This window comes from Gasterosteus aculeatus, chromosome 2 (genome assembly GCF_964276395.1).
Source record: "Gasterosteus aculeatus chromosome 2, fGasAcu3.hap1.1, whole genome shotgun sequence".
Classification (NCBI taxonomy): Eukaryota; Metazoa; Chordata; class Actinopteri; order Perciformes; family Gasterosteidae; genus Gasterosteus; species Gasterosteus aculeatus.
In genome coordinates this window covers 7,259,522-7,401,296 of record NC_135689.1, presented here as the reverse complement: position 1 = coordinate 7,401,296, position 141,775 = coordinate 7,259,522, and the positions used below count along the sequence as shown (strand labels likewise).

The 141,775-nt window shown below is 43.8% G+C and overlaps 8 protein-coding genes and 2 long non-coding RNA genes across 16 annotated transcripts in view; 1 reads left to right on the top strand and 9 right to left on the bottom strand.

Moving 5' to 3' along the window:
* Positions 1-3,014, bottom strand: part of LOC144388415 (uncharacterized) — a 4,404-nt gene extending 1,390 nt beyond the window's left edge. For both annotated transcript variants that reach the window (XR_013452777.1, XM_078089559.1), the window contains exons 1-6: positions 2,828-3,014; positions 2,692-2,724; positions 2,278-2,538; positions 996-1,298; positions 633-893; positions 1-132 (exon numbers count right to left, since the gene is read on the bottom strand). The exon at positions 1-132 is cut by the window's left edge and continues 132 nt beyond it. Coding sequence is in view for 1 of the 2 variants with exons in the window: in XM_078089559.1 (XP_077945685.1) it covers positions 1-132; positions 633-893; positions 996-1,298; positions 2,278-2,538; positions 2,692-2,724; positions 2,828-2,864 (1,027 nt within the window). In the remaining variant the exon portion in view is untranslated. The remainder of the gene's footprint in view (positions 133-632; positions 894-995; positions 1,299-2,277; positions 2,539-2,691; positions 2,725-2,827) is intronic.
* A 6,464-nt stretch (positions 3,015-9,478) lies between these two features.
* On the top strand, positions 9,479-10,117 carry LOC120814933 (uncharacterized). The gene is made up of 2 exons (XR_013452776.1): positions 9,479-9,576; positions 9,666-10,117. It is a non-coding gene; the product is annotated as an uncharacterized LOC120814933 (long non-coding RNA).
* Positions 10,118-10,207: 90 nt separating this feature from the next.
* LOC120828709 (uncharacterized) lies at positions 10,208-10,805 on the bottom strand. The gene is made up of 3 exons (XR_005713577.2): positions 10,751-10,805; positions 10,624-10,674; positions 10,208-10,495 (listed from the first exon to the last, which is right to left on the bottom strand). It is a non-coding gene; the product is annotated as an uncharacterized LOC120828709 (long non-coding RNA).
* A 3,221-nt stretch (positions 10,806-14,026) lies between these two features.
* On the bottom strand, positions 14,027-17,072 carry LOC120828947 (high affinity immunoglobulin gamma Fc receptor I). The gene is made up of 8 exons (XM_078089544.1): positions 16,818-17,072; positions 16,054-16,317; positions 15,536-15,652; positions 15,232-15,247; positions 15,046-15,134; positions 14,843-14,893; positions 14,675-14,734; positions 14,027-14,535 (listed from the first exon to the last, which is right to left on the bottom strand). The coding sequence occupies exons 1-8, from the start codon at positions 16,969-16,971 to the stop codon at positions 14,528-14,530; spliced, it is 759 nt and encodes a 252-aa protein (XP_077945670.1). The 5' UTR covers positions 16,972-17,072; the 3' UTR covers positions 14,027-14,527.
* Positions 17,073-17,140: 68 nt separating this feature from the next.
* LOC144386226 (Fc receptor-like protein 3) lies at positions 17,141-19,113 on the bottom strand. The gene is made up of 5 exons (XM_078086185.1): positions 19,004-19,113; positions 18,853-18,885; positions 18,422-18,691; positions 17,740-18,006; positions 17,141-17,481 (listed from the first exon to the last, which is right to left on the bottom strand). Exons 1-5 carry the CDS (start codon positions 19,038-19,040, stop codon positions 17,141-17,143), a joined length of 948 nt encoding a protein of 315 aa, XP_077942311.1. The 5' UTR covers positions 19,041-19,113.
* Positions 19,114-21,762: 2,649 nt separating this feature from the next.
* kcng1 (potassium voltage-gated channel, subfamily G, member 1) lies at positions 21,763-30,573 on the bottom strand. 2 transcript variants are annotated; one of them, XM_040194186.2, is made up of 4 exons: positions 30,401-30,559; positions 29,045-29,163; positions 24,752-25,588; positions 21,763-23,091 (listed from the first exon to the last, which is right to left on the bottom strand). In XM_040194186.2, exons 3-4 carry the CDS (start codon positions 25,532-25,534, stop codon positions 22,312-22,314), a joined length of 1,563 nt encoding a protein of 520 aa, XP_040050120.2. In that variant the 5' UTR covers positions 25,535-25,588; positions 29,045-29,163; positions 30,401-30,559; the 3' UTR covers positions 21,763-22,311. The 2 variants fall into 2 exon arrangements, with proteins under 2 accessions (XP_040050120.2, XP_040050119.2); XM_040194185.2 differs by lacking the exon at positions 29,045-29,163 and having other exon boundaries at positions 30,401-30,573.
* A 10,195-nt stretch (positions 30,574-40,768) lies between these two features.
* On the bottom strand, positions 40,769-57,045 carry nfatc2a (nuclear factor of activated T cells 2a). Of its 4 annotated transcripts, none has more exons than XM_040193882.2 (10): positions 56,841-57,045; positions 54,405-55,332; positions 54,138-54,306; positions 52,291-52,493; positions 52,026-52,198; positions 50,607-50,747; positions 48,828-48,883; positions 48,592-48,724; positions 47,703-48,425; positions 40,769-42,725 (listed from the first exon to the last, which is right to left on the bottom strand). In XM_040193882.2, exons 1-10 carry the CDS (start codon positions 56,896-56,898, stop codon positions 42,670-42,672), a joined length of 2,640 nt encoding a protein of 879 aa, XP_040049816.2. In that variant the 5' UTR covers positions 56,899-57,045; the 3' UTR covers positions 40,769-42,669. The 4 variants fall into 4 exon arrangements, with proteins under 4 accessions (XP_040049816.2, XP_077945656.1, XP_040049815.2 ...); XM_078089530.1 differs by having other exon boundaries at positions 47,709-48,425; positions 56,841-56,997; XM_040193881.2 differs by lacking the exon at positions 56,841-57,045 and adding an exon at positions 55,635-56,260 and having other exon boundaries at positions 47,709-48,425.
* Positions 57,046-62,845: 5,800 nt separating this feature from the next.
* atp9a (ATPase phospholipid transporting 9A) lies at positions 62,846-87,537 on the bottom strand. Its single transcript, XM_040193474.2, has 28 exons — positions 87,320-87,537; positions 85,519-85,663; positions 84,047-84,160; positions 83,783-83,891; positions 82,346-82,404; positions 81,358-81,409; positions 80,158-80,252; positions 79,193-79,273; positions 78,993-79,068; positions 78,540-78,616; positions 78,245-78,405; positions 77,993-78,135; positions 77,071-77,183; positions 76,206-76,415; positions 74,225-74,386; positions 73,604-73,696; positions 73,420-73,503; positions 72,338-72,508; positions 70,976-71,074; positions 69,662-69,751; positions 69,221-69,365; positions 68,660-68,724; positions 67,656-67,811; positions 66,435-66,499; positions 66,090-66,198; positions 65,941-65,998; positions 65,594-65,797; positions 62,846-64,521 (listed from the first exon to the last, which is right to left on the bottom strand). Exons 1-28 carry the CDS (start codon positions 87,385-87,387, stop codon positions 64,385-64,387), a joined length of 3,141 nt encoding a protein of 1,046 aa, XP_040049408.1. The 5' UTR covers positions 87,388-87,537; the 3' UTR covers positions 62,846-64,384.
* An 840-nt stretch (positions 87,538-88,377) lies between these two features.
* On the bottom strand, positions 88,378-95,886 carry sall4 (spalt-like transcription factor 4). Its single transcript, XM_040194256.2, has 4 exons — positions 95,542-95,886; positions 90,885-93,344; positions 90,493-90,797; positions 88,378-90,371 (listed from the first exon to the last, which is right to left on the bottom strand). The coding sequence occupies exons 1-4, from the start codon at positions 95,606-95,608 to the stop codon at positions 89,943-89,945; spliced, it is 3,261 nt and encodes a 1,086-aa protein (XP_040050190.2). The 5' UTR covers positions 95,609-95,886; the 3' UTR covers positions 88,378-89,942.
* A 21,269-nt stretch (positions 95,887-117,155) lies between these two features.
* zfp64 (zinc finger protein 64 homolog (mouse)) lies at positions 117,156-120,540 on the bottom strand. Of its 2 annotated transcripts, XM_040194165.2 has the most exons (6): positions 120,233-120,540; positions 119,889-120,044; positions 119,662-119,808; positions 119,408-119,470; positions 119,067-119,318; positions 117,156-118,935 (listed from the first exon to the last, which is right to left on the bottom strand). In XM_040194165.2, exons 1-6 carry the CDS (start codon positions 120,252-120,254, stop codon positions 117,554-117,556), a joined length of 2,022 nt encoding a protein of 673 aa, XP_040050099.2. In that variant the 5' UTR covers positions 120,255-120,540; the 3' UTR covers positions 117,156-117,553. The 2 variants fall into 2 exon arrangements, with proteins under 2 accessions (XP_040050099.2, XP_040050100.2); XM_040194166.2 differs by lacking the exons at positions 119,889-120,044; positions 120,233-120,540 and having other exon boundaries at positions 119,408-119,539; positions 119,662-119,802.
* Positions 120,541-141,775: the final 21,235 nt, after the last annotated feature.

The window sequence follows — 141,775 nt, the reverse complement described above, 5'->3', positions numbered from 1 at the left end:
TTGGGATGAGTTTGTCATTTTTATAAAAATCCACATTATAAAGAAGGTTTTCTGTCCTCAACTTGCAGCCAAGAGTGACCGAATGTCCTTCAGTCACAGGACGGACAGGACTCACCAGGATGACATCACCACCTGTAAAGAGACCAGAGGACAGGAAGTCAAACAAGCTGATGTACAATGACGAGAAGACATTTATAGCTTACATTTGTTATTCACATTTACACAGCAGCTGAGCGAATAGCTGCATTTCCTGGATGAAAGAGACGGCCCTTTGGTGACGTTCATGCTCACAGTTACATCTTTAATTAATGCTCAATATGTCGGGAGACAAATGTCCACTTAGTGGCAGTGAGCTACAGAATGATCTGAAAGGTAAAAACTGGAGCCAGATAACTCTACAGCTCCTCCTGGATTATAGTAAATGGTGGATGTCAATGGTCATAAAGAGGAAAGTAAACCAGAAGACTTGTTGGACAATACAGAGAAATGATACTGCAACAAACTAAGATTGTTGAATCGTTAAAATACATATTGAGTTAATCTCATCATGAAGTCACCTTAAAACTGTCAGCACTCTATAATAAGATGTGTAAATACTGGATATAAAACCCTTTAAACGGATAGAAACTCACTGTGTATGGTGATGTTGACTGCATTGCTGAACTGTGTTTCAGACTCACACCAGTACACTCCACTTTTCCCTTTAGTGTCGGTGTTGCATGTGGATCCAGTCATTTTCCACATGTCAGAACAGGAGAGCGCGATGCCGTCTTCAGCCATCCACATCACTCTCCACTCAGTAGAGGTTCCCTCACAGCTCAGTGTCAGTGACTCTGTGCTGAAGTGCTGCAGTCTGTGAGGACTCACTGTGAGAGACGCTGCTGGATTCACACCTGAAGACACATCATAAGGAGACACACACAGGACAAACAATGTCAACACAAAAAGGACATTTATTCACTTGTGCAAGAATATAAAAGTCTGAACAAACTCACCTCCAGACCAGACAAACATCAGACGACTATACGAAGTGTAAAACACAGGATCTCCTCTTCCAGCTCTGCACGCATATCCTGCCGTGTGTGTCTGTCCATGAAGAATGTAGAAATCCTGTTCAGTCCCAGTGGTGTTACCAGGTAGAAGCTCATAGGTGTAGGAGGTGAATGGCAGTTCTGGAACAGCCTGATACCAGAAGAACCTCCATCCTGCAGACGGAGGTTCAACACTGCAGGTCAGAGTCACTGAGCCTCCAGGACTCGTCCATGATGGAGACACTGTGAGGACAGGCCGAGGGACATCTGTTGGAAAGAGGTTTCACAGAATAAAGACGTGTTATGATGAGTCCTTGGTGGATTATTTTCATTGCTGATGTCCTCCATCTTCTTATCTGTCTTCAACTCTGTTAAACAGGTGTTTGGGTACATTGTCTTCAAACATAATCTTACATTTCAAATATTCTATTTTAGATTCTTTGTTGTTAAAAATGCACTTGTAAGAGCTCCCATCAGACATCAGAGAAACGATCATTTCATGTGTGTTTTGATGGTTTGTGTCCATTTCAATAAGTGTTTTGTCTTTGTAGAAGTCAGCATTCTTCTCTTTTCTCTGGTCTCAATGTCGACAGTAAAGAGTCACTGATTCTCCTTCATACAAGGAGGACGCAGTAGTTAAAGGATCACGTCTTTGTGTAAGTTACTTCTTTGCTTTACTAAATCAGTCAATAAGTCTCCCTTTAATAAATAATAAAAGGTTCACAAAGTAATGAGTACATTTCACCTGAAGGAGGCGCCACACTCTGCTGATGTTTTTTATACATTTGTGTTATCAATAATTAATCAATAACTAATTCATTATTTGTAAATAAGGATACACTATGGGATGGTTTGTTAATATTATTTGAAAATTGATCCTTATAAACAAAGTTCAGCTAATTAAACGGCATCAGTGTCAATTTTCTCTTATATTACAGGCCATTTAGCTGACGTTTTTATCCAAAGCGACTTTTTCATTTATAACCCATTTTTACATTTTTGTCCGGGGAGCAGTTAGGGGTTGGGTGTCTTGCTCAGGGACACTGCCGGGGCTTCAACCGCCAACCTTGCCTTGCGGTTCCCAGTGCACCCTCTCTACCCCTGCGCCGTGTAGACCCCCTCTTACACTAGTTACATGTATTAATGATAACTACATTATATTACATTAGCACTTCATCAGGCAGGTTTATTAAATCAACATGTCGTTTAATGAAGTCGTTGTGATTTTAAAACTTTGATCTCTTACCTGATAGATTTAGAGAGACTTTATTACTTTCTCTTGTAACGAAGGGAGTGATCTTGTGATGAGCAACACACTGATATTCCTCTTCTTTAGATAGAGGTGGTGATGTGTATTTAGTTGGTCTCTCTGTGGTAAATGCATAACCATTCCTCCTGAATGAGTAAGACCTGTCAGTGTCCTTTCCGTCCCTTGGGTCACATATGAAGGTAACAGTCTCTCCAGTAAATAAAGGGGACCAGTTTGTCTCAACATGCAGCAAAGCATCTAGAAACAAACACAACATGCAAAGAATTTATCTTTTATTTTATCCATCATAAATTAACTAAAGAGGACAGAAATATTAAATGTAAAATAGAGATAGCAGGTGTTGAATCGTCTTGATTGAATATATCAAAAGAAAGAAAGTTGTATAAAAACCTTGAGCGTGTCCACAGTAGAGAATATTCAGCACTAAAATAAAGTGAGAAACATCATCATGCATCATCAAACTGACAGAAACCATTAACCTCTGGCAATTAAAAAGTTGTATCTATGAAAACTATGATTTACTCACAGAAAAGCCCAAACACACCAAACAAAGTGGGTCCCATCCTCACGTCCACTTCTGAGATACGCTTCGTGTCAATAGACCGTTTGAAACATGCAGAGAAATGTGGAAATAGAGAGAATACAGATGAATATCAGATTTATTTTCTGCTTCTGCTGATGAGGGGCATTTTAGGATGCCTCTTTCAGCACAACTGAACTGTAGCCTAAGACACATACACTTTTTTCTCTTTATGTTTTGCAATAAAAAAATAGGGGCGGCACGGTGATGTGGTGGTTAGCACTGTCGCCTCACAGTAAGAAGGTCCCGGATTTGACTCCACCCAGTGGAGTCTGCATATTCTGCCCATGTCTGTGTGGGTTCTCTGGCTTCCTCCCACAGTCCAAAGACATGCACTGGGGATCAGGTTGATTGGAGACTCTAATTGGCCCGTAGGTGTGTGAATGTGAATGTGAGTGTGAATGGTCGTTTGGCTCTGTGTAGCTGTGGCGACCAGTCCAGGGTCTACCCCTGTCTCTCTCGCCTGAAGTTGGCAGAGGTAGTCTCCAGCCCCCCTGCGTAGCAAAACCTTTAAAACACATATCAAAAGGCCACCTTATTTGCATAAGACAAATTGGAGAAAATGAGATGAGAATTTCCACCAACTCTTTATTTCCTCATCTGCAACAGCATGTTGAGAGTTTTACTACATATCTACAAGGTGTATATTTATATTATTATAACCAGATAGTACAACATACAATAGCAATCACACAGATAAATAGAAATACAATTATACACCTCAGTGATACGCAGTGGTAGGATGATGTAACTACTTTGTGACAACTCCAGTGCAATATGATAATCACATAAACCACCTCCCTATGAATCTGTATGAATCACCCAGTATCAAACATTCATATATGAACTAATTTAATTCAAACATTTTGTCAACAGTGACTTTAATGCTATAACTCCAACAAACACCTCACAGCTGAATGTTTTCACAAAAGAATCGATTCTTATGACGCTGATTTAAAAAAGAAAAAGGCAAAATAAAAGAAATCTAACAAAACAAAAGGGTGAAATGTAATGAACCATTTTGATACATTGTGCTTTGAGATAATTCTCCAGCCAGAGTGTGAGAAGAAGAAGCACAAGGCTTCTCGGGCTGACATTTCTTGTTCCCCTTCACACACACACACAACACAAAAAAAGGTGTTGCTGCTGCTTGTGTGGTGTCACATGACCACATTCTTACCAGGGCTTATCGGGTTCTACAGAGGTGTCAGACTCTATGATGTCTGATAACATGTTTTAATTTTAAAAAGTAGTAATTGAATCAACTTCCATAAACTGCAAAAATAAACCATTTGGAACTGATGCGCTGGACCTGTGCATTAGTGCAGTGCACGAGATGAAGCCCTGAGCACATGGTTGTAGATCTCGATGGCGCTGCTGGTTTGGCGGGGGGCGCCTCCACATTTTCATAGCAGGCCTCGGCTTGGTAAGAAGAGGTGGGGACTCTCCACTCAGGGGGCGGCGTTTGCAACAATGTACCACACACACGCTACAACCCGTGTTTTTGCACCCTCTGCATTTTTTATTTTTATTTTGACAATTAAAGTATTTTTGTTGAGGAGGTCTCGGTACGCGAGACAAGCTCTTTGATAGCTCCTGGGTCCAAAAATGAGGTTAGTCCTGCGCTGCAAAAATGGACTGCTCACAACCAGGTAATCGGGTCCGTAATTTGGAAAAAGGTCTGCTGAGTCCTTACGTGGTCACGTCATTCTGTCAGGAACGGGAGGTGGAGGCAGGACTCAAACGCAGACTTGGAAACAAAAAGGGATTTTAATAGTCAAACTTCAAAAAAAGGGAAAACGCAGACGGGAACCAGGAACAGGCAAGACAGTTGGGGAGTGACATCCAGGGATCCAGGGTTGAACAATCAACATTCAGTAATGATGCGACAAAGGACACATTGCTCCTTCTCTTAGGGTTGAGGAGGTCTCGATAAGCGAGACAAGCTCTTTGATAGCTCCTAGGTCCAAAAATGAGGTTAGTCTTGCGCTGCCAAAATGGACTGCTCACGACCAGGTAATCGGGTCCGTAATTTGGCAAAAGGTCTGCTGAGTCCTTACGTGGTCGCGTCATTCTGTCAGGAACGGGTAGGTGGAGGCAGGACTCAAACGCAGACTTGGAAACAAAAAGGGATTTTAATAGTCAAACTTAAAAAAAAGGGAAACCGCAGACGGGAACCAGGAACAGGCAAGACAGTCGGGGAATGACATCCAGGGATCCAGGGTTGAACAATCAACATTCAGTAATGACGCGACAAAGGACACAGGCACGAGGGGCTTAAATACACTGGGAGGTGCAGGTGATTGGACACAGGTGGAAACAATCAGACAATCACAGGGGGTGACAGGACAAGGCAGGAAGTTAAGTTAACCCAGGGACACAAGGGGCAGGAAACTACAAAATAAAACAGGAAACAAACCCACACCGTGACAGTACCTATGAAAAGTATGATTTACTCACAGAAAAGCCCCAACACACCAAACAAAGTGTGTCCCATCCTCACGTCCACTTCTGAGAATTGCTTCTGCTTCTTATCAAGAGACAGTTTGAAATGTGGGAAATGTTAGGGATTTAAGCAAGAAGTGCACCCCTAGTGGTGGACATTATAATACATGTAGTAAGGTTTATTTAGTGTTAGAATTGTAGTTTGTGTGTTATTAGATATTAGTTATTACATTAGCATGTTAGATGAAGTGAATGCAATATGAATCAAACACAAGTCAGAGTCATGTAAATCATATTAACACTGTAAACATTAACATTCTGTCACAATGTGATGTTAAAACCTGTAAACGGATGCTAATTGCCGTCCTTTATGGATTTCTCCCAAATTTCTCCCAAAGAGGGTTTTTTTGGGAGTTTTTTCTCCTGTCATTACCTTGTTACATTACAGGTCATTTAGCAGACGCTTTTATCCAAAGCGACTTACATTACACTTTAAACCCGTGGCTTTTTCACATTTTTGCCCAGGGAGCAATTAGGGATTAGGTGTCTTGCTCAGGGACACTTCAACATGGAACATGGGGCAGCCTGGAATTGAACCAACAACCTTGTGGTTCCCAGCACACCCTCTCTAACCCCTGCGCCACAGTAGATGAGCAACTGAATGTAAGACGGCCGATTGAGGCAAATGTCTTGAGTATTGGACCACATGAACTGTGCATGCTTTGTTAAATTCACTCATTGAGGCAAACAGCCAAATGTACCTACATTGAATGTATTGGAATGTGAGGGAATGATAGGACAGAGGAGGTCTCTCGGCTACAGCTGCAGCTTCACACCTCGATGGGAAAGGGACAATCCAGGAGGAGACACGTTTGAATTAGAAGTCAATTCAACATTCAAACATTCAACATTCAAATGCACCCAAGAAGACACCCCTCAGGAGTGTTCAAATGACCAAAGCGGGTAAAGGACTGTTAGAATTTTCCTGCAGCCGCTTTGATAAGTCACTTTAGACTTGGTCGGAGAATTCTCTATTTCGCGAAATATTTCAGTGTTCGCATTGCATTTCACTTTGTAACTGTATTCCTTATGACTTTGTTTAGTTATTAAATACTTTTTGAATTTTGAATTTGAGCAAGTTGACTCTTTTGATTCATCGTTTCCGGTCGGGACGAGAACAAAGGAGTGAGGCCTCCTTCGAGGGCTTTCCCGAACCCTTAACAGTAACATGCGGAGAAATGTGGAAATGCAGAGAATACAGATGAATATCAGATGTGAGGTGATGCTGATGAGGGGCATTCTGGGATGCCTCTTTCATCACAACTGAACTGTAGCCTAAGACGTGTAACGTTTTTTAGAGAAGTTAGCAAAACGTTTAAAACAAATATCAAAAGAGGAAATAGTTAAGACTATTTCACAGGCCACCTTATTTGCATAAGACGAATTGGAGAAACTCTTTAGTTCCTCATCTGCAACAGCAGGTTGCGAGAAATGAGATAAAACTATTTTTACTACATTTCTACACGGTGTACATTTATATTATTATTATTATAAATAAATGGTACAACATACAATAGCAATCACACAGATAAATAGAAATACAATTATACACCTCAGTGATACACAGTGCTAGGATGATGTAACTACTCGAGGTGACACTCAATAAACTCCAGTGCAATATGATAAACACATAAACCGCCTTCTTATGAATCTGTACGAATCCCCCGGTATCAAAAGTAATTTAGACTTTAATGCTCAAACTCCAACAAACACCTCACAGCTGAATGTTTTCACAAAAGAATCGATTCTTGTGACGCAGATTTTAAAAATAAAAAGGCAAAATAAAAGAAATCTAACAAAACAAAAGGGTGAAATGAAATAAACCGTTTTGATACATTGTGCTTTGAGAAAACTCTGCAGACAGAGTGTGAGAAGAAGAACCACAAGGCTTCTCAGGCTGACATTTCTCGTTCCCTTTCACACACACAAAAAGAGGTGTTGCTGCTGGTCGTGTGGTGTGACGTGACCACATTCTCACCAGGGTTCTACAGAGGTGTCAGACTCTGTGATGTATGATAACGTTTAAAAAAAAAAATTCTTTCTAATTTAATCTAAACCAATACTTTTAAAACAATATCCGAAGCCCAAAAGGGTCCTGAACCAACGATTAATTGATTCTTTTTATTTTTTATATTAACCGTTTCAACAATCCTGTAAATATAATTAATGTTATTTAAATAACACTCTGTCTTTAAACTTCAGCTTTGGACTTTTAACTTCAAACTATGAGCAATATATTAACTGTTTGAACAATACTGTAAATAATATTACATAAATGACACTTGGCTTTAAACTACAGCTTCGGACGAGCGATATATTAACTGAACTAAAGATACGTAACATATATATTGAAACATATATTGAAAAGCATTTATGTTATATTGAAGCCTCTTGTTTGTCTCGATGTGTTGACGTCATTATTGCAGCAGGTGCAACACAGAGCTGCATTAAGCACGAGAGCTTATCGTTTTTCTACCGTGTGACTGAATTTATTGATTATATATTTAGTTAACGCTTTGCTCCGTAACATAAAGACGAAAAAAATCAAACGACCTCCTGTCATTCATAAGGAAATGAAGTCACGTGTCTGCAGCTCAACGCAGTTTAATGCCAATCCACACGGAAGGAACAACGCTACAACCTCGGTTTAATACTTTGGGGGGGCGGACGGGTCGTATAGGAACCGGTACCAATATGGCACCTGTTCTCAGACCCAACACTACCCGTCACAACCTTCTGCTTCGGTCTCCATTGAACCTCAGAAGCAGGTTGGTGGCGGATGCTGTTAGATAAAAAAAAGCCACTTGAGTAAAATTGAGTGTTTGTTGGTTGTATGTAAGTTGTTGTCTTGACTTTCATCCACGTGTGTAAAGCAGTGTAGTAAAAATCTGGACTAGAGACCAACGGGCCCCTGACACCTCGAGCTCCCGTCTTTACACTTTTATGGACCCTTAATTCCTACAACTCAATGTCCCCAAAAGGTCTTACGGGCAAAAACAGGAATTCCATGAAGCTCAGTCGCTATATTTCTGTTCACTGTGTCAGAATGAAACAACTCTTACAGGTAAACACCTCGCTGCAGCTGCGTGGACACACACTGTCCTCTAGTGGAGACATGCGGGACTATTTGTTACTTTCCTTCCTTCAAACTCCCACCAGAGAGAGACAACACCAGGGGCCTGTTTCAGAAAGGAGGTTAAGTGAAAACTCTGAGTATGTTAACCCTGAAATGAGGGAAACTCTGAGTTTTCTGTTTCAGAATGGGAGGTATGTTAAACCTGAGAAAGCAGAGTAAGTCAAGCCTGTTTCAGAAAGAGAGGTAACTTATACTCCGAGTCAGTTACCATGGCAACTTACTCTGTGAACCTAACCTGGTCGGGAGCAGGTTTTCTTCGGGAAACCCAGAGTTTATTTCGTCTCCTCCCCTTTTTTAAAGAGGAAGTGGTATTTAATCACCTCATTCATTCTTTCGGTATTCATTCATTGCGCACATTTCAGTCACGCAGAGCGCATCAAATCAAGTGAATGAAATGGCATGTCCTTTTATGGACGATCCTGTGGATGAAGAGGCTGCATTAATCCGTAGGGAGTTGCATTTACGTCGGGAGAGGATTTTGTATAACATTGGGGATGCAGAACATACCAGTAAGGCTACTGTTTGCAGAGTTGTAAGGAAAGTGTGCCTCGCTCTTAAGCGCTTTCTCCGAATTTTTGTGCTGTTTCCTGGGCACAAACCCGTGAGAGCCATCAAAGAGGAGTTTCACAGGATTGCAGGTCAGTGATGTATAAATCGGTTTAAATGAGGCTAACCTGATAAATGACGTTCAGTTAGGAGCATATTGCTGCGACCCCTGGAAGTAAACTAATAATAGAATTCCTTTTAGGATTTCCGAATGTGGTTGGATGCATTGATGGCACACATATTCCCATCATTGCACCTTCCGAAAATGAAGCGGACTATGTCAACAGGAGGTCCATCCACAGTATTAATGTGCAGGTACACTGAAAGCCTACTGTTTCTAATGGTCAAAGACTACATCACAATACTATAACATGTCTCATTCTTTGCATTGTCAAGATCATATGTGATGCTGCACATCTCATTACAAATGTGGAGCCCAAGTGGCCCGGTTCTGTTCATGACTCACGAATGTATCGTGAGTCAACGCTGAGCAACAGACTGGAAACTGGTAAGTAAATGCATGTATTTCAATGTATGCACTACACACTTACTGGGGAACTTCTATGCAGCTCTAAAGCAATGTGAACTTTCTTACAGGAGAGATTGATGGCTTTCTGCTGGGAGATAGGGGTTACCCATGCCGACCAACACTAATTACCCCTTACCGAGAACCTGAACCAGGCCCCCAGCGCCGCTTCAATGTGGCACACTGCAGGACGAGAGCCCGGGTGGAGATGACCATAGGCCTGTTGAAAGCACGTTTCCAGTGCCTACGTCACCTCAGGGTAACCCCTGAAAGGGCCTGCGACATTATTGTGGCATGTGTTGTTCTCCATAATATTGCCATAATTAGAGGGGAGCAACACCCTGCCCTACAAATACAAGACCCAGAGGAAGACCCCATCAACCCGGCAGATTTCCAGGAGGGAAGGGTAGTCCGGGATATGATATGCCGAAATGTCTTCACAGATTAATACACATTATATCCACCACCACAACCAACCAACCACAAAATAAAATAAAAATGAATAAACACAAAATCACAGCAATTTATATGGTGTTCTTTATTTCCTAAACATAAAAAAAAAAAAATAGAATTTAATATATTTTCAATACTTAGAATTCACCTGTGACCATGCACTCACCTCTAGCTTTAGTTGCAGAATCTCAATTTCCAGATCTGCCTTTTGGATCTGGCGGTCCAAGTATACAAGTTCTTTGCTGTTTTTTTCTATCTTTTTAATAAGAAGAAGTCTATATAACTCCTTAACTGGCAACTGAAAATACAGTAGATTACAGTTACATCATGTAGTTCTAAAATTCTACAATATTAAACTGTGGCATTTACTGAAAAAAAAAAATCACTGAACTGTGTTCATCTGTGCACCAGAAGTTGATGGACCATCCTCTTGCTGTTCTTCCACACTCTGGGGAGAGATACAAATACCTGTTTATACTTAGATTTAAACTTAGATTCTATAGGCTACTCCACATAAAAAAGGTGAAGAAATGTGAATGTGTAGATTGTTTGATAGACACATAATATTAACATTACCTCTGTAGGCATCTCTGTGGCAGCAGAAACTGTTTCTTCATCCCCATCATCCTGTGAAGATGAGCATTTGAGTACACTTTATAACACTATTTGTAATAATTTCTGGTGTATTGAGTAGGCTACTTACAACTGCCTGTGGTTCTGTTGGGACAGGAGGCTCCAAAAGACTAATTTTACCATCATAATCTGTTGGGACCAACGAAAAACCCACCCCAAAGTAAAATAAATGGAAATATCACAAATAGCCTATATAAAAACACAACACATAGGTAGACCTCTTACATTTTATGAAGGCACTTAAATCTTCTGGAGTGACTGGCTCTGATGAAGTCCCTCCAGGAATTCCCTCAGCCATTGGCCTTCCAGCATTCAGGCTCAGGGCCATCTCCTCTGCATTTGTCAGAGGTGGTGGTGCAGGTCCTCCCCCCGTTTTGCGAGCCTCTGCCTTCTTTCTGTTGGCTGAGTAGTCAAATGAGAATGAACATTTAGACCCATGTCAAAAATGCTGCTGCACTGCTAGACACTGGATGCTATTTAGTTATTTATATGTCAAATGTTTGTAAAGTCAGGTAGACTACAACCATGATATGTTCAAGCCTTACCTGATTGAATTATGTTTTTATATTTCATTTTCAGCTGCTGCCATGTTCTTTTAATGCCTGCAGGATTGCACCTACATGAAAATTAAAATTAGGTTGAATAACACACTGTTCTTCCAGTTTCACTTCTGATATTATGACAGTTGGGCAAGTCACTTATATTACTAACTACAACTGGCTTCTTCAACAGTGTAATTAGATTAATGTAATAATGACTATCTCTAGAAAGTATTGGTCTACTTATTACTAATTACTTTCTAAATCCCATATCAACCTCAACCACTTGAACAATACAAGGAGAGACAAGAAACTGCACTTTTAATGCTTTCAAATAAACATTATACAATTGCATGAATTATTCTTGAAAAAATATATTTTAAAATTTGATGTTAAATCCACTATTGTTTTATACAGAATTGCTTTATAGTTTATGCAGCATTTAATGCAATTACATCAGATTTTACTTTAAATTACGGAATTAAATTACAGTTTTTAGATTACATAGAAATTAATTACACACAACACTGTATAACAGTAATTCAAATGTAAACTTACGCATTGACTCAAGCAGCTATTTTCTCCCAAGCTAACTCTCTGTCCTTCGCCGCTGCAGCCGTGTTGCTTTTTTTTTAAAATATATGTTCGTACTCTCCATATGCTTGCATAAGCACATCCAGTTCTGCTGGTGAAAAATATGAAGAACTCTTTTTGTCTGGCGCTGTTGCCATGGTGACTCTGCGCTCCATTGATAATGGCTTTTTATAGTTGTGGTGCACGCGCTTAACTCAGAGTAGGTCAACTCAGAGTTGATTGAACTAACTCATTTCAGCTGTTCTGTAACCGAAAACTCAGAGTTTCCCATCTCAGGGTAAGTCAACTCAGAGTTCAAGTTTTAACTCAGAGTTGGTTGAACCTCCTTATTGAAACAGGCCCCTGTAGAGGGCCCCCTTGTCCTAGTTATTGTTTTGTATCATTAGAGCGCCTGTGATTTGACAAAGTGGGGAAGAGAAGACACATTTGTATCCACGCAAAACAGAGCAGATGGTGTTTCATAACCAATCACCATGTCACATTCTATTGTCAAATCCGTAGCTTGTTATTCCAGCATGTAAACACACGGGAGTGAAATATATGCCGGGGGACACTTAAATAAAGTCTTACTCATTTCAACCCCAATATATTTTTTCTATGTAGCGACTGGAGGTGCAGAGATTAAGACATATGATGTGATTTCATCTTGTGATGGTAGCAAAGCTGAGATGTTTACGACAGCCACGCCGTGATCAAGTTGTTGGTGTGCGCGGCCGTCTGTTGATGTTTTTCCAGTAGTCATGACAACGGGCCGTGGACCTTGAGGACGCTCAGCTGCTGCCAATTACACACCTGTCTCCAGTTCCCGACCAGGGGGGTATTTAACCCTGCTGGATTCCTCCCCACCAAACCCAAACCCCAGCGCCAGAAACCAGAATGTTTCGGACTATTGGTGTTTTTTCGTTATTTTTGGATCTACGTAAATAAACTGTTCTTTGTTCTCCCCACCAATCCAGTCTGCGTATGTGTCCTGTTCGAGCTTGACATGACAGAAATCCCTCTTAAGAAGGGAGGCGTTTTCTCTTTTTTTGGTTGTTCATTCTGCCATTCTGTCAGTAATTCCTTACCTCAAATGCAGTTAAAAGAGGTAAAACTACAACGGCGCTAGTCAAGAGTTACGGTTAGTTTTAGAAGTGAGGACAGCGTGTCCATAGAGACATTATTTATATATATATATATATATATATATATATATATATATATATATATATACACATATATATATATATACATATATATATATATATACATATATATATATATACATACATATATATATATATACATACATATATATATATATATATACATACATATATATATATATACATACATATATATATATACATACATATATATATATATACATACATATATATATATACATACATATATATATATACATACATATATATATATACATACATATATATATATACATACATACATATATATACATACATATATATATATACATACATATATATATATACATACATATATATATATACATACATACATATATATATATATATATGTATATATATATATATATATATATATATATATATATATATATAGCTAGCGATAGCTAGCTAGATGTGTTACAGCAGAGTCTAGAACGTCCGTACTATTCAAATAACCATAACTTGCTCAATATTAAACCAATTTTTAAACAGTTTGGTTTGTTATGAACGTCAGATATGTAGTTATGACACTGCATACGCATGAATAATTTTCTAAAACAGGTACAAGATTTCCCTTTACAAATATTCATCAAGAAATGCTGCATGTTGAAATCCTCACCCTGTACATAGATGTATTTATGACACTGCATACTTATGAATAATTATAACCATGGTGTTACGGCCTGCCTATTGTGCCAAGTGATGCACAGGCGTAACACACAAATGTAGCCTTGGCAAAGGCGGAACAACGGAGATAAACAAGGCGTGCGTAAGGTTTGAACCTCAGTAAATACAATTACAGAAGGTCCGCTTGTTCTCCACGAAGAGAAGAGAACCCCAGAGCACCTGGTCAGGGAGCCTTTATCTAGCCCACTAATCGCCTGATGTCTCTCAGCTCCAGGTGAATCACCTGAGAGATTATTACCCCCGCCCTCTTCTCAGGAGGGGGCGGAGTCAAGTCGGGGGACATAACACAGGTATGTATGTTAAATTAATCTATAGGCTACTAAAACTCAGCGTACAGAATGGCAACATGAGGTATGTATACTTTAATAAGAATATTGCTAATATAATACAATAATTTGAATTATTACATATTTGTTTGTTTTTTCATTAACTAAATGTGTAAAGCTTTTATTAATCAGAAATAAAAGACAACTTCATATTGAATAATATCACCAACGTACTGAAGCTCAAAGACGTCATACTGCTTTTTTCTGCTTTTCAAACAAGACTTCATTCAAAAAAGCTTTAAAAACAAAGTGACTGAAGAGAAAAAATTATACATTTACACGATATGTACATTAAACACTCAACACCAACATTTTAGTAAGTATAATAATCTGCTTTTTTCAGTAAAACTTTTAAAGACATATGATGCATTTCCTTTAAATGATCTGCTGATGGGTTAACTAGAAAATACTCTCATATAAAGGAAAGAAGTTCACACAATAATTACTCAAAAAGACAAAGATGTGGTTTTTCATGTCATCATCCGTTCCCCTGGTTCTGTCCATGCAGATGTTTTTATCCATCTGAAAAAAGAAGGAAAAGAGATTAAAGGTTATTTAAGAGTAACAGGTGTACGTTTTGTGTTTGACCTTTGCTGACTGCTGGTAGTAATACAGAAGTACACGCAGATTGTACTACATGGTTTGTTGTACTTGACTGTACCTGCAGCTGTTTCCATCGTCACATTTGCGTAAATGTTCTCGTCTGGTTCATCATCCGTTCCTGTTAGAAGCACCAGATAAATGCATGAAGAGACACTTTATTCTCCTTTATTAAAGCCCTGCAGGCCTACAAAACATCTGTGTGATGAACACACGGGATATACTGCACCATGTTTAGGTTCTTCAGAGCCTTCGATCATTTCATAGAGACAAGAATCACCTGCAGATCGGTGAGGATAAAGACAAGGTCATATCAATCATTTGGACCACTTTGTATGAGTTGTATAATCTTCTCAAACAGATAACCAGAAATGGAAAAGTTTGCAAAAAGTTAAGAATACAATTTTAAATAAATCAGAATTTAATGCTGACCAGGTTGAAGAGGAGCGTAATGTCCGTCTTGAGTATCACCCTGGTTGATCATGTGGTCTGTAGCTGGGCTCTGATTGGTCCTCTGAGACCTTGCGGGTCCAAAACATGGTAAACACAGAGGATTTAATGAGGAACATGTAAAGTCCTGCTGCCATGTTCAGAGTGAGAAAAGAGGCTTTGACCAACCTGCTGACGCGTGAACCTGGAAGAAAATGGTTTTAATAATTAATGAGTGTATGTAATAAAATCTGTGACTTTTACATTACAGGTCATTTAGCTGACGCTTTTATCCAAAGCGACATTTTTAACCAATGGCTTTTTACATTTTTGCCTGGGGAGCAATTAGGGGTTCGGTGTCTTGCTTAGGGACACAGCGGCAGCAAGGGCTCGAACCACCAACCTTGCAGTTCCCAGTGCACCCTCTTTACCCCTGCGCAACAACGACACCTCTGACTCATTTCACTGAAATCAGTCTAGAAAAAGATCTCACCTTTTGACTTTCTGTAGCGACGCAGAAACAGCAGCACGAGAATAAGTAAAACTCCAGAAATCAGACCAACAACCAACAGCACAGGAAACACAGAGCTTGAAGCTGTTTCTTCAGGATCTACACACAAGCACACATCAACCATGAATAGATACACGAGTAATAATAATACATATTATTTATAACACACTCTTCATCAGCAGATCTCAGAGTGCCACAGAGCCAGATAAACATACTTCAAACGAAATAAAAGCTAGTAAAAACATTGGTACTAATGTCTTGTAGTACTCAAGAAGTACAACACATACTCTCAAATAAACAAACATGACCCCTTGATCACATCATTCACTTTTCACTGCTGGTCATTTTACATTTTTAATATTATGTGTTTTTACTGAACATAAACCTTTTAAAAACTATATTGTCTCTCACAAACAAGACGTTTATTTTAAGATAGAAAATGTTTCACTGAATTAGAAGCTAACTCAGACTGTAACACGTGTTACAAAACTCCTACTCACATTTTACTGACAACCAGCTCGCTGCCGAGGTCACATTCTCCAAACCTTGAGGTGATTTACTTCCACTACATTTATAAAAACCTTCATCTGACTCTTTGACTGCAGAGATAAGCAGCTCCCCTCTGCTAGGATTTGGGATGAGTTTGTCATTTTTATAGAAATCCACATTATAAAGAAGGTTTTCTGTCCTCAACTTGCAGCCAAGAGTGACCGAATGTCCTTCAGTCACAGGACGGACAGGACTCACCAGGATGACATCACCACCTGTAAAGAGACCAGAGGACAGGAAGTCAAACAAGCTGACGTACAATGACGAGAAGACATTTATAGTGTACATTTGTTATTCACATTCATACAGCAGCTGAGTGAATAGCTGCATTTCCTGGATGAAAGAGACGGCCCTTTGGTGACGTTCATGCTCACAGTTACATCTTTAATTAATGCTCAATATGTCGGGAGAAAAATGTCCACTTAGTGGCAGTGAGCTACAGAATGATCTGAAAGGTAAAAACTGGAGCCAGATAACTCTACAGCTCCTCCTGGATTATAGTAAATGGTGGATGTCAATGGTCATAAAGAGGAAAGTAAACCAGAAGACTTGTTGGACAATACAGAGAAATGATACTGCAATAAACTAAGATTGTTGAATCGTTAAAATACATATTGAGTTAATCTCATCATGAAGTCACCTTAAAACTGTCAGCACTCTATAATAAGATGTGTAAATACCGGATATAAAAACCTTTACATGGATAGAAACTCACTGTGTATGGTGATGTTGACTGCATTGCTGAACTGTGTTTCAGACTCACACCAGTACACTCCACTCATCGCTGCAGTGTCGGTGTTGCATGTGGATCCAGTCATTTTCCACATGTCAGAACAGGAGAGCGTGATGCAGTCTTCATCCATCCACATCACTCTCCACTCAGTAGAGGTTCCCTCACAGCTCAGTGTCAGTGACTCTGTGCTGAAGTGCTGCAGTCTGTGAGGACTCACTGTGAGAGACGCTGCGGGATTCACACCTGAAGACACATCATAAGGAGACACACAGGACAAACAATGTCAACACAAAAAGTACATTTATTCACTTGTGCAAGAATATAAAAGTCTGAACAAACTCACCTCCAGACCAGACAAACTTCATACCACTATACGAAGTGTAAAACACAGGATCTCCTCTTTCAGCTCTGCATGCATATCCTGCTGTGTGTGTCTGTCCATGAAGAATGTAGGAATCCTGTTCAGTCCCAGTGGTGTTACCAGGTAGAAGCTTATAGGTGTAGGAATCGAGTGACAGTTTGTGAGCGGCCTGATACCAGAAGAACCTCCATCCTACAGACGGAGGTTCAACACTGCAGGTCAGAGTCACTGAGCCTCCAGGACTTGTCCAGGATGGAGACAATGTGAGGACAGGCCGAGGGACATCTGTTGGAAAGAGGTTTCACAGAATAAAGACGTGTTATGATGAGTCCTTGGTGGATTATTTTCATTGCTGATGTCCTCCATCTTCTTATCTGTCTTCAACTCTGTTAAACAGATGTTTGGGTACATTGTCTTCAAACATAATCTTACATTTCAAATATTCTATTTTACATTAGCACTTCATTAAACAGGTTTATTAAACCAAATGTCTCATTATTATAAAAGTGCTTTTAATGAACTTGTCGTGATGGTAAAACTTACCTGATACAGTTAGAGAGACTTTATTACTTTCTCTTGTAACGTAGGGAGGGAACTTGTGATGAGCAACACACTGATATTCACCACTATCTCCTTTAGATAGAGATGGTGATGTATATCTGTTGTGTCTCTCTGTGGTAAATGTATAACCATTCCTCCTGAATAAGTAAGACCAGTCAGTGTCGTTTCCGTCCCCTGGGTCACATATGAAGGCAACAGTCTCTCCAGTAAATAACGGGGACCAGTTTGGCTCAATATGCAGCAAAGCATCTAGAAACAAACATGCAAAGAATTCATTTTGTCTTCCTTCTTGTATTCATCATAAATTAACCTGAAGGAGTTAGGATTTTTTCCACATTTTCAATTGCTCATGTCATGTTAATCAAAATACAGTAGATGGTTCTCTGTTGAATAGTCTTATCCCTCAAAACATCAAGGCATTAGTTCCTTGCATAAGCAAGGAACTAATGCCTTAAACACCAAAGCGACTGAGAAAAACTGTAAACAAAGCTCATCTAATTAAATAGCATCAGTCAACTTTCTCTTACACTAGTTACATGTATTAATGATCACTACATTATATTACATTAGCAGTTCATCAAACAGGTTTATTAAATCAACATGTCTCATTATTATAAAAGTGCTTTAATGAACTCATCGTGATGGTAAAACTTTGATCTCTTACCTGATACAGTTAGAGAGACTTTATTACTTGCTCTTGTAACGAAGGGAGTGATCTTGTGATGAGCGACACACTGATATACACCACTATTTCCTTTAGATAGAGGTGATAATTTATATCTATTTAATTGTGTCTGGGTGGTAATTGGAGCACCATTCCTCCTGAATAAGTAAGACCAGTAAGTGTCCTTTGCGTCCCCTGGGTCACATATGAAGGTAACGGTCTCTTTAGTAAATAAAGTGGATCGGTTTGGCTCAATATGCAGCAAAGCATCTAGAAACAAACACAACATGCAAAGAATTAATCTTGTCTTGTCTTCTTTCATCATGACTTAACTAAAGAGGACAGAAATATTAAATGTAAAATAGAGATAGCAGGTGTGGAATCGTCTTGATGGAATATATCAAAAGAAAGTATGTATGTTGTATAAAAACCTTGAGCGTGTCCACAGTAGAGAATATTCAGCACTAAAATAAAGTGAGAAACATCATGCGTCATCAAACTGACAGAAACCATTAACTTCTGGCATTTAAAAAGTTGTATCTTTGACAACTATAAACAAACTAAAACAGAGAAAGTACTCACAGCAAAGCCCCAACACACCAAACAAAGTCTGTCCCATCCTCACGTCCACTTCTGAGAAACGCTTCTGCTTTGTGTCAAGAGACAGTTTGAAACGTGGGAAACATACGGAGAAATGTGGAAATAGAGAGAATACAGATGAATATCAGATGTGAGGTTTTCTCTAACTTCTGCTTTTGCTGATGAGGGACATTCTGGGATGCCTCTTTCATCACAACTGAACTGTAGCTTAAGACACGTAGACGTTTTTGGGTTGCTTGACTTTTTATGTTTTGCAATAGAAAAATAAAAAACTACTATATATTTAAAGAAGGTAGCAAAACCTTTAAAAAACATATCAAAGGAGGAAATAGTTAAGACTATTTCACAGGCCACCTTATTTGCATAAGACGAATTGGGAAAAAATGAGATGAGAATTTCCACCAACTCTTTAGTTCCTCATCTGCAACAGCATGTTGAAAGAAATGAGATAAAACTATTTTTACTACATATCTACAAAAGGTGTATATTTATATTATTATTATAAACAAATAGTACAACATACAATAGCAATCACACAGATGAATAGAAATATTTGGCGTTGGAGCGCTCCATTGGCTGAACACCATCGTGGTCATCAACAGAACAAAGAACGTTTTATTTGTCAGAATAGTTAGACATTAGAGTCGGAGCATCAGGCAATGCGGTCGCGTTGGAGAAAGTGTGTCAAGCGGGAAAGCGGGGCGCGGCAGCCGGAGTGGTTTGCAAGGCCAACGCGCTCCGTGGCTGCAGCGAGAGACGGAGCGGCCCGAGAAAAGAGGCGATCGAGCAGTCCGGAGGAACAGATAGTAGTTCAGGTTGAAGGACTGGGCAGATGTTTGTTGTTTTATGTGAGATTTTAGCTTAGCGGTGTTGCCACTGCCACAAAAGGTTGACGCACCTGCTCGTTCACATCGATTGGTTCTCCGCCCTCATTCGGCTTAAAGCCCAAATGTTCCCAAACTGAAACCGAACATTGTGCCTTCGAAATAGGTATGACAGTCATTTGTATGTAAAATGAATATCGCAGCGGCAAAAATGATTGCACTCGATTTCAGATAATGTGCGATAAGTCAATTTATCTCATATTGTGACAGGCCTACCTGCACGTCTTCTTCCAGCTGGACGTTGTCCTCATCGAGTGATGACCTGCTCTATCCAAATCATGCCGCCATCATCATGTATTTTCCCAGGGCCGCCGCAGTAGGGTAGACCTCGTCTTTCCAGCTCCACGCAGACTTTGAGGGCCTGACTCTCCAGATGGTCCAACATAGTGCTTGAAGTTCCACCACAACGTACTGGTCCCCCTTAAGTTGTTTGAAATGAAAACTATTTCACCCTAACTTAGCTTGTGTAATTTTTTTGCTGAACCTACATCAATATATCTATATTAACAATATAGGTCAGGTTAAGGTTTTAGGTTATGTATTGGTTGAATACCATTGTAATGAAAATATCAATCAACCTACCGTGGTCAAATCTCAAACACAGGTCTATATGACAGATCTATGTTGTGGTACATAAACAGTCATTGAGGCACAACAATAGCTTTCTGGTTGAATGTTCAGCTTAAGTCTAGAAGGTCCTACAAGTCAGATCAGATGAATATTAAGCTGAATAAGTTCAGGTATTGCACATCTTTAGCATACCACCCAAAAATCAATTCCAATTCCCTAATATTTGAGCCACCAACGTGTGCAACTGCGTGCGTGGCAAAATCTCACTCCAAGTTCTTGACTTGCTTAACAGCACTTTGGCACGTGCCATGTGCGCAAATGCCACTGTGGCGTATGTGAGAAAGATACCATAAAAGATGGCGACTCTGCTTCGCTTGTACAGCAAACCGCTAACACATGCTAGCAAACATTCATAAGTCTTAAATAACGTTACGCATTGATTTAACACACTTATGTTCTAGTAGGTCGAGTTGGACTTAACAAATTGGTTAGTTTAATCGTAAAGGAACGGTAAAATGTAAAACAATGGAGGTCACAGAGGGCTTCCGTTATCCTAGCTAACGTTAGTTCTTGACAGTCAGTCTCTTCAAACGTAAAGTAATCCCAAAAAATGTTAGAAGGTTGAATGTTATTTCTAGAACAAAGTGTCAATGTCATCAATTGTATTACGTGCACTTTATCAGCTACTGACCTGAGAAAAACGGAAACGAATGAGACAGGCAAACGTGTGGCTTCTTTCGTCAGTGTCTTCTCGAGCGATAAGAGACGCTGCACGCGCAGATAAAGGTTTAGGACCGCGAGGCGAAACCACAGCGCTGCGCCGCCGCCTGCTGGCCACAGGTGGTAACACACATAGCGGAAATGAAAACAAACAAACATGTGACCATTCATTCTGTGTGTGTCACGTGTAGTTCAAGTAGAATGAACGAGAGGGAAATACAATATGCGCATTACGTGTATCGTGTATCGTTTCGTGGTGAAATTAAAAAAAGCTTCTTTGTCCTTTTATGACTTATGCTGACACCTACTGTTTAGAAGAGGGAACATTTGTAATGTACCACTATGGGTTTCAGGAATAATCTGAACCTCAAGGAGCAGAAAACAGACAATACATGGATCATACATAGTTGATACAAATTGGAAAATAAACTGTGTACTCAGGGTCACGTTGTATCATTTAACCTTTGGAACTTAACAAAAGCAGAGAGTGACTTCCGTTACTTGACATGGTTAGCAGCACATGACATCGACAAATCCATTTAAACGTCTGCAAAAATCATCACCATGTTTTTGCTCATTAGGACAGCTATTTATTTTCTAAAATGCACATTTCACATGTTGGAATTACATCATTTTTATGATCAAATGCACAATAGTTAAATGCAAGGTCTTTGTTCTGTATATTGGACTTCTATAGGTATATACTGTGACAATGTTATATATTTCTATATAATATTTTTTATAATATTTCAGTCAATATCACATTTAATTTGAATGTTTAATGAGTCATACATATTTTGAAGCAAACGCTGATTTAGAATATTCCTCTCATCCTCTTTTCTTCTCTGTGGGTTTGGCACCCGAAAGTACGCTGCTACACAGCAAAGCTGCATTTCTGGAAAGAAATAAAATCTCTTTTCTCTTTTGTATGTTGTTTTAAATACTTCTCCCTCCACTCGTCTATCTAGATTTCTTTTCCTCTATCCTGTCCTTCAGTCAGTCTCCTCTCTCTCTCTCTCTCTCTCTTTCCTCATCACACCCAAAGTCTTTTTTGTAACCTCCTTCTTCTTCTCCTTTTTTTCCCCCCGGTTTTAAGTTCCTCCCTGTCAGACCGTCTCAGACATCCCTCTTTCTGGTGTCGGACGACCTCACAGGGAAGAGCATGTCACTCTCCAAGGAGAGGTCGCTGCCCATGCCGGCCATGCGGCTCCGCAGCAGGAAGTGTGTCCTCCTCTGCAGCACCCTCTGCTGGTCCTGCTTTAACTCCACGTAGGACCGGGAGAAGGTGTGGAAGATGGAGGTGACAGGGAAGGCCATGAGGAGGATCCCGCTCAAGATGCTGCTCAGAGCCACCACCTGACCCGGGATGCTCCTGGGCACCATGTCCCCGTAGCCCACCGTCGTCATGGTGATGACGGCCCACCAGTACGTAGCGGGGATGCTGGTGAACTCCTGCGTGGCGGCCATTTCATTTTCAATCAGGTAGAGCAAAGGGGAATACAGCGCTATGGCGACGCACAGGAAGAGGAGGAGCAGTCCGAACTCCCGCGTGCAGCGGCGCGCCGTCAGGCCCAGAGTCTGCAGGCCCAGCGAATGGCGAGCCAGCCGCATCACGTAGAGGATGCGCAGGGCTCTCAGGACGCGCAGCACCAACCCCACCTTGTCCAAGTAGCTGTTGCCGGAGCCCAGGCGCTTCTCTCCTTTGGAGGTGCTGTCCACGGCCAGGGTAATGTAGTACGGCAGGATGGCCACCACGTCTATCAGGTTCAGCGGGTGCCTGAGGAAGGCCAGCTTGCTACGGTCTTGAATGAAGCGCAGGGTGAACTCCAGGGAGAACCAGGCCACACACACGGTCTCCACTATGAAGATGTTGTAGCACATCTGGGAGCATTTTCCCTGGGGGGTAAAAAAATAACTTGAGTCATTATGGTCATCGTCAGCATGTGCGAGTGGCAGCTGTAGTCACTAGAGGGAACCACTCGCGTGTGAAATGAAGAGGTTTAGCACGTTGGGAGGCTGCAGCGTTGCGCGCAAAGTGCATAATGTTTCTACAACAAGAAAAATAGAGAAAGTAAAAATATTTTTTCTTCTTAAATGAAGCTCACTTGCAAAATGTGTCTTCAGCAGTTATTTGTAAAGACATTTTAGCAATGCCAGTTATGATTTATGTTTGAATGGTGGCAGAAAAACATATCAACAGTTACCTTAAACATTGGCCTTCTTAATAATTCATGCTTTAAGCTTTTTTCGAAAGATTTGTGACATGACAACGCTGAATTAATGCGTGGCTGAGAAGGCTCAAAGCATTTCAAAGCACACATCACATGGAACGGAGCTTTTGTATGCAGTCCATATCAGGGCATGGTATCATTATAAAACACACTCCCACAGAGGAGGAGATGCTTTGAGTAGAACCATACAAGCACCTGAAAACTCCAGTAAACCGGTTCTGACTCAGAGAGAGGAACACTTACACACTGTCAATGCAACACTTTGTTATCTGGCTGCTGGAGATTAGAGGCGGCGAAGTTGTTAGAATGCAATTACTGGCACTTTTAATTAAAAAGCGTTGTGGAAACATACACTGTGCACAGCACAAAAAATACAAAGTCAGTGTGTCAGTTCAGATATAACACTGTAACTTCATCAGTCCAGGTGTTGTATTTCTTCCATTTTGTTTACTTTATTTGTTAAATTGTCCCCGAACATTGACTGATGATTGGCTTAATCGTGCAAGCGATGATGTCTAGCTCAACCCACGTACAAAGTTGCTTAATGCGCTGGAGCTCCCAGAAGCCACATGATAAATAAAGCACAAAGAGCAATAGTCCAACATTAAAGTAGCTGCATCTGAAAGTTGAGTCAGCCCCATGACGAGCGTTTAGCATTTACTCAAAAAAAAACATTGAGATTTAGTTTTTTTGCTCTCCACCCACTGAAAGTTCCCCACATACAGCATCAGTAGGCTACTTGATATGCTGAGTGTATACAAGAAGTAAATGTAGAACATTTGAAAACCACTAAAACATTTTTTTTTAATGGAAGGCAAAGTGGCGGTTGCTGTCCACTTCCATCCAAAGTAGATATTTCCATTAAGGAATTAAAAACATCTTTGCACTTTAATTCTGCAAGGAAGTAAAACGTGCGGATCAAATATTTCATTTTAATTTGACTACATATGCCAGTGCGATAATTATGGTTATGATTTAAGTCAGATCCAGACGCCTTCAAACATAGATTTTCTTTCTTAAATGGCAAAATTTGCTTTCTAAATATCCGGCTGTTTTGAATAACGTGTCAGATGAGACATGGCATCATTAAAACTTTCACCGCTTTTGAGAATAACATGTTAATTTTCCTCACTTACGTATGCGTTTAAACACATCTCACGCTCTATACTTTGGTGTGTCTTTATGTGTTAATTAATTCCCAACAGATAATGAACTGTTGTTGGGCCATGCATTCACCTTTTCATTGTCCTCACTGACATTACAACACGTGATGATTCGTGTTTGGTCATTTTCTTCGTGTTGTGTCGTCGTTAGCCTTTACTCACCGCCTCCTCCTCTTCCCTCATGGCAGGCATGGTGCTGATGGATAGGTTGACTGCGGTGATGGTGACGAACATCACTGACAAACAAGCAAAGATCTTCCCCGGCAGGCCCGAGTGAGGCCTCTCCACCATGTCTCTCAGCTTCCCCATGCACCGATTCAGCCTGGACTCTGCCGCCGGCTCTCTGCGCCCACTGTCCGAGTCCAGCAGATCCTCCAGGAGCTCCTCTTCCTCCTCCGCTCTCTCCATGGCCTCGAACTCCTCCATGCGCTGCAGCAGACGCCGCCGACAGCACCACTCCAGGCTCTCCTCGGGGACCCCCCAGTAGAGGAGCTCCTCTCTGAAGGAGAGGGCGCACATCTCCCTGAGGGACCGCAGCTTGCCCGCCCGCAAGAAGGTGAGGATGGTGCGGAAGGCACAGGGGCTGCGGTCAAAGAAGAACTCGTTGTGCGTCACGTCGTAGTCGTCGCACACACCCATGATCTCGTCGAAGCTGCTGCAGAGGTGCAGCTGGCCCAGACGAGACAGGGGGAAGTCCTCTAAGGTGGTCCAGGGCAGCTGGTAGCGCAGGCCGCCCACGTTGACGATGGCATGGAGTTTGCGGGCGCTGGACAGCAAGGTGTCGCCGTGGGCGGAGCCGAGCTCGGGGGCGCGCCGGGCCCTCTTGTAGAAGGCCCCCTTTTGGGCCTCCTCCTCGTGTAGGGGGGGCGGATTGAAGGAGGAGTCGGAGCCACAGCTCAGGGCACTGTAGTCATAGTCGGAGCCATCACCCGCTAACAGGGTCATGTTTGCTGGCCCACTCACATGCCTGGGATCAGCCCGCCACCATCACGCGGCCACCTGCAGAGGGGAAGCAGGACATTTCTGTCAACAAAGCTTCGCTTCATCCAAACTTCTTAAAACCCTTCAGTGTGGTACGTAGGGATTGTTAAAAGGGACAGTTAATCGTTTTTTTACATTGCTTTTCTACAATGTCAGAGAAATCAATTGACCGCAAAGTGGGATTTAAATACCACAATCTATACAAGTATTCTCTGTAGCTCTTTGAAGGCTCTAGCAGTCGTCTTCTTGGCAGTAACACCACAGCTTACAAAGGCGAGTATCTTTATCGCCTCTATAACTTAACATGGGGACTTCACATGTCATTTGTTTGTACCAGACTGTAAACATTTTTGCTATATAGTTGTGCGTGAACGTGGTTGTCGAATTTCTTTGCTGTTGCACCCGGATTCAATTTGGCATATTAACGCATCTGAGGTTGCCAGGTCCTGATTGTCGCATTCACATGAGAGGTGTACTGAACTTCTTATGTTCCTCTTGGAATTAAGTATTCCCAAAATGTTAAATTTACGGAAAAAGAATTAAATTCAAATTCCATACTAACAACATTTGTCCACAAATTGAATTACAAAACCAACACGTCTGTGCCTTTATCTCAGCGGTATGAATATATCAGCCATGTATCATTAAACACGATCACTGATCTTGATACATTAGGCATCGAGGGATAACAACTTCACTCCCAACTGTGTGCATGAACATCTGTTACCCACAGCCAGGGAATTACACATAATAGCCTGATGCTATGCTGCCTTATCTCAGATAATTCCCTGATGTAACTCCTTCGTGCAGCGACTGAATACGGCGATGATTCCACAGTTTGTTTTCGGCATTGACAGGTTTTATGAGCAAAACCCAGATGTATAAATCAACGCAAAGACACAAAGAGCAATAGATCTAAAAGAGGAGAGAGAATGAAAGAGAAGATGCTGATTGTATGTCACCGGTGCAAAGGGTACCTCGTGGCCTGTATCCAAACTAATTTAATCAATTACAGTAATTTAGGGGGAGGCAAGTTAGCCAGTCAGGAATTAAAATGTCTGTGCCGGGATTTGCTGCAGCGCCAATTGTGGGTCAGGAAGAAGACCTCAGTTTCTAAAAACAGGGATGCGAATGTGTCACTGAATAGTTATTAGGCACCTGCACTGTCAGCCTCTGTGAGTCCCTGATTATAGTCGGCACCACATCCCACCCATGAAATTACAGCAAACTCTGCAACATTCTGCTCGGTTGTACCATTCTTCTCAATGGTATTTCATTTTGGACATTTTTTGATAGCTCTCATGTGGAACTTTGACTAGTGCTAATGTCCATCAATGTCCTTAAGAGTGCCGGTGAATAAAAGGGTAAAACCGAATTAATAATCATAATTTCAGAACAGAATGGAAAAAAACTCCTTTTTGTTCCTACAAATGAAGGCAGTTCTCACATTCTCCTTCCATGTGGCGGGGTTATCGGTACGCCTACAATACACCACCAGTGGACGTGCACAGGCCTCCGCCACTCTCCTAGATTAAATCACACTTAACCCCTTGAGGCTGTTTGATTTCTCCCTCTGCCTTTGTGCAGAGGCAAAAGCACAGTCGATTCAGTCACCCGAGCGTTCTCTAAAAAAAAAAAACCCTTTTCTCCTTCAGATGTCTCCTCCTGGGGGACGGAGTCTATCTCGGAAGCAGAGATGAAACACTTTGCAAAGAGAGCGAAGCTGTTCCCCCCCCCCCCCACCAGATCGGCTGAGGTCTGGCCTTTCTCTGTGCCAGCGTTATCACAGCTAAGCCACAGGGCATGTTCTCCAGATTGCCTGGGTGAGTCACTGGGTTGTGAGTCTCTGGTGCCTGACTGCATCGGGCATGCATTACCCACGGTGCCCTCCTCCTCCAGAGTTTCACTACCGTCAACACCAACGGAGGTAGTTATGATGGCCGTAATGACGGTAAGTATGAGTGCGAGGTCAAAGCAGAGCCAATCTTCAAAGACTTCTGAAGCCTATTAGACGGGGAAGTGCAGTCGGCTGAGAAGCGTATGCGAGACATTCCTGTTCATCGCGGTCCTCCCAATTGATGAAATGTTTATAAAATGAGCGTGTGAGTCAGTCATTGAGGATTGCTATTTATGGCTCCATATCTACATATTGGTAGTGTGGTGCAATTTGTAAAGAGTTAAGAGATTGGACAGATTTTTTCCAATCTGTCTCTGGGAGGAAGATACACAATTCAATGTGTGTCTGTGAGACACAAACACATGGTAATTAAATGGGTGATCAGGAATTCTGATGAAAATCTGAATCGCGTTGACTTTCAGTAACACCTGTTCAGTGCAGTGCGGTCTTATTTCTATTCTTATTGGCGTGGTAATAGTTATTGTAAGATGTTTCAGAAATGACATATTTCATCCTGTGTGCTCTTTCTCTCGGGCTAAATGACCATTAAGATCCCCCCCCCCCCCCCCTGCTACAACCCATACTCCTATCTCATTAACAGCTCCCTGCTCTCTAATGGACCTTAAGAGGGTGGCTTTACAGAAATGGATTTGAAACCACCAAGACCAAACTTTCTTTCTCTTTCCCCCTGAGGAATGTGGTTAAGCACTGAAACAGTCAAGCGGGGCAGAAGCATTTCCACCCCAGGAGCCTTCCAGCTTACAGTAAGTCCAGCAGGAATAGTTGTAAACATGAAGTGTCTCTTTTTTGTTGTAAGTGGGCGGCATTAATGCCCACTGAAAACACTGGAAGGAGCTGTAGCTCCAGGGCAATGCGTGTCTCCCCGATGCTGGATGTGGTCCACTAGAATATGTTGGTCGCAGAGAAGTATGCCGTGGATACAATGCACTTCAATAATGAGCTGTTTAGCAGTAAGGATTGTTTATTTTGTGCATCATTAACTTATCGCTCGGCCAACCGCTCTTTTTTTCTTCTTTTTTTTTTTGCAAAAGCTGCCTGATTATATTTTAAAGGCTGAGAGAAAGAGAGTGACCTTTTGAAATCACTCTCAGGTACCTTTTTCCATCTCCATCTTTCGCAGCCCCTCCCTGTCTGTCCGTCTTCATAAAGCACTCTATCCTCCAGACGGGGTCTGAGCCGACAAACCAAATCCCCACATTTCTGCATCAGCGCTCCAGATCATGCCTCAATACTCCTTTTTACCCCTAACAAACCGGAACATAAAATGTCTAACCGACCCGCAACAAAGCACTTCAGCTTTACACCTATACGTACATACGCTGGGGATGAATATACGTGCAACACACGCAGGTGCTCAACGAACTTCATTGAGTACAGATTGCATAACAACACATTTTTGAAGGTACAAGCAATGACAGAAAAAAGGTGACGGAAAGCTTTTGGAACCTGCACACTGAGTGAAAGAATACTTGATGTTGATGGATTAGATACAGCACACAAACAACCACACTGGGCTTTTCTTGCTAACTGGGTTGACGAATGCGAAGGGAGTCTACCTGAATAACATCGTCGTGCTGTGGGCAGTACCGTAAACAGTTCAGCTCATATGAATAAAAGGTGCAAGTGAGTATTGGTCCTCAGGGGGTGGATAGGTCCGTTGCTCAGTTTGGACGGACTATAAGAGAGGAAAGTGTCATTAAAACACACACACACAGTCTGCAATGGAGGAAAAAAGTGTATCCAACTTTCACTTTCATCCAGCACTCAGTCTGTGTTAAGTCTGAGCCTTGACTGAAGACCTCTTTGTGTACCCACCTAGTGCCCTCTGGGAAATAGTGCTACTGGCAGGACCGCAACTCTTCGATCCGCTCTAATAAAACTTGAGGACATGCGTCCCAGATACCTTACACATAACCTGGGAATAGCCCATTGTAATGAATTTGTGGGCCCTTTCTTTGTGGAGGGGGGGGGTGAATCAGACTATTAGCTGTTAGAACAGGAAAAAGTCATTAGTTCATCTCATTATGGTCCTAATTACCTGGAGGAGGGAGAGAGGATGAGCTATTGCGTGTCATATATCACTGATCCAGAGTCTAAGGGAGGCATTTGCTTTGTGGACTCATAATCACATTACGGCGCATAATCTAGAATCCTCAAAATGAGACCATGTGCTGTTTGGAAAAAGATCTCTCGCTCTAACATAACATCAGCCGTGAGTCACTATTCGGAGGAGTTGAAGTGGCTCTCAGATTCAAAAGTTTCTCTAACATCAATTCTCATTTTCTAATTTTAAGTTTTTATATTGTTTTATTTTATGAATGTTAAATGCTTCTGTAAAATTATATAAATTACACTAGATAAAGTGTCAGTCTGGACCTTTTCCCTCATGAAATATCCGTAATTCCTGACTGCTAATAACATGCTTTAATGCATCTCCAGCCCTGTTACCATGGTGTAGTGCAGGGTATCCAGAGTGCAAATCATTCTCATTTGTTAACGACATCTTGTAGATCAAATATTGCTCTTTTGATTAAAAGCAGAATGATCATTAATCATTTGTTCAATATTAAAGAATTTTACAATCAAAAATGAACGTCTTCTAAAAAGGGTTGCAGTATACAATTCACAAATCTGTTTCGTTTTTGTAAATTAAGAAGACTACCATGATATCTACAATTCCGCATCTCTAATTAAATACAGTATCCCCAAAATGTCTTGATATCAACCTAAATCAGCTGCAAAAATATGAGTCCGCCCTGCTATTCCCAACTTCTCTCCCTGTGACAAAAACACCTCGCTGCAAGTGAAAAAAAAAAAAAAAAAAGTGTGACTTTCAACAACAATGCCATAATGCACCACTAACGCCAAGTTTGACTACAGGAATATGGTGAAATAGGACTGAAAATACTCACTGTGCTCAAGGACCAGATCCTAAGCAGCTGTCAGTTTGCTGAAAGCGCTGAGAAGAATGCACATGGAAGGAAAACATGGAATATTTTCATCCTCAGCTCTGCTCCCCGTTTACTTCTACTCCATCAATGCACGTCAGGCACTGTGGTCTTGTGGAATACAATCGTGGTTGTCTGATGATCATGAGCAACAGGCTGCCCCCCCCCCGCACACTCCCCCCACCCCCACCCCTCCCTCCCTCATTCCCTTATTCCCTCTTTCCCTTCCCTTTGCCCTCGTCTCTCCCTCTCTCGCTCAACTCCTTGCCCGAGCGCTGACATCAGTGGTGGGCGTGCCGTTACACCAAAAGCTTTTGAAAAAAAAAAATCCATGGCAACCACCATCCAGAGAGCCGTGCTTTCCCTCCACCTTTAAATGAGAATATCATGAGGGTTTTTTAATGCTTTTTTCCTCGCAAAAGGTTTTTTTTTATATTCGTCCGATTGGTAAACAGACTGAGGTGGAGGGAGGGAGAGAGGAGGGAGGAGAGGAGGGGAGAGCCGCTGTACGCTGGCTTAGACTCACCAGGGTGTCCAATTTTAGACAAGTGGTGGGAAACGCTGTCATGAGGTATGGAGATAAGGAGGCGTGGATTGCTCATGCAGGGGATGTTCGTAGCAAACGCTCCCTTTACTTTCTGCTGCCGCTTCCTATCATTTGTCCCCAATGGCCATTGAAGTGATGTCTTGTCGTTAGATGATATGACAGTCGACAGGGTTTACATTCAAAGATGGAGGTGGGCATCCTGGTCAAAGTGGTGCAATTTAAAAGAGAAAGCATTATGAGATACTTGTGCTCGACGACGCGTTCGGGTTTCAGTGTACGTGGCACGTCTGCGTTTTGTCCACTGAGCCGTACATCAAAACTGTGTTTGGGTTCAACATACCTTTATTGAGCCGCCCGTCTCGGATGAAAACTGCATGAGTAAACAAACAGAACCGGTGTATCTCACGGTTCCCTTCATTGCGGTTATTATTGCTGTTATGTAATGGGTAAGTGAGGAAAACTACATTTTCATCCTAAAGGAAAGGAGGCCTTGGATTTATTTGAGCAATTATGTTTCCAGAGCAGAGCTGTTTTCTAGCTGGGTGACTAAAAGGCCAGTGAAGGTATTGACACAGATCAAGAATGAGAAGAAAACATCGCTGCAGCACAAAACAAGTTAAATTATGTTTTTTACCAATTATTTTGAACCAGTTTTAGCAAAGAAAACCATGAAGATGTTCTTAATGACTTGTGAGTTCATTTAAGATGGGACTCATCAAAAGAATCTTCCAAATTGATGGATTGACTAATGAGGCTAAAAATATGTGCGCAGCTTTTGGTAGCAAGATATGTCTTTTTTATTTTTTTTAGATTAAAGATGGCTCGTTGTTCATGACTACGTCTGGATACGTGCTCATTTTGGCTCCTGAGTGGGCAGCTTATTGGTGTTAACTGAGGCTGATTTAGACTGCGGGTCTAAATGTATTCTCAAATCAAATCAGCAACACGGCCACCTTTGCTCAATTTGCTATTCATAACCATCAATCACAGGGCATCATGATTCAGGCACGCTGCGTTTCCTAAGAATCAGTCTTAACCTGAAATAGAAAGTCCTCAAAAAAAATGAAAAGAAGCACTGTGAGTTTTGTGAAGCTGTTTCAGCACCAGCAGTGATTGCACCTACAGGTGAATTCCTGCCGATTGTTGATTGCTAATTAGGCTATTAAAGCAATTTATAACACATTCTGTTCTGAAGATTGATGTTTCTTTTTCTCCAACAGTTTTCTCAGAGGTGAATTGCTGTCTTTCCACCTACTATTTAAAGAGGTCAAATCTTCTCTGAACCTCCGGCTTGTGGAGAAGCTTCTTGACTAAATGATCAAATACAATTTTCTAGGCAGCTTTTATCTCTTAAAACCTCGGAGAAGAAAAGTCATTCACGCGTCCTCCTGACGGTGTTGAAGTTGCTTTGCACAAGCTTCCGAATGAAGAAGGCAGATGTGGCTCATTCCTTTATAAAAGCTTGTGGTTTGCAAAGCAGTTGATAATCATTTGTGTGTCCAAATGTCTGAGTGCTCATAGGACCGTTTGCATGTTTGCCAGTACTACAACTATGAAGAGAAAACAAGGTAAAGAGTTTGAGGGGAGTGTTCTTTGAATACATTTTAAGCTCTTGCTCAATGCATACTGGACTGGTTATACATCAGCCCTGATGACATTATTTAAAAAAATAATCGATAATAAATCCACTGCAAAGGTTAGACAGAAACCGTGTAGTTAATGACAATCACTTCCATTGTCGCCTCGTCTTAACTAAAGTTTCAACCGAATAAACATCTTCCAGGAATTGCTGCGAGGGGTTTTCACATTGACATTCAGCATGCACTAGCCTGGCCCTGATGAATTAAGAAACCGAATGAGTGTAGAAGGGAAAAATTGGACAGATCATCCAATTTCCTCATTAGCTGAGCTGCTGCGTATGTTGTGCTGTGCCTGCAGCACAGCGGTCGATACACCAGTAACCAAGTATAATGTCTTACCTGCAGGAGCACAGCGGCTTTGCATCTATGATGTGTGAGTTTCAACGATGGAGGAAGAGTTCAGATGCCGACTCCGAGGGGATACGTCATGCTTCGCCAAACACCAGTCTTGGTTAAAATGTTGACTTTTGAAAAGGGGTTTCAGCACGTTTGTTTGGTTCAAGCCAAACAGTAAACCCGATTGAGTGAACTTATTTGCTTTACACCACCGGTGGTTTTCAGATAATTCACTTTTTATGAAATAGAACAAAAAAACGTTGCAGCACTTGCAGCGTCTGTAAAAAATCCAAACCAAAATCAGGTTCAGGTGCCAAAGAAGCACAGCTGCATTTGTTTGACTGAGATCAGTAATAATCTGAGCTTTACCTTGCAAACTCTACTACGTTGATCTGGCAGTGCAAGTGTACATATTATAACTTCTTTGTGTGCGAGCGTGAGCTGAAGATAACCTTGCGTGTGCTGGAATCAAATAAGAGAAGAAGAAGTAGACACATTGAACACATTGTATGACAGTGTGGAAACGCGTGGGAGGGATCTGTGACCTCAGCCTATTTCTGACGGCTGCCAAGCCGCCTTGTTGGTTCAAACAGCACCCTCTTCATGCTAATCACATATACGTCTACCATTAAGAACTGTATGTTGAGTACAAAGATGTGTGTTTGTGCTCGTTAAATTGTCCACCTGGACGTTTTCAAAATTCTGTTTTCCAGTAGTAGGCTAGGGATCTATTTCAAACCCAGATTTTTGGCATGTAAATCAGTCCATCTGTTGGATGAGCCAGTTTGGTTAGTTCCTAATATATATATATATATATATATATATATGACTGCAGTGAGCACGTTTAAGAGCAGGTTTGAAGCCTGTTTGATCAGTAAAGCTGTGTGTGAATGGAAGCCAAGATCTATATTTTGTAAAAGTCATGGCAGAGCCTCCGTTCACACACAAACCACAGTTCTTATGCGTTCTGTTTACCTCGGGTATCAGAAGTTGGAGACGGCGTCCTTCAAGTAAGGAAGTTGCATGACAAACAAGTCAACATTTGGACATTGGAGACATTATCTAGTTTATTTAGTAAATTATTCAGAAAGAATCATGCTCTAAACTAGTTTGTCTTTAACATTTTATATGCATTTATGAAAGCATGTCTTTCTTTTAAAGCCCTTTTGACATGACAGGATAATAAATATAAATATACAGAGCACTGAGAGCAGACCAATTGAAATGATTTTACTGTTTCACATAAAAGAAAGTAGAAACAACCGTTGGCATGGTAATATCAGTATGGGGTATCACACGTTGATGTCAGGAGTTCACATGGCTTGATACCAAAAATAGCACACGGTCTGAGCCCAGCACACGGTTTTGTCAGGATGAAGACGCTGCGACTGCAGAAATAATGATTTATTAGTTCGCTTGTTGCGTTTGAACAAACGTCTCCCTGCTGCTTCCTCTCCAGACACGGTTTATTCAGCCGGACCATGACTTCATCCTTCCTTCCCTCAGCAGGCTGATCTTAGTGCTTAGACTGCTGTCAAAGCACATTAGCAGGCTGATACGTGGACTGACAGACATATTGCTCCCAGAGAATTGTTCTTGAATTGCTGCTGTACCATGAGAACATATTTTGAAGGACAAAACTGCGGCTGGAACAACCGTGAGATGATGCAATGGTTTCTTTCTACTTGATCGAAGCCTATTTCTAGTACCTAATGCCTAAGCTCAGGCCACTTCGGACATCAAAAAACAGCAACAGCGCAGGTGGAAGCATTGCATTAACGATGGCTGTGTTCCATTAAGTATCCTCGGAGGGTCTCCGCTGTGAGCCAGCATTTTAAATTCTAAACCCGGCGACCGGCTTGGGTCAACGAAATATAGACAGCAAAAAAGGTCTATTAAATATCGGCATTTTAAAAAACACTTTAGTGCAGTAACAATATTAAAGGACACATTTTGACAAATGATCAAATTAGTTTTACACAGTATGAGATTGAGCTTTGAATTATATTAATTCTGGTACATGAGCATGGAACGTCACCATGGGGGCGGTCATGTAGACAATTTGACTTGTCACAGCAGAAGAAGCCCATTGTTAATCCAATGATATGAATCAAGCATGCACAGCAAATTAAGATTATTAACGTTATTAATCACATCGTCTTGTGGTGTCAGTTTTACTTTGAAACTCTAAGAATGTTCAGTTTCATTATGAGAGGGTTGTAACATATACAACAACTTCTATTTTTTGCCCCTTGTTGTCAATATTGCCGCATTTTGAAACATGCGCTCGTCTACCCAAACGAGTTTGTCGCGTCGTAGCGTTTGTTGCAGCTTGCAACGCTACGAAAAGGGCTCATTTCCAGTGGAAATGAGCCCTTTTCCTCACTATTAATTATTGTCTGCTTCTTGTCCTGCTTCCAGTCTGGACAACTGTATACAATTGAGTTATCTTTAACTGATAATAGTAATTCAATGTACTCTACTGGGCCCTGACCATTTTTGGACTGAGACGTTTAGGGCAATAAATATTACAACGCGGGGCAAACTAAAGTTCAAGAATGAAATCCTCCCCAGTTGAGGAATACAGACATGTAATAGTTACTGTTTTGCTCTTGGCTGGACATACACTGATGAATGCAAATCCTTATTCAAGCATCAATACCATCATTTGAGCATTAAAATAATGATATGTAAATCCTTATTACAAATAAAAATAATTTGAGTCAATCTAAAGAATCGTTGGACTTAATCCATCAGTAAAATTATTGTCTTCCCAGGAAAAACTAGCGTCCTGAAGATGCTGATTTTCTTAATAAAATGAGGATTCCTACAGTGCAGCCAGCTGTTACGCATCTCATGCCACTGATGGTGAGCAGCTGATGACCTTTGGCTTGGCAGCAAGCAGAAGGACTCATCTTTGTGCAAACAGTCAACCAATCACTCTGGGAGTTGTGAAAATGAGTAACACATACTGCTCACCCTCTTGAAAATGGCCCGATATCTCACTCCGGTGCAGAAGCCCGCGACCAGGAAGAGTTTATCTTTCAAATAGCCCACAAGTTCGTATGATGATCCAGCTGTTCATAGACACACCTGACGTTAAGTGTTAGTCAGGATCAGCATATAGACCTCGGAGTGTCTGATTGAAGGTATTTTTGGAATGACATGGTTTGGATTGCAAGGCTTTGCATTAATGTTATCCAGCAAATATTTCTCTTCCGGTTGGCCTGATCCGTGGAGGTCGATCCAACGGTAATTGTTGTATCAGAGCATTAGTTTCCTTTGCTTTTCATCTGAGTCATCTAATCACAGAGCACTTTACAGGGTGGATTTATGGAGTAGGACAGAAAACAGCTGAATGCATAATTCAATAGCAGATCTTAAAAACAACAGGATCACAGGGATTGGATTTATTCAAACTTAACATGCCTGGAGAAATAATAGCAAGCAGTCATATTGAGGTGCAGAGTGCAGGTCAATGTACAAAGTACAATATTGTCAATTTAGAATCAAGAATACACTTTAAAACACCCGGTCTGGAAAGCAGCCCATGCTCGTAGAAATAGTCCAAACCGAGGTACATTTTATTTCAACTTATGTTGTGGTTCTAAATGTCTCAGTTTTTGATAAAGAGGCAAATCTCCTCTGGCTTGAGTTTCATTCAGTTTCTAAGGATACTTTGTTACTATCTGAGAGAGTGGTGAAGTCAGTTGGAGATTGTATGAGGCATGCACAGATCCGTGATGCGTGGAACTTGTATATGCATTTATAACAAAAAGGGGAACATACAATCGAGTTATTTCAGTGGTATTTTACAGAAGTCCATCTGCTGTGCAAGTATTCAGCTCAAATGTGATTTGGATTCAAACTTTAGTGAGTGGGGAGGAAGACCATTCCCTTTAGCCTGAACGTACATTAACCGAAAACCCAATTAGTCAGGGTTCATTCAATCAACAGAGCTGGCTCCTGCTTTCCCCTTTGTTTTACAGCCTTGTTGGTAGCTTCTTTGTTTTTCTAATTAGGTTTCACAGAAACACCAAGTGATTAAAGAGAAAGCCTCTGAATATTCACTTTCTTTCATTCTGTTACATTTCTCTGTAAATTCTACTTGTCTGAGAACTCGACGTCTGCTGTCGGTGTTAAAATGTCAGTTTATAACTCAGCGGGTCTGTTGATCACTGTGGCTTAAATTATAGCTGTACAAGATAACAGCTCCCCTCACAGTGCAATCTGTGCAGGCCTTCCTCTGCCTGCTCTGCTGTGTGCCATTTAACGGGCTCCTTTGTTTCTGTGACGCTTTTCTCTGATCATAGTTATCATCAGCGATGCATTGCAACTTGATGCAAAATTGGCGGTTTCCCTCATGTCGTGAATCCTGCGGTAATTTTGCACAGATTTTGTGCACAGATTTTGAGAACATGTCTCTGCATGTGAATGGGTCCATTTACAATGCTAAACATAGAGAATATGTTGATTACTTCTAGAGCTGGTTTTGAGGAAAATTAACTCTAAATTTGATGGGTTTGAATATGTTACTCAGTTTAGGCAATGGAACAAATGGAATAGATCAAGAATAAATATTACCATAAAGGGGGCAACTTCTGCAAAACAATCAGTAAGGCAAAATCTACCAGAATATGACAGTCCACAGCACCTGAAATAAATATAGCTGATCTAATTAAATATCCATTTTTAAGGCAGAATGACGTGCTTACACTCTTAACACACATTGGTTTGAGTTCTGAGATTAAACCACAGACGACACTCTCATTCTCTTCTCAGACGTGGCTGTTGCTGAGTGCTTTTGTAATGTGAGAGGAGAACGATACAGAGATCTACGCAGTTTGCCTCACAAGCAGCATTTCCTACTGAACCACCAAACACACGAAACATAACAAACACCAGATAAAACTTACTGTGCGCAAACCCTTAAATAGCATCAATATCACACTGACTCCGCTAAAGAAGGTTGATAGTACGGCTGGAGAGCTCACACGAATACAAACAGACAACCTGGAAACAAGCCCGTTGAATTGGTCGATATACTGAGGGGGGCCGATGAGGAAAGTGGAAACAGGTGGGCGGTGGATGGACTTAGGACTTAGGTGCCTGGGACAGGTGGAAAAATTGTGAAGTCATTGGGTGGATCGATGGAGAAGGGCAAGGCTTCCTAAGTGATGCACGGGCCCGGGGGAAGTGGCTGTGGGAGACTGAGGGAAATGAAGATGTATGAGGCAGACGTGGTGACTTTAAAACACAAACGTCTGGAACAGTCAGCAGGTTCAACAAAGTCTTTCGGATACATCGCGTGAAGATGCATTCATGCCGATCCATGAGATGATCGACTGGGTGGAGGAAAAGTTTCACTTGGCAGCGGTCTGCAGATCTTCATCCTATGGAGGTCATGAGTGTGTGAATGTAGAAAAATCTCCGATGCACGTCCGTACAGACACTTGTGAGATACTTTGGACATCGAGAAGTCCGGTGAGCAAGAGCTTTTGTTTGTTTGCACATCAAACCGACGAGGACTTTAAATAAATTCAGACATTCTCTATGTATATCTTGCCAATTACTCCCTTGTTAGGAGTGGACCGCAGTGAGAAGGAAGCATTATGTGAACGCCGGAGCTGTGACACTTGGCCCGTGGACAAAGCTAAAGAAATGATCTATGGAGCAGTGTGTTTGCTCGTGTTGTTGATGGTGGGCGGCAGCTGCATTTACCACTCGAGCCTGTTGTTCCCTCTGACTTAATGAGCAACCGGGTTCAGCGAGCGCACGGATATCATGCTGATCACAACACCACCAAATGGCCGGCTTTTATTTCCTATTTTATTCAAAATGGGCCAATCATTTTTATGAAATGTACATTTAGTGTTGATCCAGGCAATAAACGTCAAAAACGAGGTACTGTGGTAAAGAATCGAATGAGAAGTAGGGTATTTTTTTTATTATAGACTTTAATCAAATTAATGTAGGCCAGTAGAAAGAATCCAGGTGTGAGGAACTTCCACATTGAGCTCACTGTTCAGAACTGGAGGTTGAAAAACAACTTTCCATTAGGTGAAGCTCAGGCCTTTTATTGCTTATATTCAATATAAATTCAGTTTTAACTGTTACAGAGCCAACTATCTATGGCTGATATTTGTTTATATGGTTTATATGCCTTTGTCTGCTGCTTTATTTATGCTTCCTCCTGATCCAAAGGACACAGTGGTCTGCTCAGACCCTATAATAAAGCATTTTAATGCCTTTAGCAGTTATTATTCAGATATTAACGTTCTCATTATGAGACTTTTACAAGAAAAATGTCATTTAAAAAGCCATTATGAAATAGTTAATTCTGCTGCGAGAATGTGTCTATATAAAGCATACAGCTGTTGCCAATGCTTCATTGCATTCAATTTGCAGTACTGACTTAATTTTCCAGTTCGGTGGTAAACAAATACTGTGTTGAAGCCTTTTGTTCTTTAACGCACCTCAGATAGAGTCTCTTGATTCCATAGAGTTCTTCTTGTGCTTCTGGATCACATTCACAGCGTCTTGTCTCCCCCTGCAGGATACTTGCAGATCTCAACACTCTTTTGGTTTTCTCTTGCAACACTAGCTGTCACTGTAATACAGGGTGTGGACATACGGCTGTATAGTTGCCTTTGCCTCATTCAATTTAACAGTTCATTTGGACTGATCATGAGACCTGAATCTTCCTCAACTCTGTGTTTCATGGCTCTAGAGGATTATGCCACAAAATCTACTACAAAATGATGAGAAATGGTTTGTATATTACTTTTATTGAAACAAAGACAGCAGATTATAAATAAAATGAGCATTTTTAATAATTGCCTCAATCTAGATTATGTTTTGGTGCAACTTTCCTCAATCTGTACCACCTAATAATTCAATAAGACTACTTTAGCATTCAGATGGAGGATTTACACCTGAAGCCTGAAAAAAAGAGTGAACAACACTGATATCTGCTAACACTGTGTCCAGACACCTTAGAGGTGAAGTGAAATGGCGCTAAAAGGAAAAAACCGCCAGCTAAGCTTTGCACATGGGTCATTCAAAATCCACATTCGTTATATAAGTTTTAATTTAGTTGAAAATTCAAAAAAAAACTTGCGACCCAAGAGACTTCAGATGCTTTGGGCCACGATGAGCTCAGTCCTTTTCTTTTGGGGAAACACAAAAAGCGAACTGTACGGAATGCCAGGCTCATCGTGTATTTCCTTCTTGTTCGATTTCACAATAAATGTGGATGCGCTGCGAACTCATTACACCACCCGGTGCTAAAGGGCGCATGAGTCATCGCGGCCCCTCTCCCCAGAGGGCTGTATGAGACGGCTCACAGAAGCCCACGTGCTGCTTTTTTTTGCCCTCGCTGATGTCATATCCAGAGACTTCCTGAACACAAGGTTCATTCACACAGCCCTCCTTCTGACACGGGACCAAGCACCAAACAAGCTGTCTCCATAGCAACTGCAGCCTCTGGGAGAGGGGAGGTTGTTGTTATTATTTGTTGTTTATGGGAGGAATGGGATTTGAAGTTTTACTTGGGTGAACAATTTTTATGTTAAATATATGACTAATAATAACTGATGAACAAACACAACTTGATGAGTCACTAGCTACTGTTGGTCTACTAAGTTTCCTCTCATACTAAGAGTGAAGAGACAGCTTTGAGCGGTCTGTACTGCACACACTGCACTGAAGGAACACTTGATGTTCTCCTGTCAAGACCTTAAATACATGTTTAATATTCATTCGTGAGAGAACGGCAGGAGGAATATTGCATCGAAACAGAGACAATAATGATGTATATGGTTAGTATTTATTGCTACTTAAGAATACAAAAATAGCATGAAGAGGTTTTTTAAGGCGGCACAAGGTCTAGTAGAGGCGACAACATCATCAAAGGAAATAAAATAAGACCGTATTAAGAACATTTTCATTTGCGATGATCTCTTTAAAGATTGTAAAATGATAACAAAAGCAGAAACAAAACTAAACTATGGCCACAAACATTTTATGTATCAAAATTCACTTGAGAAAGAGTTTTACATTGTAACAAAACAGATAACATACGATGATAACTTGAACTTTGTGTAATTAATAAACATAAGTATGTAAAAGATACTCAGACAAGAAATTGTTTCTCTTTTATCCTCTTTTGACGTTGACACACTATTTACAGTAAAAAGGGAAACATTTATTAAAATAGATTACATTCATGAAATGTCAAATGCATTGGCTCAATGAGCAATATCATTAATAGATCAATATTAGTTTTACTAATATCACAAAATAAAATCTTTTATCAAATAGGTGCATTTCAAATACTAAAAACCAAGATTCAGTCTTACAATTTCCCCCAATTATGTGTTTTTACCACTTTACTTCACTTGCTACCTTTTTCTCTTTACAATCATAAAAAATGGCCTGCTGCACTTTCAATATACTACAAATTCCCCCTGTAAAAATTACAAAAACATTGTTTTAAAGTACAGCTTTTCCCGTTAAAATACCTTGTATTAGCACATGAGTTTACACACTGTGTTCCCGTACTCTGCTTACAGCGCATATGAAGTATAATTACGTCCCATTGCTCTTTATTTCGGAAAAGCAGGACGCTTCTGCATAGGCAGGCATGTAGCTTTGAGTATAACAATGTCTGATCATTATGAAATACTCAGAATTCAGCTATACGCAAAACAGTACGACAGTAACTTCTTTGGAATATTTCGTTTTAGAATGTCGAGGCAGCCACATATGTTACTACAATCAATGTTGAGAATATTACAAATACAATATACAAATACGATTGAAAAAGCAAGACCACCTTGATAGAGATCTGCTCTGGGAAATGTAACATTTAAAAAACTGTAGAATCATGCTGTTGTTTTGGCGTGGCAGTGAAGTGAAGCCACTTTGGCATTATAACCTGAATATGATGCAATATATATTTAAAGGAATATAAAATGGTCATTGGCTATTATTCACATGACTCAAACATTACGTGAAAAAAGTAATAACATTGACTCCTTGTCATCGAAAACAGTGCATATTAGGAGGTAACGCAAAAGTTCATTGGAATATGGTTACGGCAGAGTGCGCTTCACTTCAATCAGAAAACTGCACTAAAACTGAGATGATCAGCACGTAAGCATTAGACAATCCTTTATTGTAAGACTACAAATCAAGTCAAACACAAGGAAACACATTTTGTGCAAGAAGCATTCAAACAAAAACGATGCCAAGCTTTTTGGCCACAAGAGCTATTTGGTTGATAATATTTGGAATGAAACAAAGCTATTGACAAACAAATTTACTTGAAATAAAAGAAATCCACAAATTGCAAACGGCTCCATACATAACTGTCCTTCACAAGTATGAAGCAAACATGTGGGAGGCAAACAGCTGTGAGTTCATAACCTGAACGCCACGGCTAATGCTTTACTTCATCGCATCTCCATCCCTCTGTATGGCTGAACTGAATCCAAACTTCAACAGAAAACGAAATATGAAAAACAAGGTACATTCGCCGGGTGTTTCCGTTTTTTGGAAAGCGTGTGGCAGACGTTAAAAACGGTAAGATGAATTCTTCTGTTTGCCAAATTAAACTGTTTATTGCAGGAAAGCATCCAAAAGCAAACACAGCAGTCGGCAGCGGATGTTGCTTCCTCCGGGGGGGGGGACGTATTTGGATCCGTCCTCTATGTCTGCCCTCTGGCCTGAACGCCCGTCAGATCCTTTCTTATGATCTCATTCACTGCAAAGCAAAGAAAGAGAAAAGGTGGTGAGAAAACAGTGATTCAATCCATGGATGGAGGCTGCACTGATGTGGAGTAACCACCAGAGGTAGAGCTATGCAAGAGCTTCTAACGTGAGAACTCCCTGTTGCTCGGATGGTTCAAAGTGTGTGCATCCACATCATCAAAAGAGGACGGTTGAAATGGAAACTTTTGGTTCACGGTGCCAAAAATAGGATCATGATGTAGAGCTGGGGAGGGGGGGGGGGGTATAGAACTTGTACCGATGCATTCAAAATAAAAAAACACATTTCAGTTTTGAATAACTGAGATTCTTTAAGCCAACAAGGAAGAATTTGAACGTTCGCCGTGCACGAGCGGATGAAATAAGCACTGACATTTAAGCGGCGATGTGAAGAGGAAGTGTCACCTGTAACTGCTCACCTCAGTCACACTTTCGCCCGTAGTTCTGCATTTAACAGGAAGGACAGTAGAGTATGTGTGACATCTCTACGGATACAGCCACACCGTCTGTGTGGGGCTGCAGTGTTCATCTGGGAGTTAGGGCCTGGAAGCCTACTGTGTGTGTGTGTGTGTGTGTGTGTGTGTGTGTGTGTGTGTGTGTGTGTGTGTGAACGCACTGGCACTTGGAGCCATTATACGCTGGTGCCACCGCTTCCATCATGCCTCAAGGATCTAATTAAGGTCAATGAGTAATAGAAGTATTTCAATGTGGGCCAAAAAAGCTTTTTGCGTTAAACTAAGCCTTTACAGTTCAAATTTTGTTCCCAATTTTGTAACCACGGTAACAGGATTAAGTTATTAAACTAAAGTATAACATTTGAAAACCATGAAACAGTTTTCTCTACATTTTGTTTTTTTGTTGAATTGGATGAAAAGCGATCAATATAAACTAAATATCAAGCCAGCCCCCCAGCCGATTACTTTAGCTTAGCATCAAGACTGAAAACGGGGGGGGAAAGGCTAGCCTGGTTTGTATTTTGTAAAGAAACAAACAATAACTTATTCACAAATAAGTAAGCTTGGGACGGTATTGTAGCTATAGATGTAACCTTAGGACAGTCACGTAGCTGTTTATTACTATCGCAGTCGTAAAGAAAGGCTAAATTATCCATCCATCCATCGTCAAACCGCTTATCCTGCACACAGTGTCGCGGGCTAGATTAAGCTATGCTAATTATTTTTCTGGGCTGCAGTTTAATTTCCAGTGGACTAATATGAGAGTGGTCTTATCTATTCAAACTATTGGTAAGAAGGCAAATAAGTCCAACCATTCCCTTAAATTAAATAGGAAAATAGAAAAATAAAAAAAAGTGCTAAGCGATCAACATGATTTGCCATTGAAAGTACGGCCAGCTGTTTAAAAATACTTTTCACTTTTTAGAGATTAAGGGACTTTAAGTTAGTGCATGTTTGCTTAATTTAAAGCTTTGATTGCAAGGCCAAGGGTGAAACTATTAAAACCACTTCACAAGATCAGCATTTAGGAGGTACAAATATAAGCATATGGATCCATTAGATCCTGGAGAGAAAATACTACTAATAATTCAAATAATGAAGCAATCTCCACAGCTCCTCTGTTATACAATCTAAAAGAAACTAGGATCTGATCATTTTTTTTACAAATTGGAAGAGAAAGCATCCATTACAGCAGCTCAAACAATGAGCATGTTTTTCAGCCGGAGCAAATCAGAGGGCTGCAAAAACCCAAGCAGCAGTCAAACCGGGTGCTCTGCTGTCGTCGCAACATCACTGTCCCTGTTCATTTCAGTCTGTAGTAGAATCCCCTCTGACACTCAATGCCTTAAAGGAACTTTCATCTCCCCAATGTTGCCACAGGATTTTTTTTTTTCCCAAACCCCAAAAACTCAGAAGGCGCAGAAGCGCCGCAGTGGGGGCAACACACAGTGGGGCTTTGCTGAATCTAATGAAGGGTTGGCACCGGTCGGCTATTTGAGGCTGGTGCAGGGGGAACACTCGGCCTAGTCTGTTCAATAGGTAAGTGTCTGGCTCCTGACTCCTGCACCAATGAGCTGCACTGTTTACCAAACCGAGAGCGAAACAACCCCGTACAGTAGCTGACTCAGTCGGCGCACGCTGCCTGCTGCCAGCTGGAATGTGTGCGTTCTCGTGTGGCCGCCAGCATTTGCATGATACTACGGCGTGCTGTGTTGCGCTGGTACGTCCATAGCTTAAGAAGGGATTGTGATGACAGCGCGAAGCCGAAAACCAATGAGTAAAAGAGAAAGTGAAGTTAGCAGGCAGACAGTTAACCACCAATCTAACCGCCGACACGGTGAGTAACTGCTCACATTTCTGCGATGTCGTCAAACAAGGCGCACAAATTCCAAAAAAAAAAAAAAAAAAAAAGGTTATTGGTTGCATTGTTGATGCTCTCTACACTGGCTGTGACAAGGTTGCTGTCTAATATAGTTTCAATGGAAGATTCCTCCATCCTTGTGCATAAATGTATTTTAATTTTACTACACGGCTTCCGTTGGGCTTCACAAATACAGATATTTCTTTTGAACAGACATTACGTTTTACTAAATATCAAATAATATTTGAGAGGATGAATATTGTTGGAATATTTGGTACACTCATTTATGTCCCTCGACATGACTTTTTTTATCTAGCAAGAAACAGTTGAAAGTCCCCCCCCCCCCGTCGAATATTTAAAAAAAAATTTTTTTAAACTCATCAGCCTCGACTGTAGTACTTTTTGTTTACCCAGCTATCGTAAGCATGCTGGTACACGTTAGACTTAATTAGAATCAACACTTCCGTGTTGCGGACAGTGCTCTTCTGATCACGTGAGGATTGTTTTGGGCTGCCGAAAGTCCACACGCGTGAACAAACGGGACTGAGATGCCTTCTCAAGTTGAACAACGCAGCATTTTTTAGAGCGCTCGTCCTTCGCTCATCGCTGCGGTTGTAACGCGGGCTGCGTATTTGACCAAGCCTTCCAAAACGGGACGGAAGTGAGCTGAGACTAATGCGTGTCCACCACGCTGTTGCTGTGTGCTTTATCTCACTCGCCCCTGATCTCCGATTTCACCTGCTCCACCGCCTCCGGCTTTATTCCACACCTACTAAAACGCGTCTCCCTCGCTGCCTTTGCAGGCTGTGCCTGTGGCTCTTTCACGGTTCGCACAAACTAGGCGGGCATGCTGTGAGACATTGCTTCGTGTTCTTAACCTTTGTTACTGTTTATTGAAAGTTGTATTTATTCATCCATCAATGAGCCTGTGTGTTGTTTGAGCACCGACAAGGAGGCATGGGAACTTGGTGTGAGGGCTGAAGATACAAGTCCTCTGCGTGGGAGATTATGAGCCCCGTTTGGGCACAAAAGAAATACCTGGCTTTCGATTAACACTCTTGACTGAAGTTGACACAGTTGAAGTTCAGATGTGACGGTTAGCGACCACAACACTGTGACGTTACCAGGATGTGGCAATCGCCCTTTTTTCACAAAATGACAACAGGCTGCAACACATGTCTTTATGAGTAATGTTGACAATCTCCCTTTGTTTGATGGTTCAAACCTAAATGACTTGCAGTCGTACACATGGGGAATTTCTTTGACTCAATTATCGTCTCTAACTTTTGCTAAATTTTTGGGAAGTCCCCCCTTATTTTTCTCACTGAAGCCGTCAAAAAGTACTGCAAGAGGATACAGACGATCCAGCATTAGGAATAGAGTTCCTATTCCTAATTCCTACGTTCGACAAGATCTCCAGTGTGCTTGTGAAATTAAAGAAAGATACAAAGGAACCCGGCAGAGCAGACCGGCGCGTTCTGACGACTGGTGGCTCAAATAGTTCGACTGTTCCTGTGAGTCTGTTAATTCACCGACTCGCAGCCCTGTTGCTGTTTACTGTGGAGGGAAGCCCATCCAAAAAACACAAATTCCACTGCTTTCCCTTTTTCTTCCTTTCATTTTTTCCATTGAAACACACACACACACACACACGCACAGAGCCCCTTCCCTTTTCCTGCAAACTACCCTCCACCCTCCCGCTATCTTACAGGGATCAGCCTGGACTTCTGGAGGAGAACAGCTGCAAATAGGAATTCCGTGTGCCAGATTGGCAGAGCCCCGTGGTCGGAAAAAAAGCTAATCCTCTGGTGGGTTCCCCCGCAGAATCGGGGGGGCGTAAGGCCAAGGAGAAGCTCCGTCCAACTATAACAAACAAAGAGGCTTTCCCCGGCTCTCCCAGGCAGCCCGTTCCACTGTTTGACAATGGTTGCCATGGAGGTTGTTTTTCCCTTCATAACAGTGTCAACATGTCCAGGCGGCCAGCAGAGTGACACTTTCTTTCTCCCTCCCTCTTTAATGCAAGGTAGAAGGGGTAGAGGGGGTGGGGGGGGGGGGGGGGTGCAGGGGGGCTAATTGCCCGATGTGCATCGCTGCCAGATGAACTCCTGCGACCAGAGGGACGAGCATCATCGAACAGAGCGGCGTGAAGCAGGCGACTGCATGAACCCGGCTTGTGGGGCTCACCGGGCTGACGCCCTCTTAGGATTAAAACACAATATAGTTTGGGAGAACCTTTTAACTCCAAACTAAAAGAAGAGGTTCAACATCCTGCCTGTGGCTGGATGTGGCCTGACATTAATTCTGTCGGAGGGTAATGGGGTTGACAAGAGAAAGTATAAACATATGACTCATAATCCCTGTTATTTCCACCTTGAGTGGAACAAAACTACAGCTCCTGGCAAGGATTGTTTTAACAGTGTGAGCTTTTTCTGTTTGCCTTGTTCGGAGTGGTACTACACCGCGTAGATCTACTGTAAATATCCTTGAATTGTTCTTATCATCCATCTTTTTCAACTGAGAGAATTGCACACATCCATCACTTGTCCGCGTGCTTTTTTTTCTTGTTTTTTTTAAAGCCACTTAGAAGGCAAAGGAACACACACTGTGGACACATGAAGCTCTCCCACTCACACAGAGTATAAAAGCATTAACTTACACTCACCATCATCTAGGTATGCCTGGTCCAAGTTCTCCTCCTTGACCGTCACCCTCCTCTGAACGTCTCCCGGAGCCTCCGTCTGCTCCGCGCCGGGTGGGGTCTGGCCTTTCTGCTGCTCCTTCTGGACGTAGGGCTGCTGCTGCTGCTGCTGGATAACGGTGGGATAGCGCTGCGGGTGGGTCATCGCCGTCTGGGCCTGGGGGGGCGTGGGCGAGTGGCCGGCGGCCTGTGGGGAGAAGCCATCGCAGTAGACGATCTGTTGGCCGTCGGGCTGAGGGGCAGCCAGAGGTTGAGGGTCACCCCCGCGAAGAAGGTGCTGGTTGGTGGTGGAGAACTGGATGATGGAAGCGGGCTGGCCTCCGCCGGTGGGACCCGCAGACGGAGCCGGGGAGCCCGTGTGCACCAGGACCGAGCGGTGGGGGTCGGGCATCAACCCGCCGGTCTGCTGACAAAGGCCCCCGGGGCCCCCGCTCAGGCTCTTGCCCCCGCGGGAGTACACGATGGCCGGGCTCTGCTGTTGGAAGCGGACGTCTTGGCTCGGGAGGCTGGAGCCGAGGCGCTGGCACGAGGCCATGCCGGAGATCAGGCCGCTGTCAGGATGAAGGCCGCCGCGAGGGTTCTGGTAGTAGGAATGGGGGGATAAACCCAAAATCTGAGCCATGGTGAAACCCATGTGGTCTGACTCGTATTCATCTACGGGCTCGGTCTTGATGGATGGACCTGAAAAAAAATAAATGAGTAATACATGTAAACGTTCTGAAACTAAATGTTGTTTGATTAGAAAAAAAAAAAAATCCATGTCCCAATAACAACAGTAACCACTATAAAGGCTGTACATTCCCAACCCCCACGCTGTAATATAAGCCCGGCTGAGCAGCGTTCTTACATGAAAGGGGTGTGTAGGAGAAATGCTGAGGTTGGCTGCGCTTCCTCTTGCCATTAATTACGTAGAAGTTCACTTTGACAGAATGGCAGACCGACGCGTCTTGGTAGGAGGGCACCTCCACAAACAGCATACTCTGCAAGAACAGGTGTTTTTGTTTGAACTGAACTACAAAATCATGGCAATTGACTCGGTTAGTGTGTTTTAACAGGTATTTAACAGCCATAAAAAATACATACAGGCTGGCTCTTGTCTTTGTCCACTGTGGCTTCCGTTTCCCAGATGAGCTGCCCATCTAAATGAAGAGAGAGAAAAGTAGAAGATAGAGTCTTGAGCACTGTGGTATTTAACTCAGCAGTCCGATAACTAAGGTAGACGGTATCGTAGCTCGCCATTAAACCCTAAGCAATCAAGCAATAGACTTTTCCTGAGGCCTTGCTATTTTAAAAGTGTTTCTTTTTAATAATTTAAATACAGTTGTATACTGTACGCGTGTAGCTACCGGAACTTTTAGCTAGATTCAAACTTGTTGTAGACAGAAAAGGCCTCATTTTGTATGTAGATAACATCTCTTTTAAAACCACTTCCTCTCACACCACCCGGCACAGCTAAAAAGGTAGGGATGGTTTGCAGGTTAACCCTGCGCACACATGCGCCGGCTTCCACCCTTCAGAAAGAAAATTGCCCGCGACAGGCACACCTTTGAGTGACTGCAACACCGACAGGAACCGGAGACGCGGTCGTAGTTTACGTAACATTGCACTTCAGACACCATTCGAGCGGTCGTGAGGATGAAGAAGTCGACGGCTAACGAACGTAAACTCAATGCGCCCTGAGAATGCTGCACGTGCTGCAGGGGAGTTCTGTTGGACTGTAGGTACCCTTCGTCAAATTGAAAACACATGGCCTGAGTGAGTCAGCAGGAGAGAGAGAGAGGGATTCCACACGGCTCGCCAGCTTCTCTCCCAAACTTTATTTTTATGATCGAATCTCTCCACGTCTTGACTACATGACTACAGCTTTCTTGGCGTTGGCGGTTGTTTGCGCTTTGTTGCATTTTCTACTCTCAGGGATACTCCGGCTCTCGATTCCGCCTCCGGGGGTGATTGTGTGTGGAGCCGGGAAACGGGAGACAACCAGAGAACACGGAGGGAGAGCCCGGGCTTTTCCTTCGTTCTCAGCACAACCCTCCCTGTCCGAGCACGGGAGCCAATGGGGGAGGAAGAGAGAGGGGAGGGGGGGGGGGGAGAGCTCTCTCTCGCTTCACAGCTGCAACGGTCCACGACTTAATGTCGTACAGAAACTCTCCAAAAACAATGGCAATCCATCTACGTAATGTTTCTTTTTCCGTCTCTGTTGCACACACACACGCGGCAGCAGGGAACCCCGGAGAAAAAGGGGAGAAAAAGAAACCGGGGCCACCTTTTTAATGGAGGCAATAAGCATTTAGAAATCAAAGCGCTCCAACTGAAGTGGAGTCAGTGAGTCAAGTCAATTTTTACACAACTGCCCCCCTCCCCCTTTTGACAGGAACTAACAATGCATAACAAAAGGATAAACAAATAAAACTCTTAAAAATAAAAACATGTCACGTGACACACACGCAACTATTAATCTGTGCGAAAGGCTCTTATGAGTCGCGATAAGAAATCATGTGAGACCGGAAGGAGGAAAAGGACAAAGGGAAGTGAGAAAGCAGTGTTATCTTGTTGATCATGCAAATAACCCGTGCAGCTCCTGCTATACAATGAGGGTGGGGAGGTGTGACAACCTTGACGTGTTTTACACGGACACGGATGAGTCAATGTTATCACTTGGTGTGACTGTGTGACAAACTTGTGCTGTAAGATCAGAACCAACATGCATGAAGCATATATATTTACAGATTAAGTTGTAGGTTTACAGGCAATTTATGTCTCGAAATGCCTTAAAAAACTGGTGTTTTAATTTACAATTCGACTTTTTCCCCACAGGTTGCTCCGGAGGGAGGAGGCACGATGCGGATTGAAGACACTCACCAGAGCTTTTCTCCAAAAAAATGACCTTGGAATCGGAGCTGAAGTTCTGCCCGGTGAGGATCATCAGCTGGCCGCCCAGAACAGAGCAGCTGTCCATGTCCTGCTTCTCCACCATGGGAAGCTCGTGTGCTGATCGCTGGGCTGCCGGGAAACACAGAGGGGGCGGCGTGTTACAGTTACTGTCGGTCGCCCTCGCATGAGGACAATGTTAAAACACATGAACTGGTGTTTGGAGCTGAAATGATCACTGAAGCAATTGATTTGACTGCTTAAAGTGGTGATGGACATTTGCCAGAAACCCTAACATTTCGGCTTTAGACTCCTAGTCAGACGAAAACAAGACATTTGAAGATTGTCGCCGCAGGCTGGTGTCTGTAATGTAATCAAAGAAGGTGCAAATGAATCAATAACAAAAATAAGCCGCTGCGCTAAACTACAATGAGAAAACACACTGTGTGCGTTGCGGTCAAAGCGCCGTACGACCGCACAGTTCCCAACGTGTGCGACGATGTCAAACACGCCAGGGCTTTTGGTCATTTTCAGGTGAAGACTGCGTAAATGCTCAGGGCATCGATTAGGAATCCAGGTTTTGAATACAGGGTTGTTGAAGAGTTACTGTCGGCGATGTACCTTATTATCTACCAACTCTTCAGCCGAAACTCCCGACTCGCTGAGGCGAGCTGAGGTGTCGACAAACAACGTCGTGACCTTTGAGCAGGTTTATTGGCCGTCGCTATACAGCCGATGGGGGGGCGCCTCCTCAAACACACCCTCGCTGACGGTCGGCTTATCGAAGGGCCCCGACAGATGTGTCACAGGGGTCTTTGTGAGCCACTTTACACCCGACCGGTTTTCACTCACGCGTCAAACGTTCGGAACGTCATCTCGAGGCCGGCAGGTCGTCCGTCGTGAAGCAGAAGCGACGATTACAAAAGGGTATTTCATAAATCACCTTTACCAATAAAAGGAAAGATATGATATGATTGACGTAGACATTGTGTCTTGACCGGGGCGTTAGTCAAAGCTAGATAAAGGGCCTCCTTGTTTGAGTTTTCATTACACCGGAGGGCTCTAATAACACTGTGTACACATGCACTGATGTACCCAAACACAGACTTTACTACCGCGCACGTACAAACCGACACACTGCCACCGACTGTGTGGAAGCCCCCGGTTGCATAAAGACACCTCTGTGTGCAGGACTCCCAGCTCATTTGAATGTGGGTTTCTGCTTTTGAATGTTTATTTTGTATAAAGTTTTGTTAACCGGTGAAAAACATCAGCAGTTCGACCTCAAAAAGGAAGCATGTGAACATAATTCGTGAACCCTTCGCATAAAAGATCTTTTAAGAAAAGCCCCGAATTAGAAACGCTCGATAAAGCATGTCACACAGAGTTGTTTCATGAGTAGCTGCTTACAACACTCAATGGGATGCGAGGCCACTTGGAGAGAGACGTGTTGTCCTCCGGGCTGAGGTATGTGCACACGGAACACCAGGCGAACTCGGGTGTTTTTCCGACCGATGTCCGTCTCGCCCTTCCGCAGCTCGATGTCGGCGTTCCTGAGCTTCAGGATCCCGGCGCAGTCGATTCTGTGAGGAGGGACGGGCGGGTGAGCAGAGCACTTTTAAGTGGAAAGACGTTAAATAAGTGAGAAATCGAACGCGCATTGTTATATTCTCACATTGCTCTCATGTTGTTCTTTGGCTCCAGGGGGATCTCGAGGACTTTGGTGCCGTGGATGACCTTCTCGTAGCTGGTGGTCGTAACGGTTTTACCAGTGATGCGGTGCACTTGATAAAAGGCGTGGGGCTTGAGGATGCGCTCATCCGCTGTGCCGATGAAGATCTGCAGGCCAAGTGTCTCCTTTCCTCTGTAGCCATGTAACTACAGACAACAAAAAATCATTGGAAAGGCGATCAAACAGAGAATCAGTACGACTGCAATGGCTTTTGTTTGTTCGCTCGGCCTTTCCAGATGTTGTCTCCCCCAGAGGTGAGCCATCGGGGTGAGACCCACACGTAAACGTGTGCGTCTTCCTTTCTGCACAGAGCTCACATGCTACAGCTTTGTACCGTCTCACACTTTTGACGTAGAAGTATTGAGCGAGGGGAAAGTGCGAACTCGAGGTAGATACAGAGGCAAAGAGAGAGAGAGAGAGAGAGAGAGATGTAACCTGAGAGGGCCTCCTGAGGAAACCTGCAAAAACCACAAAGCATCAACTTGCATCCTAATGCTGTTATTGTGCAAACAGTGTGGTGCATCACCTTCACGACAGATTGAAGCGGAATAGAATTTTACTATAGAAAAGTATGCCGCAGTTAGTCCCAACGCCTGGGACTGTTCCCTTTCCCATTTTTTAGAAATGGTTATGTGACTGGGTGCTACCGTCAGAGCTCACAGCAGCTGCCGAGTGCGAGCCGAAGCGATGGCAACATGAATGAGCATACTGGCCCCATTTAATCCAGGGAGCTGACACACAGGGTGAAACATAGGAAGCTGACTGCAAACACTCAGCGGGGCCGTTGTCATGGCAGTGGCCGGAGCAGTGAGTCATGACAGAAAGCAGTGTAGGAAAAGGGGAGAAAGAGAGAGAGAGAGGGAGCAAAGGAGGAGGAGAGGATGCAGAGACTAGGTGAAGGCGTGCTGTTGTGGCTGGCCGGGCCTGACCATCTGATTGGCCGGGGCAAACCAGGCAGAACTGACCTGATGGGAAGACGATGGAAAAGAATAACCCAACCCGGTAACCCAAAGAAAGGGAAGGTGAACCTATTCTCAGACTGCACTGCGAGCCACAACTGTGTCACGGCTTAATTTCGGCACACCATGTTGTGGCTGGAGGAGAAAAATTAGCAGGCTCCTTTTTTTTTTTTAACTCCGCCTGCTCCTGCGATTATCTTTGCCGCGGGCCCTGTTCATCGTATTTTACACACGTCTGGAGTGTTTCAACACTTCGAGACAACTTCCTTAACAAACGAGACCCACGCAGTCAACAAACCATGTGTGTAAGAGGAAGTCAGGGACGACATGAACACAGGGCTGTTTGTGTGGTTAGACTCGTGGGGGCGAGGACGCACAACAGCTAACTATTTTCAGCTGGAAGGCAGAAAGAAAAAAGAAGCTTACGTTGCTCATTGACCCGAGTTCAGCGCTGAGGCTTTTCATGAGGTTACGGTGTGTCTGGCGGGAGGGCATGCTTTAATGAATTGTTTTAGAAAGTAAGAAATAAGAAAAAGGTGCTGTGAGAGAAGCCAGAGTAACTCGTATAGTATCCCTTTTATACAGCTGGCCCCGGGCAATAACACCACCACCACCACCACCACTGGGTGCATAATGATTAGGAACACAACCACAATTACACAACCTCCCATCAGGCTCCCAGACCAGAAAGCTAATGGAATTTACCTGGCAGCATGCCTTCATATGGTTGGGCAGCACTTTGGGACGTGTTGAACGCATCGCTGAGTACCAGTTTTAATCACTCTGAGTGCCTTTTTCATTTCAGCCGGGGTTTTTTTTTTAGGGCCGTACCTGCACAATTGGATGTCCTCCCGTTGGGGCTTTGACTGCACCCCTGCTGCCCTCTGTCTCGTAATGAGCCCTGTGGTGTGGTTTGGGCTGCACCTCAACGTGGAGCTCATACTGGTCTGTGCGTCTGGGGATCGGCCACTCCAGCGGTGGGAGGGAAGCCACGGGGATGCTACAGGAACGCAGAGAACACAGGAGAGGACATTGGCCCGTGGCAATCATCGCGGTTATCCCCTGAGAAACAAGCCGCGGATCGTCCCGCGAATTTACCTGCAGATGCTGGAAACCAGCGGCTTGGACCAGATTTGGGGGATAACAAAGAAGGGCTCTGCGGCCGGTTTGGCTTTTATGTCCTGGTCGCAGGACACCAAGTAGTTCCCTTCTGCGTGGTTCTCCGAGTACAGAGTGTAAACCTGGTTTGACGTCTTGACTATCTTAGTGGGCACCAGGCCCGGCTGCCCCGCGCCGAAACCGTTCACGGCGTCGGCCGGGCCGCCGTGCGTGTACTGGGAAGCTACGCTGTGATCTTCGTGGCCGCTGTGAGGGGAGGGACTGCGGGAGCGGTGCCCCGGGACCAGGCCCGGGTTCCTGTACATGTCGTAGGTGCGTTTGCCCTGCGGGGAGGCGGAGCGGGAGCCGGGCCTGGAGGAGGGCGAGCGGGTGCCCAGGCCGCCGTCCTCGGCTAGGCTGGCGCGCGGGGATGTGCCGGGGGAGGTGCGGGGGGAGCCGGCGTGGATGTTCTGCAATCTGGGACACAGGTCTCCGGTGTTCTGGCCGTTGCTGGGGGACACACAGGGGGACGCCCAGGGGGAGTAACTCTCAGAGTGCCAGCTGGTGGAGGAGTTGCTGCTGGCGGGACTCAGGCACTGAGGCTCACGGTACGATTGATTTTCGTGGCCGGGCACGGCGAGGGTGGGTCTGGGGCTTATGTTTAGGTGCTGGTTCTGCAGGGAGTCCCGGCCATGGATGTAGTGCTCACGGGACGGGGTGATCTCGATCCGCGGGCTCAGGGCCAGGCCCGCAGGCCGGGTACTGTCCAGGTAGTGTCGGGCCTCCTGGTTCTCATATCCCGAGAGAACCTCAGCGCTGTGGTCCCTGTAGGAGGGACTGCAGGACTTGATGCCGTAAGGGGAGACCTCGTCCAGGGGAAAAGCCTGCTCAGGGCTGAGCACTTTGTGAGGTGCAAGGTTGGGATCATCTGCAAGGGGAGGAAAGTTGAAATATCATCACAACAGAGCTGGGGGGGTTTTCCTATCAATTCATCACAGACATTAATGTTCACCACTGGAACCCGTAGACACAAATCATAGTCAAATAGTTTAAAAAAAACTCTTGTTGCCTACAAGTAAAAAATGCCTGTCAAATTCACTTCCTGAGTTTTTCTTCTTCCTTCAAATGAATAAAGCCTCACAGGCCGTAAAGTGAATGCCGAGCCTTCGAATAACCGAGAAAGGGAGAGAAGTGCGCTGAGGTTGCCATGGACCCCCGACCGCGACCAACCTTGATATCCTGCAGCAAAGTCGCTGCAAGGTGGTTCATATTCAAACAAGTACTCAAACTCCAAATCCTCATCAAGGCAGTTGACCCGACTGAGCTCTTCCTCCAGATCCTTGTCGTCGTAAAAAGAGGTCATCTGTGTGAGCTGTCTCTCCCGAACGACTCCCTCGAGTTCAGGCGAAGAGACGGAGGCGCGGTGCCGCTGGTCGTGTGTGTTTTGGGAACCTGCTCGAGTGTCAACTAGCGAGCGCATCGGCGATCCTGCAAGAGGTGAAGCGCACTAGTTTCCTGTTTCGGCGCGCTGCAGTTATTTTTGGATGGAGGCGGGTCTATTTTCACAACGCGTTCGAGTTCATCGGCGTGTCTGATCACGCCTCTCCTCCTCGTTGACGCGTCGAAAAAAAAGGAGAAGAGGGTGAGAGAGAAAAAAGAAAAGCGCAGCCCGGGGTGCGATAAAGTGAGTGTCCCGTTCGAACCGGTTATCGCGACTCCTCCGGCGGACTGTGCGGCCTGGTGCTGCCCCCGGGTGTCTGACACGTGACAGTGAAACAGCAGGGTGCCGTCAACGTGTTCGACCACTGACTCGCACTGCCCCCGTAGACAGGTTGCACGCGTGTGTGTGTGTGTGTGTGTGTGTGTGGGGGGGGGGGGTCTGTTATGTTCATAAAGAACTCCTGAGGGAATCCCCAGATTTACGCACGACGCAGCGCGGACACTCGTTACTTCCTGTTGTGGAAGCACATGTTCCGCCAGCAAAACAAACACGGCGCCCAAGGGAAACATTTGAAAAATGTTGATATATATATATATATATCTCAAGTAGGCAGGGGTGATTTGAAAATAAACAAATATATATATATATCTTTTTGTTCAGAAATTATTTCATTAATGTAACTCCAAAGTTGGATAGCAAGTCATAACTCAAGTACATTAAGTGGTCCGTTATGCCGAGGAAACATAGCACCGAGTATTTCATTATTACATAATAATAACATAAAAACAACATATCAACGCTACCCGGTGACGCCGAGGCACGCGCGCCGGACTAAAGCGCGCGCCACCCAAAGGTCCATGTGTAACATGTCTAAACTAGAACATGGCATTACAGCGCACGTCAACACAGACGCCACAATCCCAGAGCTAAGGCTACTCCAGCAATTAAAAATCAAATGGTTTGATTACCAGATAATCACAACACTTCAGCAGTACCTTGATCCATCGACCTCATGGTGTGGTATTGTGCCAGCATCCAAGCCTCTCTAAACATCTGGATAAAAGTTCGGGGGGGAAAAAGAATTAAAAAAAAAAAAAGAATGAAAAGAGATGAACTTTCTGCTAGTGACAGCAGCAGAGAAAACCCGTCTTCTGTTGAAAATGTTTAAAGAAGACCCCGCAAAAAAAGACCTCTCCGTGTTTCTACGCGTTCAAAAAACTTCAAGCTGCGAAACAGCAGCTGCGCGCAAACTCTCCTTCTCTCCCAAAAGCACGCGGCTACAGCAGAGGTTCTGGTATGAGGTCCCCCTTCCCAGAGCTCTATAAGGATTACTTGCGTATCAAGAAGAGCGGCTTCCTTCCCCGCTCTGGGTGTTTATAATGCTCCAATGCTGTAAAATAACGGGATTCCCTCAGTGTTTCCTCCTGTTTGTGCGCCTTTGCCATGGAAACCTGGAGCGGGTCCATGTCGGAGACTCAGGGCTTTCCTGCGTAGCCCCACACTCAGGAATCCATGACGTCTCCGGCTCCCGCGCCAAGGCATTTCTGCGGCTTCTCTCAGACAGTAGCGCACAAGAAGTCCATTGTAGGGCTGAAGAAATGACTGTAGGAGCCTGTAGGAGAGGCAGATATAGAGGGAGCGGTTCTCAAGTTCGATTACAGGACCCCCCCCCACAGGGCATTTCTTTAATACGGCTCAATGTTGCAGTTTACTCCACCTTGGGATTTTGTTTAATGTGAAACAGACTACTTTAAAATCCTTCTCTGTTCTGAGTCAGTTTAAGTGGTCGTGGTTCGTTGACGTTGAGAAAAGAAGACAATTCGTTCCCCTTGAGGGAAGAAGCTTCGTTTCCATTTCCTAATGGAAATCAGAAGAATCTTCTGACACGTGACTGGAAAGAAGGCTGAACGAAGACCACTACAAAGTCTGACCCCAGCCACGAGGACAAATCCTGCATCAATGGAAGTTGCATGATGTGACAAGTGAAATCTGATGTTTTGGATTGATCTGTACTCCGTTTTTATTTTGTTTCCTGTTGCAACCATAGGCCTATATCTTTTTTTTTTATTTCCACACTAAACGTAATAAGTTGCACATGTTTTGACCCAAGGTCACTGAACTGTTAAATCCCATTTTGTGACTATTGGTCAGAAAAAAGCCGAAATCTAACTCAAAGGGCCATTGATGCATCGTTATGTGGTGTAAGCGAGCACGAGAGTCCATGCAAAGCTTTTATGTTTCTTGCCAATGATTCTCCCAAAAACAACAAGGAGCAAATGAAAGAATGAAGAAATCATGGCTCACTGAGTCTTTTGCTCTGGTAAGAAAATGCTAGGCCCACCCAGATGGATGCTAGTCCTGCCTGAGCCCACAGATGTCTATCCAACTTATAACTAAATGCATATTCTAAACAAATACAAAATAACTGAAAGGCAATATAGCAAAAGAAAACACTAAAAATGTATTTAAAAAATAAATAATTAAATTAAATAAATAATAAATTAAATAAAACAAACATCTAACACAAACAAACAATCAATCAATCCTTCTTCATATCAGATAGACAATTCTAAAACAATGGATACTTCTGTGAATAGAGTTATGGTGGTGACATTCGTTGCAGTGTAGCCCACATCATTTCCCAATGAACTGCCTCATGATGCTGTAAATCCCACGCTGACTTCACAGTGGTCAGCGTGGCCAAATCTGAATCATGTCGCAATTTTTTTCAAGTGTATTCATGTCTTTGTCACTTAATCAAGAAATGAAATGCCCATGCGTGTCTGGGTATTTGGGTATACTCTTACATTTCTAAGTTATTACACATTATACAACATTATTAAGTTAACACGTTGCCCTGGAGAGGAAGCCAGAGGAGCCAAGTGAAACTATACACTACTGTTTCAGTGCCGTGAACTGATGCCTGCGCTGCTGCTGCTTTTAGTTTATCGATCACAAAATATAGCTTAAAAAGAAAATAAATTAGGAAATGTGTCGTTGGATTTAGCGAAACCATTTTCCCATTTGAGCTTATCCAAACGGATGATCAACTTCCCAAACTTCTATCTAGTTTCAAAAGCGCTTGTCAGACGTTGATGATCACAGTGGTGTTCATCCTCTCATTTAACCACCTGCCGTCTGGCAGGTGGTTAACAGCCACATGATCACGATGCTTTGTGATCATGTGGCTGTTTTTACAGAGTCTTTCCCGTCTCCGACTGAACTAAAGTGACTGAACTTCATCAAAACCCCTTTCAGCCCGGAGCACAGACACCTGGAGCGGGTTCAACCCGGTCAGATACACAGGAGCTACTGTAAATAACGCTTCAGCACTCTAGTGACACTGAAAGTTGTTGGGCTCTTGATTATAAAAATAGACCTGGTATCCAGAGCCTGTTGTAAAATATTGACTGTTAATATTTGTTTTGTTGAACACACACACGTAACACATTAACCACTGAGCTTGTTATCTGCAATAATCCACAATAGCAGAACCCTGTTGGCTTTTTACTACACTACAGTACTACATTTCCTGTGCCTCTGGGACGGATCCCGTGTTTACAGCAGTCGTGTCGGACCCAAGGCCCCTCATAGGGTAACGGGTGTACTTGAGAGAGGATCTGTCTTGGATTGAGACAGGGATCAGTCTGCGGTGCTGGTCCCGTCGGGTGAACGAGGTGACCGCATTTAGGCCGTAAAGTGCCGTGGGCGGGTAACAAACCATCCAGCAGCCTTGTGTACCAGATGTAAATTCCTCCTCTGCTCGGTAGCTCGGGTTATGAATGAGTAAATGAATACGGCACACGCTCGAGAGAAGGAAAACCGTCCTGCGTCCAGACGGCCGAGTTTGCACCTCCGCTTTTTTGTTTTTTTTCTCTCAGAGAGAACTTGTTTCCAAGTTCATGCTGTATTTTCCATCACTGTAAAAACAGCTCATTGAGGTAGAGTTGTCTGGGTTAGTGAGTTGCCCTCCTTCACTTTTCCAAGTGTAACACGTGTGATTCAGCTTTTAAATCCAAGCAGTGGAACTTTGATATGGAAATGACCCTTTGTCTCTTGTCTCATGGAAAATGTTCCAAGGAGATTCAAGGAGCAAGATGAAGTGTGGATTATTGCCTCCATGTTGGTGGTTTAAGCTGCTCCCTCACATGCATTGAACTTTGCTGCTTTGCATTAGCTCGGATTGAATCCTTGTTCTTTGAGAGTTAGATACCCGTCTCATCTCTGTGGCCTAAATATGACACTAAATTTACTTAATTACGTGAGTCATAAATTCACGAAAGCTCATCTACTCCTTCCACGGCACTAAAGATCAATAATCTTTCAACAGTTCAACACTAAAGTGACGCAACATTTCTTTTAGTGAAGGGAGCCTCAGATGGTTTTAGTATAATTCTACAAAGTCTGTTTTTAAGGAGGTGTAATAAAGAAATCAGGAATCTGTGGTTGATCTTTCAATGATGAAGCAGCATAATGAAATCTCACAACCAGCGACGGAGCGGCTGCAGGGTTCAGGTGGGGGCCGTGCCGGCATGTCATTGTGCAATAAGGAATCGTGTTTCCTTCCTGCCACAACTCGAGATCACTGGAAAACATTTTTCCTTCTTTTTTTCCCCCAGCTGTACCAATGAACAAATTCGTTCCGTCAACATGTGAACGACATACATCCACGCTGGATGTCATGCAGCAGGATTCTGATCGATACTCGAATGTTTGTGGAAAGAATTCACGCGTCTTTAATCCGGAGGAAAAAAAAAGGACTTTCATAAATTCTGTGAAACGATATCCCTTCTCCCCTGGCAACACTTCTTTCTGTCTTTTCCAGGTTTCCTATTCCATCGCACAGTATTTCACACATCTGACATCTCTCAGTACCAGCACAGTGGGGATGCACAGAATGAAATACTTGGTAGTCAAAACAAAGCGGGGTAAACTCATCCAGCGTTTCAGCTGAAAGAGAAACTCAGTCTTCCCACTGCGGCCACATTCTTAACAACTAACTGTATCTCAGACTCAACAATCGAAATTAATCACTCGTTGGACCGGTTGAAAAAAAGATGGGTTTAACCGACTGGTCTAAACTGGGAGGTTTTGTGCATTTGTTCTGGGAAGCATTAACCAGTGTCAATAGAGATCACAGGGAGAGAAAAGAACAAAAAGTATCTGCAGCCCTTCTTTAACTGTCATGGGTAGTAATATTAATCAAAAGCATTCCCGGCCCACAGAGCTATAAATAGTGCCGCAGGAGGGTGCGTGATCATGCCTAGGGATGTTTCTTCGAGGGGGCAAGTCAGTGCCAAAATGCCGTGTTTACACAAGAGCCATGACAGGGCGTAGTAAACACTTCATCTGCACGCTTCACGTCGCGCATTATCTTCTGTCATCCATCGAGGTTTGTGTTCTTTCAAAACGGCATCACGCAGACGGGTTCAACGTGGCCTGTAACCCCTGTAGGGCATCGCGCACGTTACCGCCAGTTAGTCCACTGGACCTTTGCAGGAACGAGACGTGACGCGGGGGGGGGGGGGGGGGGGGGGGGGAAGCACAGCGGACCTCCGGGCCCCAGAAGCTCTGAGGTGACCTCTCCCACGTGGTCGCCTCGGCCTGGAGGTCGTATCTGGATCCCACATGGTTTCCATGCTATCATTAGCATCATCGAGAGCATTAGTCAGGACCCCGTGACAGTTGCGGTAGTCTCTCCCTCTCTCTTGCGCATTGTTCCATTGGCGGCAGCGTGTGAGATGTTTTCCAAGGTGGAAAATAAAAAAAGAAACGCGCCGACCTTGTGATAATTAGCAGGGGTTGCCGCTCGCGTAACAGGAGGCTGCCTCTCTTTAAAGGCTGCAAATCCCAACCTTGTAAAAGTGAATATCAAAACTCCCTTTGAGTGTGGTGGGATTGTGGACTTGGCCGGGGACCAGCGGCGGGCCCCTCCATCGCTGGCGTCGGGACAGGAGGAAAAGACCACGGATGTTAAGGCGAGCAGGCCGCTTTGTTGATTCTGGAGCGGATTTTCACTTTTCATGGGACGGATTAAGTTAAATGTTTTTTTTAATGGTATAACTTACGCATTTGGGCAATGGAACAAGAAGGAAAAAAAAGAAGAAAAAATAAGGTGGACACGCGCTGTAGTTTTAATTTGGACATACAGCATTGAGTTGCTTGGCTGCATGTCAAGAAAAAAAGGGAAAGGATTTTATGAGTGAGAATTTAGTCCAAAGTCAAACATGTGAGCTTTAACACTTTACGCGTGACTCCTTATGTCTGTGGTTATAACTTTCAGTGATTTAATAAAGGCTTAATTTATGTCTAATGAAGTGAGGTGGTACTTTGTGTTACTTTTTCTCGGTTTGTTGAAGGCCAATGAGACTGAACGACCGGAGTGATTTGTGACTGTGAGGTGTCGAGTGAGGAAACATCAGGGACTCCCTCCTCTGGTGAGAGAGAGACAAACACCCGGACTCCTCGATGAACAGAACGTTCTGTGGAACTATCGTAACTCTGCTTGATAGTTTCAGTCTAAATTCAGGTTCCATCTAAGGGAAATGTCCTGGGAAAAGGAAAGTTGTACATTTTATTCACATAATTTGATTTCTTTTACTTGTATTTTATTCCAGCAGCATGTGAACGTCCACACTACGGGCCACCCTTACTTTTGATTTAATTCTGACTTAGTTGGAGTGCACATAGTCACTATGCTCACAAAAAAAAAAAAAAAAGATCTCGTGGGTATAAATAAAATCAAAAACGGGTACATAAACATACCAGCTGCTGAATCCCGTAGTTTAGTTTGAGTCAATCCCACATTCTCTGTCCAGCTGCCCTAAAGACTCAGTACTAAATGTGTCTTACTCCTGAGGTAGAAATAGTCAAATGTATTTTTTTACTTTTACTGTTTCAACAAACAATTAACCCATAAAGAAAATACAATGAATTATGTTTTTAAAAAACATTTTATCTGGTCTTTACTTGAGAGACAATGAGAACAAATATAACACTGTTTGGACATGAATTCTTGTTTTTTTTATTGTTAAATAAATGAAAATAAATGGCAGAGGAAAAACATGAGATTTATTAATCATCACAACACTGACATCATTACAGGTCTCCCTTTTTGTTCATTTGAGTGCAATCAACTCCATTAAATAAAACATGTTAATAAATACAAAACATGTTATTTACAAGCAAAATAACTCAATTCCTCATTTATGTTTTGTGGTTCTATTACAAAAACAAAACAAAAAAACATCTGGTGCAAACACGCTTAATTCAGTGGGAATAACGGTTTTAGATGAACATATTAGAGAAAATGTTAACTCATGGCACCCTGGATGCTGACAAGTCAAGATTCATCAACAGACATAAGAAAAAGTGACATCTGAAATAATGTAATGTTATTCGGTTAGTTGCCGATTATTTACAGAATATTCACCGTCACACCGACTAGAGAAATAAAACACCACAGGTGCAGTATCACGCTTTTTTTTCCCTCGCTCTCAATCCGCAGTTGTAATATTTTTTTTTAGCAGTATTCACATCCTATTTGATCCTTTTCTTTTGTCACAGCTGCGGGGGCTAGTCGAAGTGGCCGGCGGGTCACATGGGCTATTCTCAGTTATGGCTTTAGGTCACTCTCGCAGTGAGTCATCATGCAACGCTGAAGCCGCCTCTGGCCTGCTGAGCGGCCACGCGAGAGGCCGCGCGCTCCCCACCGCGGACGCCACGCCGGCCCGGGAGCCCCGGTGGAAAGGTTCGTCTGCGAATAAACCCGGCGCTCCTTTTGTGGCCGTTTTGACCGCGCTCCCCAAACTGTAAATACTCAGGGTCCGAAAAAAAATAAAAATAAGGACAGATTTAACATCAGACACCACAGCTCATGCTAAAAGAAGCAACCCCGGCGCCCTCCGCCTGCGGCGTGCTGATGCATCGCGGTGACGCACAAACAAATGCAGGAGCTCGCAGACTTGTGTTTTATGCAAAGGCTTTTCTTCTCAAGATTCATTCGGAAATCCCTGCTTCAAGGAGAGCGTCAATCGAGTCCCGAGTGGGAACGCCACGTCTATTCCAGTGTTGGTTTGACTCTTTCAGCAGGAAGCGGGAATTATTTCCATGATATGAATTTAAACATTAACATTATAAAACAAAAAAAACTGCATAATTAAACGTACCGATTCTGTCCCTTCATTTAATAAATACAGGCTAAACAGCCGCCGTCTTTTACACCACATATTTACATTTTTGTTCAAGACACGTTTTAAGTCAGCTGACAACAAATAGGTCAGTTAAACTAACTGCATTTCCCTGCAGGTGTTCCCCCCGTAGAGAAATCACGAGTCTTTGCATCAAACATGTGTAGGAAGTCACACTGATTTTCAACGCAAACTCTCAGTAAACAACCGGTCAGTGCTTCACGTTTCCAAGTGGAACTTTTTCGACGAAATTAAAAAAAAAGGGAGGATGAATCCAGGTTTGATTCTCTGCTGGAGGAAGACAGGGGCGCCTCTGTTAGTTTTTCCGAAAGCAAATGAAGCCAGAGTCTTTAAGAGGTCAGCTTGGAGTAGCTGGGCGGGGAGAAGCGTCTGCGGAGGTACTTGAGGATGTAAAGGGGCAGACAGCTCACCAGCGTGATGACGGTCACCTTCCACAGGAATGACACTGTGGTGATGAAGTACACGTCTGGCAGGGACGGAGGGGGCAAAGATCAGAACGAGGTTGTGGGACATAAACATACATTAATATTAGCATCATTTAGGAGCCGAGGCACATCACCTCCTTCTAATGCAGATTCCCAATGAAACATTAGTGTATAAACACATGAAACCAAGACCTGTTTTCAGTAGCTTAGAATGAGCCCTTTTGACTAGTGTCAAAATGTGAATACTTGCATGTCCGTGTGTTGCACAGACTGTCTATGTTTAGAGTGTGATATGTTGTCTTTTAGTGAACCATGAATGCAGGAGGCAGATAAATGAACCATTACAGTGGCAACTAAAGGTTGGAGCAAAGGGTCCAATTAACTAAGTAAACCGCAGATGCAACAGAGGAACAGCCTTTAAAATCTATTCCAGTCCGACTTCAAGGAGGGAGGAAACGTATCCACAAAGGGTACACTTGACCACATGCCAGTCATGATCCTCAGTGGTCGAGATTGTAGGCTGCGAGTGGAACTCCACCCCACATTATGCTGAAAATAAAGGCTTGGAAAGCTCCTGGTTAGGGTATTGTATATGTCACTAGTCTTAATGTGGCACAGCTAAAATCGGCTTATCTTGGCCAGCATGCAGGCTGTCATGGAGCACCTTAAACACCTACAGTCTTCTTGAAGAGTGGTTTCAGCGTCCTGACGGTAATGAATGTGTTTCTATCCAACAGCAGTTAAAGTATCATATTTGTGGCCAGTCGACACCTTCACTGAGATAAACACATGAAGCGTGGCGGCCCACAGGAAAGGAACACGACTGATGGCATTTCCTGTTTGATACAACAACATGACGGAGGTTTGTCCACTTTAGGACAGCGTGTCAATGCACTCACCTTCAGCCTTCCTCACAGCCAGCGTACCACCGCTTATTGCTCACCGGAGGCACTTTATGAACAAACAGGTTGCCCTGACTGCTGACGCACTATTTCAAGGTCGACAACCGCGCAATAACATCCATCAGGCCGCGGTGCATTGAACTCAAGACCGCGTTCTGTGTGTTCTGGGCTCAGAGTCACCTTCCGGCGCGGCCCGCTTGCTCTCGCTCACCTATGAACTCGTGCAGGAAGACGAGTGAGGCGACGTAGCAGGCCAAGCTCAGCAGCTCGCCGACTATCATGAGCCAGTGCCACGTCTGTATGGTCAGCGCCACCATCAGCAGCTCGGTCAGGATGAGAGAGGTGAAGGAAATGGCGACGATGTGGACGAACTCTGAATCGAAGAGCAGCAGCGCCCCGTACATGATGATGCTGCCTGTGGAGTTAAAAGAGAGGGCGCGGCCGGAGAGTGAGACCAACTTCTCGCCAGAATGATCTACACAAAATCTACACAATTATTATTACTTGGCCTATGTATCCTGATGTGGCTTTCTCACCAGCTGGAGTCTCTTTTCTTACCTTGATAGATACTTATTATGACCCATATTAGAAACGTTTTGTAAGAAAGCGGTCGGCCCTGTGGAAAGAAAACAGGATAATATTATATACCCTTCTTCATGTTTCTGCACATCATGTTTACACTCAGTGTGTTATCATTCATCAAATACCTTCAAGAGATCCTTGTATAATTCTGGGTACAACATGGCAACCTCTGACTTAACATCTTTGTCCAGGACCAGGGAGAAGACAGGGAACATTGTGTAGATGGTCGAGTAGCTGAAACAGACAAAATCATGTGCTTTTGGTGTGAGGAATATTCTCCAGATGAAAAACATGCACTCAAAGATTCACACATTTCATTGTGAGATTCAGCAGGGAAACATTCAGCCAAAAATGTCATATTTTCCCCGACTCGCATTTCAACAGTGCTTTAACAAAAAGGAAATGCCAAGAAGACAAAGCAGCCAAATGCTCTCCGGGTAAGTCACGGCCATTCAGAGCTTTTATCTCACCCAATAATCAGGAATCCTTGGTAGAGTGAGACCGAGGCAAAGTAGAACACAGAGGAGAACACCGCCTAGGGAGACATAAAAGCGTTTTTATATCAATACTCAGGCTAAACAACAGATGAGAAAAAAAAAACATTACAGAGAAATAGAAGGAAATTAAAGATACAGCGTAAATCTAGCAAGACGAATCGCAGGGTAACCACACTGACTAGTCGATGAGCTAATCTCAATAATCCTTACTCTACTCAAGTGCTACTCAGAGCCTCCCTGACTAATGTCGGCCTGTCGACCAGTCAGCCCCAAACCAGGCAGGTCCTTGCTGCGGTTGGTGTTAACTGGAGACATGTGGAGGAGGACGAACCCTAGAACCCCAAAGTCCATGAGAAGTGACTCATGGGCGGCCCCTCCACGGCGGGGGCCTGAGGTCGGGCTGGGACGTGGGAACCGGGCAGGGCACGGTGTTGGGTATGTGCGTGGGGGTCAGCTCAGAAGGGCGCCACTGGCTCGACTCACCGGGCACCCCTCCACCCCGTGACCATCCTTAAAACCTTTTCCCTGCCTCGCCCCAATCATTTCCTCAGATTTGGATTGTGGGTGATGGTGGATCAGCATGAGCCGTATCTCCCTGGCCAAACACTGAAGGTCTCGGTTTGGTTCCTGTTGGCTCTCACTTCCCCCGAGATCCAAACAGTGTGTGGACTGGGAATGTTTGTAAGAGAGTACAGGGCAGGTTACATCGCCATCGCGTTACCTCATTCAGCGAAAGTAACTGAACAGACAAATAAAATTCCTTGTTCACAAGCTTTGAGATTCAGGTTAGATGATGGGAGTACTGGGAGGGAGGGGGTGGGGGGGAATTGGTAGCAATTTCTTTCTTTAGAACATTTTCAAAATGTTACAATGTCTGTTGCAAAAGTTTAGATGATGAAAAGTACTGATTGATACATCTGAGGTCAGGCTTCCTAACAACCAGCCTTATCGTTGCTATGACAGACAAGTAAACTGAGGAAAATCTCGACCCTGCCATGAATGAACGCATCATGATTTACTGCTTAGTCAGACTCTGGACTTTGTGCTCAATATGTGATGTTTTATCTGATTTGATACAGATTATTTGATTTGAGAGTATTTCATAGTTCAGTTTTGATTGTTTTAAAGAAAAAGTCAAAGCTATTAAAGTGTGCCACTCCGTGTAAGTGGCACCGTGTTTGAGTTGCACTCTACCTGCATGGTGCTGATGCACAGGCTCCTGTGGATGACGAACTGACTGAGGGCTGCAGACCTTTTGTAGCTGTTCCGACCGTGGACCATGAGGAGACGGCCTAAATGTTTGAACTGAGTCACAGAGAAGTCTGCAGCCAGCGAGGCCTGCTTTCCTTCCTGTCAAACACACAGAGGGCAGTGAGATTAGCTACAAGTCGAAGCCGTCCTTATTATGCTTGTTCAGGGACAGATACAGAGCTTGTTTACAAGGAAACACAAAAATCAGACAAACACTCCCTGCAGACATGACCTGCATGGAAATATCCCACCTTTGAATATGCCAAATTCAATTAAAGATTTTTTTTTTTATTCCGCCAAATTCGTGATTTGTTTTTTAATTATGTTTTTTCTAAAATGGCAGAAAACATTTTTTTGTCTGCCAAAGAAATTCAGTTTACTGCCATAAAAATTTGCTAATATTCACATTTGAAAAACAGGCAAGACAATATTTCTGTTCATAATGTAAAATATTCTTAGTCTTATAGTCTTTTTTACAAGGATTTACAAAAACAATACATAAAATGTTAATGAGTTTTACAGATGTTGCTTTGCTTCATGATAAGCTAAGCTAACTGGCTGCTATATTTATGGACAGTTATAAGTGTTGTCAGTTTTGTCAACCAACTCTTACAGGAAAAAAAGGAGTAATAATATAATTTGCCATAAAAAAAAAGGTAAAACATCTCCATCTCATGCTTATGCATGTCAGATTGAGCTACACATGTTGAGAGAGAAGTACAAAACCCGGATGATGAGACTCTTACTTTTTACTTAAGCACAAAGGCATCCTGTCATCTTTGCTTCCTCTACTCAGACAATGGATGCTCGTAAAGAGGAATCATCTGTGTGCATGCCTCTCTCTAAATGTCTCTGAACGTGAGAGATATCTTGACAGGAAACCAAAAGTAAAAATCTGTGAGAGCCACACGTCAATGCGAGGCGATGAGATGGAGAGAGAGTCTTACTTTTCCCTCCACTCCCACGCCACAGTCGGCTTCCTGGATCATGCTGACATCGTTTCCTCCATCCCCTAAGAGAGAACAAAAGCCATGGAGGCGTGGCGACTCGAATCAGTGACCGACCGATACAAACTTTCAGTGGGAGGGTTGTGTATCTACTAGTGTGATATAACGAAATATTGATACAAAAATATTGTTCTGATGTCGCAAAACACAGTAAAAACACAATTAAACAATAAATATTGTTTATGGATTGAATATGGATTTTTATTTCATGTTTTTTTCTATAATGTCATAACTTGGAATAGGATTCTATTCAAAGGCAATAATATAAATTATTGCCCACCCTTCATCAAGTTTCATCAAGTGAAAGATATTACCATTAAATCATACTCAGATCAGCTCTGCTTTATTGAGGCATTTTATCAGTGTTACTGGGAGCTCTGGTGAGATGTGAAGAAGTGGATAGAATTTGTTGAACGTTATAAACGTACTAACAAAAGTATATCTGCACCGACTGAATCTCACCTCGAAAAAGCGGTTGGATAGTTTCTATTGTTGACTCACCTACAGCGCAGGTGAGCTTTCCTGTGCGCTCTTGCAGCAGTCGGACTATCTGGGCCTTCTGAGTGGGGGTGCATCGGCAGCAAACCACAGCCGGACACTGACATGCGAGCTCCATGAATTCATACTCGTAGTACTTCAGACAAACCTGCAGGAAACCAAGTGGACGTGTAAGAAAACGTCGGCCACCGGATGGAACCGATAGCCGCTGGGAATCTCCAATACCCCATCGTTGAGCTACAGTTTAACTCCTACCGCACTAAAGAAAGTGACTAACCACAGATACCACTTCCAGAGAAGAAGCCGTCGCAGCAATATTATCACGCGTCAGACAGAAAGTATGTCAGAGCCTCATACGGGCTATCTCCCCGTATGAGGCTCTAACATACTTTCTGTCTTTCAGCGGGAGGAGAGCTAGACACGCACAGATGAACTTTGGTTTACCTCAAGCGAGTCTCCTGATATCACCAGGGCGCAGTCGTGCTTTCTCCTAAAAGCGTTGAGCTCCAGGTGGGCTTCCCCTCGCGTTGTCACCTGTGGCAATGGCAACCGTATTTGAAAAAGCAAGCATTAAAAAGCACACTCGACATAAGAAGTTATCAAGGATGACGATCTGTTCCCCTACGCATCCTGATGGTTATCAGAGATGCAGCCTCAACGAATAACAGCTCGCACCGAGCTGCAGCGATGGCAAATGTTAGAACCTGCCAAACGTTCAGTTCACTAAATAACCAACTGGGATATGAAAGGACATGGTATCTCCCATCCGCATAACAGTATCGAGTGCATAGAACTCATCGAGGTCGGATCAGCGAGTGATGTGGGAAACGCACCCAAGCATTTCCATCAAAACTGCAGTCACACTTTAAAGTATTCTTAGATCTGTGTACAAATAGATTTTAGTGTGTTATATATATACGTGCAGTGTTCTAGTGTAACGCTTAGCAGAGCATTTAGGTATGAAAATCTAAGTAGGAATAGGAAATTCTGTGGAAGTGGAAGAATGTACAACATTCAATTTCACAGTTCAAATATAGACTCAAGAAATCCCCAGAAATGCAGCACTGACAGGACACGACGTTCATCCGTCAGCAAGAGTCATGCTCTGGTGCGAATATCCTTCGGCCGCCGACTCTTCATACGTCAATCCAGATCAGGCCATCGGTGGCCACCAGGAAACTAATCCAGATGTATGTGCCGCAGGCCCAGTCAGCACTCCCCCGTCCACCGGGACAGAGGTTTTCAAGCCGTGCCAGCCATTGTTATCCTCTCCCAGCGACCGCAGTTGTACGCAAATTGTAACCTTCCCATATGGCAGGCGCTCCTTCTGCTCTGGCGCGGCTCCAGAGGGGAAGGCAGAAGGGGGACTATCAAAGCGGCAAAAAGAGCCTGAAACCTGCAAAACAAATTAGGAAGTGAGCCCTCTGCCGCGTGTTCCCTCTGGGAGTGGTTCAGCTGGGTTTTTTTTTTTTTTTTTCTCCTTTCTGTTCGAGCGAAGGCCTGTTTGTTCTCATTGACAGCGGCTTGGATGCTCTCGCTGGTGGGAAGTGATTTATTCAGCCGTGTGGATGCTGACCCGGGCTGCATGCGTAGAAGTGCGGGGGCTGTACGACCACCAGCCCACGGGCCTCGGTCACAGAGGATGGACGCCCGTGGGTCCAGGCGGGTCAGGAAACTCTCAGTGCTGCATTGAACTGGGAATGACCCTGTGGTACTAAACACACACTAGGGGAAGAGAGGTCCTTGTGCTGCACTCACGGATCTGAAGATATGGATGTCCTGGTTGCGGGTGATCAGATGGGCGTTCTTCGCAGTGCAGGTCGCCGTCTCAAGCTTGTCGCCTGTTAGCATCCAAACCTACACACAAAGTAATCATTCGGGAAATTCAGAAGATGTACTGGTGATGGAAGAGAATTTCCAGTCAAACGAGTTACTATGTGACGATAAAATGTTTCCATGACGGGTCAGTAAAATCCAGGGACCAAAGACTCTAATCACTGACTTCAAGCGACCTGTAAGTGCTCTGCCTGCGACCTCAGGTTTGTTAACTTATCTTACAATCAAACATGGTGCACTTCATCGTCGTGCTCGTGCTTCCAACAGACGGCAGACACCTGTAATCATACAGATTGGTATCACAGTATCCAAATACTGTCTCGGGTTGATTCTTAATGTTGCTTACGGCACGGTTAGACCCAGAAAAGGGCGTTACCACTCTACATAGTTGTTTCCCTTTAAACGTTTTCACTCGCAAACATGTGAGGTATTTATTGCCAAAAATGTAAGGAAACCTTTGACCACCAGATTCTAATCACTCACCAATTTAAAAGACATTCCCCTCAAAAGGTTTTTTTTTAAACAGCTAGTTTATGATATGAGCAACTGAAATAATAATATGAGCAACTGAAATCCTATTCATCAGAGACATTTAACCGATCTGCACTGCTAGACACTACTGGAGCCGAGAGAGTGAATGTGTTTTTACACATTTGAGGTGAGCCAGCCCTTTAGCCTCTGGCTAAATAATGACAATAACAACCCTGTACTGCTGGGATGTTGCTGCTCTTCCTCTTCTCCTTTTACAAATTATTATTATTGCACTGTCTCTTCTTGAAGGTTATTCTTTTGTTTTAGTTTAGTTTAATTAAATTAAATTAAATAATTTAATATTTCTTATCTTATTATATATAATGTGTATCTTTTAATTCTATTTTCTTCCCTGTACATGCTGCTGTGACACCAAAATTTCCCTCTTGAGGGATCAATAAAGTATAAATCTATATCTATCTATCTAAATTGAGAAGGGCAAAGGGGACAGAAGCCCAACTTTAACTTCTGCGACTGATCAGCTTTCTGCTTCCCTCGCAACAGACCAAGTTATCATCTCTATGTTACAAAGTTGGTGAAATATTTCACATCAACCATCCCAAACCCTTTAAAAAGAACAATTCATTCAAATTCACGATAATCTCTGTTTCCTACTAAAAGGAGGGACTCGGTTGAGGCCTATTCTTCAGGGTAGATGTGAAAAACACATGTTCTTTTCTCCAGGTTTGTGTTTTTTGAGTTTGTTGCTACTCTGAGCTGAATGTCTGTCTGCCCCCCCGCCTCGCCCCAGACCTTGATTCCTGCGTTACGGAGGATCTCCAGGGTGGGCCTGACATCAGTCTGGAGCTGGTCCTCCACCCCGGTCAGACAAAGCAGCTCCATCTCCATCTCCAGACTCTCAATCACTGTGGCCACCTTCAGCGAGCGGTCATGGACGCTGAGCTTGGCCTGGACGTAACGTGCCTGGGGGGCAGAAGAGGTATGGAATATTGTCAGTGGGAGGGGATGAAAATAGTTGAAAGAAAGTGGAATCACTGTAACACCAAAATAATGAAACCAGCAAGGACTAAACATGAAAAAATGAATATATACGCAAGGAAAACATGATGCAAAATAGAGATGTTTCAGCGATGTTTTCATACAGTGTGCATACATACGCCCCCCACTCCCTCCCCCTCGAGCATGAATTAATGCCTCCAACGCACACAGAAAAATCCGTAACAGATATCAAAGTTTGACTTTACATACACGCTTTCAGGTATTTGCCTGCAAGCAGCCGTTAAAGCTCCTCTGTTTTAGAAAGCTTGAAATAGCAGACAGAGCAGACATGATCAATCGGTTAACGCCCACCTCCCGCTTTTCAGCTCCAGGCCAATTAGGGAGTGAGATAAAGCAAAAACAATCTGAGAATGACTCATAAAAGGAACATAAACTCCCTGTGTGTGTGTGTGTGTGTGTGTGTGTAACTCATTTGGTGACTCACTGCTGCCCAGCAGCTCTGCTCACACAACTATACACTTCAGAAATGGGCCTGGGGGTGAGGACTGCAGGGGAGACAGCCCTGCCCTGCTCAAACAATGAGTGGGGTGTGTGTGTGTGTGTGTGTGTGTGTGGCAGGGCAGGGTGTGTGGACCAGAGGGACGTGCGGGGGAGGTGGGGTCAGAGGTCACGCCAATTACCCAGCAACACACTTTGACATTATAAATACTCATTTCAAATACATTTCTGTATATGAACCGTTCTGAATGTGTGTATTTTGAGCAATCAAATTCTTGATATTTTTGTGATTCACGTGGCTTCAATACTTATGAGGGAGACAAACTTCTCCAACTATTCCTAGATGTCTTGATATAGTGTAAATCGCCGTTAATTACCTCAAAGTCTTGATACTGCTCCTCTGTGAGAGACTTCTTTGAGACGACAAGGACCCTCAGGCCTTCCCTCGCCATGTTCCCACACTAGAAAACATTCAGCGGGTGAGTCTCTCAGTTATTTATCACGGGGGGTAAAATCACCGCCGCTACACCTTCATCGTGTCAGGTGAAAAAGAAGATCTACCTCCTCTTCCAGCCAGTCGTTGTACTGGACGATGCCTGCCATCACCACATCAGCTCCCTTCATGTAGAACGTAATCTCTCCAGTAGACTCGTCCTTAAAAACAATAAATGGGCAGTTTATTCAGATTAAAACAGGAAAGAAAAGCGGTTACATCTTACACCACCCAGTTCACAGGATTTCCAGTTCAAAGGTGAACACGTACCATTTTGTGACTGTGGTGCCTAGAAAAACGTGGACTTATTTTGGTACTCTCATGGGTTCCCAAAGCAATTGAAAATATTACCATGAGGAAGTTTAAAGATCCCAGGCTTCCTGTGTTCTCGACAGGCCAACAAAAATAAAGTTAAGTCATCAGACAGTCAGAGGTTACAAGGTGAGGCTTTTCACAGATAATGTGGTTTGATATCAATCTGTTTGTCTTGTTGAGGCTGGTTTTTAAGTCCAAACCGCCCTCCTAGCAGCAAAAAGCACCGAGCTACATCCTTTACGAATACAAAAGTATTTCAGCAATCGCACAAGCTGGGAAATCCAACCAATTTCTTCGGACAGCACAGAACAAAGTGAACTACAGCTCCTGAAATTCAAACGACAGAAGAGTAACATGATTAGCTTGGCACTCACTCGCACTATAATGCCCATCCTCTTGCTCTCATAGGTGAAGGGAAATATCTGCAGGATGGTGAAGTTCAGTATTTGGCCAGTAGGGGTCCGCAGCTGCATGGAGGACTGGTCTCTTCCCACCAGTGTCAGACCAACGCTCTCAGTCCACTGCACCAGCGACACCTATTAACATCACATTGTAAAGGCTTTAATGGACGGTCATTCCAATATGTAAGGGAGCAATATTTATATAACTGCTTACGCTTTATGTCTTTACTAAATAATAATCATCACCGCCATTGTTGAGGTACAGCAAGGGAGAGAAAAGGGAGAGAAAAGGGACACCAGCTTGGGGGTTTTATTGTATTTGTGGTGAAGCCATTATGTCAATACGATGTTCCAGTGAAGGGCACTTTGGACTGACTAGAATGCCAGAGAGCACAGTGACCATTATTCTTAATCAATATCTCAAAAAGGTTTTTTCTGCACTCAAGACTAACGATTGATAAATTAGCGAAATGTCCATTTATGAACGGATAATATATACTTTTTGCTCCGTTCTGAAGGACACGACAAACAGATGGCATCCATTAATACAATGTCAACGTGCATGCGGGGAGAGAGAGAGAGAGAGAGAGAGAGAGAGAAAACCAATAACTTCCAGACCAGAAGTCAAATCACATTCATCATTCATCTTCTGACAGGACTAATGGCAGACGGGCCAAATGGACGCAGATGACAGAAAACAACAAAGATTCCCACAAATCCAATTTTGAAACCACCCAGTTTTGAAGCGGAGAAATTACTTATTTTCAGAAATCCGTGACCACGTAAGCTGAAAAGCTCTGCTTGGTGTAATGTTTCATATCCAGGTTTGGAAAATATGAAGATTCTGCTTAATCACAGTCTAGAAAGCTTCGCTGTGGGAACTTTCTAGGACGCTGCGTCTGCCGCACAGCACCACCTTGTAAAAGCAGCAACTGGACTGAATAATGCTAAATCTACTTCACGCAATCTCCACACGGCTGATACGTTTGTATATAGCTTAGGGGGAAAAGTGCGTAAATAAACCGCTTTGACTGCATTGGTAAAAACCAAGCATTCAACAGTGTATTGTGCCCAAAGTGCTCACAGACAAAACCTAAAATCTATATTAAGAATTCCTGAAAGCTACAAGGAAAACAAACAGAATCTTGCTTTGCTACAATAAAACGGCTGCATTTCCTCCCCACGACATAAACCACAGGTCTCTAATCCCAACAGATGTACGTGGCTCGATTAAAGTATGTTATCAGAGGAAACCTAAATGGGGATAAGTGCAATGGGCTGGGGAGCGCATTAAGGAAATCCGTATTTACACCGCAGGAAATTGATCGAAGTCAAATTCCGCGGCCCTCTTCCTGATGTTCAAAGAATTCATTCAGATGAAGGACATAAATGTTGAATGCCTTCATGCTTGCGAATGTTTCCCCTTCATGTGGAAAAGCCGGGGAGACCCCCACGATAATGCCCTTTACTGATATCAACCAAGAACGCTCCGTCTCGAGTTCGGGTGTGTTATCCTGTCGGGCCTTCCGTGTTTGTCCTTGAGAAAACAATGTTCAAGCAGATTAAGTGGACACTTCCTAACATGTCATGTTGAGGTATATCAGCGTGTAGGTACGTGCCTGTGTGTCTTCACGTATGTCGTTGAATGGATGTACTGCTGCTGTTTGTACAATAAATGTGGTAAACGAGCAAGTCGACAAAAAACAAAAGAAATGCACCGTTTTTGTAAATGATTTGTATTTTACTTCACTCCTTTTTAATATGTATTTTAAGATTTGTATTGCTCCATTTATCATTTTGTAAAGTAAAGGTTCTACGAGCATATCGGTAAATATAGTCGGTACTATTAGATTTTTTCCTATCAGCCATGTGGGTTTCAGAAAAACTAAAACTGACACGAGTACCACTAAACCTGGAGGAACAGTACAGGGCTGGGTGTGGCAGGCCGCCGTACCTCATCTGGGCTGGAGGCCTGGTAGACTCTGCACGTGTCTTCATAATGCTGCTCCGCCTCGGCCTGGTCCGTCACACCGTTGGCCTCGTACACGGGCGTCACGTTGTGCACCAGGGCGATGGCCTTCACAGCCTCGTGAACTCGGCTGATGATCGTCTTGCGCACCTTGGTGGCTGCTGGAGCCCTGGAGGCTGGAAGGTCATGGGCGGGCTGAAGAAAATTACACGAGGGACTGTGATGAAAACAATGGGATACGGGAACATGGCAAGAGTTTTGACCGTCCTTTCGTTGAGGTCACGGTCAAGAGGTCGGCAAATGTAGGCAGTAGAACCGTCAAGAGACAAAAAAGGCTCCGTACACATGTAGATTCCTATTTACAACATACAAAAAGACACATCCAAGAGTTCATACTAAAATAATGATAACTAACTAAGTTTTGATCGTAGAAACCAGCTCCTTCACTAACGGCAGTTAGTCAGTAATTGCCATAATAGTGGGCTGTAAACATGTCCAGACGTGTGAAGCAAATATGAACAATTTGCTTTCGCATTGTGGCGCTGCTATTTTTAGAAGCCTATTCCCTCCAGGGGTTAATGGCAGCGTCGTTTAAGAAGTCCGGTCATTGCTTTGCTTGTGGGCTAATCCTGTTTCCTGCTTCACTAACCCCTGGTGTCAAGGGGGACAAAGAGTGTCATCTGAGGTCAGGAAGCATTAAGCCAAACAAAAATCACAAACCCTTATTTTTCTTAAAACAATACTCATGGCCTGCGGTGTTTTTCTCTTTGCCAAGATTTAGGAATTTAAAACTAGACTGTCAATGTATTAAGTGGATTTCAGTCACTGCTTCTTCTTTTTTCTCTTTTACCTGCGTGTAAGCGCTGAATACAAGGCTCTGTACTTCATCCATCGAGTCCATCCCATATGCCACAGTTCCAAGATGGAGGCGCCTGAACACCATTTCATTTTGAGTAAGAGTTCCTGGTGAAGACATTCAAACAATGGAACTCATTACTAAACCATTACAGCTGACAGAGTTTGAGCTTCTTGTGCAACTTGTGATCCTTGTGCATGACGAATAACAGATAAAAAGTGTTTCAGATTTGAGTTTCAAAATTGATGTAATTTTAAAAAACATCACAGGCATCAATATCTATACAAAAGCTTTTATTGGTTTGGATCTACACACAATATTCATTTGCTTAAAAGAGTCTGCATGCCACATATGGTGATTGTAAAGAAGCCAGCAGCCTTCACTTCAACACTACACACAGCCTCTGTATCCTCACACTCACTTTAAAAGCATTTTCCGCTAGTATATCAAAAAGACCTCAGGGGTCTTGCTCCTACATTGGCCTGAACTGCAGACCCCACCGGGCTTATCACACTCTGGATGGGGAAAAGACTGATCAGTTTATTGGGCATGGGGGCAATAAATCCGGCGTGTAACACCTCGTGCCTGAGGAAGTGCACTGGTGGAGGTGTTGTGCTCTTAAGATGTGTATGGATGAGAGACTCTGGGGCTTTCTTTTTATGATTTAATGGTCCAATAAGTAGCAGGTCTCCGGGAGCAGAAACCCCACCACAGAGAAAAGGACCCCCGAGGGAAGGAAACGACTTAACTCTGTCCTACTGGATACTTCCTTGGCAGATCCACAGCCCTATAACTATATAACTACAGCCCTCGTCTCAGTACTTCACACCCTGGCCTCAGTGATTCTTTTGACCACAAACCGATATTTAAATACAAAGTATGTTGCTTTTCACTGCCACTTTTCTTGCAATCTAACCTGTTTTGTCAGTCAGCAGGTAGGAGATGCGTCCCAGCTGCTCTGGTATGGTGCTTGACCTCACCATCGTCCCAGGGATCTTGGAGTCCCTCTTAATCATCCAACTGAAAACCATCTTTCCCATGTCCAGATTGACACGCAAACTGCATCAAATTAAGAAAAAAAAAGAAAAGAGTACACGATTTGGCACCTAACGTGTCATTGAAAACCAACACGGCAGATGACTTTGAAGAAGAGAAGCTTAAGTCGCACCTTATCGGCACGATGTTAGAGAAGAGCAGCAGGAAGCGCAAGATCTGGAGGTACCAACGGCCAACGAAGTGCTGCAGGGCCACCATAACCAGCGACACCACGACGAGAGCCCCAAACAGGATCTTAGTCAAACAGTTCACTTCCAAGTCAAACAGACCCACCTATCATGAGCAAGAGAGGCAGGAATTATGAGTCAAACAAATGTGTATATGTGTGTGTGTTTGCAACATTAAATAATTATGGCGGAACATGTAAGAATCCTCCATCTTTGAGGCTCTGCTTCACACTACTGTACCTTGTGTCTTGGGTTGGAGGTGTTCATGACACTGCGCAGCTCCTTGCCTGTGTAAATCACAACCCCCACCACTGTGCCTGGAGAGAGGGAGAGAAGGAAAAAAAAAAAGAAACCTTAAAAAAAAAAAAAATGCCATGGGTCAATGTAAAAAAAAAAAAAAAAAGGAACAACATGAAACACGCAGTATGACAAGGAGAAGGTTCCCAGACTCATAATCTGGACAAGAAAACTTTTTCAAATGATCAATGACATTTGAATTTGAATATAGGATGTGGATTTTTATCAGCTTAATGGAAAACATATGTCAGCGTGGGTTAAAGCCTCTTGTGGAAGAAGCACACTTTCTTTACCATTGTGGGTAACTGCCCCACAGCTACTTAAAAACAACATCCTCATGATTTCCTCCGTGTGTGTTTGGCTAGGAAAGTCAACAGATCAACAACAACAATTTACCGGAGGCCACAACGGTGCTGGCCCACAGGGTGTTCTCAATGCTGAGACTCTCGTTGACTGGGGGGTCTCCGTCCTCCTGTTACAAACAAGACGACACATGTTAACATGGAGAGGAAAACTGCCCAAATAATTGTTGTTTGTTAAATAAATTGTGTCAACAACAAGGCCGTTGAAACACAATAGTAATAAAAGGCACTCACCCGGGTGAAAGTTCCAATAAAGTTATGGATATCAATGTTTGGCTCTTCTGCGTACACATATGATCTGATTTGTAGAAGATCCTGTGGGATATCAAAAACATAGTTTAGGATCACCGATGGGAAATAACTAACTGAAAATTGACATTCGGATAAGAAGAAAACCAGCAAAGCTTTGGCTTATATGCTTATGAAACATTATGTAACTAATCCGTAACAGTTAACGCAGTGTTTGCGCTATGGTTTTCTACCCCATATTAAGACAGTTTGACACTGTTTTACAAACCAGTCTGACCTGACGCATGTTTTCTCTCCAAAAAGAAAAAAATATATATATAATGTCACCAGGAACTGAGAGACCACAGGCAGGGAAATAGCATGTTACCGATGGCACAGGTGGAGGTTGTTTTTTGGGGGGTTTTATAATGTTTTTTCATTCTTAAGTTTCCAAGAGAAGCATTTTACTGTAAATCAAATGAAAGCAATGCTGTAAAATTTAGGTTGAAAACATGAATCACTAAATAAATAAACTAATCTTAACTTTTAGAATATTTAATTACACATCATACTGAAAATCGTTAAAACTTACTAGTTTACTGACTATTTGAAACCTAATAAAAAGGTTGTGCGAGTATTTTACATTACAGGTCATTTAGCTGACGCTTTTATCCAAAGCGACTTCCACTGCATTTTAACCTGTTAACTATTTGCCTGAAGAACTACAAGAGCCAAAGATATGGGCCTGGGGTTAACCTTTGACCTTTGAGTCATTCTCTGATGTCCTGGCCACCCTGTACTCTGGTCAAATGACTACTCCGTCCTAATGACTCACTTCTCTGGGACCCCAGTCGGGCCTTTGCAATTATCTGTGTTCCTCAGTTCTTACCAGGCTCAGTGACGACATAAACACAGCGCTGCAACGTACACTTTTCTCCTGGCTACCGCTTCATCTTTATTTTATGACTCACGGCAGCAGTCGGCAGCCTCTGAGTGCACGCCACTGGGAGGCGTAGTTTCCAGTCCGTCTCTCCATCCAGCTGGTCGGTGCGCAGGAAACAGGAGCCTGCGGGAGGGGAGGAGGGGGGAGACAAGAGCTGCCAATGATGCTACACGGAAACATTCACCCCTAGGGGGCAACAATAGATTGGCTTTGATTTTGTACATCAACAACCTAGAATTGCTTGAACAGACCAAGACGTTTATGTTTCAATGGGTAACCAAGACTAACACCTCGGTTGCTGTTCTGGGGTTTTATTCTAATAGATGTTATTCTACACATTTCTAAGTCGCTGTTTTGATTGAATACTTTACAAAGAGCAATCAAACTCTTTGGCATGGAGTCACAAATGCATTGCAGGGGCTTCTTTGAACGGGACTAGGCTGCATTTACTGTTGGGGTGGAAGTGAAGGCATTCACCAAACAACGCCCTTCCCCCCACGGGCTGCATGCGTCATCCTGCCCAAAACGACAAATCCTGGCCTATAGGCTCCTCATAATTGACCTAATGGCCTCCACATGGAAGAGAGATAACCAAGCACTATTTCCAGTACAACAGAGCTGTTGTTTTTTTCTTTCAACAGGAAGACGCAACCACAACAAAAACTAGATGCAACTAGTTTCATTGATGGGAGTCACATTTGGGTTTCTGGGAGCAGATAATAAATCCCCTCAGCCCTGTGATGTGGCGGTTAATGTGCTGTGCCTTCGAGGTTGTTATTTTGAATTGGATTTTGTATATGTGCAAATAAACAGGGCGATGCATTTGGCCAAGTTATCGCTGACGAATCTTGTCTTAAATCCATATTTGATTATTCAGATGAGGCATCCTCAACTCGCGTCTCCTGCTTTCTCTTTGCATTTGATTTTGGTGAGTCCTTGTATTTTCCTTTTCATTATGTTCTAATTTGAAAGACAAAATAAGAGTGAACAATGTTTTGTCTACAATGCCCATCTCACCATTACATGGGAGTAGTAACTCTCCACAGCACCATGCTTTGAGTGATAGTTTAGTACTGGACCTAATTACAATTTAGACGTTGTAGGACTTCCTGTCCTGGCTGAGGGCTAATACCTGCACCTCAGCGCCTTTAAAAAAAAAAAAAAAAGTAATTTCCCCAGCCAGCCTGCCTGTTGTGGAGATCTGGATGAATGACCAGCAGATGTTTACCATTTCTTTCAGAGGTCCTTAAAAAGATCATGTCAGCAGGAACACGCTGGTTCTACAAAGAAAAGCAGAAAGAAAAACATCACTTTAACATCGCTTCCTGAGCCTGCACTCTGCCTCCTCCCTCGTCCGCTCTTTAAATGTAGAGGAGTTGGACTTTGGGCTTTTCATGTGCCACATTACCAACAGCCAGTCAGTCAAAACAATAAGCCCTCCAGCAAATCATCCAGTCGTGGCCTGAACAGGACCCTGACCAGGTTTTACACTCTGCCTGACCTGGCCCCTCATCTACACTAGACAAACTCTCAATTCAATTCATCCGGACAGCTTCCCGGAAAAGCGAACCGTGCATGGATTGTCGCTAAGTAGCCGACGGTCTAACAAAGACGCATTGAGCCTTTAATGGCGGTTAATTTAGAAATTCTGAAGCTTTCCTTTTGTCAGCTCCCGGGTTTCGCCACCGCTGACAAGTTTCTCAATTTTAAATCACATAACTCTAAATCACTCAGTCATATTAGTGGAACTTGTGGGACAACATGTGTGACCTTTCCTTCAGCTGCTTTGAAATGAGTGATTCAGAAGGAAGCCCTTAGTTGGAAACTGAAGACAGGGCCCACCTCTCGTGTTTCATGTACAAAGACCTCAGAGAATCCTCTGTGTCCACGAGAAGCGCGTTGCCAGAAAACTCAAACTAACACATGCTGTACAACTAATTGCGATTTCAAGATGAAAAAACAAATTCCTCAATAAATAGGCTTATTAAATTTGCTCTAATTAAAAAGGTATATTAGGCTCAGGTACACTGTGCATGAATCGGGTCTGACAGGCCGAGGCTCAGCATCGATCACAAGATTATAAAATCTTTACTAACTCCTTTTTACCTCAGTCACCAGTGGCGCAGAGAAGATTAACGTCCCCCTCATTATTTTCTGCGATATAAGTGCTAACTTAGCAAAACTAGTCACAGATGTGGATGAACCAATCAACAAACCTTTTCCACAATTATAAGATCTCCAACTTGAATACCGCTGCTTTTCACCTTCACTGTCCCTGAAAAACACAGAACAAAATCTGAAGTTAATTCAGAGTTCAGTTTTACTTTGTGTTAGATTGGTCAGGTAATATTTATTGAATTCATCAAATAATACACAATGTACATCATCTAAGTACTATAACAGACCAAGTTTATCTCATTTCTCCTTTGAATGAGCTGTTGCTCTGCAGACCTCACCAGTCACCTTAGTGAATTTGGGAAAGTAATTTTCCTTGCACATTTGAAAGAATGCTGGGGGAGTTGAGCCTTTTCTCTCATTCCCTTTGGAACAAACAGGCAAAATTGTTTGGGAGAGATCGCTGACCCTTGACCCCTGCTGTGACCTCAGGGCTTTACATATGCAAGACATTAAAGCGCATTAATATTGGTGCGCACTAGGCTTCAACAGACTTTGCATTAGTGCACTTAACCTTTGAAGGATTATAAAGTAGTATACAACATGTAACATCATTAAGAAAGAACAAAAGCAACGTAATCTGGAATAAAGATTAGGCTTTCATGAATGTAAGAAAGTGATTCTATGTGAAGATCTCATGTACGTTTGTTGCATGTTATCAGAGCTTCATTTGTTTGACTGATTCATCAATTAATTAGGAGACCAGCCTGCAACTATTTTAATAATAAGTTCATCACTTTTGACTTATCCAAAGAAATAAATTAACATTCATCTTTTTTCAGCTTCTTTTAAATGAAGATTTATTGCAATGAAAATGTGGGTTTCGCACAATTAAATGAACATGGTTGACTGCGATGCTGGCTTTAAAATGTGTGCTACGCTAATAGAAAACTTACAGTATTAATACTTAACAGTATTAATTCAAGCACTTCTCAAACATACAGCTGGCCGCACAATATTTGGGATTCACTTTTGGGAGTTTTGGCACCATTTTAAATGCTTTTGTTAGATGCACTGTGAACGGTTGAATTTAATGCAAAGACTTTACCATCGAAATGATAGATTAATAAACAAAATATCTTCAACCAATTTCTTACTTTGTAAGAAAACAACATGTTCTGACACCGTAAAGTTTCTAAAAAGCGCAGCAAGACATGCACGGGGGCCGCTATCATGGAGGCAACCAGTCATTGTGTTTATGGTTAAAACAAGCTGCCACATCAAAGGGGAGAAGTGATGGAAACCACAAGAGGTCTCCTGCTTTTTATTGCAGGTAGCACTTTATACCAAGGCCTCTTATGTACACTTTTACATCTCTGCTTTGAATTACCCACTATTTCCCCTAGCCCTAATAAGTTTTAATAGGACCAACTTCCTACGGTTAATACATGCTGATGCTGAGAAATAAGCACTGTAGTTCAGATATCTTCACAACCGAAACATGAGCAGCGTTGTTTCTCAAAGCCTACGATCCTTACCTCTTGTTGAAAGCTTGCTGTAAATCTGAGAGTTCATCTCTTTGTCTCGAATGTAGCATCTTATTTCTTCAACCGCCTCTCTCATGATGGTGATAGCCAAAACAAGACCCTGGAGTGAAATGTCAAAATCTTAAAAACACTTTCTTTAAAAGTAGAGAACCACAACAAATAAAAAAAAACTCTTTACCTTTGGCAACAGTGTTTGTGGGAAATACCAGAATAAAGACAATTTACCAAAATAATCAACAGTGAAATTCCACATACCAGCGGGACCCAGTAGGTGTAGAGTGCACCTAACCGGAGCTCCTTGATGAACTGAGAGCAGGCCAAAAGCAAAAAGTATAAGTTGAAGAAGTACTTGAACTGATTGAACAGCACCTGTGAACATAAAGCAAAAGAGCAGAGTCAAATATTTGCGGCGTGGAAAGTTATTGTGCATACAAGTGTATCTGACAGGTACCGAGAGGCTCAGCTGGACCCTGGAGGCAGCTAGTTGGGACCATTGTCTCTCAGAAGCGTAAACATAAACAGTTCTGTTGTTTGTCATTACCCAGCATGTTGATTATGTGGTAAACTGAAGCCATGGTCATTTTAATAACACGTTTATTTATATACAGTAGGTTAAACTTTTACAGCACAGTAGGCTTTAGCCTCGTTTTAAGTAAAAGACCGTGGACTTTACGAAATGGAAAACCTTTTTAATTCAAAGAAATCCCCATGCCCCTATAAACAACAAAAAAAAAAAGGAAATAATATCCAAATACATTTAGTAGCTTCCCTCCTGTCGCGTCATTTTGAAAATAAACACTCATGCTTTAACTTTGCTCTATTTCATTACCACCCGTGTGCGAGATTACTAGCAGCTTGCTACTGTACATAATTTCCCAAGCTCTTGCCAAGTGGAAAGTAGAGAACAGAAAACCAAGTATGAATAGAAACGTACACACTTCAATATGTTGCAAGAGAGAAGAACTTCTTCGCATGATCCAAAGTAAATAAATAGCATCCCAATTTGCAATGCAAAAAGCCTCGGCTCTTGTCTTCGGCTCTCCAAACAAATTTGAGCTACTTTCAATGCCTGACTTCATACATCAAAAAAGTCATAAGATCTTAAGACAACTAATCTCTGGAAAAACAAATGCACATGTAAAGCAGTCCGGGGAAAACAAAGATCAGCAGCTGCGGCTAATTCAAGAATATACTAACCAGTGTCACATCTGCCCCTTCCATATTCTTCTAAGAATGTAAATGCTGTTTGGTAGCATGCAACCATGTTGCTGACTCTTATTTGAAATACGACGTATCATCCTACTCTTATAGGTACATTCTTATTACAAACCATTACCCATGGTATTAGTCATATGCTCATATATGTAGTCGATTGGAATTTTGATAATTGATTCATTTTTTCAGTCTCTTTTCAAGCCAACAATACAAACATCTGCTGGCGGCACCCTGCCACTTATATTGGAGAATTTCTGATTGCACACTGAATATCTTTAGGTTTCTAACAGTCGGTCAGAAACATAAGTGATTCATTTCATATGAGGCAAACATGACAATTACCACCCACTGCTGCTGGTTCTCTAGGTGATCCAAGAACTAGATTCCTCGGATTAGGATTGGCGTAATTGGAAAATTTGTCTGACAATTGACAGTGAATCAGAGCCCGGCTGAGAGAGGTGGGTGGTGGTTTCGGGGGTCAAAGGGTAGGGTGACCTTTGACTGACACTAACCGCAGGCAGGAAGGTGAAGAAGTTGTACTTCTGGTTGTTAATGACATTCCTCGGGTACCTCTGCTCCCTTTTTTCCGGGTGGCCGAGCCAGACGGTGCGGGGACGGAAGTCGCCCATGCCACAGCATCTCGACCACGGGCAGCACCTGAGAGGAAGAGATTGACATATCCCAGGTTCAATACCACCATCACGTTCATGCAGAGGAACAGACAGGCAACCAAATAATTCAGATTCATGCAGATTCTGTAGTTTATCTCGTAACCCTGTGTTGTGTCGTGTGAAGCAGCCCAGGTTAATGGATTTCCTGTCACGGCTCTTTGTTAATGGGTTGCTTATTACAGCTTCAAACCCACAAAACCGACAACGCTGAGCTTCAGGTTCGTGATCATGAAGCCTGGAGTCTTCCCTCCAAGATAAATATTAACTTAATTTGATTAAAAGGGTTGCCACTCCCTTTGCTTTTCCCAAACAAAGCTTTCCACATCAATGAACTACAGCAAAGTGACCTTAGTGATTAATAACTGGACTACTTTCCAAGTAAAGAAATAGAAGTGTGGCAAAAACCAAGCATCCATTTAATGGGCAAAATGTTTACTTTCAAAGTAGTGGCATTGAGAACTTGGGTTAGGGTATTGTTTGTTTATATATGGATGCATTGGACACTACAGTCTTGGTACATTCAATTGGCAGTTGATTAGCTACATCTAGATAAGGCCAAAATTAATGCTTTTAAAACAACAGTAATAAGTCCTACCCACATGATGGTTATAATGATCTGTGTTGGTTGAAACAGATTTTTTAAAAACGGTGTTGCACTGTCTTGTGGTCCATTGTCTCATTGTTGTCCGATGTATTGCACCAACCGCCATGTCAAATTCTTTGTATGTATCACATACTTTAGAAATAAATGTTCCTGGTTCCTGATTAAGTTTTAGGTTAATTTGAGGATGCACTTTTTTTCAGAATTACAAAAAGAGGTATCTTGTATTTAGCATTTAGAGGTATCTTTTATTTATAGTCAATGATGCCCTCATTTGTGCAAACGTAACATTAACCTTTATTGGGATTTATTGTAGTAGTAGTATTGTTGTAGTGTGTTATCATGTCAGCTGGCTGCATTGGCCTCAACTATAAATCATACCCGATGTTCCTGCATCATAACAGCACGTCTTTCAATCTCCTGTCTTCTAATTGTGTGAGCATTACAGAAGGTGACGTCATCACGATAGCCTGACCAGACAATTGGCTGCACAACAGCACTCTCTCTCTCTCTCTCTGCCCCGCACGCCTTTCTCCATCACCCCTTTGCAGAAGGCCTGCCCCATCTACGGGCCGGTCCAAATAAACACTACGAATGCAACCTTTCGGCCATTTAGCGCACATGCCACCTCACGGCAGGGCGCCGACATCTCAAGACGAGCCCCGGTCTGCGCGAGCAAATATTGACATGGGCGTCATTCAAATGCACTTTGCTGCGGCTGCGCCCCGGAACAAGGATGTCTGCTGGAGCTACGGCTAACGTTAGCTGCTATGACGCTAGCGTGAATTACTAGCATATACATGTTGTTTTGTAGCGTAATATGTGTTAGCCGCGGTTTATTCTGTCCCCTTTAACGCTATTAACGCCCCCTCCACCCTGCCCCACCTTCCCCTCCTTCAACCCGCTACCGGGTTACAGAGATAACGTTGATGCCGACGCGCCGTTGTAAACAGTTTTAGAAGAAGAAGAAAAAACAGGAGACAAAACGACGTCCACCGAATGTTTTCCTGCCAGTCTCTCCGCGGCACTCGGCGCCCTTACCCATTTCTGTGTTTACTGTCTTGCCTTTTCGGCCGCCTCACGGGCTGCAGGGGGATATTGTCGGTCATTCCTGCAGCTCCTGGTAGCGGGTGGAGGCGGTGGACGACAGCGCGCGCGCGACCGGCTGTCTCGGTTGTGGGCGGGACCTCCGCAGCTGTCACTCACACGGCGCGGGTTCGGCCTCGGTCAGCGGCATCCGTACGGGCCCGACGGGTCAATGCAACGTTTTGGGGTTTTGAGGCGTACGTTTATTAATAAAATTTACGCCGTCGTCAAATTGTAGTGGATTTTACCCAGCATTATTCCTCGTGATAGGTATTGCACCATTCGACATGCATTTCTCACGTTCATCAACAGTAGCATTCAAAGGTTTGGACACGCTTTCTCATCGAATTGAATGAGACATTGATGATTTAATAATAAAATGTAACTGCTGGTAATTTTACACAAGATATTAAGGACTCTTTTTGGGATTTTGTTAACCTATCGCTTCTTCTATGCAATTCAAGCAAAATTTGTAATCACTGGCATAAGTATTTCAATCTAGTTGTGTTTTGCGCTGGTCTATAGTGTATATCTGTCCTGTGCCATCCTTTAAATGTATCTATAAAACCGTGTTAAAGCCATTTTAGTCTTTGTGTCTCGTCTGTTATTTGTGATTTCACATGAGATACAAAAACGATTTCAAGGCGAATACACAAAACTTTCAGTAGATGTATCGTACACATGCTACTAATCTGTATGTCAAAATTGTACAAAAGCACTGTATAGTTGATCTAAAATGGAATGTGGACAAAATTGGAAAGCGTGGCTAAATTCTGGATGCAAATCGTTGTTCGTGGGCGATGCAAAACCCAGGGATTAATGGCTACTGGTATAGCAACTCATTCTTGAGAGCCATCGGAGGGTCAAGTGATATAAATTAGGCATGAAATAGATGTACAAATTTGCCTGAGCGATCAAAAAGGTTTCAGCCTGTATGTAGTTGGACGGATTTACTCCTTTATCAGTTCAAATAACAGTAAGTTCTGTAGCGTAGTAAAGACAAGGGGGAAATATTGAAAAAGTCACCCTGATTTATTTTTCAAAAATCAGAAAATATTTATGTGTAGGAAACATTTGAAGAACAAAAAAACATTTACATTGTAAACAGGCCAAATTGGCTCAACATCACTTGAACTGTAGAGACCAACTTTAAAGCAGTTCTGACATGGTTTGCTAAAGAAAAAGGCACAACTTGGCAAATGCATATCGATAAGGAATGTACAGCAGGGGCCCACAAAGTACTCTGACCACTCTGAGTTGTGTAAAGTGTCCAGTGATACATTCATTACTGTTCAACTCAGCAGGTTGAGAACGAGAACCTTATCCTGTACTCAAGAATGTATCGGAAAATGTACAGAGCATTGCGTTGAGTGTAGGGGGGGGGGGGCAAGGAGGACAACTAAAATCTAAACGAGGTAGAACGCACCCCCTAAACTCAAGCATTTTGTGAATTATAAATTAATGAATGATGCTACAGTTGATATGATAACCTAGAAAGAAAACTTCTGACCATTTGCTCACGCAAAAAAATATGATAGGAGGGGATGTTTGCAAATTTGTTGATTTGCCCTTTCCCTGTTCAGCCATCACAATAAAAGCAGTGACAAGTAACTAGAAGATGTAAACATACTCAAACCTGAAATAAAGTGCAGGCATGAGATCATTGAGCATATAATAGCCTTTAGCTCTCAGCCAACTAAGTTTGATTCTGCAGATTTACAAGTGGGATATGCTAGTGGGGAAAATTGACTTTTTAAACCGATATATATATGAACTATGACATTCAATGCTACAATGTTGTACATGTCAAAACACTGATTTTCATTCCACTAGGCCTTCATAACAACCTTATCGTACAGGGAAAGACAACATAAACAACGTAGTTTCCAATTTAGGCACTTGGCTAAAAAGGTCTGAGTCTGTATGTCAGCACTGATGGAACAATGATGAAAGCCCATTTTGTAAACTACCGTATCCAAATAAGATGGACTGTTACAACTAGATTTAAATGGAGAATACACCAAAATAATATTTCAGTCTGATCAAAATGAGACATGCAGATGATGTTTACCACCACAAAAAATGTATAATGTCATAAAACCTATGGCACACAATAGGAGGGAAAGTAGTCATTCCAGGTACACACGTTAACTACATCATTATTTCTGAAAACAGACATTGTCTCCTCTTAAAAAAACAAAAAAAAAGGAAAAACAAAAACAAAATCCATGCCCTGAAATTTCCTATTAAAGTCAAAATCCTTCAAAAAAGTATTGAGGAAACGGTCTGAATTAAAGCAGTTTCAAGTAAGTTATACATTCAAACTTTTGGATAGACAGCAAAACAAAAATTAAAGAGAAATACCCGCATTTAAATGAAATAAAACTACAGTAGCTATGTCAGGATCAACTAAAATTAACATTTAGTATCGAGAGGTGAGAGCTGCGATGAGGTTACTGGATAAATTGAAGCACATTCTACAGGGTTCTTTGTGAAAATTGATTGTGCCTCATTCAAAAGGAGATATTCAAAAACTGGAGTTCAGTTGGTAAATTGAAAATTCCTCCAAAAAACAAAACTAGTTAACTGCAATTTTACCCTCCTCCATGAAATGTGGGAACTGCAATTTTGGCACGCTGTCTGAACTGGTCTTCTCAATTTCCATGGCAGGCAAGCCAGAGTGGGATCCATCCATCTTCATGAGGCCTCCAGTTGATCCAATCAGAGGCCCACCGCCAGGACTCCCGGGGAGTGGGATGCCACCGCCCTGGATGACAGAGATTTCATTGGTCTTCATGGTAAGGCCCCCGCTGAAGGCGGAAGCATACTGGTTCCACAGAGACTGGTCAAAGTTCATTGGGGGAATGGCCAGCTCTTTGGGGGCGTGCAGGATCTCTGGCAACAACTTGGCCTCGGAACTCATGGCCATCAACGCCATGGGGTTGTCCAGGGACAGTCGCTGGCCGCGCCGCGATGTGTTGTTCCACATGTGAGTGCCGATGTGCACCTAAAAAAAAAAAGACAAGACACTGTTAACCATCATCCTACCACAGTGCTTGATATTGCATCATTCAAGATCGTGCTTAGAAATGGCCAATTCGGCAGTTTGTCAGGCGTCAAGGAGTTACCTTTAGATTTCCCTTGGTAGTGAAAGCCCTGCCACAGATGTTGCAGGCGAAAGGCTTCTCCCCTGTATGGGTGCGCTCGTGGATCTGCAAGGCGCTGGCGGATGAGAAGTTCTTGCCACAGGCATGACACACGTGCTGTTTGGATGATCGGCGCGGTGCACTGGAGATGGACGAGGGCATGGATGTTCCCTGAGGCATGTGGGAGCTGAACAAACCATGAGGGCCCATGGGATTCTCAGGAGGAAGCTTCATCTCCAGGCTGGCCAGGCTCGACGGCATCCTCATGAAGGTCATGTTACTGGGAACTATTTAATAAGAGGATTGAAAAAATTAGATCCAAAGCTTCAGACATGACTACCTCAAATTCCGCTTTCTTCTTATATTAAACTCACCGTAATCTCCATTTAGGAATGGCGTGCCCGGCTCTTCTTTGATCACTTTCGGGGTGAAGCTGCTGTTAGCTGTGAGGTCAAGGGCCCCACTGGACTCTGCGCCACCTTGAGCAGTGGCATCAGACTCCGGCTTGGACACATTATGGGCAAATTCATCAACGGCAGACTCAGGAGACTTGCTCATACTCGCGTTGTTGTTCAGCGGGGAGGAGGAGCAAAACGACACGGCGGACTCAGAGATGGCAGGACTGCGGCCATTCTGATATATCTGCTCTCTGGGAGCAGACGTGGGTTCTTTGGACGCTCCCTCTCCGTCCGAAGCGGTGCTGCTCTGTCGCTGCAGCGAAAGGGCAGAGGTGAGATTCTTCAAGACTTCGAGGCTGGAAAAAATGGCGGGAGCGGCATGGTTTTGCGGCGTTTCCTCTGGTGCGGGCGTAAAGGAATCTAAGGGGTTGTTTGGCTTCTGGGAGATCGGCTCAGGCTCGCGGTCCTCCAGGCTCGCGTCGAAACCGCTAGTTTCCACAGACTTCTCTTCTGACAGAGAGGACTCCATTGCGTCAGATGCGTCAAACTGGTTTTCTGGCATCGGGGTGTTGGGGATCTGCCCGCCCATATGCATACGAATGTGCTGCTGCAGAACCACAGCATTGGTGAACTTCTTCTGGCAGATGGGACAGGAGTGCTGCATTTTAAGGGGAGTGTTAGCCCTGTGCACGCCGTAATGGGCCTTGAGGTTACCCTTGGTGGAGAACGCGCGGCCACAGATCTTGCACTTGTAGGGTCTCTCGCCCGTGTGCGTGCGGTAATGCATTTTGAGAGAGCTCTGGCAACTCAGCACCCTATGGCAGATTACACATTCATTGGGGTCACTGGTCCTCTTCTCCAGGCCGTCCACCATCTGCTGGAGTTTTGCGGTTCCAGAGCTTTGTTCTCCAAGGAGGACGTTGCCATTCAGATGATGCAGGGCTCCCAGCAGCTCTCCCTGATGAGCGTCCCTCAGATCCGCTCCAGTCTCTTGGCCGAACACAGTTGAGCAAACCGATGGGGAGCCATCACTTGTTGATGGGGAGGGTTTCTGAGAAAACTTGTCACCTGCAAAGTTGTCAAATGTCTTGAAGCTCGGTGCAGGTGACTGCTGGAAGCCACCCGCAGCAGGATGACCGATTATAGGCTTAACGTCGGTCATGTTTGACTCGTCCATGGGCACAGACATACCAAAGGGAATGCCGCTGCTGGTGGGGATGTTGTCGAGATGTTCTGGCACAGGATGAGGATTCATGCCAATGTTAGGATACTTGTCTCTATGCCTCTGGAAATGCACTTTGAGGTTTCCTTTAGTCGTAAAGCGGTTTCCACAAATGTTACACTTGAAGGGCCTCTCGCCGGTGTGGGAACGCAGGTGAATCTGGAGAGCACTGTCGTTGCCAAAGCTCTTCCCGCAGTACTTACACTTATGCCTGTATACGGAGTCACCGTTCTTTAACTCTGGTAGGGGGTTTGCGGTCTTTGTCTTCACTTTTTTGGAGGATTCCATCCCCGATTGGATACTACCGAAGGTGCTGGTGAAACCCATGACACTCGGCGATTGGGGCAGTTGTGAGCGGGTAGCCAGATCTGGAATGCCCTTGAAAATGTCAGTTTTAGAAGTCATAGATTCCATTTGCCCGGGTAGAGAGGGAGGGATGCCAGGGGTCAGAGGTACTTTGCCTTGCTTCATGGTTGCCATAGAAAGGCTCTGACTGCCGGTCCTTTTTCCGATCAGTGCTGCTGCAGCAGACAACTGTTGCGACAGATGCGCACCGAGGGCTTTCAAAGGGTCCATCACCGCCCCGACCGATGACTCTACACCCTGTGGAGTCATTGTGGCGACTTGGATTCGGATCTGTTCCGTGAGCTGGATTTGCTGTAGCTGCTGTTGCTGGAGGAACACCAACTGTTCCAAGATAACGGGGATGGCCTGCATGACTTCTTGTGATGAGGACAGAGGTGTAATGTTTGAGTAATGTTGGGAGACGGCCACTTTGGTGTCCGCCATGGTTTCAAGAGTGACGTTTGAATTTTGCATTTTCTGCGGGGGATGGAAAGTCATCTCGGGGCTTGCAGGCATTTCCGTCTGATCATGCGGTCCCGAGTCATCTGCGTTCATGCTGGAGTCTTCCTCCGCTCTCTCCAGATGTTCTGTATTGACATTTGATAGGGAATGGCTGCTGGACTGGTCGTCGTCATGGTCACTGGTAAGGCCTTCGGGAGAGCTTTGGGAATATTCCTCAGGCACTTCATTGCCGTCTCCGTCTTTCATGATGACCACTTGCTGACCTTTAGTGCATTTTTTCTCATGTTCTAGAAATTCTGCTTCATCAAAGAATTCAGCACAACACTTGTTACAGACCCTGGTCTCGTCCAATCGGAATCTCTTGGCTTCATTTGCAGTTTCCTTGGTGTTATTCTCGAGGAGAGTCCCTAAAAGAAAAGAATAAAGGATTGGGATGAATGCACTTGATGTATCGAGGACAATATCGCAGTCAAAATAATAAATAAGAGCTATGCCATAGCAAAAAAAGACAAAAAATATTTTTTACTTTAATTCTGTTGAGATTAGTAAAATTATTGTATTAGAAAATGTTTACATTTTTGTTGGGATTGTCACAACAGGCTAATTCTATGGCATTTTAAGCTGTAGTGTAGTATTCTTTGGTTTATCTTGTAAAGACATTCCTTGTCTTTTGTTGACTCCCTGTAGGTCACTGAACTGTGCTGTAAGGTACTTTGAATTTGCCCAAAGGCCAGCAGAGGGCAATCATTTCCCTTTGACATCACCTCGAACAATGTCCAGAAAGACAAAGAACCATAGGCATTAGATTACAGTTTGTGAAACACTCCCAAGGACTTGGTGAGAATCACATCCATTCCCAGTGCTACGTGTGAACAGCGTAAAAATAACACCAAGAAACATATAGATTCCTCTATGATCCATTTCTACAAAAAAACAATGTGATGTCCAGGTTGGTATTTACAGGAAAATAACAATATTAAGTTTACAATGCAAACCACGGGCGGACAAAAACATGAATGGGGGCAATCTAAAGTTGATTAACTTCAAGCCTTTTCACACCCTGTGAAAGGCTCGTAAGTGCTCCAAGTGAACGTTTTAATTTGTCTGCTAACCAAGAGGCCATTTCACAACTGGGTGTATTGTTAAATACTGATGCCTCTGAGAAAGGGGGTAGACCACCTGTTTGCATTTGCCCAAGGAAACTGTTGGACTTGTTAATTACTCACCAGGAGGTATGGAAGCCAGAGTCACACACACAGACACACACCAGTTGCAAACTACATTACCCCTTGATTTGTGAGTTAAACAGTAAGAAGGGTTGAGCCAGCCCCCCCAACACAAACACACACACACACACTCCACAATAAAGCCATTCATTGTCAACAGGGATGTTACACAGAATGTGCAACATAGAGCACATTTAACTGAGACTCTTTCCAGTAAAATCACACGCTATCCATTACAAAGTTTTGTTTTTTTTAAATGAAATTGGGGGGGGGGGGGGGGGGGGGGTGACCAACGCTGTAGTTTACCACTTGACGGCGCATGACCCGTACAGATCACGTTTAGGGGGGGTGACGACACGAGGTCAGACTAAAACATGCAGGCTATAATCCAGTGTGGTTCACGAAATGTGTAATAGTTTATCAAACTGTGTTCATGTGAAGAAGAAAAAAAAAAGTTTCCTAATTACAAAAAAGGTGAGATCTGCGCCAGCAGTTTCGGGAGTTTGCACCGAAACGCGCACCACCCCCCCCCTTCTCCACTGCTCCATCCCCCCACCTCACCGCATATGTACGAAAGGAAACAGTCGTGCATTAAACTGGGGGATTTATTGCCTTTTGCTCTGCTTACTCCAGAGTCACACTTCACGCAGGTTTTTAATGTACCTTTGTTTAAAAAAACCCTCAATGATCGGGCGCATCTACAAACAAATTCCACCGAAATTGATCAAAACATGTGAAAAGTTACATTAAGCAAATTCAATGATAAATTCAATATGGGGATGATTCAATTTGGAGGTAATCGGTAACAGGCTGCCCCTTTAAATCGGGTCACAGAGATATTAAATACGCATTTATATTTGCTCTAATTAAAAAGTACGGTTTAAAAAAGATAACATGAGAACAATTAGTGGTACCAGAATGATATATTAAATAGGGGGGAAAGGGAACAAAAGCGGACATCCTGAGCAGCCTACGTAGCCACAGAGAGTATCCCAAAATCAACAGGTAGCAACATATGCGCCAACACAGCCCCAAAAGCCGAATTCTGCCCACGACAGATGCAACAAGTGATCACATTTAGGGAAAGAAATCGGGCAATTAGTTGAACAACTTCATCGCTGGACTCGTTTTCATGGGAACCACTTTTTTTTTTAAAGCCCACAGTGTTGTAATATCCATCGCGTAAAAAAAAAATCCAACTGTAGATTTGACTCCGGGTCAATTCAAACGGACAGCAACAGGTCAAAGTGCGAGAGGAGCGATGCACAAAAAAGTTGCCCCCCTACAAACACGCACACACGTTGGGATAAAATGTCTATGGCGTGGCGGAGCCCCTCGATACGTTTAAAAGCCCTCACATCGAACAGCGCAAACTTACCGTTTCCCGACGACTCGGGCTCGTCGGAGTTGATCTGCTGCGGCTTGGATTGCTTGCGCCTCGACATGGTGCAACCATCAGGAGCAAAGAGTTGCCAACAATATTCCGCTCCTTCTTCTGCAAATTCTTCGGCTTTGGGGGAAAATTGCACACCCCCTCCGTCTCCCACCCAACGAAAAAAAACCTCAACTAGAAATGCGCATGTCGACCCGTAATTATTATTATCAATAATGCATTGCGATTTATCACGGTGCCCTGACAGCTGATTGGCTCCAGTCCAAGAGCACGCACATTATTCAAATGGAGCTGCCCATCGATGAGCGCAGCGCAGCGCCGGGAGGGGGCGGGAGGAGCCATGCGAGTGGATGGAGGGTGGAGGGTGGAGGCAGGGTTAGTAACACCCGACCCATCCCTCTTTCCCCATGTTCCTAAAAAAGAAAAGAAGAAAATAGACGATATATATAAATATATAATGTTAATGATAGACACAAGTGACCTAAAGATCGGCCGTCAAAACATACTAAATAAAAAAGCACGAGATACCTTACGTTCTACATTTAATTAACTATTACATTAGGGTTTTTTTTTAAATCTTTTGCTTGTATTGTCTTTTTTTCTTGCAGTTATTTATTTCTTCTACTGGTTCACAATCATCATAAATAATCAGAAACAGTTCCAGTCATGTATGGAATTTATCTTGGGGTGGATTGGTTCAATAAACTACAATACACACAGTGACAAACTCAAGGTGCATGTTTTAAAAATAAAAAGATGTACAATGGGAGAATATGAAATAGTACACAAAATAGGTTTAATAAATAGGATCTGCTTTTAAAGTGGGAGTATGTATTTATGATGTTGATGTTATGCTCAGTTGTGGACATCTCTTTTTCTCACAATATTCTTTTTGCCATTTATAGATTAATTTGAATATTCTTCCATGAAATATAAGTAATATGGGATAGCTGTTTGTTGGTTGTAATGGAATACATGTTTAGCTGAACTCCCCCAATCAAGTCCAAAAGTCTAAACGTTAGAGCAGTTGTGTCTCAGGAATGTAGCCTATGAAAGATGCACACACACACACCACAACAATTCTGTTTAATTCACTTTTTTAAGCTACATTATATATAAGCTACATTAAATATAGGTGGAAATAAAGACAAATACACATCTGCAAAGCAAAGAATTAAAAAATACTCTTATTTTGGAACATTATGTCAGACAAAGCGACAAATGTCACAATCTTCAAATGCATTGGGGCTGATCTGTTACTGTCTACTCTGTAGTTGTGTTGGGAAACTAAAAAGACGCGGCTACATTCGGCTTTTGGGCTTTTTGGTGATGTGCCAGAAACATTCCAGAAGGTTCTCGACACGTCCATTAACAGAGAACTCACACAATGGGGAAGTCCTTATTGGTGTCGCGGTCATCTCCTCCGCTTTACTGAGACCTCCATGACAGTGTACTACATTACATCTTCTGATAACGCTCAAACCTGTGAGGTCAAAGATCCCACACGGCGTCCGTGATAACACAGGTTGTGCGCGCTTTTGGCTTCACGTAAAGGATCCAGACCACAACTTTAAGACGAATAGCATGAATACAGGAGCTATGCAGGAAATAGATACCGCCCTATATGCACATTTCCTTATGCAGGCTGGAATTTGCTTTTGGAATGTGACACATTGAGGACATACCAAGCTGTGTGCAACTGAGGGGGTCAGCTGAGATCATTGGAGTGTGGGAAAAAGTATTTTTGGATACAAACGTATCATGAAACAGAAAGAGAAAGCAGAATATTCTCAATGTGGCTCTTAGAGGGACAACAAAAAGGAAAAAAAAACAACACACCAAAGATTAATAAGGAAGTTCTCATTTATTCAAAGACAACAAGGACACGGGGACGTCATTCATACATTTGCCTTAAATGCAAAGGTAAACTCTACACCTATCAATTAAGCCTATAGACGTCATTGTATTTCAGTCTGAAAGGCCTCCGCATGTGTTATATAATGTCACAGCTGATAAGTGTGAGACAAAGACGAGCCAATATATTCAGATAAACAAATGCCCTTTAAGAGACTGGTTGAAGGTGAAAAAGAGGGGAGTGCTGTCTAGACGGTTTATTGCCCCAATAAGAGAGCTGCGCTTCAATACGCTGTTTCTTCTACGTTCAATCTAAACAAGCCAAACTGTGTGCAGTTGTAAAAACTGCAGTTGTGGGAACCAGCTGGACACATCAGCCACATGGCATACCTTTCTTTGAATGACAAGAACACAAGGATATTATAAGAGACAAGTAAATGAAAATCAGTGTTCACCTTGACCGGCGCAGTCGAGACAGTGAGAGAAAATAAAAAACGTCTTACTGCTTCGAAGAAAAAAAAAGCCTACTTGTTAAGAGCAATAAGCCGCACAGAGAGACGGATCCTCGTCCCTTTCTCAGCCCGGTGTCAAAGTGATAATAGTTTGCCGGCGACTGCGGTCCATTGTGATCAAACATGTGCCGGTGCCTTGTTTTTGTGGACCTGGTGTGTCCCAGTGAGCACGGAAACCGTGACTTATCCTGCGGCCTTCTACAGGTCATGCATCTGACAATGTATTGATTATATTCCCCGATGGACCCTGGATAGTTAATGTTCAGTACTTCCCTTCCATTCGTTCCCCTCTGGAGGTTACACTACGCTGCGAGACGGAAAGACGTCAAGTTTCTCACATGTCAATGGTCGAGTTTTACGACGACCTTCCAGTGGACAAACAATAAATAATTGCCTCAACACTTGCTGGGGAATTGTGAATTGAACATGTGTGCTTTTTTTAAGCAGCGGAATAAGATGAGTTCTGTTTGTTTCATGAAAAAAAGCCTGTTTTACTAATCAGTTGGTTTCATCTTAAGCTTTATGCTAAAATAACTTAACCTCCACCCACACATGTGTTTTTGTGATTGTTTGGCCTTCGCTGCGCGGAAATCAGTATCACTAGTTTGACACTAGAAGGACGTTTTCACGTTCATCCGCGCCGTCGCCTTAAATCTGAGCAGCGTGAATGATTACTTACTTCAATAGCAACTTACACAAGTGTGAAGTGGAAACCTGAAACCTGAAACAGCACAGATGCACATATAATTGATGTCTCATCAAAGAAGGAGGCATCTGGTGTGCTGCAACTTTTAAAAATATAACAAATCTGCATGTGAAGACAACACGCTCGACATTAAATAGTCTTTAAAGCTGAGTGTCTTTATTTGTCTTTGATTTCTGGAGGAGGAGATTCACACAACTACTTGGACTCAAATAGATTATGATCTGCAGTTTATTCCGAGACTCCCCACATTGAGTCACGCACTTGATGAGTCCTTGCGCGTTACGATCTGACTTCTGGAGAAACACAAAAGAGCATTAACACATCAAATAGGAGCCAGTATAAACGTTTCCTATGTGGCCGCATCGGCCCTGAGTTTTTCTCCACACATTCTTGTCATGTCACAACATACACGTTTTGCTTGTAAGCAATCTATTCAAACCCCTCTGTTTTCGGTGCACAATCATCTAAATAGGGTCGAAAATCTAGCTAATACCGGAGGCTCACGGCAATTTCTATAGGCAGACTGTTTTCATTATTGATCCGCGAACACCCTTTCAAATGTGCACCTTTTCATGACACAAATATGTAGTTTCTTTGTTGGGGAACATCAGCCTAGAATGGAGGCTGAGGGCATCGAGGTGTTACGTGTTTGTCTGATGAACCAATATTGTTTTTCTCCCCCATCATTGAACATGGCTGTTCAATGCTCACTTAAACCAAACAGCGAGCCACGTATACTTACTGATCAACTGTAAACACAACGGATATATAGAGAATCTCCTGTGATTCATGGAGTTTCCGAACCGCCCCCCTGCACTGAAAAATGTGTTTATTATTACTTCACTTGGATGTTTGGCCTTCACTGTGCAGAATGATGTATGTGCAGAGTTTGCAAAGAAATCAGTGACACGGCCACAAGGTTGTAACAGCGCATTATTTGGGATGTCGCGGCCATTTATTGCATTTAACACTGCGAGATGGGGCTGAGAGTTTGACACTAGATGGCTGTTTTCACATTTGTCTATTGAAGGCGAGCGTTTTGAGTTCAAGACTGTGTCAATCTTGTAACATCGCTGCAGGTTTGGAAGCCAAGATGACATTTACACACGTGTGAATTCCAACACACAACAAACATGCATTTCAACATGTCTAAAGGAGATCCAGAAATGGCTTCAACACCCATCAGGAAGTAGAAGTGACTGACTGAATGACTGCTCATTGGTCTCGCACTGTTCACTGGGAGGTCGGGTGTCCTTGGGGCTGGAAGGAAGAAATGTGCTCAGGATTTCCTAAACCTGTGTTTTGAACAATAATTCCTTGTCAAGATCGTTGTGAGCGCACTTTATTCTTCATAGCTTTTGGTTTCTAATGAAGGCAACAGTCAAATATACTGCTCAACCCTGAGTGTGTGACCTGTGCAAGTGTGTGTTGGGTGCAGGGGGCGGGCGGGTGAGGGGAGATATCAGCGGCCCACACATGGCTGTAATTTAATGGAGAATTGCCCAGTGGTTCCTGTTCAGAGGTAAACACACCAATAGTCGGGCCTTTGTTATTGCATGACTATGACAAGCACCTCCATCAATAAACAATAGAGTGTTGGGGGGCAACAAGGACTCACTGTATGAAGAGAGAACCCCACTGTGTCCACTTTTCCCCCATTCTCTTCTATTTAACCGCACAGCAAAGAAGCGTATGTTGATGCTGTTCAATAACGAGCCTGGAGGGCCGAAGCCACAGACCAGGGACAAAGCAAAGCCACAGATGTAGCACTTTCTGTCATTAATTTACATTTTTCTATATGTTTATCTACACAAATGTAGTTTTGGAGATGAAGAGGTCAAACTTGAAGAATTTGAGACACAATAAACAAAGAGATAGGGAGAGCTTGCCAGTCACTATCAAGCTGTGAGTCAACAGGGAGCCAATCCTTCAAATCTGAGATGTAATCTGGGCCGGGGTCATAAACATTTACAGGGCGGGAAGTGCTGACCAGAGGGCCTGCAGGATATCAGTCCTTTCTCACTTCTAATGACCTTATGAGAATGTGCCACTCATTCAACTCCATCCTGCAAAACTCCTATTTTGTAGTGATTTACAAATGTTGGTTTGTTTGTTTAACTACATTCAAACAGTAGGACAATTTCCAAAATGTACCTGACTAATCCAACTGATATGTAAACATTTCACTTAACGGCAGCAGAATAAAAGAGATTCAGATTGATATAAAAAAAAAAAAGCAAAATGAAAATAGTGCCTCTTCACACTGCTTCAGCATCATCTCAAGAGTCGACTATTTACACGTTGAAGATAAACAATTTGATTTTGTTATTGTTTGGTTGATTTCTAAATGTGTTGTTTTATGGCGCACGAGGGTTCGATCATTAACATTGATGAATTGAGTTTTGTGGAGTGTGGCCAGATGGCAAAGTAACCAGAATAAAGTACGGCACCGATGAAACATTGATGATTGTAACACACCCATGTTAACACAATCTCCTGCCGACACATGTTCACACACACACACACACACACACACAGACACACACACACACACACACACAGACACACACACTGCCAGTAAGAAAGGGTGTTCGGGATATCAATTGATCATATTATGTTCACATTCATTAACACGGACAAAAGAATGTGCAGAATGAAATATTGAATTAATATCTGTAGTCAGAGCCGCCTCTACTGCAGCGTTAGTCACCTCAGAGAGATCTTTATTTACAGCAGAATTTCATTTTTCGTTGTCCCGGTTGCTAATTATTCCCTTGACAAAGCCAAACCACCTGTGGCCTATTTCAGTTTGTATGTCGTCAGTAGAAATCTGAAGCTGAATTATACTTTTTCTGCAGAGCGCATTCAGGAGGCAGTTCTCTACAATAAACCACAACATGTTTTAAATGGCTAACCATCCACTTAAATATCTGATCAAAATAATATACACTATCATCAGTCTCATGTAGTAAAAGCTGTCAATGTAACAATATGTCCCCAAACTTGCTCTGTAAGCACTGCAGTTTAAAGTCGGAGCTAATGAGAGTTCAGTTGTTTTTTTTCACGCTCAGCCATGTTTTTATTCATGTTTTAACATTTTGGACGCTTACAAGACGACTTGTCTGGAACACGGCCAAAGTAGCTGCGGCCGTGATAATAGCGCCGCGCCGGAGCCCGTCAACGCCTCTAATGAAGCATGAGCGAAAAGCTCTCTAAAGTGTCCTTGGGTGTTGAAGGGTAAAAACGTCCTAAAATACAAAAAAACCCCAAAACATGCAGCATAAAGCACTTGACAGTGAATGTGGTCGTTCTTCACAGGGCTCAAAGACCATGAGACACCTGGTGGGTTTTCAGGCTCTTCCATGTAGATTTACAGGGGCAATTGACAAAGACAGCCGCGGACCTCAGAGGTAATGACCGCCTTCTGTGGCTGCTGAAAGGAGACCCCTAATCCCCCGAAGCCTCGGCCTACTGTATTCAACAACGTTCAATCCCTCGCACTAGTAATCTGCTCACCTTCATTTGATAGTTTCGTCTTCTCGTGCTTTCCGTTTTCAAATAATGTCTGATATCGAATGAGTTCGATGTTGTTAATGAAAAGAGCAAGAGTGAAAGACATGCTTGAGTTTGTTATCGCTTCTCCTTGTCAATAAAGTTCAAAGACCTTATAGTACCACGAGCGCGGGGACATGAATGAGAGTAAATTGTGGTTGCCACGGCAACCAGAGAAATGGCTTCTGCGCTGAACAATGGTCAGACGGGGCCGCGGGGAGGCCCAGTGGCGAGCCCCGTGCGCACCCACATCTGCTGCCCCCACATTCAGACTTATGGGATGTTCTGCCGATTATTTTCTGTCCTGCTTGCCCCTTTCAAAAGTGACAGGCTCAGACAATGAGAATGAAATTAGGAATCCTGCCAACATCTGTGCAGGAACTGTGCCGCGCGGTAAGCCTCCGTAACGCGGATCTGATAGGAAGTTAAGAAAAAGAAGAGGGCCACATGAGGGCCCGTTGAGGTTGTTCAATTCAATGGGTGTGACAAAAGTTCTTATGTGCTGTGCACGGCTTATCACGGAAGAAACAATTCCAGAGGAAGAGCCAGAAACATCCAGCTGGATGATTTTGTAAATAATAACGCTGCCTAGCAACCAGAGGGGCCACGGCGTGGTAGAATAAGTACGCTTCCAGGGCTTTCTTGTGCCTTTGTCTTTTATTGGTCACACAGAACGACACACAAACACAACAGGTGAATGTGCAGAACATGGGAGCAATTCATACATAAGTAAGATATTTAAAAGACTGGGGCTGGTGTGTGAGTTATGGATAAACGCGTTGGTGTGAGAGTCGATGTAGACTTTTCTGGTCACTGAAAGAAGGAATCAAAAAACCCAGCAACCATACTCTCCTCCTCTTACAAAGAGAAAAATTAGGCCCGAGAGAGGGAAAGGGTGCTTTACTTTATGGGAGGCACAACTGTAAATCACAAGATTAACAAAAAGGAGAAACCCTATAGTGCCTTTTGTCCTGCGAGTCCTGGTGGACGGGAGCCACCTGCCCGTCCGTGAAGCCACCGGGGAGAAAAGAGAGAGACCACCGCCGCTTCCCCACACGATAGGCGGAAGGATTTAAGCTTTTTAGTCAAAAAAGTGTGACGACCCCCACCCCTTAAAAAAAACAAAAAAACATTGACATCACAAACAATGTCAGGTGGGGCTGCATAGGAGGGGATCACTGCTCCGGGACATCCACATGCAATATTTGTAGTGCAGAAGCCTTTGTCTCGTCAAGCGTGCAAACTCGTATTACCCGTTTGAAACCTTGTGCCAATAGACGAGTCGCCTCCTGGTCAACATCTTCCCCCCTCATGTGTTCATCCACTTACTTTAGCGGACTCACACAGATCATATATTTAAAAAAAACAACAACAACTTAGTTAATCCTCAACCATCGTGAAAACTGATGCAGGCCAGAAAAGTAAAGGTTGTAGAGAAAGACTATCCGAGGAGGGAATCCAAACCCCCGCACCCATATTGATTAAACAAATTTGCCACAAATCATATTACAAATGCCCAGTGGGGGGCTATAGAAGTGGGTGGAAATAGCCCATTCATGCTCTGTCCTCCCCTGCAGGGTCGAAGCCTCGACTCTTGGCTCGTTTAAGCGTGCTGACAGCCTCTGATCCTCCGGCCATCTGCAGGGTGGGCTGGCTAACGCTGAGGGGTCTTTGTGTTTTAAACTTTAGGAGATTTAACAGTGGAACAGAGAGAGGGGGGGGGGGGGGGGGGGGGTAAGAAAAAAAAATTGCATGGTGAAGGATTCCACTCACGATTCTGGTTCTGGTCCATTTGCAAGACACACAAAACCTGCTGTGAAGTCAAAAATGAAGCGAGGCAAAGTACCACCGATAGGCATCTTCACCATAAACATTTAGTACAGAGGTTCTTTTTACAATAAAAGCACCACTTTGGACTGATAAGTGACTTTTCCTGCATTACACAGCAGAAGCCCGGTGAGCTCATTCACCCCCCCGACCCCCTCCCACCACCACGCTTTTTCTTTGTGAATGAAAATGGGTGGAGACAGCTTTGTGGTGGAGTGTGTGTACATGTGTGTGAGTGAGTATATTTGAAAGCGAGCGAGCGTGTGCATGTACATGCGCTGAGCTGTTGCCGGGCCGGGGGAAAGTAAACATGCGGCGCGTGCAGATTGTGGGGAACATTGATACCAGAACATGAATAACTAATAACATTCTTTTTTTTCCCCATCCTGGGTTTGCAATAACTCCCATTTCTGCATTTTCCAGGATTGCTATTTACTTTGTTGTATCCCATTGAAGTCCTTTTTTTCTTCCATACTAAATCACTTATGTAAAATTACCTTTTAACGAATGAAATATATGCTGTTAATAACGGCGATTCATGAATGAGGAGGGAATACGTCATAAAAATGGACTCAATCAGGGCCGACAACCCTGCAGCGTTGGCCAATGTTGAATTATCATATTTATCAGTTTCCAGTAACGTCGAGGCAAACTACAGCCATCTCCACTGCGACGCTTTGGCTCTGTGTAAAGGGGCAGTCCCTCCCCTTCTCATAACCTCAAACACATGGTCAGCTGCTATTATTTTAACTGCTTCCAGTGACTTCAGATCTCGCTCGACCTCTGAGTGCAATCAGGGGAAGGAATGGCCACATTAAAACACGCAGGTCAACAAGAGCTTAGGTTACCCCCGTTATGAAAGTTTAGATTCAACACTCGAAGCTTCATATGTGCATCAATGACTGATCTGTGTCTGCGGGAATATTTAGGAGAACCCGGAATGTACAGTGTGTTGCCATTTCTGTGATGTGAATTTGTCCCACAAAGTGAAAAAGAAAAACCTTAGACATACACATACACAATGAATCTGGTGCCTTTGACTTTAAAAGTCTTTTTTATTTATCGCCCTTCCACTCGGGCGGAATACATGCCTGGAAATGATCTGGCTTCTGTTCACGCAGAGGTCAAAAGATGTATGATGAGTAGGCTCGGAGGGAGCAGCTGATTTGGTGTCTGCAGACAACAACACACAGGTAATGCTTACAGCAGCTGTGTGACTGTCCATGTGTCCGTATAACAAAAAGACACTCACTTCCTGCTGGGTGAGGTTTTACAACACGACACAAACATGGCAGCATTTCTACCATTCTCATAGTGGGACTCGTGCAAACATGCGTGCTGGATTTTATGCATATCAAACGTTGCGTTTACAGGGGTCTTGAATCTGTTCCTGTATTGCTCTGCAAACAGGCCGGGCCTTAAAAGCTTCCCCAGAAACCTAATCCAACAAAACAGCCCATCGCTCATAAAGACGCCACATGAGTGATGTGAGCCCAGCGAGTTATAGTGACCCTGGGACACACAACTCTTCCCTCTTCCCGAACACACAAATTCCACTGATTTGCAGTCATCTGTGATCTCCGGCAACTGTCCCATCAGTCTCAGGGTAGCGTTTATATAATGTTTTTACATTACCGGTAAAGGGTGACCTTGTTTGTTTGAAAAAAAGAGGGCAGGAGCCTTTTTCAACAAAGAGGCCTTTCATATGATTCAACTATTGACAAGCAGCTGCTTTTGAGTTGAAGACATAAAGTCAATATCTTGTTTTTTCCTGACTGAGCCGATGATAAAGGACATATATGAAGATTTTTTTTTTTTGGAGGACAGCTAATCCAAAACATCGTGCAAAAATATATTTAGTGATTACATCACACAGTAAAAATATCACTTTTTGAAAAATAATGGGTTTAAATTGGAAAAGGCAGATATTTACAAAGATGGAAAATATGCAGGTTGATAGATTTAACGATCTCTGTCGCTGGTATTATTGATGAAAGAGCGGCTAAGTGAACTCTCTTCAGATGTTTACTAGTGGTACACACGCACGCACGCACACACACACACACACAACCTTCTGTGGATCTGATTCTCTCGCGACCAGCCCAGGCGGAAGTTACAGAGGCTTCGCTCTCCACACAATGAGATAAATATACTTCTTGCCGGCAGATTTTTCTCATAAAATAACCCTTTGATAGTTTAGCCATCTGGTCAGAGCCCAAAAAAGTCCTCATAAAAGAGGCCCAAATAAGGTCAGGGGTCACTCCCTCCCTAGGTCAGGGGCCCTGGAAGGTTGTTATAGTGGACTTTACTAAAGTTGTCAGCTCAGATCCCCTTGACAAATTAAAGCACATTCTTGCCTTTTTAACAAGTATTCTATAACAGTCAGACTAATCTAACGGAAATGTTGCTCATACTATGTTTCTTTGTGTGGAGAGAGGGGAGATAGGTGGCACAGATATACGATTATATACATATATATATATATATATACACCTTTGTGCTATATGATGGGTAATTCAATATAAAACACACAAGACCTTTTCTGATATCGGGCAGCTTGTAGCTTTTCAACATCATGTGATTATCAAATTCCTTTTATGTATGAGATATGACTTTTTCTTTTCTTTTCAAAACCATTATCCATAAACACCCTTTACTCAACACATAGTACATTAAAAGGTGCCCCGACAACCCCATCATTAACCCCGACCTGTCTGTGTCTCCGTCCGAACGTTCGGGGGATGAAAGGCTCGGGTTGGACTTATCACACAGACACATTGAGCTGGCTGCTGTCTATGTGTCAGCACATCGGATCTGCCCGCTAACATGACACAGACACTGTGAAGTTTGGCGTGAGATACAGACAACATTTCCAACTAACGGGTTCTCTTGCAGACGTTGCAATGGCAAACGTGTCCACATTATAAAGTAAAAAAATCAACATTTGGGAATTTGTTTTTCTCCCCTTGAGTTAGGTGAGAGGATCCATCCGCTCTTCTGTCTGTGCAGTAAATATGAAGCTCGAACCAACAGATTATCTTAACTCGTATTTACCACACTGTCATGAAAATAAACCGATTTCCTCGTCTTGCATTTTGCCAGGATATTTCATTAACAGCATTTGTCTTTGAACCCCTACAAAGTGCACTGACAGACAAAGCAGCAAATGAACACATTTCCCAAGATGTCAAGTGGATGATTCACACTTAGGTTGGTGGAAAACACGAGTGCGTACGTGAAACTGAGCCAGCTGATCCTTCCAGGACACGCTGGAGTAACGTCACCAATGAGGCGGGAAAGCAGGAGATGAGCAATGTGTCTTTATACCTTGGGACTCCCACGCACATGAGAATGTGTTTGGTTTCACCTCAGATGCATTCAAACACCCATCTAAAACAGTCAAACTAATGTCCAGCGTATGACAGCCCCTATTGGACTGTGGGAAGCCGTCGGACAAAGGCAAGTGCACTCCGCCACACAGCTGCTCCGTTGGAAATGCGTCTTGCGCTCATTGTCTTACTCTTAAAAGAAGCTTTAAAGCTCTCGCTCCATGCTCCAGTCGCTTCCTAAGGAAGGTGCTGTAGGATGAAACATGGGCAGAAGTGTCCGGTTTCAGAGGAAATGGTGAGATAATTGGTAGGGGACGATGAGCCCCATTAAACACCAGTGGGGAAGAGCAATCAATACTGCGCGAGCTACAGGTGGGGTATGAGGTGTGACAAAAGATGTGTTACATCCTGTTAAAGGCAGCGGCGCAGTGGAGGGATTTATGAATTTGAGCAATTCAGAAGCTGAGCAGAATTTTTTTTTTTAAGTTTAGTTAGTAGAATGAATACATAGAATATGTTAGATTTAAATGTCAGTTTTTAAATGACAACGCCATTGAAGACAACGCTTTTTTTGTGTTAGAAGTTTCTAAAACCTAGTGGCTCAATATTCAAATGATGCCTTATATCATTAAATATGTGCTAATCCTGCAAAACTGCAAATCTACAATCGGGCTCAAAATGATTTTTTTATTTGTTTCATGTTGTTGAAAGTAAAAGGTTTTACAGAGGGGACTATGCATATTTGTGTACCTCCATAAGTACATTGATTTTTAATAAAGTTCATTATTTGAATTAAGACAATCATTTTTTTTGTTTTACAAGCTTTGAGAAATATTATGTTTCAATAACTTTTGTTGAGTTTAGGATTGATCTAAAGACGTAAATAGACAACAGTCAAAATAAACACCTGAATATGTATTTTTGTATGTCCAAGATCTCAAATTGATCATTGCATGAAAAACAAAATACCTTGCCTTAAAATACACCCAATGTCCTCCCCATTCTGCCTCATAAAAACCAACATGCCCTCTTTTGTTCCATTTTCAATGAACTGATGATGAGAGGTGACGGGGGGGACACTTCAAATTCCACACAGAGAAGAATGCAACGTCTCCAGTTTCTCATAATCAGCATGACTATGAAGGGTGAAAATAAACAAACACTTTTTCCCTCAGAACTTTTGCCCGAGGGACCCGGGATGAGGAGGGGCCTCGCCAAAAGCGCACCATTATTAATCTTTGCTAATTCTAAACTTCTCCATTCAAACGTCCTGCAGCTGTATTTGTCATCATTAAGCTTGTATATAGCGGCAGCGAACTGACCTACAACGTCGGCAGTTGATAATTAAATCTCTAGAACACAACCTTTTTCGAATAATGGGAAATAGTATGTGAAAGGAGTCTTATGTATTCTGCAGGTTCACCCTGTGAATACGGAGGGGAAACTTAACTAAGCATACTGGAAAAGCATTTACCCCGGTGTGAGTACACGCACACACACACACACATATATTTTTTGCACACCGCTGCGAATGCAGCACTTTGTGAGCACCTGTTTTGCTGTTTTGGATGCACAGCTCTGAGCAGTGGGAGGATGTGACATGCCTTCAGTGCCAATAACACAGCTTGCATTCCATGTGTTGAACAGTGATGGTATCCTCTTTTGAAAAGGAATGCATCATGGTGGAATAATTGCCCTTACTGCTCTCTGGCCACTTAGTCAAAAGGGATTCAGATGGTTTGGGATCTCTCTCTCTACCACCCCTCCTCCCATGAGGCGAGGAGAACTCGAGGGGGATGGGTGTGTTTGACTTAGGAGGGCTGAATTTAGAAGGGGGGGGGGGGATTAGCATTTACATAAAAGGCCAAACTGAGTTTTTTTTTTGGCCTCCAAGTTTCACACACAGAGTTACTGTTCTGTTGTCAGACAAGCGTTGATCTTAATTAAAGCTCTTCTTCCCTGAATCGCAGACTGGGGCTAATGCTGCGGCCGGCATTCCACAGGGATTCCTTGAATTTATCTTTCCAATAGAAGGTGACCCGCACGGCAGACGTGGTGGATGTTGGATTATTGTGGCGGTTTTTTTCCGAGGGTCACATGATCCTCTTGGATCAGGTAGAGACTTGGCTTCTTGTCACCTCTTGTTGCCGGGGCCAGCTGGCTGCTGGGAGGTCCAACTGGCTCAGGCTGCAAGTGTGGTGGTGGGACAGGCCAATGCATGTGGCTTATCTTAGGCTACATGTGCACGTCCCCACACACACACACACACACAGTCTCAGACACAATCTTTTACTACTGTCTTTGAGAGTACATTGACATAATATATTTCCTAGCCGCTAACCCCGAACCATCTCAACTCAATGACCGACCAAAGGTCTTTCCCTAAGCAAGTCCTAAATCCAACCTGAACTTTAGAACCTCAAGTCTGAACCCTCAAACAGGCCTTTAAAGGTATGTCCTAAACTGAAATAATCAGCACTTTCCAAAAATGTCCTCACTGAGACTTAAATAGGACCTCCCAAAGATAGCTATAAAAGTGCGCACACACACGCACACAGCTGCACCGCCTTTGTTTGGTGAACCACGGGCCGGCCAGCATAACAGGTTCTTGAGTTTTGTGTAACATTTGAGGGAAATGTTAGTTTTGGGTGTGGGGAGGGAGGGGGGATATTTTTAATTATAATCATTTTGGCACATTTGAATCATTTCCTTGAGTTCATCTTAAAGTGCTCACATCATAAAGGAATTCCCTAATTAATTGTAGTGCAGGTTAATTGGATTGTGATGACAAAAGGCAACAGTGAAACATGTGTTAAAATGTCTCTGCGCGCTTTTCCAAGGTGATTCATACTCGTTCTGATTACCTGTATTTATTGAGCATTCTACCCGGGGCCCAAGATTGAGTCGAGTCATTAATTGTGATTTAAAGGCCTGCACTGGGACGTTTAGCGATTTTTTATTACAGATGGTCTATTTCTAACACGCGTCTGTCATCTCCAAGCCCCTAGTATCATGCTCCTGTGATTTTGTCAATCCCATTGAGTCCATCCTATGTTTGCAACCCCACCCCCCGCCGTGGGGCTAATTAAAACAATTTCAAGGACAAAAGGGGGGAGTCTATTGTATCACACAACCAGCAGTGCAACGGATATGGTGCCAGAGGGGCACAGTTGTCAAGGATTAGCGGCCCTTCGCAGGCACAGATGGATATATCAGCCTCCCGCCGCCTGTGAGGAGTGTCTGAGCAGGACAACTGCGTCAAATGAGCTTTTGGCAGGAATGCGGATGCGGTCGAAATACTTGAAATGAAATAACGGGACAGCAAAAGCAGGTCGAAAGCAAAGAGAATGCAGTTGGGTTCTGATTTACCTGTTGCTGTACGGACTAAACCTGTAGTTCAAGACATACATGCAGCGTACATCAGGAACATCAGGCTCGATCAGGCGTCATGTTTTCCTTTCCACACACAAGTGGAAATAATACGAAATTACACACACAATCTGGTAATTACTTTTATTTATGAAAAACCTCTCAGAAAGTTTTTTTTCTTCACATTCCTGAGCTGTGCAGAGCTGTATCCACCCCCTTCCTCAAAGACAGAGATCTGCCGGTGACAAATCTTCAAACCAACATCCTCTCCTTTCTTTCAAGTCAAATAATGGTCCAAAGAACCGAATTCTCTCCGTCCTGACTCACATCCTCCGTGCCATAATATTTATGCTGCCTATTCAGGAGCTGGCCTCATCAAATTGCAATGTGAATCACACCGCAGGCACCAGCGGCCCTCGTTCCACCCCGAGTAACGGTCTGCATATTAGTCAGGGATAATGTGACGCTGCAAACAATGGCTTACCCCAGAGTCATTATAACTCTCCGCATACATTGTTATTTACAACAATTTTCTTCCGCTCGGATGATGGGCCCGACCGAGCTGAACTTAATCTGGGCCGGATCCTTGCAGACCGAGGAGGTGCCGACAGTGAACGTCTCATCCATGCTTTTAAGGCATTGTTGTTATCTCTGTGGCCAGGCCACACTTATCTCACAGAGGGAACTGTATGTGAGCAGAAACAATAGGTTTGATTGAGTGCATTCCCTACAAGGTGTTAGGTTACATGGGCCTGCTCCATTTAATAGATGATATCTGTCTGAAGGGACTTTGCCACGTGATCGTTATCACTGGATTTCTTGAGAAATGGGAGCATCATTCATAAACTAATTAATTACCTGACGTGAAGCTGTGATAATAGGCAGAGCCCCGAGGGTGGTATCAGTGAAGAGTTGAGATTATATATTTTATTTTTAATTTAAAAAATATATTGTATTAATTTAACATTTTCAAAGACGACGCAAACTGAGTAAAAACTTTCCATTCGAAGAAAACAAGCCTCATCCATAAGTAAGTGATTGTACACATAGGCCCAAATGGCCCCTACTTGATTTAAAAAATAAAAGCCACAATAATGCAATTAGCCTGACAAAGAAAATGGTAATCCTCCAGCCAGTATGAGTGCAAGGGTGGGATGCATCTGTAATGGCCTGAGAATGCTTCTGAGGAATTCTCACACCCATAAGCTCCAGGAGAGCAAGAGTAACCTCACATTCATATAGTGCTAATCTCTGTGTGGTGCAATTGAAAACAAAACACTTTATTCAAAAACCCGCCTTCAAGAAAAGCCCTCTTCCTGTCTCAGTCACATGTTAAAAGGCATTTTTTCCTTTTTGTTAAAATATGACGCTTGACCCGAACCCATTCATCGACTGGTGTAAATCGTTCACACGTTCTGTATTTACAGATATCAGGAACAGTATGGTGCATTATCAGACCACCAGCAGATTCATTGCTGGGGTTGGAATCGCATATATGCTAATAAAGCAGATGTCCACAGTCCTCAACACATTCCAGGCTGCCTATAAAAACAAAGCCTCTCTCTTCCCCAAGGAGCAGAGCCCCATCTCTGACTGTCTCCAACAGCCACAAAGCTTCATATAAACATTTAGTGTTATAACCCGATTGATCCCCCAGTCCCTCCCCGCCACTGTCTCTAAAACAACCGGCGCAATCCGATCCCTTCAGGGCTGCAGCTTCCCTCATTTTGGGAGCATTCTGTGTTGTTTGGTCAAGGTGTGGGTCCTTGTCTAAAAAGTTTCCATGACACTGGAAGTTTCGGGCCACGTCCCCGTGTGTCTGTGCTCCACTGTGCCCGACTGCCGCTGAATTCATCAGCCATTGTTTTCTTTGCACAGGCATTTATGATGTCACAGCAAACATAAGCTTTGTCCTCAGATGAAGGATCAGCCAGGGTTCGTGCCCTTATGGGGTCAAACAAACAGCAAATATGGACAGGCTATGACTTAGATCATGAGGTTGGGTGGACATTATGGCAGCAGAAGGAGGATTTCATTTAAGTGGGGAGGAAAAAAAATAATGGCCACCAGCAGTGATGAAAGCATGATTTATTCGTTTGGGTGGTAGCGACAAAAGTATCAGCAAAGCCCCTTTGCAACCACATAATTTCAGCTAATAGCAATAGTCTAATCTTATCCTCTTTTTCTCTTCCCATCACTATTCCCGCTCTCCGTTCGCGAAAAAACACCCGGACATATAAAAAGGAAAATGTTTCCTCGGTCCGAGTCCCTCAGTGTGCTAGACGAGTGATGAAAAAGACATACATGCAACCTGGAGGAACCAAACCACAGCATTTGTGACGTTTAAAACATTTGTTAAATGAAAAATGTCTCACTGTGTTTGAGAGAAAGAACAGAAAACAAATATGATAAACAGATAACGTCTGTATGATATTTATAGATGCAATACCAGCACATACTCTGTTTTTCTGTTAAAATGGCATAAAAACATCGCAGTTAAGACCAAATCCGTTGTGCGTCAACACAATTATTCATACTTACACTTCCTTTCAATTGTTTTAATGTTTCCAGATTGGATAAGAATGAATTTGGCAACAGCAGTATTTGTGCACATTAAGTGCTCTGAAAACAGGGAAGGTAAACACTGGCTTAAGCACATACACATGCATACACACACACACACACACACACACACACACACACACACACACACACACACACACACACACACACACACACACACACACACACACACACACACACACACACACACACACACACACACACAAACGCACACACATAGACACACAACAATGGCTTGTGTCTGTAAAGATCAGATTTCCATCATGTTTGTTTTCTTAGGATAAGGCCATGTGTTAACAAAGAAAATATTTTTGCTTGCTCACAGCCATCTGCTAAAACCAGAGGAATGTCTAAAATTGTAAATAGGTTTGTTCCATTTGGCAGACTATTTTAAGATTAGCCACTGACAGAGTTAATAACGTTTGTTTTGTCCGCATAACCCCACCCGTATGTATCGGTATATCAGCTGTTACTATTCCAGTTAATTTAGTTATTGCTGAAGAACAATCTAATCACTCTGTGGGGGGAGATGGGGGGAGGGCGGCAATGAAAACAAATGTCCAACCACACAAAAAGTGACTGTCCCGCACTGCCAGCGATGAGGACGCGGATGGAGAAATCACAAAGCAACATGCTGACATGCGGGAACAACCACAGGCTGTCACAAAACTGGGCATTAAAAAAAAAAAAAAAACACACCACCTTGTATCCCTGCAGTGCTAAACCTGATGGCACAAGGCAAACACTTGTGTACACAACAGCCTCTGTTCCCAACACAACTCGCATCCCACAACAAAAAAAAAATGGAATAAAAGCAAACAATTGAGCAATTGTTCCAGCTTCAATACATGGCACCATGTGCGCGGTTAAAACCCCGCAAACATTCATTTGTTTAGGGTTAGTGGCACAGAAACCGGGCCGGGAAAACAATGGCTAAATGTCTTTGTTACCAAACCATAAAGCTGATAGGTGCCTTTTTTTCTCCATTCACAAGATCACACTCGGCGCTCGTTGCTAAAGTGGGAAACCCACGTCGTTATGAAGGACTTTGTCATAAAAGGCACCGGCTCTGTGTTGGAGGGCAGGAGATACTGTAGCGTGCTTTTGTCCATCAAAGGGACACTTTATGGGCTTTGGCTCTCTCGCCCCGGACATGCCTATTGGCTCAAAATATACTTTTTTTTTTTGCCGCCCCCCTTAGGACTGCTTTTACACTGTTGCTTTAAATCTCAAAGAAACAACAAAAGAGCCTGTCAGGTTAATGCTTCCTGACAACCTAAGATAGACAAAAAAAAGAAAGGAACAACACCCTAAACACTCCAATGCCAAATGGGGGGAAAAAAGGTGACAAAAGCTTACAAGCAACAAAACCTCCTGAGAGAAACAAATGTGTGGATTTGAGCAATTACTTAATATTTTTGCTTGATTTTGTTCAGAGAAAAACCCAAAAAAAACATAGAATATGAAAGACACGGCCACCCACGGAGGCTCTTACAACCCCAATTTCCTCTAAAGCTGCGCTATTGATTCCGACCAGGGGACACAACAACAGCTTAACCGTGTCTTAGCAAATAATCACATTGCATTCAGAAAGGCAAATCAAAGCGTTGTTTTTGTTACATGGCTGATCAATTCGCCCCATCGTGTTGGATCTGTATCGCACAGACAAAAATAATTAAGCAAGAGACAAGATAAAAGGCCCGCAGCGCGCCGAGGCATCAAAACTCACTTAAGATGTCAATAGTGTCACTGTGAAAAGAGGCCTGCATTGGAAAAACAAATCCATATCAATACTTTGCCAATCAGTTAATTTCATTAAGGCATTCAAGTGCCACTTACTGATGGGATTGGGAATCGTGCGCAAACAGAACAAAGGTCAGAAACGTATGGTTGAAGTGACAGAGGAGGAGAGCAGTTTGCACTCTTATTTATAACCACTTTGTGATGAAAGAAATGAAAGTTTATTTTCGAGCCCTTTGACATTTTCACACTATCTAAAGAAGCTGTCCTCTTTGGCCAAAAGCCCGCGCGTTGATCCGGCGCTCTGCTTGTTGTCCTGCGACCACCTGGTCCTCTGTGGAAATGTTTATGTGCAGAAGGAATGCATCACAACTTACGATTTCTTTAAGCAGCTGGGAGTGGAAATGGCTTTTTGGGGAGACATTTATGACCCCCCCATTCAAACGCCGACATCTCAAACACAGGAAGGAAGGAACTGGGTAGAAGTGCAATACAGTCAGAAATGGTCCGTTTACAGAAGAATTCTAAAGAAAAGGAAATATTTAAGATTTCAGGATAGAATAAATGTGATCTTTCTTTTTTTTTTACCTTAAAATAAGGTGACACATTTCTTAATAAATCAACCAGCCTCTCCAAAACACAATACAAAACACATATATAAATATATATACACAGTATATCATATTGTTATAATGAGTCTAACATTTCAAACTCCAAAAGTTCCGAAAAATGTTGAAAGGAAGAAGCACTTAAGTCACCCATGTCGTCACATGCGGCAGAGGGCGGGACTCTCCTCCTCAAGGGTGTTTAGGATTAGAGCCTGGAAGTCTGTCACATAATAGATCAAAGAGATACACCAGAGAGCACTCCCTACTTTTCCCACACGACGCTCCCCTTCGTACGCCGCCGCGAGAGCAGAACCCACCAAAGTCCAGACGCAGCGACCGGTCCCCATCAGGGGGCTCTTCATGAGGGGGAACCTTTTTTTTTTTTTTTTTTTAAGGGTTTTTCACTTTCTTTATGCAGCGGAAGTTATGGTTGATAAGGATTGGTTGTTTATCTACTGCAGTTTGAAGAAGCCCAAAGTGTAAAAGTATAACATGATAGTACTTTAAAGTGATTAAATGAGAATGAATTAAAAGTGCATCATAGGTTATAAACTGATTCTATGTTTGGTGCAGAGAGTTAGATCAGAAGATGGATACCGTCCTGCACCAATGTTCAACGTCTGAGTGTATTTTACAAGTGTCAAACTATTCCTTTAATCAGCTAAGTAAATCCAGCGCAGAGAACGATAGTGTCGCAGGAACGCAGTCAAAAGTTTAATACCGCGCTCGTAAACGTAGTGAAGCAGAAGCGTGTCATAAAATGGCACTACTCATGAAAAGTATCACTAACCATGACATCACCTCGGGTACTTTGTTACATTCCACCACTTACAGCCTCCCAACTGGAAAATGTATGAATTCTCCACTCAAACATGAAACGCAAATAAAATAAACGCAGTCAAACGGGTCACAAAGACCTGAAATCTACACAAAAGAACTGCGGCCTTCATGGTTCCTTCGCTTGTGTTGCCACTTTGTTGTTTTTCTCCCCCTTTAGCAACACAAACCAACTTTGAAGTGAGACGTCAGTGCTTCCAAACAGCCCTGCATCAAACAACCGAGCTGATCCGGAGTCTGCATCAGCGGAGCCATTAGTGCCGGCGGGACGAGAGGGGAAATCAATGGTCATCTGTTCATAGGAGACTCAGGTGCAGCCTTCAATCTCTGCAAATACTAAGTGCCGAAGGCTGAGAGTATAAACGGCCACAATAATACAGAGCGGCGAGCAAGACTGGCACTTTATTGAAAAATCTATTGCGAGAGCAACTTGGCTTTTAGAAACATAACTGCTTGGGAGGCAATGTGTTCTACAACAAATGAAAAAAAACATCTGCATCCTGGAATGATGAAAATGCTTCATTTCAATAAAAAAAAGAAGAAAATATCTATACATATAGGATGTTTTATTAATAATTCAACGCTGCAATGCTTTGAATGAACTTCAGCCGCCACTTGTATCGCTCTGCTGCCACCTATTGGAAAATATGAGCAAATCCATCGCAAAAAGACGTTTCGACAATTTGTGTCCATTTTTAGGCTTTATTATTCATTTGATCATTTTTTTGCTGCTCTTGGCGGAAAAATAAACCTTTAAATTGATTCATCCTATTAATCTTAATTCGCATTTTTATTTTGAGGCCTCCAAAAATAACCCTTGCACAAACCGCATGCGAAATGACGTCCTAATGATCACAACACACATCATTATTCTAAGGTGAAAACTATTACTTCTCCAAAGTGAACACCACTGTCACCAGTTCAGTGGTGAATGATTCAATTGATAGAACCAAATCGATAGTGTTAAAGGCCTAAAAAGGGCCGTACACACGTGACCTTTAGAGCTTAAGACTTCATACTGGCAAAGAAATAGCTTATGATGCAGTTACGACGGAAAAAAACACAGCGAGCCCTTTCCGCTCATTGTGGGACGTCTTCCAGTGTGTGCGTCTCCGAGTACAGTGTGTGAGGGGAGAGCTGCTCTAAAGTCTGCTGTGGCTGAGTGGACCCCAGCAGTGGGACACCGTGGATGACCACATTCTGGCTGCAAAGGCCGACGTTTGGCCCCAGCAACGCTCGCTCCCCACTCGCCAAGGCCCCCGCCAGCTTGGACCCGTCGGGCGGAGTCGCCCCCGCCATGGCCGCGTTCCCCTCCGTCACCACCGTGACCTCTGTGCCCCCCTGCTGGATCAGGGCGTTGAGGCCCTCCAGCTCGGAGCACGTGGTGATGAAGGTCTGCGTGCCGCTGCTGGGATCCTCGGCGGTCATGGCGGTGTGCAGCAGCGCCTGGTGGAGCGGGTTGTTGGCGTCGCCGGGGCCCAGCTGCGTCAGCAGGACCGTCTGGGTCTCCAGGGTGGCTTCCGCCGTCTGGGGGGATCCCAGGTGTTGCATGGGCGCCAGCAGGTTCACCTGCTGGATCATGGAGTTGACCACCATGTCCTGGCTCTGCGGGCTGAGCAGGACCACGCTGGTCTTGTGCGGACCGTCCACGCCGGCTGGATTTAAGGGGTGCTCCCGGCCCAGAGGGTGAGACACGATGATTTTGAGCTGCGCGCTGCCGTAGGGAGCCATCGAGTCGGACGGGACGGGAACCTCGAGCCGGCCGTCGCCCTGCGACGACGTGACCGGAAGCAAGTTGATGTCCGGCGGGCCGGAGAGGTGGAGCTGCACCACGTTCTGGGCGTCTCGATGCTGCTTCTTGTGGCTCCGCAGGGAGTCCTCCCGCACGAAGGAGGCGTCGCACGAGTCACAGCAGAACGCTCGGGCCGCTTCCAGTTTGGCCCGATACCTGGAGGCCGCGGGCTTCGGGGAGTCCCCGCCCCCGCTTTTTCCTCCGCCCCTGGCCCCCTTGGCGCCGCCGCCCCTCTCCGGGTTGTCCGAGTGGCACTTCCTTTTGTGGATGACCAGGTTGCTGCGCTGCTTCGAGGCGAAGTTGCAGGAGTCGCATTTGAAGGGGCGATCCTCCGAGTGGATCCTCTCGTGGACTCGGAGCGCACCCTTGCTGGCGCAGGAGTAGGTGCACTTGGGACACTGGACGGGCTGAGCGGGCTCGTGCTCCCGCGAGTGCAGCCGCAGCGCCGTCTTGCTGGCGCACTGGAAGTCGCAGCGCGCGCAGCGGAAGGAGTTCTCGGCGCCGTGCTTTATCTGAACGTGAGATTTCAGGTTGCCCTTCATGGCGCAGCGGTACTCGCAAAAGTTACACTTGTAGGGTTTTTCGCCCGAGTGAATCCGGATGTGCCGCTTCAGGTCGGAGTTGATTTTGAACTTGGCATCGCACTGTTGGCACTGGAAAGGAGCGTCCCCTTGAGAGGAAATGGAAGGACAAGAGAAGACAAAAAAAAACACACACACACAAAATAAGTGTCAATGCAGTCACGGGATGCAACATCGTCCCGCGGTCGAGGCCCAATGTTGGGGATTGGTGACGACCCACCGGTGTGTGAGCGGAGGTGCACGGTGAGCTGGCTGGAGTTGCGGCTGGCGTAAGGGCAGATCTGGCACTTAAAAGGCCGCTCGTCGTAGTGGATACGCAGGTGCTTCTTCAAGCTGCTGCTGTCTGCCGCCGCGTAGGCGCAGTGCTTGCACTTGTGCGGCTTCTCGCCCGTGTGCGAGCGGCTGTGCATGTTCAGCTTGTCCCGCCGACTGAAGCGCTTGTGGCACAGCTCACATTCAAACGGCTTCTCGCCTGTACAAAAAAAACAAAAACAAAACAAACATATTTGATTATTTAGTGCTGAAGCAAGAGCGAATCAGGCGTGCGAGGCGCTGACATACCGGTGTGGGTTTTGAGATGCCTCTCCATGTCTTTTTGGCCGTACTGCGTCTTGAAGGTGCAACCTGCAGGTCAGCAGAAAACCGGGGCTTTTACAAGGTGTGCGTAGCCGCTGTGCTGGTGGAAAAGTCAAGCTAAAAAGAGTCCTGAATAAACAACTGGCCAACGACATGGTACTCGCCAGGAAGGGCTGGTTCCCCTGCTCGGGTTTGCCCTTAAAAGAGGGAACGTGTTACAGTCGTAAAGCGGCACCAACCTGAGAAACAGCAGCTGTGTCTCTTTGAAGTCAGGGATGGTTTTAATTTTTTGGAGGGCGTTTTCTGGCCTTTGCTCAGGATCTTTTTAACGCCTCTGGTGACGCAAGTCTGGTAGGTTTCCTCGAAAACAAACTCGGTGGTGGAATCTGAAGAGAACAGGAATACGACGTGATGTGAGGGACTGACTGTGACTCAGATGTACATGTGAACAATGGCAGTATTTTACCTGTGAGTGCGGTTGTTGCAGCCTCTGCGGGGTCAGAGGTTGGCAACGAGCATCCATTTCGCTTGTGGGCGATAAAGACCTCATAATTATTATACTGCTGCTTGCAGAAGCCACAGATGTGGATGTCTGGACTCATCTCCACCAACGCGGAATGTCCTGCATGGACACGTGAAGTGAAGTGAGGAAATATATTTTTAAAAGGAATCTTTTATGATATGATATTTATAGAAAGTCGCCTGAATATGTGAAACTGGCAAGAAGGTGACTGCAGCACAGCGACATAAAGTCTTAACGGGAACGTTAAAATGTGTGTGGTCGGGGATCTCGTCATAGTTAACATTTACCTTCAGCGTTGTAAGTTGCCATTTTCGAGCTTGTTTTGATGCAGTTCAGCTCATCTTCTGGCTCCTCAAAGCCGACACAATGTCCACCCTGTTGTTTAACTGTACTGGATCGCGCGGAGACACGGACAGCTCAACTATTATCATAGTTTATGTCAAGAAATAAACGCTCGTTTCAAATTTTAAAGGGAACAACCGTTTACTTTGCCGACAACAGACACACGGCGGGTTTACGACATGTTACAGGGGGTTTACGACAGTAAAGGAAGCCTTGCGTCTAGGTGACGTCATGTGATGCATTTGGCGCTATGGGAAAAGTGGCCATTAGTTCGCCGCAGCGTGCACGACAACTGAATAAAAGTGGTGTCTTCTTTCGTGAAATGACCATTTTCGAACATTAACTATTACAAGGATGTATATTCCATGCTGTATATATATATACACATAACATCTAACATCGCCAATTATTTTTGAAATCGGAGTTGTTTAACTTAACAACTTACAGTACTTGAACGCACCACTCCAATAATACCAGAGTAACGTTAAGTAATTGGGATTCACCCTGTAGGAGTGCTTTTGTTCTGAAACGTTGAATGTAGGCTATTTCATAATTACAGCAAGTTTCCTCATCTTATAGTTTAACATGTAACGCTACACCTTCTATTCGGAGCGAAATAATCGTTTTGGACTTCAGCGCCATCTGTTGTTTTCCAAGAAAAAGGCCTACAATAGCCGTGAATACGTAAACTATTTGTCTCTTTAAATATGATCTGAAACAGCTTGAGGTTGAGGCCTTAATTAGTTCACATCGTGGTTGCAACATTAGCACATTTCAACACATAGCATCCGCTCTTACTGTGGTAGCTGCAACAACTTCCAGAACATTTCTGGTGTACGGAGGTAGCAATATACTTAGCCCGCTCAACTTTCCATCAAGTTAGGATAATTTACTGCATTTTGGGGGTGAGTGTGAATGAGAATGGCACATTTTAATGCCACAGCAGTCGTGCTGTAGTGTGAATAAGCCACGGACGTGACTGACATACAGCTCCATTTTCAGTGGCAGGTCCTTAACTGCCTGATTGCCACTGTGAAGCTCAGGAATTTCCTTACGCTGACTTTCCTGCATGGCAAAGGCACAGGACTGATTCCTTCCCTGCTGAAACAGCAAATCCTTTAGACACACACACACACACACACACACACACATGCGCGGCCTGCCCAAACAGATCTGGCTATTTGATGACTGCTGTTTTTGAATTGGATTCTGTCAGGATTGTCCCCTTGGATTCAAAAACATGTCTGGTAACACTTTGTCAAATTTGTAGAAAACTACAGTTTTTTTTTGTTCTGGCCATTTGAAAAATTCACGACTCTCATGGACAGGAAATAATTAAAGAAATAATTAGCTCGGACTAAATTACAGTTCGCAGTTAAATGCACATTAATGGCCGTATTACCATGTGACAGACGTATGACTCAGAGATGGGTTAGTTAATGAAATACTGTCATTCCCCCAGCCAGTAGAGAACACTACAGTATGCTATCTACTTCATTTTTACAGTCAAAATTGTTTTTTTTAAATCACTTTTAAAACTTGCAGCTAATGAGTCCCTTAATTATTAAGTTTTATTCATGAGGAAAAACCCACCAACTGAAATGCGTTTCATCACACATAATCCCTGTAGGACTGAAACTATACTTTCACCGTTGATTAAGATGCACATTTTTAGGTTTAGGAGTCACATTTGATTATCAAGAACTAGTACTTTCTTGCTTGGAAAATTAATTAAATGACTGATAGATTATCAGAGTCTCCGATGATTATTATTTTGTCAATTGACTCGCTTATTGACCAACTCAACTGTAATTCACAGCAATACTAGACACATGCATGTTAGTGACTGTTTCGTCAAAATGGAAAGTCCACCTTTTCTTCTCACATGAAGTGCTACTTTTCAAAAGTACTCAAAATGCTTGCATAAGTCTGTTTATATTTTAACATTCAAATGTATTTCCTTTGGCGGGTTCAACATATTTGTGTTTTATAGAAGGCAGACATCTCTACGGCTGTAATGACCAAAACTATGGCAACTCACCCCAAAACCCCTTCTGAGTGATTGATATGAAAAATACTTATCACATGCTAGTGTTTATAGGTAAGAACAACCCCCCCCCCCCCCAAAAAAAAAAACGCTCTGGGTGAACGGCCCCTTTAAGGGGGACTTCTGAACAATGAGCTCTATTTTCATTTGTTGTACTCAGGAACAAAGTATCATTTGGACATCCTGCTGTGCCAAATCTAATTTGTAGACTTGCTGTTATCCCATTCATAGAGACGCCCGGAAATTCGGCGAGTGATGTAATGTCCCTCTTTTCCCCAAAGAGACAAGGGCAACAATAGGGGGGAGTGCCTCTGTCACATTATTTTCCCCCACCGAGGCACGCCAGCTGCTTACAGTTGCTTAATGGCTACGAGCTGTCACAAGGCATCACAGCCCGCTGCCACGCAGAAGCGGCAGATGCTTTAATTGCACAATGACTTGTAGGTTGTCAACAGCAATTATACCGGGCTTCCACCTGAGGGCACCCAAAGAACACCGTCTACCCACCTCTCACGCAAGACACGAGCCTCAGAAGCCGCCTGCGACACACAAAACCTCTTCTCTGAGTCTCGCTTTTGTCCAGGCGAGAGCCACAGACCCATTCCGAGACTCTCTGTGTTTTTTTTTTGTTTTTTAGGCGTAATGGTTCATCCATGTGCTGCAATAACCTGGGCAGGATTGTCGGATAGCAAGCCCGGGACCCCAAATTCATATTTAGACATCAAATATTTATCTAGCTTTGTCACCTTAGGGCCCGCTGCTCGCCGTGCTGCGGCAGGTCACGGTGTGCAGCGTTTGAGTAATTTTGCTCATTATTAATTCATGTATTTTCTTTCCTGTTCTTTTCGAAATTCAGTGAAGGCTCACTCGCCGCTGCGAGAACCTAAGATGCTTATCGCGAAGAGGAGGCAAATAAAATGGTGAGTTCGGTGCCATGTTGCAACATGCTTCAGCCCCCATTGGTTCAAGTTCTGCGTGTTGTTGGTTTGTTGTATATACACTAAGAAAACAGCGTGTAATGTGCTTAGATTAGGGGTTTATTCTATTCATGGTCAATTATAATCAAGCAACTGAGAAAGCAAACGCACAGAGTGACCTTCTGTTTGTGTCTTGTCAAATCGAGTGGGTAAAAGACGTCCCGAGTCCTGTGTGTTCAGTTGTTTTGAGCCATAAGACAAATTATACACACATGTATGAATTCCTTTGGTCCACAGCTGCCATCTCAGCATCAGATAAAACAGAGCCAAAGTCTGGGAACCATCACATGCCTCCAACACTCCCACTCCATCATATAAAAACACGGTGTGCGCACGAGCGAGCGCGCGCACACCGAGTAGGGGGCTACACACAAAAGGCGCACATGCTCACACGCAAAACAGCGCCGTGCTCTTTGTATCTGCCAACTGATGCAGATGATAGGGCTGCAGATGAGTGCCGGCTAACCAGAGACTAGCGGGTACACGTGGCTTCAGAGACAATGGCAGGCCGTAGCCTCGGGAGGAGAACTTTCAACCCTTAGAAACATGCCGAGGGAGGAATTTAAAAACAATTGTGTTTTATTACGTGGCGTTATAAGGCATTTTTCATGTTGTTAAAACGTTTTTGCCGATTATTAACGTGAGCACTGCGTCAGGTATGTGGAATGTGATTGTTACAAAGTGGATTAAAGTGGTTGTTTTCTTCCTAAATAAAAGCGTGTTTCAATCAGGACCAAAGTGCCTTTAGGGAAGGTCTCTGCCGAAGGGACGGCACTTGTAGGTGTCTTGTATTTTGCTCTTGTGTCAGCAGGGGGTGTCCAAAATCAGGCTAGAGAAAGAGACCCTGGGCTCGTATGAAGCTGCACACATGGCATTGCTCCAGTTTGTAGCAGCTGACATTTTGGAATTAGTGGGTCAGCAAAATGGAGACGCCGTGGAGATGCATCAAAAGCACCAGTGAGACTTTTTACCACATGACGGTCGCGTGCAATTTATTTCCTTTTGTTCTGCTTCATGGTGAATCCCGATGGCGGCCCGCCGGGAGGTGGCCATTTAACGTCGACACACGAGTGGGCTTCAGGTGTTGCTCTCCGCTCCCGCGTAGGGCGGAGCACGGGAACCTACACCCACGGGTTCTCCCAGGGTGTGGACAGATCCACGCGGCTACACCCAAACAAATGATGCTACGCGTGCGCACGATGTGCAAATGCGCGCTCGTTTCCGATGTCATGATGGCCGAGGGGAATCTTGATCGTTAGACGGATAACAATGAGGCGGGACTGTTCATGCTCCAGACACACACCTACGGACACACTCGGCGTCGTCGTCGGCGTCATCGTCACAGGGGGAGAAAGGCTCATAATTGGACGGAGGTGTCTGTAGATAATGAAGCCAGACCTCACACCTGCCAAACCTTGGGGATTTCACTTGACTGGCCACTTAAATCTTCCTCACTCTGCGGGTCTGGAGGGCAAGAGAGTGAGTAAGGAACTAATGGAGAAAAAAAAAAAAAGCACACGCTACAGGGAGGATCCCTGTCAGCAAGAGTGTGGCGTGGCCCCCCCCCCCCCCCCCAACACCCACCCACCCCACAGACACACACAACCCATCCAGCTCAGCCCCCACAGCTCGTTCCATGCAGCACCCACTTCACTTCACTGTAGATCCTCTGGTGTCAAGGATTTCAGACGGAAACGGGGGAAATGCTGCGCCAGCTATTTTGTTTCAAACTCTCAAAACACTCGCTTCTCCCCAGTTGTCTTTGGTGACAGCGTTGTGTGCGGGGAGCGTATTGTGCCGTGCTTTTAGCGGGGTGTCATTCGATGTGCTGAGAGGGAAACAGATCGACGGAGAAATACTTCTATATAGACAGTTTACCTGACAGTCGTCAGTGAAGTCGTGACACTGCGTCAGGGGAAGCAAAAAGCTACACCAATTAGTGTAGCCGGGCGACATCTTAACAATTTATGAGAAACAAAATGGGATTTTCAACACGGCTTGGATCCTTAATGGAGGCTTGGAGATCATTGTCATACGAATAAGGTATAGATATAGCAGTGGAGAGGAAAACGCTATGAATGCAAACACAGCAGTGAGACACAGCGGGGGGTCGGCCTCCGTTAGCTTGTCATGAAGTCAGCCATGTCAGCTTTTACATACGTGGTTGTGTCTGCTGTCAAAAGGTCGTACTGGTAAATGGTGGGAATCAATAACTTTGTAGTGCCAGCAGACGCAGATCGAGGCCGCACCCAGAGGGCCGTGGTACATTTCCCCCTTTATTCTGCCGACACGGGATAAAACAGGATAAACACTCGTCCTCGTCAAACTCCCCAATCGCGCGGAAGTCGTTCTGCGCCCCCTCTGCTTCGCTGCATTAATGGAAGGTTACGCCGAGGACCTCAATCATATTTCTCTGCGCTGATGAGTACGGATGTAGTAGTGATTCCTGATGGAGATCTCCAAGCACATCTGCTGATATGCTGCAGCTGCAAACAGTCCCTCAGAAAGGTTGTTATGTGTCAGTGAAAGCTGCATGTGATGCAGAGCTCCTGCAGATTTATAACAGGATAATGACACATCCGCATTTAACAAGAGAGCGGCGAGAAAAGCTTTGCGCAGTGTCGTCATCTCGGACACGTTCTGTTCAGTTTTTTCCAATCTCCAGGCCAGGTGGGAAGGTAAATGAGCCCAGGTGGCCGCGATACCCAGGAGGGAAGCCTTGCAATCAACAGCAACAAAAACTAGCATCCACGGTGACGGCCCGAGGTGATGACTCATCCTCCGCCGTGATGGATCGCAGAAGATAAAGAACTACAAGCCGCGGGAGCGCGGCCAGATTTGGTCACCGTGCATGTAACCGTAGACCCTGGATCATCACGGCAACAATCTTTTACCAGCTACAACTGGCGCAGAAAGACACTTTTAGTAGTTCGCAAGCGTCTGCTAATGTGGATCTCCTTTCCGAATCGTGGACGATAAGCGACGCTGAAACGCTCCCTGAAACGGAATCACGCGGAAACCGAAAGCTTATCAAGATGAAACTGTGCAATGATACAAGAATTATCCATCACCATCCATCATGTATTTGTTTGCAGGAAACAGATTACATGGATCTTAATTGAAATATTATTTTACCTTCATTTGAATTATTTATGGGGCTGCTGACTGAATTCATACCTCCAGAGAAAAACATGAACACATTATGTGATGCAAAAATGTGTGTGTGTGTATGTGTTTTTCTAAGCATTTCTCATATATTATTCAAAGTGTAGAGTCAGAATATAGTCTTATCCATATGAAGGATATCAAAGGGCCTGTCTTTGATACAATTTACTTGAGATCTACTGGCCAGAGCAGAGCTGTCCATCGGCCTACCATTGCTAATGAGATCGGGGGGTAAAATAGAGAGTGGTGGGCTGGCTGTCATCCGCTAGGTGATGGTTTTAAGACCAAGCAGTGATACTTCATTAATTAACCTTCACATTCTATGTAGATCTGCTCATCAAGATGCAGTTAATTAAAGAAAGGTCATTCCAAGGGCTGCTGGGAAGCGGCATTATTACAATGGAGGGGTAGCACTGCTTTGAGCGAGATAACACAGGGGAGGGGGCAGGGAGAAGGCGATCACCCAGCCACTAAAATGGCAGACGACCGGCAAAAGCCAGTTTCTCAACTCCTGAGAGGAGAAGAAAATGTTTGTTCTCTTTCAGCTGTTTTTATTTCTCAGCTTCTCTGTTGTTTTCTTTACTTTCTTTTTTTTATATAGATGGAGAGGGTTGAAAAGCTCTATAGGAAAAAGCCTAAAAGTAAAATATTTATAACACTCAATCGACAGGATCTATCTTTCAGCATGTCAGTATAGCAGTGGCAGCTGAACATCCCAGTATGATTGAATGCAAAAAAAAGGTTATCAAACACGCATTATTACGTTGGAGTTAAATATTTTACATCTTATTCATACAATTCAATGTATTAATTATTTGATCTTATCTTATTTTACAAATCTATATATCTTCCTGCTGAAGCACGGCTCAACAATGGCTAACCTTGTTTTGGAAATGAGTCGGTGCTACCAATCAGGAAACAACGTTTTCTTTGTGCAGGCAAAAGGACAGAGACAGTATGAAATAATGTCTCTGTAGAATGTTCTCAGCCAATCGCTTAATGAGATCCCACTTGTTCGAAAAGGGTCTTCCAATGTTTTTTGCCCCCCCCCCACCCCCCTCCACCCCCTCTTCTCAGCACTGTCATGTTTGGCGTCCAAATGTTGCTTTCCTGCAAAACTGTAGCGGGACACCGGCTCCTCCCCTGTGTCCACTCATTCCTCCCCCGGTCGTCTCTGAGTGTCTTTTGCCATTGCTTCCAATGGCAGGTGTAGAGACAAACGAGAAGTGCCGTGTGCACGCGCACGCATTCAAGTGTGTGTGTGTGTGTGTGTGTATACATCCCTCCCACCCTGCTACAATAGTAACTGCTGACCCCGGACACAGCGCCATTATGGCAGACGAAGCAGGGCTCCCCTGGCAGCGGCCGGGGCGGCTGGTTGCTAGGTGGAAAGACATTACCGCGGGCCTCTGCAATAATTTATCCTAAGAGCGCGGCGAGCCGTCATGTAGCCCCTGACAGAGAGCTGCAGTACTTTATCAGCCTGCCTGTAAATCAGCCATGTGTGGGTGCAGACGGCAACATTGTTTGATCTCTTTCAGACACTCTAATAATCTGCTCCCCTCTGATTGATACCTTCACACAACAAAGCACATTACACCAGCAGACCACAGCAGCCCACAGTGTGTGTGTGTGTGTGTGTGTGTGTGTGTTTGCGTGTGAGCAGAGGAGTGTGTTTGTGCATCGTCTAATGACTGTGTGTAAAAAGTGTGTCCGTGGGTGTGTTTGTGTGTGTCTTTCTGGTGGTCATCAGTGTTGCCAGTGGCCTGGGGAGGGAGAGGGAGGGGATGAATGAGTCTTCTGCAGAAACACAGGGTCATTTGGAGTCTCTAAACCAATGACAGGCTAATGGGTTCAGAGAGAGAGACAGAGAGAGAGAGGGAGAGCTACTAAAGCTTTGCTTCATTTTTAGTTAAAGCTCCTGTAATGTTACACATACCACATTAGGAAGAATACAGTCTAACTATTGATTTGGTTGCATGCAAACGTGACATTCTGTGAAACATTGAATTCAGGATTTCTTTCAGATTGAACAGAGAAAAAGTCCCGGCCTTTTCCTGTCCATTAATAGTTTAGCGTCGTTTTCGTTTCCAGCGTTGCCAACATTTTGGAATGTAATATGTAGTCAGCGCTTTGACAAATACAGCAAATGTAACTACACAGCTCAATGGATGTACCTATCTAAAAAATGCTGATATTATTTTTTCTATTCCATTCATTGCCTTGTATCAAATCAAAGGGAATTGCATCCTTTCCAAATTGCCATCCAACTCCTTGGTTGATATGCTACATATACAAAGGAGAGCAATGTCCCGTCCAACAATACCCATGCCATTTGTGCCGCTCAGCTTCAGAATGTCATTGGTTTGAGTGTGACAGTAAACCATAACTCTACCTTTTCTGCGGGTTGAATTGGAACATGGCTTCCAATTATTCAGCTCCAAATTCAATAGCAATTTTCTGCTCGATGAAATAGGGGTTTCAATCTCTAGAGTAATGCCACTTTAGAGGGATTTTTAAAAAAAATGTCATGTCTCTGAGTGAATGGATGGACGCGGGAGGAATTCATTTGGCTTGAGGAAATGATACTTGTCTGCTGAAGCTTGTCATTTATTGATGAAGAAAACACTTATTCCGATACATAATCTACAGTATGGGTGCACATGTTTTGTTTTTGCTACAGTCACAGAATTTTAGTCAGAATCTCCAAAAAGGACAATAGATGCCAACTAGAAGCGTAACCTTATGATTGCGTTTGGTCAGATGGAGCCCATTTTGCTTCAGTGCAGCATTAAAAGTAGCACTGAACAAAAAAAAAAAAATGCAATTATAAGTGTGTTTGTGTGTAATGTATCAGTAGCCCATCCAGGGCCCCATAATGAATGCAATGCAACGTGCGATCACTGAGCCGTGCGTATGCCCCGCTCAATGCATCTCTGGAAATAAACAGAGCAATGGAAATGGTTCTCATTAGTGTTGTTTTCATATTAAGTCCCTCAGACAAGGTTGACAAACCCGGCTCCCTGCGCCAGGCTCCTCGGGGACCATCGCTTCAGTACAGCTAGGGCAAACAACACCAGCCGATACCAACGCCATTACCACCCTCTATAGTTACTTATCCCCCCCCCCTCCCTCCCTGTGCAGTGCTCTGTCTACACAGACCAGAGGAAAGTGCATTAAGATCTTCCAGCAGCATGGAGAAAGAGTCCTGCTTTCATTTATCGCCATCGCTATTGGCCCCGTAAAAGGGACAAATCTGTCTGTTTCTCCATCTCTGTGCCATGAGAACGGTTGGGATGTGTGTGCTGTGTGTGTGTGTGTGTGTGTGTGACACAGAGGATGTTTTGCGCTCCAGAGACGATTCGCTGTGAGGCTGTTTAGCAGGAAGGGAACAGGTGTGCCGAGCTTCTGGCTTCCACCATGTGTTCCAGTTGTTTCATCTGCACCTGTTTCCCCGAGTCCTATATATGATGATCAAAACCCTTTATTAACCATAAAGTGCTGCGGTTCGTATGCCGCAGTACCTCCGCCTGTGTCTCATATTACCGTCAAGTGATTAATTGATGTCTCGGAGGTTTTTTGCTTTGGATATTAGGTGTATAACCAGGAAAACATAACTGCAGTCAACACAGCAGACAGTTCAGTTTTAGTTCATCTTTGACATTTACGATACAAGTAACCGGAATAAAAGGTATTTAATCAATAATTACAGACAATGACTGAAGTATGTGTGTTCAGGACCTCTCTGAGTACTGTCTCACACACTTTCTCACACACAGTCTCACACACTGTCCCACCGACTGTCTCACACACAGTTCCACCGACTGTCTCACACACTTTCTCAAAACTTCTCGGCCCGTTGAAATGCATCTGTCCCCAACAATCCATAGAGTTTTTCACGAACGTCCCAAGGAACCTGTTTTCTGAAGAAGCTGTAGAAATGTCTTTTTGACCTGTCATCCAAGAAAGAATCCATCGTCTCGTTCACCTCCCTCAGCATTAATGCTTCCGTAGATTTAACTCTGTCTAAACGAGTGATGCTACTTTGTCCGCTGACTTTGATTCCTTAACACCATCTTGTTCGACCGGCGCCAGCTTTTGGCTCAAAGCAATTTTCTTTCTTTCGCGCACACGGAAACAAATAAAAAGGCAGCGAACGGTTTGTGGAAGGTTATTGTGGAGATTGACTAGTTATTACCCCACAATACCGGGAAACAAATACTTTGGCATTATTAGAGTTAATAAATAACATGTATATAGTATAAACTAACTAAATGCTGGTCAGATGCTGTTACTGTACAGTGATACAGTAACAGCATCTGACCAGTTATTGTTGTATTTGTTCAAGACCAAAACTTAAACTCTCAGGTTCATGTTTTTTTTTTTAAATGATCAAAACCTTTGGCCTGGATTTGGCCTCACAGTTCACAGGCTTTCGGTGGCCTTTGGTGACAGTCAATGAAATTACTGCGTTGACCGCAGCAGAAACATGCTGACATTTACGGTATCGAACATGTAACCGGAATAAAAGTCAATAATTCCAGACAATGACTGAGATATGTGTGTTCAGGACCTCTCCCCGACTACGCTTGTACAGAAAATGAAATATTTCTCACGACATGAACACGATCATGACTGGTGTAGTAACTGTGTACTAAATTAATCAGCGCATGAAAGGCCTCCCACGTTGACACATGAGCGGTTGTCGATAGTATAAACAGCATTTAAAGAGCTATTTTTTATAAATGGAGTCCGGCCCAGTGCTCACTCCAAATAAAAATCACCAGGGCCGCGTTACATCACGCCGGTCACACTTCACGGAGAAGGTCAAAACAGCATCACTGGTCTGTTTGACACCGAAGACAACGGCGCCTGTTAGGAGCTGGTAGGTTACCGACAGCGTCATCTTCAAGTTAACAGACACGTTCTGTTATTGAAGACATGTGAACTAAGCACGCACGCGTGCCCTGTTTGTGGACTCATGCAGTGCAACACAAGGGGAAACAGTGCAGTAGATATACTTAGTGTTATTTTTGCTTCTTTTGGCCTGGCAGGGGCTCCTGTTGCCGGGTTGTAATAGGTAAAAACAGTGAACTCTAACACGGCTGGATATCACAACACACTGATTCATAATTTAAAACAAAGTTCGGGCTTTGTCTTTACGGGTAAAATTCGGTAACTTGCATCTAAATTGGACTATTCTCTAAATTGAAGGGAAAAAAACAATCGTTCATGCTACGGTCAGGTAACCTTATTTATTCTTGACATTATTTGCATTCACAGAACCATATCTGCATCTTAGTCTGCGGCGGTATCGCCGAATGTTTTTAGACTGCTTTGTTTACTGCATTTGCTGTTTCAGCAAGTTCTTTCCTGAGATAAGTGACCTCTCAACAGCAGCAGCAGTCTGAGAGAATTAAAATACTAAAGCATTGTTTGTCACCGTGGCTATGCCAAAAAATGTCTGTATAGAGATTTGAACTGAAAACCAAAGGGAAAAGACATTATTATATACTGATCTCTGCAAAGGGCGCTTAAGCCATCCCCAGTACTTGCAGATTTTTGGGCACAATCAATCTTTTCAGCATGCAAGATGCTTGTAGAGGCGTCTCCTGTGACGCCGGGCTTTCCTTCACCGACACGGAGGAGCTCCTCGGCCCACCTGAGCTGTGATCTGGCAGACGCTGCTGCAGGCTACTGTAAATATCACCTTTCTCCTTATCTCCAAGACATGCTTTTCCAGTAAATAGGGGAACATGTAATTCAATATACAGTGTCCAACCATTTGCTTTCAGAGGACATCTAGGTGACATGACTTAGTGGCACCCGGAATGAGCATTAGGATTAATAAGTAATGGCCATATAAAGATGATATTTGAGCTCAATAGCCTCTCTTTACTTTTTTTTGTGATTTTGATCACAGGGATAGTAGTAATACAAAACGAGCAGCACACAGCAGCAGGTATGACCTCTCAACACAATCTCGCACATTGGAATTCTGGAGCGTCTTGCACGGTGGATTCGAGCTAAATTTTAAAATAAAACGACCCAAGTTGATCACACTGGCAGTGATGAGTCCAACTAGCGTGCACGTTGCATTTCATTGACAGTAGCGATAGTGTTAAACTGCATGTCCCACACTGAGAACATGAAATGGTGTTTGGTCGTCCTCTGTAATACTGTTGTTGGTCCCCCTGGCATTTTGTAATTTGTTGCAGTGTTTGTGTTCTCTTTCACACTTTAATATCACGGTATTGCTTCAATTTGAGCTGCTAGATAAAGTTCTGTTTCATTTTGCGGGATTAACTTAGCGGGTAGCACACGTCTCAAGGTATTTGTTCTGTTTTGTTTTATCTATGAATTATTTAGAAGCTTCAAAAATAGAGAATGGTTTCCGAGGCTGCGCGTCCTGTTTCTCTCAGCAATCTCAGTCAGATGTTTAATTTGTTGTGCTAGCGTGGAATGACACTCACCACGACTGGGATTAGGTGGTTGGCCGTGTAATTTCCCTGAAGGAGGGGCATGTTGAATTGGAGAATAATGATAAAGGAGGAACTGCATGTGTGAAACAAGGAGAAATGAACCAATGATTGAAGCGTGTGCTTGAAGTGGCCGTGGATTTTTAGCCTCGGCGTGAAACTCTGCATAAAACGGTGGACGGCGCTTTGAAATAAAACCACACAATTCAACCGGTGAGTGAGGAGATGCTGCTTTAAAGTAAAGTCTGCCGTAATGCTGTAATCATACTTCATCACGTCACTTTCTGTAATTTACCTAACATGCTAAAGTTCACTAGGTCTATTAATGAAAGATTCCCTGTTTTTCTTTCTTCCTTCTTTACACTCCATTGCACTTTTTAAAAATGCTAATGGACTCCAGCAAGCACCTGAGCAAGGATGAAAGTGCCCTAATTCCTGCTCAAAAGGTCACCGAGATGAGTTATAGTGGTCTAAGCACCTGAAAGCTATTCCCTTGTTAGATTTGACAAAGGGAGGCTGCCATTTCCCCCCTTAAAAATAGTGTTGGGTAATAAATGATCATTTGCAGAATGTGGTTGCTACCGGCAGGGACTTTTCCTCTGACATAACTTGGCTGATTTACATCCCGATAGTTGTCCCCAAAATATTTAAAATGAGCGTTTTATTCATGATGCACAGCAGACGGCGGTGACACGCGCAAGAGCGCTTATTGTGCTTCTTGTGGGAAATGGCTAATTAGTTGGCCATGAAAAATGCAGGCGTGCCTGTTTTACTATCATCCTCTATTTGACTCAACAATACTTTAGGCTTTTGTAACAGACTCGCAGTTATACACACACACAATCAGCATAATATGGAACATCCGCATATCCGCACTTTGCTCTCTTGTCATGGAGTTACTGACACATGCATGCTGCTACCAACTATAAACGGCCCGGGTCTCCGGGTAGCCGTGGCCTCTGTACGGTGGGCTCTGTGTGCACCTCAGCATATGTGCTAGTCCTTCTCAGCAGCCCTCCACGGGTCCCTGAAAGGTGCTGCTGGTGTGGCTGTAGAGCAGGGATCACAGTGACAGTTTTAGGTGGAAGAGTCTATTAATAGTTTTCCTCTCAGCCAAAGCATTTCATCATTTTTGGTGTCTGAGGGCTTCCTGCTTGAAAAAAAGAAAAAAAAGAAAAGAGAAGGGCTTGAAGTTATGCATCTCAATCTACCCCTTCATATTTCATGCTGTTGAGGATTATAAATAAAAGGACCGATTTTGACCTGGGCTATTAGTTACCCCGGGATCCAGCGGGTGGATGGTGCTTCATCTTCTGTCAGCTTCCGGTGCCTTTCCCCCAGAAAGCAACGGGATTAGAATCAAAGTTGTTGGGATACAATATGAGATATGATCCCCGCTCGCCTAGAAGTGAAAAGAAACAACAAAAGGCAAAACTAAACCAATCAGTCAAAATCAGCCAAAAGGGGGGCGTCAGCATGGAACAAGGTGGGGAATTTGACAGCAGGTCAATCTCTGGGTCAGTGTAAAGTACCACTCCAGTGATTGCTGTTTCCCCCCCTGTGTGACTCTTGTTTTGACCACACAAACGGGCCCAGAGTCTCGAGAGACGAGCCTCTCTGACAGAGTGATGAGGAAAATAGTGAGCTGGAGAGCTCTCACCGTCCCCGTGGTCCAATAGATGGCCCCCAACATATGCCAAAGCAGCCTGTCACTGCCTCTTGTTGTTGGACAGACCTTTGATCTTGAACAAATAGAGAGAGGACGCCTCAGAACGCCTGCCTCGGGCCGTAAGGAAATATCGGCATCACAAAAGGGTCAAATTCTGGAAGGCGGCAGTAAAATTAAAACCTTTATTGCCATCTTTATGGCTTCATTCCCTATGGCAATTACATTACCTCCGGAAAATGACAGCGCTTTGTTCCCATTATCAGTGAAATCTCTTGCAAGGAGTGTGTGATGTGCTGAAAGTGATGTGTGCCAATGTGAATTCATTGAGGGGGAATGTGGACCCGTAGATCTGTGTCCCGGTGGCTGCATCCAGCGATCTAACAAGCTGACACGTGACCGCCTCGTGAAGTTCTTTAGAAACAGAACCGGGCAAAGGATGATGAGAAAAGTTTATCGTCTCAGAGTGTCCTTATTAAATATAGATTGACAACCCTGACTGGAAATTAGTGATTTTATTTCTCTTCTAACCACCCGAAACCTCCCACATTGACTTTTCTCCACAGATTGCAACTCATCCATTTTTTTTAATTGCGTTCATTTTTACCTGGGTCCCACCGGACCTGCAGCGGTGGTGGTCGTTGTCATCCGTCTGCGCTGACAGGGCGAGGGAGCGGGAGAGTGGCGCCCCGCCACCCCAAGCTGATGTGTCAGGCTTATCACACAGCCGAGCGATCCTGAGGTGACATCCTCCACTGAATCAGTGACATTTCACGGACGGTGCAAATCTATCCGTCTTTGTCAAACATCCACCTCGAGTTTAGCATTCCCCGAGTTAGCATATTGATCAGCAGGAAACGCATGAGTGAGGACTTCTCGTTTTCCGCTCCTTAAAATGGCCATTGTGAGTCCAGCGGACTCTTCTGTCAAAGTCTACTGCCGTGGGCCTTAATCTGCCTCCTTCAAAGTCAAATCTGGAGGGCTTTTGTCATTCAGGTCCGAGCGGCTCACTGAAGTTTTTTCCCCCCGAGAAAACTCTCTAGAGATTCAACAAAGTTCAGCACGCAAGTCGTCATTGGAAACATTTCAGACTTATGGGAGCTTGTGCGTAAATATATATCCATTATGGAACCGGTTTAGCGGCAGGACGGTTTACTAACTTGTCAAAACGCTGGAGGTGTTGAGGCACAGAAACCCGTACTTAACAAAGATGAAGCTCGGATTGCCCTGTTTACGATGGAGAAAGTCCCGACCACCTGGGTCCAGCCGTGTGTAAACCATAGCAGCTTCTGCGATTTACGTTCGGGGCGTGCAACATAATAATTGATTAATAACGCAAAGCTTTAGGGGAAACTGTAACCCCTAAAATGAGGGCGATGATTGTGCTCGTGCCGAAGCAAATCAACAGCGACAGAATAGCACCGGGGATTACAACATCTGCAGTCTGTGGTGTCGAGGTTAACTTGTCCTGTGATTACAAAAACGCATTTCCCGGGAGCAGGTGTTACATTGACGCTGTTGCCATCATGTATGTGCAAATGCGCGCACACACACACACACACACACACACACACACACACACACTGAAGTACCCAATCACACAAAGAGGGTGAGAGAGCCAAAGAGAGGAGAATGCCTGCTTCCCCAACCATATGCTTTTGGCCCCAGTGCCTGTGAGACCCGTGTGAAAACATGAACGAGAAGCCTGCAAATCGATAGGGACAAGAGATCTAGTGTCTAGCAAATCCAGTGCAGACTGACATGTTCTCCATGTAATCTCCTGCATTGTGCTGCGAGGGGAAAGATTATCCTCCTCCGACTGGCTGGTAAAAGGTTGCTTTGCTGTAGTTCGTTTCTGTGCGAGGGGAGGGAGCATACGCCTCTCTGTAAACGATGCTGGCTCCCCCCCTCCTCCCTCTGTCAGAAGCTGGATTATGTCCAACATTATCCACCCCCTTCACACACGCCCCGACTCTCTCCAATAAAAGGGCTTTCTCCCTCCCCGTCCCCTTTCAAAAATCATCGGATTTATGACAGTGGGTTTCAGAAAAGTTCCGCGCCAATTCTGATGCCTGCTAAGTACCCCGGCAGGATTAGGAGAGGCCTCTTGATGTGTGTTGCTCCAGTGTGTTGAGCAGTGCATTGTGGTCAGGGTTATCATCAGAGGGAGGGAAAAAAAAATAAAACAGGAGCACAGAGCGCATATTGATGAGGCTTGTTATACACATCAAGTGCCGAAAGCGGAGAGTGAGAAAGAGCACGCGTGTTTGGTTGGAATCAATATGGAACAGCATCATGTTTGATGTCTGATTTGCCCTGCATGCCTGTTTACCCTCCCTCTTTTGATTCATGAACAGCAGATTGGAGGAAATGGGCGGCGCCATTACGGCGGACGCAGGGAAGACAGCGCAGGAGCGGCGTGACTGAGATGACCGCTTACATTGCCTGTAAATTAAAACTCAACACTCTGGCCCAATATACAAAGGCGCCATAAAAGGTAGTGACCAGCTCAGGATAGACTTGTAAAAAAAAAGCAGTGCACATGTTGTAAATTGTAATAAAATACGGGAGTGACTTTGCATTGATCTACAAATGAACAGGAAAAAAAAAGTTGTGCGATATCCGGTTCCAGATTTATTTATCTGTTTGTGTGTTCTTCGAGTCTAGACGCGGGAGGCAGACGGTCACCTTCACAGCCAGCCATCCCTCCCTGCAGACCGACCTGCCTACCTCCCTGCGATGATATTGGGTGGGCCCCCGCAGATGCATGCTGTAAATTGAGAATCGCTGGAGCAGTTTTGACGGGCCACCTGCAGCCTGACTGTCAGACGGCAAAGTCTGGCTTTGGGCAGGTGCGAGACGAGGAAGTGCCAGGTTAGACTCCGTTGATAAAGCCTCAACCAGTTCCCCCAGTCTGCCCTTAGAGATCACTTACATCGGAGCACCAATCAAAAACTGGTGCAGATATAATTTGTCATCAGGGATTTCCTGCTGGAGAATTATAGAGAAGATACGGGCCGATCAATACTATAGATTTTCACTGCAGTGGCTGATTGTCCAATTGCCGTGAAACATGTACAGAGATAAAAGGGCACGCCTGCCATTTTGTAGCAGACTGCGAAGTCAGCATAGAGCTTGTCAGATACTTATAGGCTGCTGTGATAGAAAATTATCATGCTGCAGTGTCCAAGTACTATTTAACACATTTTCCCTCCACGGGACGTGATTCATCACTGTTGGCCTCTCTCTCTTCTTTTGAGGGGTCATCACTCCGCGTCATTGTCAAGTGAGGCTTCGGCCACACATGGATGTTGTTTAAAAGGAGCCGACACACGCAGATGCCATTGCAACATGAGCCTTCCGCTGACGGATGTCCACAAGAGTTGGTAAAGACTGGAGGAACATTCCTCCAAAGACCCTCAATTACTAGCCGTTACTGACTTGGTATACATTTATCGGTAGAACAATATATGCTTGGTAATTTTGTATAATCTATACTTTCGAGGATCTGTAGCCCTCACTGGCCTGTGCGTAATATATGCACATATATGGAGAGAAAGAATCCTTCAGGCTTTCCGATGTCGTTATTTAAAGCTGTGCTTTTTGCTACGAAGCCTCCATCTCTCGTTTGTTTTCAAAAATCCTGCGCGGGTCAGACACAGATGATGAAACAACCTGCTGGAGCAGAATCAACTTGCAGCATGTGGACAGCAGGGTGGCGTAGTGATAGCAGCACCCTGGGTTCACGGCCCCAGCATGCACCAGTTCATGTTCAAGACAGAAAGTCACATGTCTCCTGCAGGGACGCATGCAGTACTACAAGCTGGTGCACGAAGGCGGTCTATGTCTGGTATTCTCTACTGAGTGCAGACTTTTTTACGTTTTGAGGCTGATACCTGACCTTTGGGTACCGGCTGATGCCAGTAGGGATCCATATCTGGGCAGAAGCTATTTCTGTCAGCGTTGGTATTGGTATCAAAGCTATTGTTATCGGCGCATCCCTCATGGAAATGTGTTTTTTTGAAGAAATTCCTGTCAGAGTCATCTCAGAGTGGGTGGGCCTCGTGCCGCGGAGCACTCAACGGCGCCCAGACACGTCGGTCTGTGTTGTGTACACCAGGCCGGCGCCCCGGACGGAGGGCAGCAGATGACAGGAATGGACGCCAGACGGAGAGAAAACCAGAGGTCGCAGCCGAAGCCACGGCCTTCCACTCGACCGTCTTTTTACCGTTTTCGTCTTTTAGCATTTCAGTAAAACATTTCCCCAACGAGTTCATGTTGTCATACACAAGTTTCAATGTGGTCTGGTTTGGAGTTAAACAGATGACAAAGCAGGATATGCTTTAGGGAGTGGCTTTTCTTTGAGTGATCTCATTGCCCGGTACGTGTTTCGGGGTGTTTTTAACGCTGTCACAGTGTGTTTTGAGTTCATGAGAGTGAACCTCTGTGTCTGTCCACAGCTTATCTTGAGTTCTGCTGCAGAAAACTGCAATCAGTGTTCAAAATGAGACGGTGTTTGGGATTTCCACCATCTTGTCTAAATAGTGTCACTTCTGGCTCCAAAAGGTCCCCCCCTCCGAAAAAGACAGGAATAGCCCAAACCATTGTGTGATGTCACTCTCCACTAGCTATAGAATAGGTGTCACTGAACGGAAAAACGTTCTTGAGACTTGATTCTTCCACATCTTACGATCCGTAAACAAAACACCATCTCAGACACCAACAACGCACCCACTTTTATCTAGAATAATCCTACAAGGAGCCAAAGCGAACAAGAGGCTGATCCGACTTGTGACGGATTCATCTCCAGGTCAAAGGTCAACCATAACAAAGTTTTGCATTTTGCTTTCCACTCTCTGTTGTCCTCGCTGCCGCCTGTCGTGGATGATGGGCGCGGAGATGAGTGTTTTGGGAAATATGCACAGCAAAATGATTTCATACTGTAAGGTAATGAGGACTTGCATGAGCTGTAATTGTTATTATTGCCAGACACAAATTGAAAAGCATAACCTGTCTGACACCAGCTATCAGTTGTCATTATGCGGGAAAACATGCCCTCGTTGCAGATAGCTGTCTGTTGACACCCAATATAATTGAGGACGTAGTCGAGCTGTTGAAAGCTCTCAAAGGGGAGGACGAACACTTGATCGCAGCATTTTTATGTCTTCGGATATGATTTGATTTCACATAATGTCTATTTTACAGCCAGATATGCCATTAATTTGCATGATAGCGAGCCAAAATGTGTCATTTTTATTTAGACGTCCCCACAATGTTTGGAGAACAATTGGGTGGCTTTTTTTTTTTTCTTCTGTCAGTCTTTCAGAGCGGTGGCATCTCATTATATCATATCTAACAGAGCAGTGAATAGCTGCCTTCTCTCCTCACGTTGCTGTGTCAGGTCAATGTGCCATTTTTTAAGTGGTGACGGGAGGGAGGAGATGCGGGTGTACTGTTGACAGCGAGGAGATGATTACACATTTGACTCTTTGTTGTTGTTTACCATTCGCAGAAACTAATGGGGCAAACAAAGGAATTACTTTAGCTGCGCATCATTCTTCGTCCCACAGCTGCCCCCCCCCCCCAAAAAAAACAAACGCAACGTCTACTGCAGATCCCCTGTGGTCATCCCACCAGCACGCTCTTAAATATGATACGATTTCAAGGTGGTGACGGCTTATCTGGAAATGCATCTGTTGAGGCGAAGTCGAGACGTAGTACGTATCTACAGCGCATGCCGATGCTCTCTCCCTCGGTCTCTCCCTCCCCCTCTCTCTCTCTCCCCCGTTAGCTCAGGCTGGCAAACTGGGCAAGTCGGCTCCCGGTGCCTGGAGCGCTGAAGCGAGAACAAGGGGCTTCTTTCCCATGAACTGGAGCCAAGTGCCAGCACTTAAGGTGAAGGGCCGAGGTGCTGGAGAAGTAATTTAATCTGAGGCTCTGCCCTATTCCCCGGGCGGCCGAGTTTAAGAAAGGTCACGGGGAGAAACAGGCGCTGGTGACCCCTTCCCAATTACGGGCGCCGCGGCAGAACATATCACAGCACCGTCCGAAGTGACAGTCATTTAGCAGCGACTCATCTGAAGGGAGGAAGTGGGAGATGGATGATAAGGAAATAAAAAATGATTTGCCAGGACCCGTTAGCCACTTCTCTGCGCAGGCCTGCTGCTCCCCCTGCTCCTCGCCGTCTTACTCACACACGCTCATACACTCCCTCCCTCCCTTCCTTCCTTCCTCCCTCCCTCTCTGTCTCCTCCCAACCCCTGCCACCCCTGCTGCCCATCTCCCTCCCGCTCCACAGACACGTGACGACTCCGCATGATTATTGGCGCAATCACTCATGTAACAGCCTGCCCAGCTTCTCGTGGGGGCTCCAGTATTTGTCACTGTCACTTCCCCAAGTGCTCCGCCATTGTCTTGGAAATTGTATGTGTAAGGCAGGAGATGCCTGTGACCCACTTCGACAAGGGAGCCAGCGATGTGAGGGCGCTCATCACGCAAAAAAACAGCAGTTTGATGTGTCCTATTATGTGTCCCAGCAAGAGCCATAAATAATTGTGACAAGTTTTTTGTTGCGCGTGAAAGTCCTTGACTCTGCCTCCTGTTCGAGCACCTCCTCTCTCGTATGGAGACGCTGCCAAGCACCCCCGATGATAGATGGCGCGGCGCAGCAAATGACAACGGGATAGATTTTTAGTTTGCGCTTTGGAAGGGATCAGTAATGGTGCTTTGCTGTACAAAGCAATAAAAGAGAAGGACAAGAGACAGAAGGGGGGAGAATGAGGGGGAACACACACACAAAAAAAAAAAAAAAGGGAAAAGATCCATCGATGCCGGAGAGGGAAGAGTGATGGTCGGTGACGCAGGATTTTTTGGGGCGTTTGAGCACTTAGATATATGAAATCAGGCTTTGTCAAAAATGGAATGGTGGTGTGTGGCATTTGGCTGCTTGCCCCCCCCCCCCCCCCCCAAAAAAAACCCTACATAAAAAATTCATGAAATACACTTTGTGGTATTATAGTGTCCGCTACCTCTGAGAAGAAATGGGTCTTTTCTTCCAACAATAAAACAATACATTGATATACTCCAGTACAACTGCATCGCATCGGTTGTTTGTCTTTGCTTCCGGACAAACAGAAGCTGTACGCAGTTGTCTG

Excerpts from the sequence above, each read along its gene's own strand:
- zfp64 (XM_040194165.2), bottom strand. The coding sequence starts at position 120,254 with ATGGCAACTTACAACGCTGAAG. Across the intron at positions 119,809-119,888 it reads TGCAACAACCGCACTCACAG|ATTCCACCACCGAGTTTGTT; the intron begins GTAAAATACTGC and ends TGTTCTCTTCAG. Across the intron at positions 119,319-119,407 it reads GCATCTCAAAACCCACACCG|GCGAGAAGCCGTTTGAATGT; the intron begins GTATGTCAGCGC and ends TTTTTTGTACAG.
- atp9a (XM_040193474.2), bottom strand. The coding sequence starts at position 87,387 with ATGACCGACAATATCCCCCTGCAGCCCGTGAGGCGGCCGAAAAGGCAA. Across the intron at positions 77,184-77,992 it reads CCTGCTGACTGACAAAACAG|GAACTCTTACTCAAAATGAA; the intron begins GTTAGATTGCAA and ends TGTCTTCACCAG. Across the intron at positions 67,812-68,659 it reads GCGTGGGAGTGGAGGGAAAA|GAAGGAAAGCAGGCCTCGCT; the intron begins GTAAGACTCTCT and ends TGTGTTTGACAG.
- sall4 (XM_040194256.2), bottom strand. The coding sequence starts at position 95,608 with ATGTCGAGGCGCAAGCAATCCAAGCCGCAGCAGATCAACTCCGACGAG. Across the intron at positions 93,345-95,541 it reads GCCCGAGTCGTCGGGAAACG|GGACTCTCCTCGAGAATAAC; the intron begins GTAAGTTTGCGC and ends CTTTTCTTTTAG. Across the intron at positions 90,798-90,884 it reads ATTCCTAAATGGAGATTACG|TTCCCAGTAACATGACCTTC; the intron begins GTGAGTTTAATA and ends CTTATTAAATAG.
- kcng1 (XM_040194185.2), bottom strand. The coding sequence starts at position 25,534 with ATGACCCTGTTAGCGGGTGATGGCTCCGACTATGACTACAGTGCCCTG. Across the intron at positions 23,092-24,751 it reads TGAGGGAAGAGGAGGAGGCG|GGAAAATGCTCCCAGATGTG; the intron begins GTGAGTAAAGGC and ends TTTACCCCCCAG.
- LOC144386226 (XM_078086185.1), bottom strand. The coding sequence starts at position 19,040 with ATGGGACAGACTTTGTTTGGTGTGTTGGGGCTTTGCT. Across the intron at positions 18,692-18,852 it reads CTACTGTGGACACGCTCAAG|ATGCTTTGCTGCATATTGAG; the intron begins GTTTTTATACAA and ends GTTTGTTTCTAG. Across the intron at positions 18,007-18,421 it reads AGTCTCTCTAACTGTATCAG|ATGCTTTGCTGCATATTGAG; the intron begins GTAAGAGATCAA and ends GTTTGTTTCTAG.
- nfatc2a (XM_040193880.2), bottom strand. The coding sequence starts at position 55,884 with ATGCGCTCGCTAGTTGACACTCGAGCAGGTTCCCAAAACACACACGAC. Across the intron at positions 54,307-54,404 it reads CTGGTTTCCAGCATCTGCAG|CATCCCCGTGGCTTCCCTCC; the intron begins GTAAATTCGCGG and ends GCGTTCCTGTAG. Across the intron at positions 52,199-52,290 it reads AAGAACAACATGAGAGCAAT|AATCGACTGCGCCGGGATCC; the intron begins GTGAGAATATAA and ends CCCTCCTCACAG.
- LOC120828947 (XM_078089544.1), bottom strand. The coding sequence starts at position 16,971 with ATGTGGATGGATGAAGACTGCATCACGCTCTCCTGTTCTGACATGTGG. Across the intron at positions 16,318-16,817 it reads AGTCAACATCACCATACACA|GTGGTGATGTCATCCTGGTG; the intron begins GTGAGTTTCTAT and ends GTCTCTTTACAG. Across the intron at positions 15,653-16,053 it reads GAGCTGGTTGTCAGTAAAAT|ATCCTGAAGAAACAGCTTCA; the intron begins GTGAGTAGGAGT and ends GCTTGTGTGTAG.